Source organism: Cervus canadensis, chromosome 25 (assembly GCF_019320065.1).
Source record: "Cervus canadensis isolate Bull #8, Minnesota chromosome 25, ASM1932006v1, whole genome shotgun sequence".
Taxonomy (NCBI): domain Eukaryota; kingdom Metazoa; phylum Chordata; class Mammalia; order Artiodactyla; family Cervidae; genus Cervus; species Cervus canadensis.
This window is the reverse complement of record NC_057410.1, coordinates 22,651,435-22,795,613: the sequence shown is the minus strand read 5'-3', so window position 1 is coordinate 22,795,613 and position 144,179 is coordinate 22,651,435. Positions and strand designations below refer to the sequence as shown.

At 38.2% G+C, this 144,179-nt stretch overlaps 1 protein-coding gene and 1 pseudogene across 3 annotated transcripts; one reads left to right on the top strand and one right to left on the bottom strand.

Moving 5' to 3' along the window:
• Window positions 1-42,584: 42,584 nt before the first annotated feature.
• Window positions 42,585-118,523, top strand: SLC38A4 (solute carrier family 38 member 4). Of its 3 annotated transcripts, none has more exons than XM_043447141.1 (16): window positions 42,585-42,729; window positions 85,786-86,015; window positions 91,076-91,166; window positions 91,658-91,773; window positions 94,607-94,680; window positions 95,338-95,430; window positions 101,957-102,038; window positions 102,125-102,207; window positions 102,304-102,362; window positions 103,238-103,513; window positions 103,644-103,723; window positions 104,820-104,920; window positions 107,123-107,247; window positions 113,169-113,313; window positions 114,433-114,530; window positions 116,249-118,523. In XM_043447141.1, exons 2-16 carry the CDS (start codon window positions 85,897-85,899, stop codon window positions 116,348-116,350), a joined length of 1,644 nt encoding a protein of 547 aa, XP_043303076.1. In that variant the 5' UTR covers window positions 42,585-42,729; window positions 85,786-85,896; the 3' UTR covers window positions 116,351-118,523. The 3 variants fall into 3 exon arrangements, with proteins under 3 accessions (XP_043303076.1, XP_043303078.1, XP_043303077.1); XM_043447143.1 differs by lacking the exon at window positions 42,585-42,729 and adding an exon at window positions 50,261-50,441; XM_043447142.1 differs by lacking the exon at window positions 42,585-42,729 and adding an exon at window positions 73,613-73,760.
• Window positions 118,524-138,549: 20,026 nt separating this feature from the next.
• Window positions 138,550-139,918, bottom strand: LOC122427051 (annotated as a pseudogene).
• Window positions 139,919-144,179: the final 4,261 nt, after the last annotated feature.

Here is a 144,179-nt window from a genome sequence, read left to right as displayed (position 1 = left end):
GTTAATATGTTTATGAGCATATAATGGGCACTGCCTAATACCACTAATTGCCACTTAATGTTAATCTTCAGTTTTAGTCTTTCTGTGTGCTCTATGATACCTTAATTGGTTAATTAGGCCAGCACTAGCTGTGGAGGAGGTTAAGAGTACTACTGCCTGCATCTACTCATAAAAGACTCAGAGTCAATGACCACTGCCCTAGGAGGACCACAGCTTGATTTTTTCCTTTGCCACATCTTGTCTTGAAATAGTTGTACCAGGAAAGCCCTTCATAGTTGTTGCCTGAGTGCTAAGTTGCTTCAGTCGTGTCTGACTTTTTGCAAATCTATGGACTGTAGCCTGCCAGGTTCCTCTGTCCCTGGGATTCTCCAGACAAGAATACTGGAGTGGGTTGCCATGCCCTTCTCCAGGGGACCTTCCGAATCCAGGGATTAAACCCTGGTCTCTTATGTCTCCTGCATTGGCAGGCTTGTTCTTTTCCACTAGTGGTACCTGGGAATCCCAATCACAGTTGCTAATATTTGCTAAAAAGATCCTAAATGGCTTCCCAACAACCTCTCTAATCCTGTAGTCCCCAAACTTTGGCCTGCATCAGAACCAATAGATTGTGGAGTTTCCTGTTCATTAAATCTAGGGTGAAGCCCCCAAATGTGCATTACTAGTAAGTCCCTAGATAATGCTGATACTACTGTACACTTTGAGCACTCCTGTTCTTACTGGATATGCCAAAGCAACCATAAAACACATATCTTGGGCAATACTCAAACACCTGGCCTTTCAGAAGCCCAGCACAGAGTCAAGTCTTTGTGAAAAGAATCACGGAGGAAAAAGCCAAATTCTGGTTTTTACCTTAAGTGGGGGAAGGCCACAGTGACTCTCTAATTTGGTGGTTCTCAAAGTGAGGTTCCCCAACCAGAACTATCAACATCACGTGGGAGCTCGTTATGAAAGCAGAATCTCAGGCCCCACCCGGACAGACTGGATGTGACATTCTGCAGGTGGAGTCCAGCAATCTGTGTACTTTTTTACTGAGTTCAAGCTCACTCTGCTCACTGCATGACACACCAGTGAACCTGAGAGATGAGATGTTGAAGCAAGGAATACAACTTTATTTGAAAAACTGGCTGACCAAGACAATGCAGACTAATGTCTCAGAGTAACCATCTTGTTGGGGTCTGGATGCCAGTTTCATTTATAGAGTCAGAGAGAGAGAGAGAGAGAGAGAAGAAATGAGGAACTAAATTCAAAAGGCAGAATAGAGAGGGAGAGGTAGTGAGGAAGTAAAGTGAAAGGGTCTTCAGTCTTGCAAAACATCTGTCTTTAGGAATGGCCAGACTTTGGAAGGGGTGTGTTAATTTCTTCTTTTTGTTGTAGCTCTTTGTAAGTGGGCAGGGCCAGATTCTCTGTCTATGAGATATTTAAAGGCACTTTAGTTTACAGTCAGGCAGAGGGGTAGGGTCCTCTGAGGCAGGCTATTATGTATGACTATAATAACAAAAGCAATGGAAAGCAAGTCAAAGAAACAGTTTCCAACATGAAGTCAGAATTGGCTTTTTCTCTGCAACACTTTCAGGTATTTACCATCATGGGCAAGTTCCAGCACCACAAAGATTCTTCAGTTTGTCCTTTTATAAACATACCCACCTCCCTCCCACACAGCCCCCACCTTCCCTCCCTAACCCTTGGCCATCACTAATCTGTTTTCCATTTCTAAAACTTTGTCATTTCAAAAATGTTACATCAATGGAGTTATGCTGTGTGTAACCTTTTGGGATTCACTTTTTCCACTCAACATAATTCCCTGGAGATTCATCCAAATCGTGTGTATCAACAGCTTGTTCCTTTTTATTGCTGAATAATTTCTATGGTTGTGTACCACAGTTCATTCCTAGTGAAGTTCATCTTGATTGATTTCAGTTTTTGACTATTACAAAAAAAGTGGCTGTTGAATATTCATGTACTGGCTTTTGTGTTAAGCATATGTTTTAATTTCTCTGGGGATAAATATCCAAGAATACAATTATCAGGTGGTATGTAGTTTCATTACTTTATTGACAAAGGTCTGTATTGTCAAAGCTATGGTTTCTCCAGTAGTCATACCAGGCCACCTGACTTGCCTCCTGAGAAATCTGTACTGAAGCAATAGTCAGAACTGGATATGGTACAACAGACTGGTTCCAAATCAGGAAAGAAGTACGTCAAGAATTGGTCACCTTGCTTATTTAACTTATATGCAGAGTACATCATGTGAAATGCTGTGCCTAATGAAGCACAAGCTGGAATCAAGATTGCCGGGAGAAATATCAATAACCTCAGATATGCAGATGATGCTACCCTTATGGCAGAAAGTGAAGAAGAACTAAAGAGCCTCTTGATGAAAGTGAAAGAGAGTGAAAAAGTTGGCTTAAAACTTAACATCCAAAAAACTAAAATCATGGCATCTGGTCCCATCAATTCATGGCAAATAGATGGGGAAACAATGGAAATAGTGACAGACTTTATTCTTTTGGGCTCCAAAATCACTGCAGATGGTGACTGCAACCATGAAATTAAAAGACACTTGCTCCTTGGAAGAAAAGTTATGACCAACCTAGACAGCATATTGAAATGCAGAGACATTACTTTACCAACAAAGGTCTGTTTAGTCAAAGCTATGGTTTTTCCAGTAGTTATGTAAAGATGTGAGTGTTGGACTATAAAGAAGGTTGAGTGTCAAAGAATTGATGCTTTTGAATGTGGTGTTAGAGGAGACTCTTGAGAGTCACTTGGACTGCAAGGAGATACAACCAGTCAATCCTAAAGGAAACCAGTCATGAACATTCATTGGAAGGACTGATACTGAAGGTGAAACTCCAATATTTTGGCTACCTGATGTGAAGAACTGACTCATTGGAAAAGACCCTGATGCTGGAAAAGATTGAAGGCGGGAGGAAAAGGGAACAATAAAGAATGAGATGGTTGGATGGCATCACCGATTTGATGGACATGAGTTTGAGTAAACTCCAGGAGTTGGTGATGGACAGGGAAGCCTGGTGTGCTGCAGTCCATGGGATTGCAAAGAGTTGGATGTGACTGAGTGACTGAACTGAACTGATATGTGGATGAGCAAGTTGGACCATAAAGAAAGCTGAATGACGAAGAATTTATGCTTTTGAACTGTGGTGTTGGAGAAGACTCTCAAGAGTCGCTTGGACAGCAAGGACATGGAACTAGTGAATCCTAAAGGAAATCAGTCCTGAATATTCATTGAAAGGACTGATGCTGAAGCTGAAACACTAATACTTTAGCCACTTGATATGAACTGACTCACTGGAATAGACCCAGATTGTGGGAAAGATTGAAGGCATGAGGAGAAGGGGATGACGGAGGATGAGATGGTTGGATGGCATCACCAACCCAATGGACATGAGCTTGAGCAAGCTCCAGGAGTTGGTGATGGACAGGTAGGCCTGGAGTGCTGCAGTCCATGGAGTTGCAAAGAGTTGACATGACTGAACAACTGAACTGATATAGTTTCATGTTTAATTTTAAAAGAAACTCAAGCTATATTCCAAACTGGCTGAGCCATTTAGATATAGCACTATGGAAATCTACAGAAAAGTATGAATAATCCTGTTCTCTGCATCCTTGCCAGCATTTGGTGTTGGTACAGTTTTTTCCTTTTTTTAGGCGTTTTGGTAGTGTTGCAGAACACTATCAAGTATGTGTTCGAGAAGAACACATTCTGACTCCATGTTGGAACTGTTTCTTTGGACTTGCTTTTTGTTGCTGTTGTTATTATAATCAGACATAACAGTCTGCCTCAGAGGACCCTGCCCCTCTGCCTGATGGTTAAACTGAAGTGTCTTTGTTCAGCTCAGAGAGAGATAATCTGGGCCTCCCTGACCTTTGAATGTCTGCAAGAAAGAAGAGATTAATATATCCCTTTCCTGATGCTGGTCATTCCTGGAGACATTTTGCAAGGCTGATGGCCCTTACTACTTTACCTCCTTACTGCCTCTCCCTCTCTATTCTGCCTTTTGACTAGTTCCTCCTCACCTCTCTCTGGATCTATAAAAGAATGAGGCATCTACAGCACCACAAGATGGTTGTTTTCAGTCATTAGTCTGCCATCTTCTCAGTCAGAATGCAGTTATGTTCCTCACCTCAGTACCTTGTCTCTTAGATTCATTGACCTGTCATGTGGTGAGCAAAGTGAGCCTGTACTTTCTAACAATCAGTTCAGTTCAGTTGCTCAGTCATGTCTGACTCTTTGAGTTCCCACGGACTGCAGCATGCCAGGTCTCCCTGTCCATCACCAACTCATAACAACTCATTCCTTCATAACAGTAGGTGTGTAGTAATATCTCACTGGGATTTTAATTCACATTTTTCTCAAGACTAATGATATTGAACACCTTTTCATGTACTTATTTTCTATCTGTATATCCTCCTCAGTGAAATGACAGCTCATGAGATTTTTTTCCATTTTCTAATTGCATTATTTTGGTGTTGTTGAAGTCTTACTGCTAAGTTTTGAAAATGCTTTCTATATTCTAGATATTAATCCTTTCTTGGACATGGGGTTTGCAAACATTTTCTCCCAGTCTGTATCTTCTCTCTTCATCTCCTTCACATGGACTCTCATAGATCAAATGTTTCTGATTTGATGAGATCCATTTTTTCTTTTATTAAAGAGATGATGCATAGTGACCACTTTTTATTTGATTTTTCTTGTTTCTTGAGATAGACTTGTATCACTATAAATTTCCCTCTTAGAACTGCATTTGCTGTGTCTCAAAGATTTTGGAAAGTTGTATTAATAGTAGCCATTTAAAAATGTATATATACATATAGAGTGGTAAAATATACATAACATAGTGACTATTTTAGAGTTCTAGTGACTGTGGTTTTTTGTTTCATTTTTTTTTTTTTAGCATAGTGACTTTTTAGAACACAAATTTGATTATGTTGCTTTCCTGTTTAAAACCTTTGACTGCCCATTTCCCTTAGGATAAAGTTTAAAGTTCTTAATATGGATGAAAGCTCTCCACTATTCTGCCAGGAAGTCATTCTTCTCTGCACTTTAGCCAAACAGGAACTACTTTTAGTTCCTCTAAGATATTTGGTGTTCTTGCTCTTCACTCCTGGGACCTTCTTCTTCTCTACTTTCTTCTGTTTCACAGCACAAACAGCACAAAGTGTTCTTGAAGTAGAGTGGTAAGTGCCCATTTCCTTGCCTCCCCTCCATCATCTAAGCTCCTTGAAGGCAAGAACTATTTATTCATCACTGTCTTTCCATTGCCTGTCAGAATGCCCATTACATAGGACACTAGACCTAAGTCACTAAGCCCTGGGACTGCAGCCCTCCCCACAGGACCACCCTGCAAGAAAAAAAACAAATCTAAACTATAGCCTCAAAATGAACATCACTCTCATAATCTCTGATGAGCTTTCAAAACATTCTGAAATTACAAAGCAGCCTTTATTTTTGAGCACTTGCGTGGCATGGTATTTTGGCAAAGTGCTTTATAATGAGCTTGTTGATTGCTTCTCAGAACCCTTAAGGAGAAATGTTCACCCTCTCTCAGAGATTAGAGACTGAGCCCAGATCAGAAAATCACATCTAAAGTCATATGGCAAATCATTAGCCCTCACCACAAAGTATCTTTGTCTCCTTGGCTTTGACCTTGATGTGTCAAGGTCACATATAATGTGTCCTCATTATACTGGGGAAACCCACAAAACCCTTGGGACACTTAGAGGAGGTTATTCAGTACAACTTTCCTTTTTGGGTCATTAACAGAAATTGAATGACAATTCTTTTATTTTTCATTTTTACTTTTTAAATTAATTTTTATTGGACTAGTTACTTTGCAATGTTGTGTTAGTACCTACTGTATAAAAAGGTGAATCAGCTATACATGCACATATAGCCCCTCTTTTTTGATTTCCTTCCCATTTAGATCACCACAGAGCACTGAGTAGACAGAGTTCCCTGTGCTATACAGTAGGTTCTCATTAATTATCTATTTTATACATAGTATCAATAGTGTATATATGTCAATCCCAATCTCCCAGTTCAAGTCATTGCCTCTTTCCCCCTTGGTATCCATACATTTGTTCTCTATATCTGTATCTCTATTACTGCTTTGTAAGTAAGATCATCTATACCATTATTGTAAACATCTGTTTGAATGTATGAATTGAACAAATACATTCTTAAATTTAGATACGAAACTAATATTTCTGTTTAAACAGGTAGTCTCATTATGAGTCCTGCTCAACATTAGCTTACTGAACATTTTCTGGCTTATGGAGTCGACTCCATACATTAGTATAATCATTCCTCCAGCTTCTATAATATTGGAAACAGAGAAAAATATTCACAAATGGCATTAGTCCACTCTCTTTACTTTGCACAGTTTCATCTGCATTTTTTCTCTAGTGGTTGAATGGAGTTAAAGACAATCCATTGCAAACCACCCCCATTATCAGATCAATTTGAGCTTTCAACACAGTCCCTTACACAAGGAAGAAAGGCCAGCTCAAAGGGAATCATACACTATAAAGAAAATTCAGGAAGAAGACTTACCATCCCATCCCCCACATAGTTCTAAGGTAGTGTATCCTGAGGGCCTACATTGTCTCCTTTGGGGCAGCTGGAGTTGGCACAAATGAAGTACTAGGGCTTCTTGGATGAAGGCTTGATTGCTACTTCATCTACATTCTTGCATTCTTGTGCAGAGGGAGAAGACATAGGGAACAGGTCAGTTTCAAAGCACCACCTAAACCAGTGAGCGAGATACAAGAGCAGCCCCAGCCTGCCCCGGGCTCAGGTCTCACCCCATATCCATCCATCAGGGTAGGACCTGCCCATCTCTTGTTGATCCACCCCAGGACTACTGAATCAGGAACAGAAATTTACTTCTCATAGACTTATTTTCTCCTACACTCACTCAGGTATATTAACTCTATGCTCAATGGTATTATCTTGCTTATGAAGGTAACACTTAACTAAGATTTAAAACACTTGTGTAGTCTGTTTTTGGTGGCCAGTATAAAACTGTCATTCATTTATTTCTTCAATGTGTACTTATTGACTACTTCCTCTGTGCTAGACACTATGTTTGGCACTGAGGATTGAGTGGTAGACAACATGAGCAGGGCCTCTACATTCAAAGCTTACAGTCTAGCAGGGGAAGAGCCTAATATCAAACAGTCCTGCCAGTACACACATACTTCCTTTAAAGGCAGTCTTTGTATGCAGCATTGATTTTTCACAACACCATTTATTTTGAGGCAGTTTTCTTAACACACACACACAAGACACACACATAGCACATTATATATAAAATACTTTAGTTCACTGTGGATGCCTGTGTTTCCCCCATGCTTAGTGAAAGCAAGTTCAACCATTGGAGCGTGATGCGCCACACTACAAAGACCCACAGCCAGCATGTGATGGTCAGGACAGCAACACTGCATTGCCTATATCCACATGGAGCTGTATTCTGCCAAAAACTTGAATGAGTTTGAAAGTGACTAGACCCTACAGACGGAGATGGCAATGCCAACCCACTCCAGTACTCTTGCCTGGAAAATCCCATGGATGGAGGAGCCTGGTAGGCTGCAGTCCATGGGGTCGCAAAGAGTCAGACATGACTGAGCAACTTCACTTTCACTTTTCACTTTCATGCGTTGGAGAAGGAAATGGCAACCCACTCCAGTGTTCTTGCCTGGAGAATCCCAGGGACGGGGGAGCCTGGTGGGCTGCCGTCTATGGGGTCGCACAGAGTCACACACAACTAAAGCGACTTAGCATCAGCAGCAGCAGCAGCAGACCCTACAGAAAGGAATGCGGCTTTGCCCATACTTTTGACTTTGTCAAAAATCATCATATCAGAAAGCCAGCCAAGCCTATTGGATTGCTATGGAGCTGTGAAATGATAATTAATGATGTTTAAAATGCTGAGCTTTGATAATTTGTTACAGCAGCAAAAGAAAACTAATACAGGACTAAGGGAATAAACACTAATCAAAAAATTATTGCAAAATTCTAGCAAGAGATGTTGGTGGCGTGGTATAGACAACAGTGTGGAAGTGATGAAAAGTGGTGAGAATCTGTATATGTTTTTAAGGTAGAGCCTAGATGATTTGCTCAGCTGGTGTATGACTGACAGAAGCCAAGGGTCCCTCCAAGATTTTGGTCTGAGCATTTGGAAAAATGCTGTTTCCATTGAAATAGAGTAAACTATGGGAAGAGCAGTTTGCAAAAGTACATCTAGTGAAGCAAGTGGGAAACAAATTATACAGTGCTTTCTAAGAATTTTTGAATATTACCTTAAAAATAAAGGGATACTATTAAATACTTTCAATTAGACAAAGTTTAGAATCAGTTTGTATCTTAATAAGAGCACTCAGGAACCCTCATGGTCAAACAGATGTAGTGAGGTGTGATCACCCAATATAAATAGGTAACTTAAACCTTTAGGAAGACCAGCAAAGCCAGGGTCCCCCAAAGTGAGACCAAGCACAGTTTCCGAGCTTATTGGAACAGAATTTCTCAAATTAATAAAATGAGAGACTATTTCAAAGGAAAAAAAATACACATGGGCTACCAGGACTTATTAAATCTATTTTAATTCCAGGCAAGAATACTGGAGTGGGTTGCCATGCCCTCCTCCAGGACATCTTTTCAACCCAGAGATTGAACTCAGGTCTTTGTGACTCCTACATTATAGGAGGGTTCTTTGGCACTGAGCACCAGGGAAGCCTCTGTTTTCATTATAACATTATTTAACTATGCAATAAAACTAAAGTTCTTATGGCTATAAAACTCAATAAATGCACAAATTAAACATTAGGAAAAATAGAATTCAAATTTAGAACACTAATACACTGTTATAAAAGATGTTATAAAGCATCTTTTTTTCCCCCAGAAGTTAAATTGCCAAAGCTTGACTTAGTAGTTGAAAGATGCAGTTTCTTTTTTTTCTAACATCAACAATATAAATGTCAATGTCTGCTCTCAAATGTGTTGTGAAAAGTCATGTTACTAACATCAAAGCTCTGCTTGCTAGTTCAAGATAATCAGATATCATGTCAGTCAAAATTTTACCAATTTGCCAGTATTCAAATGGCATTTTTAATAAGGCACAGTTTGATAGCTCTGTAAAGTGTACTTACAAGCATCAAAATGATATAGCATTGCAACATCTTAGAAATCATTATTAAAGTTACATTTAATAGGTTTATTGGACAGTCTGTATTATTATATACTCACCTCCACACCAAAGATCTATAGCAAATGGATACATATAAAGATGGGATTTGTGTGGTATATATTTACAACACAGTGCAGTTCCTTTTGAATTTAGCATACCTATATGCAAAGAAGACAAGGAGAGGAAAATAAAATTACATGGATTAAAAATAAAGAAACAAAACTGAAATTACTTGCAAATGATATGATCTTGCATATAAACACTCCAAAACACATTCTAGAAAATTAGTAGAAATAGCAAGAGAATTTAGCAAAGTTGCTGGAAATAAAATCAAATAAATGTTGATAATGCATTTCACATTCCAGCAGCAGTTTACAAATAAAATTAAAGAGATATTATTTAAAATAACATTAAAGAGGTACTTAATAATGAATATAACAAGAGATAGGCAAAACTCTCCTGGATAAATATATAAAACTTTTCTGAATGACGTTTGTTGTTGTTTAGTTGCTAAGTTGTGTCCAACTCTTTGTGACCTCAAGGACTGTAGTTTGCCAGGCTCCTCTGTCCATCGGATTTCCCAGACAACAATACTGAATTGAGTTGCCAGTTCCTTTTCCAGGGCATCTTCCCAATCCAGGGATCAAACCTGCGTCTCCTGTGTCTCCTACATTGGTAGGCAGATTCTTTACTGCTGAGGCACCAGGGAAGCCCGAATGATGTTTAAAGAAACCTAATTAAGTGGAAAGATAGACCATGTTCACTGATTAGAGAATGAAATATTTTTAAAAGTTTGTCTTTCCAAATAAATTTAATAAAATACAACCATATACCTGAGATTTATTTTTCTTTTTTGAAAATTGATAAGCTAATTGAAAATTTTATATATGCAAAGAGCCAAGCATAACTGAGACATTTTTGAAGAAAAGACAGGTGGGGTCACACCCAAGTTGTCCTCCTTTCCATAAGACATTATCAAGTTAAACTGATTAAGACTATAAGGTATTGGTACAAGCATAGAGAAATAAACAAATAGAAACAAATTAGAGACTCCTCAAATAAACCCATAATATATGGGCTGTTGAAATAAGGCAAGAATAGAACTGCATATCAATAAGAAAATAATTTTTTTTCACTAAGCAATTCTGTGCATTATTTATACTTTCAGAAAAAATAAAGCCTTTCTCACATCATAAATAAAAACAGCCACAGATTAAAAACTAAATGAGAAAGTCAAAATTATTAAACCTTAAAAATGTAAAATAGAATACTTTGTGACTTCGGGTAGGGAAGAATGTTGTAAATATGATATAAAAGTATAAACTATGAAAGACTGATGAATTTAATTACATTTTAGAACTCATGTTAATCAAAAGACACCACAAAGGAAATGGCAGTCCACAAACTGGGAGATAGTATTGAAACACATCCATAAAATGGGTAAATCTAGAGATTCTTCTTAAGATATTATAAGAAGGACCTACATAAAAGGGAAGGTTTATGTATAGGTGATTCATTCTACTACACAACAGACACTAAGACATCATTTAAAGTAACTATACTCCAATAAAAACTAATTTTTAAAAAAGAGAAGGTAAAGGGTGGAGATGGGATAATTAGAAGATTGAGGTCTTTGAGGCAGGAAAAGATACAGAACAATAAAAGAGACACTTGCTGTTGATAACTGTGGGAATATTAGTAGTAGAAAGGATGAAAATAAGAGTGGAACAGATTCAAGAATAGTTTTAGACTTGTTGGAGCAAAAGAGGTGGCAGGGGGGCTCATGAGGGGTGATTTCTATTTTCTTTATAAGTTATGAGGTAGTATTAAGATAGCTTGTAAATTTGATGGTTGCAACCCCATGGACTGTAGCCTACCAGGCTCCTCTGTCCATGGGATTCTCCAGACAAGAATACTGGAATGGGTTGCCATTTCCTTCTCCAGGAATCTTCCCAACCCAGAAATTGAACTTGGGTCTCCTGCAGGCAGATTCTTTACCAACTGAGCTATGAGGGAAGTTTAGGGAGATCAGATGCAAGGTTGGGGATGAGGGGAGAGCAAGTGAAATGCTTGTAAAAGGAAGAACAAATTTACAGCCAGCAGTACTGAGGGCCAAGTTGAGTTTAATGATCAAGAGTATCTATAGCTGTTATTTTTCACAATGACATGAAAAAATTTCTGGTAATGCTCAGTCTTTGAACACATGTTCAGAGAATGCCAGTGATTGGGTTTATCCAGAGTTGTGTTTTTCCAAGAAGGCATGATGGAATAATACTTATTTAGTACTATTTAAATTACTCACCAAGAGCCAGACATCCTGGAGTATAAAGTCAAGTGGGCCTTAGGAAACATTACGATGAACGAAGCTAGTAGACGTGATGGAATTCCAGCTGAGCTACTTCAAATCTTAAAAGGTGACGTTGTGACAGTGCTGCACTCAATGTATCAGTAAATATGAAAAACACATCTGTGGCTACAGAACTCAAAAATGTCAGTTTTCATTCCAATCCCAAAGAAAGTCAAGGCCAAAGAATGTTCAAACTACCATACAAGTGTGCTCATTTCACATGTTAGCAAGGTAATGCTCAAAATCCATCAAGTGAGGCTTCAACAGTATGTGAACCAAGATCTTCTAGTTGTACAAGCTGGATTTAGAAAAGGCAGAGGAACCAGAGATCAAATTGCCAATGTCGCTTGGATCATAGACTGAGCAAGAGAATTCCAGAAGAACACCTACTTTTGCTTCACTGACTACACTAAAGCCTTTGCCTGTGTGGATCACAACAAAGTGTGGGAAATTCTTCAAGAGATGGAACTACCAGACCACTTTACCTGTCTCCTGAGAAACCTGTAGGCAGGTCAAGAAGCAACAGTTAAAACTGGACATGAAACAGTGGACTGGTTCAAAATTGGGAAAGGACTGTATCAAGGCTTTGTGTTGTCATTCTGTTTGTTTAACTTGTATGCAGAGTACATCATGCAAAATGCCAGGCTGGATAAATCCCAAGCTGGAATCAAGACTGCCAAGAGAAATATCAATAACCTCAGATATGTAGATGATACCACTCTAATGGCAGGAAGCGAAGAGGAACTAAAGAGCCTCTTGATGAGGGTGAAAGAGAAGGGTCAAAAAGTTGGCTTAAAATTCAACATTCAAAAAACAAATATCATGGCATCCAGTCTGATCACTTCATGCAAATAGATGAGGATAAAGTAGACATGATAGCAATTTTCTTTAGGCTCCAAAATCACTGCAGATAGTGACTGCAGTCACAAAATTAAAAGACACTTGCTCCTTGGAAGAAAAGTTATGACCAACCTAGACAGCATATTAAAAAGCAGAGACATCACTTTGACTACGAAGGTCTGTATCATCAAAGCTATGGTTTTACCATTAGTTATGTACAGATGTGAGAGTTGTGTCATAAAGAAGGCTGAGTATCAAAGAATTGATGCTTTTGAATTATTGTGCTGTAGAAGACTCTTGAGAGTTCCTTGGACAGCAAAGAGATCAAACCAATTAACCCAAAGGAGATCAATTCTGAATATTCATTGAAAGGACTGATGTTAAAGCTGAAGCTCCAATACTTTGGCCACCTGATTTGAAGACTGACTCATTAGGAAAGATCCTGATGCTGGGAAAGCTTTAGGGCAAAAGGAGAAGGGGACAACAGAGGATGAGATGGTTGGATGGCATCTCCGACTCAATGGACTTGAGTTTGAGCAAACTCTTGGAGATAGTGAAGGACAGGGAAGCCTGGCGTGCTGCAGTCCATGGGGTCACAAGGAGTTGGACATGACCGAGCGACTGAAAAACAGCAACAACAGTGACGATTCTCTATTTTTTTAAGGAAGCTCCATATTGTTCATCATAGTGGCTATAAGATTCCCACCAACAGTGTAGGAGGGTTCCCTTTTCTCCACACCCTCTTTAGCATTTATTATTTGCAGACTTTTGATGATAGACATTCTGTCTATTGTGAGGTGATACTTCATTGTGGTTTTGATTTGCATTTCTCTAATAATTAGTCCGATATAATGGATATGAACTTGAGCAAACTCTAGGAGATGGTGAGGGACAGGGAGGCCTGGCATGCTGCAGTCCATGGGGTCATAAGAGTCAAATATGACTTGGCAACTGAAAAACAATAATTAGTCATGTTGAGCATCTTTTCACGTACCTATTGGCCATCTATATGTCTTCTTTAGAGAAACGTCTATTTAGGCATATGTTCAGTTCAGTTCAATCACTCAGTCACATCTGACTCTTTGTGACCCCATGGACTGCAGCACTCCAGGCTTCCCTGTCCATCACCAGCTCCCAGAGCTTACTCAAACTCATGTCCATCAAATCGATGATACCATCCAACCATATCATCCTCTGTCATCCCCTTCTCCTCCTGCCTTCAGTCTTTTCCAGCATCAGGATCTTTTTCGATGAGTCAGTTCTTTGCATCAGGTGACCAAAGTATTGGAGTTTCACCTTCAGCATCAGTCTTTCCAATGAATGTTCCCAACTGATTTCATTTCGGATTGACTGGTTGGATCTTCTTGCAGTCCAAGGGACTCTCAAGAGTCTTCACCAACACCACAGTTCAGAAGCATCAATTCTTTGGCACTCAGCTTTCTTTATAGTCCAACTCTCACATCCATACATGACTAGTGGAAAACCATAGCTTTGACTAGGTGGATCTTTGTTGGCAAAATAATGTCTCTGCTTTTCAATATGCTCTCTAGGTTGGTCATGATTTTTCTTCCAAAGAGCAAGTGTCTTTTAATTTCATGGCTGCAATCACCATCTGCAGTGATTTTCAGTTCAGTTCAGTTCAGTTCAGTCGCTCAGTCGTGTCCGACTCTCTGCAACCCCATGATCGCAGCACGCCAGGCCTTCCTGTCCATCACCAATTCCCAGAGTTCACTCAAATTCATGTCCATCGAGTCGGTGATGCCATCCAGCCATCTCATCCTCTGTTGTCCCCTTATGCTCCTGCCTCCAATCCCTCCCAGCATCAGGGTCTTTTCCAATGAGTCAGCTCTTCGCATGAGGTGGCCAAAGTATTGGAATTTCAGCTTCAGCATCAGTCCTTCCAATGAACACCCAGGACTCATCTCCTTTTAGAGCTCCCCAAAATAAAGTCTGCCACTGTTTCCATTATTTTCCCATCTATTTGCCATGAAGTGATGGGACTGGATGCCATGATCTTAGTTTTCTGAATGTTGAATTTAAGCCAACTTTTTCACTCTCCACTTTCACTTTCATCAAGAGGATGTTTAGTTTTTCCCTTTCTGCCATAAGGGTGGTGCCTTCTGCATATCTGAGGTTATTGATATCTCTTCTGGCAATCTTGATCCCAGTTTGTGCTTCATCCAGCCTGGCATTAGGCATATGACTGTCTGTTAAATGGAGCATAACACTTTGAAGAGGCTATGGATATAACCAGACACATATAGTAGTCATTATATTAACAAGAGTTTTTAGTTGTAAGCAACCAGGCAAAATGATTTAGATGAAAAGAAATTCATGAAAAGGAGCATGAATATCTCAGAGACCCACACAGAGGAGGGACAAAGCCGCCATAAGCTGGCAGAGTCCCATTCTATCAGGAGGGGGCACCTTTTTATTTTTCACACAAAGACCTCAACAGGCCCGGGGTGGAAAATTTGATATAGGGTGACAGATCCAAACAAAGCTCCCCTGCTCCATAAGGCTGGTCTAGGGACTCCTTACTGCCACCTCCCTGAGTACCATACCCTGTCGTGTGACAGACCAAGCATGGGCTCAGCCCATACCACTGGCTCTCTTGTGCTGCTGGCAGAGACAGTGGCTCTAGGGTGGAGTGTGTTGGCAATATCTGAGTTACTTTTGGCTCTTGCTTCAAAGAAGACAGGAAAAGCAATTCTCTGACATACTCTGGTGTGATAACAGCAATGTCTGTTGCTTGAGTGGCTTGAGCCACTCGCCAAGACCCAAGAGATGGAGAATTTCCCAAACACAAGTAGGGGCTCTGCTGGGCAGCTGAGAATGCCAACACTAACTTGTTGTTGTTTCCTGTCCTTGTTTTGTTTCTTTTACCATCTATTTTGACTTTACTTGGCATTCTAAAACACAAATGAGATGGTGCCTACATGCAATAACAGGTTACAGGAAGTCAGCACAAAGTTGAAAAGGGGGTCAGTCCATGGATAGTGGGGACTTTAACTTAAAGAAGAAAGGACATTTCCAATAACAATAGTGTCCTTCAGGCTACTTATAAGCATTACATCACATGGATCACTGTATGGTATGAAGAGATGTGGAAACTGAGCTGTTGGTCTAAAAAATGAATGCACTAGATATGATTAAGTTTAACTCAAATTTTTATTTATTAAAGTTTGACCCTGGAATGTTATTTCTTCACACAGTCACACACACAAAATGATGGAGATTACTATCTGTATAAGTCTGTGTGTGTGTGTATATATTATTGATTCAACTTGATTCCATAGCAACATGTATTTCAACCATCAGCCACATATCCTTAATCCTGGCTTAACTTAATTCAAATCAATAAATATTTATTATTTGCTGTTATGTGCAACATATACAGATGTTATTAAAAATTCAGAAATACATCTTTTTTTTCCCTCTCTGTCTCTCTCTCTACAGCTTATAGCAGATCAAGCTGCCCCAGATAGATATTCTATAAAAGCAAATGAGATGACTAGAAGGATATGGGCAAGATATACACAAAACGAGTGAATCCATTGCCCATAAAATACCAGTAAAATACTTCTCTTTGTCACAACTTCTTTTTTTGTTGTCATCGTTCTTTAATATCTGAAAACATGCCAACTTTAACATACCACTCATCAAAATTTAAATACATTTAGTAATTCACTATGTGAAGATAAAATCTGTAGATAAATTAAATAAAGGCCTCCTTCATACAACAGAAAAACATTATGTATTTTTAACTCTCTTTTCCAGAATTCAGCAAATATATTCTCATAAAATAGTGAATGATATTAAGAAATGTGCATTTAACATTCTAAAAGTTTTAATGCACTTATAATTTACAAGAATTTAAGATGTTGTTGTTTCAATATGGTAGATACAACTGGAGTCAATATAATTTACAAGAATTTAAGATGTTTCAATATGATAGATACAACTGGAGTCAATTTATTAGTGACACGCTTTGAAGATTTTTTGAATGCTTCTTGTTTGTCTTTATTTTAAAAATTCAAGCTTTGGTTCTTTCACTTAAAAAACTATTTACTTAGATATCAGAAGAAATGTTTTCAAATTCCTTAATACACTCTACAAATTTTCTCAGTTTCAATATCTATCTAAGATAATCTTTCTTTTAATAGAAGATTTCTCTTTCACATCCATAGCCTCATTAGATAACTGGATACACTTTGAAGCTTAATCAGGACTATGATGCCTATGCCCTAGGAATGTGGTGTTCTAAGCTTGCTAAAACCCAGTGGAGGAGAGCTGGCCCACCCACCAAGACTAAAGAAGTGAGGAATTACAGGCAACACTTATGGGTATTGGGTTAAACTCTAATTAAGGACAGAATAAGGACACAGTTTTGCTTTTTTAATCTATCTTTTTAAAATCTATCTTGTCACTTAACAGTCCTGAAGACATAGATGAGCCATTACCAGTACGCTTACTGTGAACTGAACACATTTTGTAAAAGAGATTGTTGTTGATGATGTTGTTAAAGAAAGCAATGACAACCAGGTTTTGAAAGAAAAGAGATTTGCTTTTTTAAAGCAATATGTGGCACACATGGGCAGTTGAAAATCAAGTTCTGAGACTTGAATTTGGAGACATTCAAGCAAAAATTATGCATAGCTCTGCTTTTCTGTACCTTCCTGGTCTGTTTGTTTCCCCTTTCCCTACAACTCCTCTTCCTAACTTTCCTCATTTCTTTCAAGCTCTCTGATCAATTCCATCTCCTTTGCGAACAAATAACCTTGCCTCCTACCTTCCAAAAGTTTTCAGGGTCAATCTCTCCCACAGTCCCAACTTTTGTACAGATGCAAATAGGCATCTGATTACTGGTATCTGTCCCACTAGATAGAAAATCGTTAGATCAGGGATGGAGCCTGTTCATCAGTGTCCCCCGCTCCCAGCACATGGTCTAGTTAGTAGGGGCTCAGTAGGACTGTTACCCAAATGAATGAACACACTTCCTTTCTCTCATATGTAACATTTCATTTTAAAAACAAAAGTTTTGCTTTTAACATGTTATTGTTGTTTTTTAAAAAAACAGAATAGTACATTAAATAATGTATTATTACATCATTTGTCATGTATTATTACATTATTATGCCAAAATACCATAATAATGGTAAAATCCCTGGTAAATTCCACTGGCTCCCGTCCTCACCTCCTCTCCAGCCTCAGGAGTTAACCTTCCCTCTCTGCCCCAGATTCCATCCTCTTGTTGTGATCTCCTCTAGGAAGCACTTCTCCTCCACGTGGACAAATCAGGGAGGAGGGCTTGGCAGGGCATTTACTCCTAGCGGCCAAGAGTTGCAACAGCTGAGGGTGAGGGCAATAGTGTGGCCAAGGAGAGCAGTGGCCAGGCGCCAGAGAAGCTAAATCAGTCATCAGATCTTAAGGGTGAATGCAGGTGACAGAAGATGAGTCAAAGTAAAAGGTCAAGGGAATGCAGCAGGAAGTCAAGAATGTAAATGCAAAGCAAGATGAAGTGAGAGGTCCAGGGCCACATGAATGAATGGAGAAGGGACATTGAGAATGCATTTTTAAATTAATTTGGGGGAATTTACCAAGCAGTGAACAAGTAGGTTAATAAGAGTTGGGCTGGCATTCTGACACCTCTTCAGAATTTCAACTCTATTCATTATCTCTCTCTCTCCTGGACATTGCACATCTCCCTTGCCTCTAATTTTCTTTCTCAGATTATAAATATACTAAGCTTCTTTCACCTAAAAACAAAACAAAAACACTTTTCTTAACCCTGTCTCCCCTTCAAAGTACTCCTCCCAATCTCTCTTCTGCTAATTCTGGACAAATTTCTTGAAAGAATAATATAAGGTCACTGTCTATATTCATCACCATCCCTCACTGCCCTACTAAGTGGAGTCTGCCTTCTTCTGCCCCACTTTACTGAAAATTATCTTTGCCGAATCATCCCTGGCCTTATTGCTATCATTAGATACAGATGACATGCCTTCAGTCCTAGCTGAACCGATTCTTTCAGGTCTGACACCATGACTGCTGTCTCCTCATTTGGCCTCTCTGACACACCCTTTGCTGATTCTGCAGCTCCATCTCTGGCTCATGCTTTTAATTTCCTTTGTGAGACCCTATTTCTCCACTCATTTCTGTCTCGAGTTGTAACATTATGTGGTAGGCATCCGGTTGTCTGTGTCTTCCCATTCCGGAGCAACTAACAGAATTAGACTGCTTGAGCACCACTACTGAAACAAAACCTGCTCTGGGTGATTGTTTGGCACTGCCCTCCACTTATGTTCAATCTTCTCTTCCTACATCAGCTCACTCTTCCTTTCTATCACAGGAAAACATTCTTGTCCATCATTTATCATATTTTTTCGATGACAATTCACTGAGGATTTGTGATTTGCCAGGAATTCCAGAGGGTGCTTCAGTTCAGTTCAGTTCAGTCGCTCAGTCGTGTCCAACTCTTTGCGACCCCAGGAATCGCAGCACGCCAGGTCACTCTGTCCATCACCAACTCCCGGAGTTTACTCAAACTCATGTCCATCCAGTCTGTGATGCCACCCAGCTATCTCATCCTCTGTCATCCCCTTCTCCTCCTGCCCCCAATCCCTCCCAGCATCAGGGTCTTTTCCAATGAATCAACTCTTCACATCAGGTAGCCAAAGTATTGGAGTTTCAGCTTCAGCATCAGTCCTTCCAATGAACACCCAGGACTCATCTCCTTTAGGATGGACTGGTTGGATCTCCTTGCAGTCCAAGGGACTCTCAAGAGTCTTCTCCAACACCACAGTTTCAAAAGCATCAATTTTTCAGCACTCTGCTTTCTTCACAGTGCAAGTCTCACATCCATACATGACCACTGGAAAAACCACAGTCTTTACTAGACGGACCTTTGTTGGCAAAGTAATATCTCTGCTTTTTAATATGCTATCCAGGTTGGTCATAACTTTCCTTCCAAGGAGTAAGCGTCTTTTAATTTCATGGCTGCAATCACCATCCGCAGTGATCTTGGAGCCCGAAAAAATAAAGTCAGCCACTGTTTCCACTCTTTGCCCATCGATTTGCCATGAAGTGATGGGACCAGATGCCATGATCTTAGTTTTCTGAATGTTAAGCTTTAAGCCAACTTTTTCACTCTCCTCTTTCACTTTCATCAAGAGGCTTTTTAGTTCCTCTTCACTTTCTGCCATAAAGGTGGTGGCATCTGCATATCTGAGGTTATTGATATTTCTCCTGGCAATCTTGATTCCAGCTTGTGCTTCATCCAGCCCAGCATTTCTCATGATGTACTCTGCATATAAGTTAAATAAGCAGGGTGACAATATACAGCCTTGATGTACTCCTTTTCCTATTTGGAACCAGTTTATTGTTCCATGTCCAGTTCTAACTGTTGCTTCCTGACCTGCATACAGGTTTCTCAAGAGGCAGGTCAAGTGGGTGCTTACTTTTGTTTATTTATTCTTTCATTTATTTCTTTGGTCAGCAAATATTTACTGACTCTTACTATAGTGCAGGCACTGTGAATACATAATTTCTAGTTACTACAACTAACTTAGGAGACAGCATGTTGCAATTTTACAGATGATGAATCTAAGGCTGGGAATGTTCATCTCAAAGCTCTAATAGGCAAACCAGACATCTGAATTCACAGCCCTTTTCATGTCACAAAAATATCTAAAAAACCCTCTATCTTTCATTGCATATCTTATGCCAGGAGCTTTTCCCTCTTTTATCTTATTATACCAGTGGGACCATTAGCCTGTGGTTTGATGTTATTTTTGACACATGGGAGGGAGAAATTCATAGCCATGAAAATACAGAATACAAGAACTTTGCTATCAGCACCATCACATGTATTTCCACATGATCCAGACAAGGCTATCTATAAATTATGCAGCTCTAGGTTCACTTATTTATTCATTTTCTCATAGAGCTTACAATATACTAGCAGAAAATAGGGAGTTGGGGAGACAGAGTTTAACCAATTAAATGAATATGAGAATATATTGTTGTATCTGAAAAAAAGTCCCTGGAAGGGAAACGATGCAGTTAAATATAAGCTAATAACAAAGAAAATTGATCCATATTGGTAGGTCAGAAAAACTTCCCTAAAGAAGTGATATGTGAGTTGAGATTTGAGTGATGAATAGAAGTTAAGCCCATAAATGGGTGAAGTAGTACACTCCAGGATGAAGGTAAAGCATATGCAAAGTCTTGGGGAGAGGAGGAGGTATAAGGCTTTCAAAACCTAGAAAGCTGGGATATATAGTGAGAGTAATGTGAAGAGGCCAAGAGGGGTAGCCTGGTTAGATTATGCTGATAACGCTTCATTCTTTTTAATCTTAAGAATAATAGTCTAACATGATGGGCTCTTATCATCAAATCTGTGTTCAAATCTGTGTTCTAGAAGTTCACTCTGGCTACAGTGTAGAGAATCTTGCTATAAGGGTCTGGTCTGGGGAGGATGCACAGAGAATAGCTAGGAAGCTATTGCTATCATGTGAGCATGAAATGATGGCTTTGGACTAGTGTTGTGGTCATGAAGGAAGAAATAAATAGTCAATTTGATACATATTTGAAGAGGTAGAATCGGTAGGACTTGGTGACAGAGTAAGTAAGAAGTGGAGAATAAGGTGTCAAGGTTAAGTTCTAGGCATCTGAAATGCCCAATTGCATGAATGATGGTTCCATTTGCTGAGACAGAGAAAGGCAGAAGTCCAGATTTGGAGGAAATCATGGATTTGATGGGTTATGTTAAGATTGGAGAGTTTGTGCCACAATAAGATTGTTGCTGAATGTATAGATTTGGGACTCAAAGGAGACACCTGGATTGAAGATATAAATTTAGGAGACATCAGAGGAGTAGTTATCAAGCCATGGGCGTGAATGAGATCAAGTAGGGAAGAAATACAGAGTGAGGAGAAAAGAGGCCTAGTATTGAACCATCCACAACACTTTCTTTTTTTTTTTTTTTTCATTTATTTTTATCATCCACAACACTTTCATGTAAAGGACTCACTTCCCAGTTATTTAAAAGAAAAACATTTTCTGAAGAAATGTATGAACTTCTTAAAATAAATTTCTCTTAAATATATTTTAAAATATTAGCATTGATAAGAATTTGGAAAACACCTTGCACCTCTGTGGCCCCAAATAAATCTATAATTTTTACTTATTAAAAAAATTTCCAATCATGTAGATATTGGCATTTGTTTAAGTCTAAAGGTATATATATGGTATTTGTTATATGTCTCTATACTTTTTGAATAAATGGAATATTTAATAATCAACAATAAGTAACAATGATAAATTCCAGGAAATAAAGCTTAGGACAATAAAAACTCAGCCCAGAAAATTAAACAGCAAAAGCAGGTAAGGGAAAAAATAAAGGGTGATAGATATTGTCAAAGAATTTCTTAGCCCCAGATGGAAAGATTTTAGTCTCAAACTAATAAGATTGGACTGCAAGATCAAACCAGTCAATCCTAAAGGAAATCAGTTCTGAGTATTCATTGGAAGGACTGATGCTGAAGCTGAAACTTCAAAACTTTGGCCACCTGATGTGAAGAACTGACTCATTGGAAAAGACCCGGATGCTGGGAAAGATTCAAGGCAAGTGGAGAAGGGGACAACAGAGGATAATATGGTTGGATGGCATCACTGACTCAATGGATATGAGTTTGAGCAAGCTCTGGGAGTTGGTGTTGGATAGGGAAGCCTGGAGTGCTGCAGTCCATGGGGTCGCAAAGAGTCAGACATGACTGAGTGACTGAACTTAACTGAATAAGATATACCATGAAAGATTCTGGTGATATTTTTGTAGGAATTTCCAACATTATAGCTGACACTGCTAAGTCACTTCAGTCGTGTCTGACTCTGTGCAACCCCATAGACGGCAGCCCACCAGGCTCCTCTGTCCCTGGGATTCTCCAGGTAAGAATACTGGAGTGGGCTGACATTTCCTTCTCCAATGCATGCATACATGCTAAGTCGCTTCAGTCGTGTCCGACTCTGGGCAACCCTGTGGATAGCAGCCCACCAGGCTCCGCTGTCCACAGGAATCTCTAGGCAAGAATACTGGAGTGGGTTGCCGTTTCCTTCTCCAACATTATAGAAACCATAACAAATAAGGTCTTGGCTCTGTTTATATTTCTGGATAATGGGAAACAGGAAATTGGCCAATATTATTTGCTTTGGCTGCACATAAAAGTCATTAGTCTGGCTTAATGAATGGATACTATTCCTGTGAGACTATATAAGCAGGGATATTATTTAAAATTTGGAAACAAAGTATGTCTGAAAGAAGAGTAGTGATCCACAAGTGGTCTCTAATCATTAGTGGCTTTGGTAGTACAACGGAACAATGAAGCCACAAACTCACTCCTCAGTATCACTAATTAGTGTAACCACTAGCACCCCTTCCTACCCACTACCCCCAAGAGAGGGTAAGGGATGATTTTATAAAGGTGCTTTCTCTAAAAAATTACCTGCCTCTATAGTAAGGAATATATGGCTCAGTAACTGATCTGCCGAAACAATCTTGATAAAGGAGAACAAGGCTGTGGTATCATACTCCATGATTTCAAACTATATACAAAGCTAGAGTAATCAAACAGTATGGTAGTAGCACAAAAATAGGCACATAGATTAATGGACCCCATATTCTACGCCAAATGAGAGAACATACAGTGAAAAATGGACAGTCTTTTCAATGAAATAGGTCAGGGAAACTGGACAATCACATGCAAAAGAATGAAACAAGGCTATTATCTTGCAAAAAATCAATTTTCACAAAAATTAATTCAAAATGGATTAAAGATGTGAATGTGAAGACATGAAACCATAAAATTCCTAGAAGAAAACAGGCTATTACCTCATGGACATTAGTCTTAGTGATGTTTTCATGGCTCTAATTCCAAAAGCAAGAGAAACAAAAGCAAAATTAAACAAATGGGACTACATCAAACTATAAAACTTCTGAATAGAAAAGGAAACTATCATCAAACTGAAAAGGCAACCTATTGATTGGGAGATGATATTTGCATATCATATATTCAATAAGGGCTTAATATCCAAAATATATAAAGAACTCATATAACTCAACAATAAAAAATGAACAAGTTGATTTAAAAGTGGGCAGAAGATCTGAATAGACACTTTTCCAAAGAAGACATATAAATGGCCAACAGGCACAGGAAAAGATGCTCACCACTAATTATTATGGAAATGTAAATCAAAACTGCAAAGAGATATCATCTCATACCTGGAAGAATGGCTGTTATCAAAAAGACAAGAAACATTAAGTGCTGAAGAAAATGGTGATTGCAGCCATGAAATTAAAAGACGCTTACCCCTTGGAAGGAAAGTTATAACCAACCTAGATAGCATATTAAAAAGCAGAGACATTATATTTTGTCAACAAAGTCCGTCTAGTCAAGGCTATGGCTTTTCCAGTAGTCATGTATGGATGTGAAAGTTGGACTGTAAAGAAAGCTCAGTGCTGAAGAATTGATGCTTTTGAACTGTGGTGTTGGAGAAGACTCTTGAGAGTCCTTTGGACTGCAAGGAGATCCAACCAGTCCATCCTAAAGGAGATGAGTCCTGGGTGTTCATTGGAAGGACTGATGCTGAAGCTGAAACTCCAATACTTTGGCCACCTCATGCAAAGAGCTGACTCATTGGAAAAGACCCTGATGCTGGGAGGGATTGGGGGCAGGAGGAGTAGGGGATGACAGAGGATGAGGTGGCTGGATGGCATTACTGACTCAATGGACATGAGTTTGAGCAAACTCTGGGAGTTGGTGATGGACAGGGAGGCCTGGTGTGGTGCGGTTCATGGGGTTGCAAAGAGTCCGACATGACTGAATGACTGAACTGAACTGAACTGAACTTCCATAGGGCTTATTCATCTTACAACTGGAAGTGTTTATCTTTGGTATTATTATTTATCACTAAGTCATGATTGACTCTTTGTAACGCCATGGACTGTAGCCTGCCAGGCTCCTCTGTCTGTGGGATTTCCCTGGGCAAAAATACTGGAGGGGGTTGCCACTTCCTTCTTCAGGGAATCTTCTCTACCCAGGGATTGAATGCATGTTTCCTGCATTGGCAGGTGGATTCTTTACTGCTGAGAAAACTGGGAAGCCCTTTTCTTTGACTACCTTCCTCCAATTCTCCTCATCTCTATTTTTTGCCTTTCACAACCACAAGTCTGATCTCTTTTTCTATGAGTTTGTTTGGGTTTTTCCTTCTTGTAGATTCCATATATAGGTGAGATCACACAGTATTTATCTTTTTCTGTCTGATTTATTTCACTTAGCGTAATGCCTTAAGTTCTATTCATTTGTAGCAAACTAGAATTTTCTCATTTGTTTTTAGTGTCTGAATAGTATTCCACATATTGTGCTTCCCTTGTAGCTCAGTTGGTAAAGAATCTGCCTGCAATGCAGGAGACCCAGGTTCAATTCTGGGTTGGGAAGATCCCCTGGAGAAGGAAATGGCAACCTGCTCCTGTATTCTTGCCTAGAGAATTCCACAGACAGAGGAATCTGGCAGGCTATATCCCACACATACCTCACAACTTCTTTATTCATTCATCCATTGATGGGCACTTAATGTGTTCTTCATATCTGACTACTGCAAATAATGCTGCTATAAACTTAGGACAAGGAGATCAAACCAGTCAACCCTAAAGAAAACTAGTTCTGAATATTCATTGGAAGAACTGATGCTGAAACTGAAACTCCAATACTTTGGCCACCTGATGCAAAGAACCGACTCATTGAAAAAGACCCTAATGCTGGGAAAGATTGAAGGCAGGAGGAGAAGGGGATGACAGAGGATGAGATGGATGGATGGCATCACTGACTCGATGGATATGAGTTTGAGTAAGCTCCAGGAGTTGGTGATGGACAGGGAAGCCTGGCATATTGCAGTCCATGGGGTCAAAAAGTTTGGACATGACTGAGTGACTGAACTGAACTGAACTAAAACATAGAGGACATATATTCTTTTTGATTTAGTGTTTTTTATTTTGGATATATTCCCAGAAATGGAATTGTTGAATTATATGTTAGTTCTATTTTTTAATTTCTGAGTGTCCTACACACTGTTTTCTATAGTATCTGTACCAATTTACAATTTCACTGATGGTGCACATTTCTTATTTTGTCCAAATCCATGCCAAGATTTGTTGCCTCTTTTCTTTTTGGTAATGGCTATACCAACATGTGTGAGATGATATCTCATTGTGGTTTTTATTTGTGCTCAATCAAATTTAGAACACTTTCATCACATCCCAAAAGAAATTCCATGCTCATAAACAGTCACTCATCATTTCCCCTCACACCTAAGCACCCATCCCCACACAGCCCTGGGCAACCACCAATCTATTTTCTCTCCACACATTTGTCTGTTTTGAACATTTCATATAAATAGAGTCATGCAGTATATGTGTTTCTTATGGCAAGCTTCTTTTTTTAAAATAACTTTTTATTTTGTATTGGGGTATCGCCAATTAACTATCTTGTGATAGTTTCAGGCAAACACGGAAGGGACTCAAACATACACATACATGTATCTATTCTCTCCCAAACTCCCCTCCCACTCAGGCTGTGTGATTAGCTTCTTATTTTATTTATTTTTTGGCTAGCTTCTTTTATTTGACATAATGCTTTCAGTGTTCATCCATGTTGTAGTATATATCAATATTTTCTTTTTTTGACAAATAATATTCCATTGCATGGACAGACCACATTTTATTTATACACTTGTCAATCAATGAACATTTGGGTTGTTTCCACTTTTGCACTGCTATGAATAATCATACTATGAACATCAGTGTAAAAGTTTTAGGTGGATGCATGTTTTTGTAGGAGTGGAATCACTAGGTCATACGGTAATACTTTGTTTAGCTTTCTGAGGAATTGCTGGGCTGTTTTCCAAAATGGAAAAGTCTTTCTTTCTCTTGAAAAGTCTTTGTTTCACCTTAAGTTTTGAAAAATGGTTTTGCTGAATATAAAATTCTTATTTAGCATTTTTATTCTTTGAGGACTTTGACTGTGTCATCCCACTGCCTTCTGGGTTCCAACTTTTCTGAAAAATGAAGTTGGCTGTTAATCTTACTAAATTTCTCATATATAATTAAGAGCTTTTTTCATGATCTTTCAAAAGTTTCTCAGTGTCTTTGGCTTTCAGGAATTTTACTATGATATGTCTGGGTGTGGATCTCTTAGTGTTTATCTTACTAGGAGTTTGTTGAGCCTCTTAGATGAGTAGATCATGGTTAATGGATTTTCTTTCTTTTTAAAAAATCAAACTGGTAAATGTTCAGCCATTATTTCTTTAAGCTTTTTCTTTTTTCTGCTTCTTTCTCTCTCGCCTCTCCCTGTGGTGCTTCCACCATATATATGCTGGTGCACTTTAGTAGGGTCCTACGTTTCTCTGCAACTCTGTTTATTTTCTTTATTCTTTTTTTTTCTTTGTTCTTCATATTTCATAATCTCTATTGATCTGTCTTCAAATTCTCTGATTCCTTCTGCCAGTGGAAATAAACTGATGAGCCTGTGTATTGCATTCTTCATTTCAATTCCTTCACCTTTTGTTGCCAGAGTTTCCATTTTGTTCTTTTGGATAATTTATATCAGTTTATTAATATTCTCTATGAGACATAGTCGTCATACTTTTTTTCTTTAAACATAATTTTCTTTATTTTTTTGAATACATTTATAATAGCTGCAGTAGAGTCTTTGTTAAATCCAATAACTAGACCCAGTCACAGGTAGCTTCTGTTGTCTTCTTTCTTTTCCTGTGTATGGGTCATACTTTCCTTTATGTTTTATATCTCATATTTTTTATGTGTTAAAAACTGGACACTTTAGGTAAAATTTGTAGTAATTTTGGATACTGTTCTCCCCTTTCCCCTAGAGTTTATTTTCCTTATTGTTTGCTTTTTCATTTGTTTAGTGACTTCACTGGAATATTTTAAATAAAATCTATTTCCCATAAATATAAAGTCTCTGATGTTATTCCTCAAAGGATGCAATCTTGGGCAAGTACACATTTACCCTGGGAGTATAGTACTTTTAACAGAGTTCTCTTTGACTGTCTTTCCCTGATTTCACTGTTAAGTTGTCTGCCTCTGCTGGTATCACATCCAAATTTAGGCTCCACTAGTCGCTGGATGGTTGAGCTATTGTTTTGATGATACCCTAGGGCATCCATTGTCCCACAGTATGATCCAATTAAATTCAAGTTTCTTTGCAAGTGTAGTCTTTGAAGCCAGTCTTTGAGGTTTTTCTTGACTCTAGAAGAGATCTCAGTTTTTCTTTCCCTGGTTCTCTCAATAAACAGACTGGCCTACAATTTAACTTGTTACCTTCATAAAGCTATTAGCCTCCACTTAATTGCTTACCACCAAAACCACCATTATTTTTAAGACTGCTTGAGCTTGAACTTCCCCAAAATCTGTTTCAAATAAAATCAGTTCCTCTAGGAAGAGCTTTGAGCTGTTCTTACTGACTGCCTTTCTCTCTAGGCAAAACCTCTGAGTCCCTGCTCAGGAGCTGTAGGTGGGGATAGCTGTCTACTCCTCTCTGATTGGCACCCTTCCTTTATAAGCCAAGTTCTGGGAGAAGGTGATAATCTCTGGTGTCAGCTTGCCTCTGTTGGAGTGGAACGTCTGCTCTCTGAGTAGCTGATATAATCAATTCCCAGTATTCTTGGTGTACTTATCTCTCAGAAATGCAGGCTAGATGAAGGAAGGAACCCCTAATCTCTTGATTGTGCTCACCAGGAATTTAGACTCGGCAACCAGGAGTGATAAGAAATGCTGGCATCCTGCTCTACCAGTGAAAAACTGTATCCCTTCACTGAGATCTGAGGAAAGCTCCAGTTTCTTAGGCACATCCCCCAATGTGGAGCTCCCATTACAATGCGTTGGGGAGTGAGAGACAGGGTCATGGTACAAGAGCCATAGGCTCTTGCTAGTCTTACTGAGATTTAGTAGATTTTCTTGAATAAGTAAAACTTTCTTCACTTGCTATTTGCTTTTTAGGACATTTTTCCAGAGACTTTAAATTGTTGTTTCTTTCAGGGTGTAATTGACATAAAAACAGACACATAGATCAATGGCAGAGAATAAAGAGTCCAGAAATAAATTGACCCACTCACCTATGGTCAATGAATCTTTAACAAAGGAGTCAAGAATATACAATTGAGAAAAGGCAGTCTCTTCTACAAAGCATGTTGGGAAAACTGGACAGTTACATGTAAAAGAATGAAGTTAGAGCATTTCCTCACATCTATACAAAAATAAACTCAAGATGGTTTAAAGACCTAAATGAAGACACAACACCATAAAACTCTTAGAAGAGAATGTAGGTGAAACATTCTTTTACAAATTTTTATTCATGTATAGTTGACTACAATGTTGTGTTGAAACATTCTTTGACATGAATGATAGCAATTTTTTCTTAGGTCAGTCTCCCAAGGCAAAAGAAGTAAAAGCAAAAATAAACAAATGATATCTAATTAAACTTAAAACCTTTTGCATAGCAAAAGAAACCATCAACAAAATGACAAAATGGAAAGACAACCTACAGAATGGGGAAAATATTTGCAAATGATGCAACTGACAAGCGGTTAAATTTCCAAAATATACAAACAGTTCATACAACTCAATATAAAAAAACAAACAAACAAAAATGAGTAGAAGACTTGAATAGATATTTTTCCAGAGAAGACATGCAGATGGATAACAGGCACATGAAAAGATGTTCATAACTAATTATTAGGGAAATACAAATCAAAAGAACAAAGAGATATCACCTCACACCTGTCAGAATGGCTATCATCAAAAATGTTAGAGAGAATATGGAGGAAAGGGAACCCTTTACGCTGTTGGTGGGAGTGTAAACTGGTTCAGTCACTATGGAAAACAGTACAGAAGTTCCTTTAAAAACTGAAAATAGTACTACCATATGATTCAGCAATTCCATTCTTAGGTATATATCTAGAAAAAACAAAAACACTAATTTGTAAAAGACACATTGCACCCAATGTTCATAGCAACACTATTTACAGTATCCAAGACATAAAAGCTTAGTGCCTATCAACAGATGAATAAATAAAGAAGATGTAGTATATACATACAATGGAATATCAGCCATAAAATAAAGAATGAAATACTGTCATTTGTAGTAATGTGGATGTACCTAGGTAATATTCAGTTCAGTTCAGTTGCTCAGTTGTGTCCGACTCTTTGCGACCCCATGAATCACAACACGCCAGGCCTCCCTGTCCATCACCAACTCCCAGAGTTTACTCAAACTCATGTCCATCGAGTCGGTGATGCCACCCAGCTATCTAATCCTCTGTCACCCCCTTCTCCTCCTGCCCCCAATCCCTCCCAGCATCAGGGTCTTTTCCAATGAATCAACTCTTCACATCAGGTAGCCAAAGTATTGGAGTTTCAGCTTCAGCATCAGTCCTTCCAATGAACACCCAGGACTCATCTCTTTTAGGATGGACTGGTTGGATCTCCTTGCAGTTCAAGGGACTATCAGAGTCTTCTCCAACACCACAGTTCAAAAGCATCAATTCTTCAGTGCTCAGCTTACTTAACAGTCCAACTTTCACATCCATACATGACCACTGGAAAAACCATAGCCTTGACTAGACGGACCTTTGCTGGCAAAGTAATGTCTCTGCTTTTTAATATGCTATCTAGGTTGGTCATAACTTTCCTTCCAAGAAGTAAGCATTTTTTAATTTCATGGCTTCAATCAGCATCTGCAGTGATCTTGGAGCCCGAAAAAATAAAGTCAGCCACTGTTTCCACTGTTTCCCCATCTATTTGCCATGAAGTGATGGGCCCAAATATCATGATCTTAGTTTTCTGAATGTTGAGTTTTAAGCCAACTTTTTCACTGTCCTCTTTCACTTTTATCAAGAGGCTTTTTAGTTCCTCTTCACTTTCTGCCATAAGGGTGGTGTCATCTGCATATCTGACATTATTGATATTTCTCCTGGCAATCTTGATTCCAGCTTGTGCTTCATCCAGCCCAGCGTTTCTTATGATGTACTCTGCATATAAGTTAAATAAGCAAGGTGACAATATACAGCCTTGATGGACTTCTTTTCCTATTTGGAACTAGTCTGTTGTTCCATGTTCAGTTCTAACTTTTGCTTCCTGACCTGTATGCAGGTTTCTCAAGAGGCAGGTCAGATGGTCTGGTATTCCCATCTCTTTCAGAATTTTCCACAGTTTATTGTGATCCACACAGTCAAAGGTAATATTATGCTTAGTGAAATGAGAGACAAATACTATATAATGCCATTTACAAGTGGAATCGGAAAAATAATACAAAAGAACCTATATACAAAGCAGAAACAGACTCACAGACTTAGAATGCAAACTTACCAATAGAAGAGAGATCGGGAGAGGGATAAATGTGCAGTATGAGATTAATAGATACAAACTACTATGTATGAAATAGATAAGCAACAGGATTTACTGATATATCCCAGGGAATTACACCCAATGTCTTATAATAACCTTTAATGAAATATAATCTGCAGAAAATTAAATCACTATGCTGTAGATCTGAAATTAACACAATATTGTAATTGATCATATTTCTTATTTCTGTTGACTCAATCCATTCTCATTGTCATAGATTAAACAAGGTCTCAAAATTTTAACATTTTTTTCATTAAGAGGATGAGGATGAGGTCAGGCTCTGTGACTGCTTGACCAATAGTATATGGTAGAGGTGCTACATTCCCTTTTGTAGGACCTGAATTAAGCAGATAGCATTTCCAATTTCTACCCTTTGGAAGATTCACTCTTGAAAATCAGTCACCATGGCAATAAGAGCACTCAAGTAGTTCCATGTGCAAGGCCCAGGTGGAGAATAACTGAAGCTCTCAGATCATAGCTCCAGTTGAAACTAGATGACAGTCATCACCAACTTGTGAGCCATGTGAATGAGCTGTCTTGGAAGTGACTTCTTACAGCTGATGCTCTGTAGATCAGAGATTAGTCATTCCTACTGAGCAAATTCATATGCAAATTCAAGTGCCACCGGCCCCCAGTTCTCAGTGTTATAATCAAGGTCCTTCTGTTCATGATCCTAGGGCTTCGTGAATCTCCTAACTCAGGGCTTCTCTCCACCCTCCTCTAGAATTACCTGCTCAGTAATTCTGGCCCTCTTGCTTCTCCATGGAAGAAGCTGCATCAGAGATAGTATGGTGAGTTGTTACCAAACCCTGTAAGTACTGTATTTAGACTGCTGGACCTGCCACCCTCCCAGCACATCCTCAAATTTGTCTCATCAGTGGGTGATATCTTGTCTAGATATTCTCTGTCTTAGTGGGAGTGAGAACCACTTGAGGAATGTGTTAAACATACGGTTTTCCTCACATTCTAGAGACTCTGGTTCAGCACATCAGGGGTGAAATGAAGGAATTTTTCACAAGTATTCTGGGGAATTCCCATTCAGGTGGCTATCTAGGGACCCTGCCTCGCACAAAATTTTCATCCGGTTCCAGGCCGAGTAAAATGGGCCCTAACCAGGTAAAGTTTATGGACCTGGATTCCAAAGCCAGTATGATCCATATAACAGATATGGACCCTGAAATAGTAAGACTCCAATCTGTTTGGGACCTAAGTCATTCTCTGACATTAAGTTAGGACCCTGGGGAAGGGTGAGAGTTGACCTTACAAATAGACATGATCTGACCCAGTATAATTTCAGGTTTTCAAGAGATAGCATTGTAGTTTTCAAACCTGGCCACACTAGGATGATCCAAGGTATATCATTAAAAGGTAGATTCAAGGGACACAAATTGATGTTACCAAATCAACTTCTTCAGAATGGAGTTTGGGAGTTTCCATATACCCCATGCTTCATACAGATCTGGTACAAATCTGTGTGTGGACCTGTCAGCAATTAGAAACAATAAGGATATAGCACACTTCTTCTGGTTCCTGAAATTCCACAATTAGAGATTCATTCATTTGGCATAAAGGTTTTTTGGTTATTCTATCAGTAGCAAACATTCCAAGGAAAGAGGGTCCCTTTAAGTGCTGGAGAATAGGAATAACTAACATTAAGCACTATCACGTTGCTTTGGGTGAGGGTATTGAGATATTTTCCAACCATGACCCAGCTGGAACCTTGAGGATGCTTAGTTCCACATTCCTTCACATGTTCTTCTCAACACTGTCTTCCACTCACCCTCCAAATTATCTTAGAATAATTATTTTTACCTGTACACCCTTCTCCCTTAGGCTGCTAATTCTTAAGAACAGGGTGGGCGGGCTAGGTGACTTCAGTTGTGTCTGACTCTTTGCAACCCTATGGACCATAGTCTGCCAGGCTCCTCTGTCCATGGGATTCTCCAGGCAAGAATACTAGAGTGGGTTGCCATGCCTTCCTCCAGGGGATCTTTTCAACCCTGGGGTAGAACCTGCCTCTCTTGTGTCTCCTGCATTGGCAGGCGTGCTCTTTACCACTAGCACCACCTGGGAAGGCCTCTTAAGAACAGCGAATGTCTAACTAGTGTTTGCATCTTAGACATTATCCAGCATGTTAATAAATGTTGCTAAATAGAAGATAGCACCTCAAATCCTCACACCTTAATGCCGATGATGACAGCCTAAGAGGTGTCCTAATATGGGGGAGGTATCACCTATCTGGGTTTCCTCAGTGGCTCAGTGGTAAAGAATCTGCCTGCAATGCAGGAGACACAGGAGACACAGGATCAATCCCTGGGTTGAGAAGATCCCCTGGAGGAGGGCATGGCCACCCACTCTAGTATTCTTGCCTGGAGAATCTCATGGACAAAGAAACCTGGCAAGCTACAGTCCATAGGGTCACAAAGGGTTGGACATAGCTGTAACTGAACACACACACACACATCATCTATTTAGGACTGACCTCAGCACAGAAGTTGACAGCTTGTGTCTGTCAACTGAACAGATTTTGACATGGAGAAGGATAAGAATGTGAGAGCATGGGGACGTCCCCCCGCAACACATCCCATGGGGCAAGAGAAAGCTGAAGATGCATTAGACGTATGTCAAACTGTCAACTATGGACTGTAACCTGTCAGGCTTCTCTGTCCACGGGATTCTCCAGGCAAGAATACTAGAGTGGGTTGCTATGCTCTCTTCCAGGAGATTTTCTCAACTCAGGGATCAAACCTGTGTCCCCTGCACTGCAGGCAGATTCTTTACCACTGAGCCACTGGGAAAACCCAAATAGGTGATATCTCCCCCATATTAGGACATCTCTTAGGATGTCACCAAGTAGTTCTTTTCAGGGCCTGTTCACAGAGTGGGTGATTCTGAGGATTTTGGTGTATTGGATGGCTGAAGGTCTGCTTGCCCTAAAGAAGTACAAACTTCTGAATAAAATGAGAGAAAGAGCATTACATTTTTATGGGGTATCCATATTAGGTATCCATATATTAGGACCCTACCTCAGGGAGCAAAGTAGGAGTTTGCCTTCCTAAATAGACAGAAGGCTCTTTCTTGTCATGCAAAAGATAGGAAATAGGACATGTTCAGGCAGGGGAGAGGATACTCAAAGGGGAAAGTAAAAGAACATGTCAGTCACATTCCATCACATTTACTCCTCTGCCTAAGGCCAGCCTAAAGAGTGAGGACCCTGTGTAGCAAGCTGATTTTAAAGTGAGAGCAAAGGTAACAAAATACTAGGTTCATGAACAGAAGACTCAATTTGATGAGGATACTTGAAATTTACATTTGGAAACCAATTGTCATGATCACCTTGACACTCGCGTATACTAGCTCATACCTCTGAAGAAGGATGGCCAAGTTTGTCTGGAGGCATTTTCCCTCTAAGTTATAAGTGGAATTGCTAACATAAAAGTGGGTTATGTTAAAAAACACAGAGCCCAGAAGCTGGGCTTGAGGTGTGACTTTGTCCTTTACACATTAAATATTGCAACAGGTCTTTCCTAACATACTACATGCTGCAATGTGTCAACATGGGTTTAAGAAAAATTTACGCACTGACTGTAAATCTCAGTTTTAAATTGACTTTTCCCTTGTTTGTTTTTTTAAGTTTTAAAGGAAACTCTGTTTCATGCACCAGACCCTCCTCAAAAAGATGGTGTTCAGTGTTCCTGAGTTTGAGGCTCATTGTTTACCATCCCACTCAGATGCTTTCACCAGTTTATAGTCTGGCTTTATTATAAAAGCCAGAACCTTTTTTTACCTTGAACTCTCTATGGCAGATTGAACTAAGAGATTCCATCCTCTCCTATCTAGAGCATCAACAGAGGATCTCTTATCAAAAATATCCCATCAAGCTGGATCATTGCTTCCAGAAAGCAAAGGGATAACTGATAACTAGTGTACCATGATGTTTAGTGTGATGTGCTTGGCTTAAGGAAGAACATAAAAAGAGCCGAAAGTGTTGTGTTAGGGGTAGGATGGGATTCTCTCGGATTCCTAAGTATGAGTATGTATGAAAGTCGCTCGGTCGTGTCTGACTCTTTGCAACCCCATGAACTATACAGTCCATGGAATTCTCTAGGCCAGAATACTGGATTGGGTAGCCTTTCCTTTTTCCAGGGTATCTTCTCAATCCAAGGATCGAACCCAGGTCTCCCACATTGCAGATGGATTCTTTACCAGCCACAAGGGAAGCCCAAGAAGACTGGAGTGGATAGCCTATTCCTTCTTCAGCTGATCTTCCCCACCCAGAAATCAAACTGGGGTCTCCTGCATTGCAGGTAGATTCTTTACCACCTGAGCTATCAGGTTACTAGAGGATCAGACAAAAAGAGGAGTAACTCTGGTTGTCTCTAGATGAGTAAATCGTGTGTCTGGGAAATGTGTGGATTTGCAGAGGATCTAGGAACACAGACCAGCCAGCCCACAGCTCTCACTGGCAGGGAGACAGAACTAGAATCAGATTCTTGCATTTATCCCATTGTGGGGACAGGAGTTTGTCCACCTTTGGAGAGAATGAGTAAAGAAAACCGAGTGCGGGAAGGTGTCCCTCTTGCTACTGAAGGTGATCACTCTACCTGAGATGGACCCACATGTCCCACCATCTCAGGAGCACTAGGCTGCCTTGCCTCCCCTACAGGCACGGGCTTCCCATATGCATGGGAATACGTTAAAGTTGTTCACTTTCATCTTCAAGACTCATTTCCTCCGGGAAGTCTGTCCCTATGATCAGTGTATCCATCTTTCACTGCAGTCTTTGTCATTTTATGTGCATTAGTGTCACACTTTGATTGTTTTATCCTACCAGATCATAAACCCCATGAGAACGAAGATTGTGTCTGGTTCGGCTCACTATCGGACTTCCCTGGTAGCTCAGATGGTAAGGAATCTGCAATGCAGGAGACCAGGCTTCGATCCCAGGGTTGGGATGACCCCCTGAAGAAAGGAATGGCTACCCACTCCAATATTCTTGGCCTGGAGAATTCTATGGACAGAGGAGCCTGAAGGGCTACAGTCCATGAGGTCCCAAAGAGTCGTCACAACTGAGTGTCTAACACTTAACACTTTGATTAAAATGCTTTCCCCTACCAATTATAAACTCCATGAGAACAAAGATTGTATCTGTTTTGACTCACCATTTTGTCACTCATAGCTAGAATGTAGGAAGTACCCAATAAATGTTTTTTTAAATCAGAGGATGAGCAAATGCAGACAGAACTGGATTTTCTGAGGAAGGATATGGGGTCATGAGCTTTAAACAGGGGGCTACCTGTGGGCAGGCAAAGCCCAGAGAGGAGAGATGTCTCAAGAGAAAGCAATATACATGAGGTTTCGTGTCAGAGCCTTCCTTTGTGCAGTCAAATTAGTCAGAATTTCAACCCTGAATTGTCCACCTTGGAATACCCTTCAGAGACACACCTCACTCCTCAGAACTTAGCATATTTACATAGTCCTGCACTTGTAAGCTATTGAAGGCTGTCCAAGCAGGATGACATGAAAGAGAAGGGTCTGGATGTTCTGCTTTGCTGAGAGCCTCATCAGAGAAGGATCTGGAAAAGCATTGAACCCCTAGGTGACATGGAAGGAGGAATCCCCCTTGGTCAGTGACAGCTACATGGAGTGGCACAGAAAATCCCAAGAAGACTCAGTCTCTCCAATGTCCCACACAGGTTAGGAAGAAACTTTCATCCAGGCTGAAGTAAAATAAGAGCCCCAGTAAAGCCATGTGATGAATAAATAAATAAATGAGTCAAGCAATTGATGCTTCTCTGTTTTACAAAAAGTTGAAAAGCTAAGTGATAATTTTCTTCAAGATAAGGATGGAATTTAATCAAACAAAAACATTTCAAATTCAAATACCACTATGAAGACACTTTTGGAACTCACTGGTTTAAGATTATAACCTGGCTTTGTGTGCTGTCCTAAGTCACTCTGTCATGTCCAACTCTTTGTGACCCCATGGACTGTAAGGCTCCTCCATCCATGGGGATCCTCCAGACAAGAATATTGAAGTGGGTTGCCATGCCCTCCTCCAGGGCTTCCTTGGTGGCTCAGACAGTGAAGAATCTGCCTACAATGTGGGAGACCTGGGTTCGATCCCTGGGTTGGTAAGATCCCCTGGAAGAGGGTATGGCAACCCACTCCAGTATTCTTGCCTGGAGAATCCCTATAAATGGAGGAGACTGGCAGGCTGAAGTCCATGGGGCCTCAAAGAGTCAGACACGATTGAGTTGACTAAGCACAGCACACAAAGCCAGATTATAATTTTAAACCAGTGAGTTCCAAAAGTGTCTTCATACTGGTATTTGAATTTGAAATGTTTTCATTTGATTAAATTCCATCTTTAGCTTGAAGAAAATTATCACTTAGCTTTTCAACTTTTTATAAAACAGAGAAGCATCAATTGATTGACTCACTTATGTATTTATTCAACAAATTTGTTTTGATATCACATCTACAGAACTTACAGTCTCAAGAGGAACCATGTAAACAATTTATTATACAATGAGAAAGAATGAAACCTACTGCAGCATTGGAACAGGGCCATGGAAAAGTAAACACACAATTTTGACCTCTTTCACAATATCTGTCTCTTATATTTGAAGACTAGAAGTTAAATGCTTTCATGGTTTCAAAATTAAACTTCAAATTTTGTATTGTTTTAAATTTCAATCTTAAGAAATGTAGGTAATAGGTTAATGATAGTTTCCTGTTCTCCATTACTTCAGAAGGCAAATTTTAGGGAACTAGGGTTTTATTGTGGCAACAAGGGAATAAAAGAAGTAAATACCCATAAGCTGTGCAATTGTAGAATGGTAAGATCACACAGGACGCAAGGATCAAATAGTCTGCTCTCTTGTACTAAAAATGAGGAAACAGGCCCAGGAGAATAGAATGAAGTTTTAGGGTAATTATAAGAAATTTTCAGTAACAGATGATACAACTGTAATCAGTATTTTCCATGTGAAAAAGGATGATTTAAGTGCCTTATGAGATTTACTTGATTTTTTGAAACAACCTTAGAATAGGTAAAAATACATGCTCAGTCACTTCAGTTGTGTCCAACTCTTTGCAATGCTATGGACTGTAGCCCTCCAGGCTCCTCTGTCCATGGGGTTTCTCAGGCAAGAATACTGGAGTGGGTTACCATGCCACCCTCCAGAGGATGGCCCCAACCCAAGGATTGAACCTGAGTCTCTAAAGTCTCCTGCATTGGTAGGCGGGTTCTTTCCCATTTGTAGGTGGTTCTTTAGCACCACCTGGGAAGCCCATGTTATCCCCAAATTACAGATGAGGAAACTGGGGCATAGAGAAGTTAATAATTTACCTAATTATTGTGTAACTAATAACTAGTTACCAGCTAGTAAATATCAAATCCAGGAAGTATTCTGGTTCCATTAATCAGAAACCAAGTGTTTAACTTTACATGTTCTACATCTTACTCATTCGCTAAACATACATTCATACTTATTTTTTTTTTCCATACTTATTTTAAATGTGGTCATTCTCATTAAACATCTCTAGTTTTTGGAGATTAGTGATAAGTTCTTTCATTTTATTTTTCCAAATAAAGGAAATAGTAAGTTAAGTTTGACATGACTATGTTTCTAGCTCTCAGAGGAATGTCACAAAGGGGAAAATTTGCTTTGAGAGTAATTCGGTATTTTCTGAAAGCTGCCATGCTATTGTGTTACCTGGCAATAGCAAATCAATGTCAGTCTCTGTTCAAACACCAGTTGTGCAAAGCACGTCAGAGTAACTGGTAGCCTGGCAGACTCAATCAGCGATTGCCTCTCTGGGCACCAAAAGTCTAACTGGCCACCTAATTATGGTTCTTCTTAACTACAGAGAAAGAATTGAGAGAAGATGCAAAATATCAGTAGGGATAAATCACAGATCACTTTATTTAACAAACAGCTCAGGCACAGATAGTGTGTGACAGTATACAAATTGTAGGGGTATTCTTCATTAGTTCATCCACTCATCCAATAAATAACTACAGAGCTACCCTATGGCAAGTGCCAGGAACACTGATGAGGATAAACGGGGAATGGTTGCTCAGGGGCATGAAGTCTAGCGGGGCCTCTACGCCACTATAGGAGTATAGTGTGTTATGATGTGCTTCTGGAGCCCAAATGAGGACAAGGCTAACGATGGGGCAGAGAGGGGAGACCTTTGGAATCATATGTAGCTGAATCCTTACTCTGATTCTGCCTCTGGCAAGTCCCTTAACTCATTCACTCTGCTTTCTCATCCGAAAAGTAAAGATGAAAACACCAACCTCACAAGCAGTAGTAGTAGTAGTGTTAGTCACTCAGTCGTGTCCGACTCTTTGTGATCCCATGGACTGTAGCCCACCAGGCTCCTCTGTCCATGGGATTCTCCAGGCAAGAATACTGGAGTGGATTAGCATTCTCTTCTCCAGGGATTGCCATTCCCTTCTCTTTCAAATGCTGGTTTAAAACAAGCCCTTGGGGTGCACGTGTCTCTTTCAGATCTGGTTTCCTCGGTGTGTATGCCCAGAAGTGGGATTGCTGGGTCATATGGCAGTTCTATTTCCAGTTGTTTAAGGAATCTCCACACTGTTCTCCATAGCGGCTGTACTAGTTTGCATTCCCACCTACAGTGTAAGAGGATTCCCTTTTCTCCACACCCTCTCCAGCATTTATTGCTTGTAGACTTTTGGATAGCAGCCATCCTGACTGGCGTGTAATGGTACCTCATTGTGGTTTTGATTTTCATTTCTCTGATAATGAGTGATGTTGAGCATCTTTTCATGTGTTTGTTAGCCATCTGTATGTCTTCTTTGGAGAAATGTCTGTTTAGTTCTTTGCCCATTTTTTGATTGCGTCATTTACTTTTCTGGAATTGAGCTGCAGGAGTTGCTTGTATATTTTTGAGATTAATTCTTTGTCTGTTGCTTTGTTTGCTATTATTTTCTCCCATTCTGAGGTCTGTCTTTTCACCTTACTTATAGTTTCCTTTGTTGTGCAAAAGCTTTTAAGTTTAATTAGGTCCCATTAGTTTATTTTTGCTTTTATTTCCATTAATCTGGGAGGTGAGTCATAGAGGATCTTGCTGTGATTTATGTCGGAGAGTGTTTTGCCTATAATGTTCATCGCAGCACTGTTTATAATAGCCAGGACATGGACGCAACCTAGGTGCCCATCAGCAGATGAATGGATAAGAAAGCTATGGTACATATACACAATGGAATATTACTCAGCCATTAAAAAGAATGCATTTGAATCAGTTCTAATGAGAAGGATGAAACTGGAGCCCATTATACAGAGTGAAGTAAGCCAGAAAGATAAAGACCAATACAGTATACTAAAGCATATATATGGAATTTAGAAAGATGGTAATGATAACCCTATATGCAAGACAGAAAAAGAGACACAGATGTATAGAACAGACTTTTGGACTCTATGGGAGAAGGCAAGGGTGGGATGATCTGAGAGAACAGCATCAAAACATGTACATTATCAAGTGTGAAACAGATCGCCAGTCCAGGTTGGATGCATGAGACAAGAGCTCAGGGCTGGTGCACTGGGATGACCCAGAGGGATGGAATGGGGAGAGAGGTGGGAGGGGGTTCAGGATGGGGAACACATGTAAATCCATGGCTGATTCATGTCAATGTATGGCAAAAACCACTACAATATTGTAAAGTAATTAGCCTCCAACTAATAAAAATAAATGAAAAAAAGAAAAAGAAAAAAGAAAACAAGCCCTTGAGGACTGTTAAGTAGATTCAGCGTAGTTACCAAAGGCTCAAGAGTTTGATTATACCACGGAAAGACAATGGCATACCAGTTGTCTCGTACCACCTAGACATTGCTCAGAGCTCTTCTAAAACTCTAAGAATGTAAAATAGCTACAAAAGATGACAAATTTGAATTTTGCTCATCACTTTGTGGCTTTGTAGACAATGCAACTCATTTTATTTCAATATATGTATGATTAAAGTAAGTAGCACATATGTAAATGAACAATCTATAGTTCTCTAGAAAATTAGGCAATGAACCACTACTTTTCTGTACTAGCTAAGATATGGACACCAAGAACTGACTAAGTAAGCAATTCATTAAAAAGTTGAGTAGCTGCATAGTGAACTAGTATCAATCTTAGGACTGCATTGATTCCATCTTTATTTATATTTTCTCTGAAAGGGATTTTTGTTTTAGAACCTTGGATTTTGCTCTTACTAATTTAGGTAGAAAGAAATACAAATCTGTGATTAATGAGCTCTCATTAATCCTCTCCCAATTTTACCAGTTTTGACGATTTAGTACTTTTACAAAAGATGCTTATATTTATTAAATAAGAATCAATGGAAAAGTGTAATAATGTGAAGATAATCTAGTTTCAACAAGTTTAAAGAGACATCAAAATTATTCTGATGTATTCTTATCTCATAAGGTGAAATTTTTTATGTCAAACTAAAGATGTTTGTTGCATTTGGCTAGGCAGGGGATAATCAGCTTTCATAAAAAATATACCCTCTATATTCTGTTTAAATAATTAATGTATTTGTTTTTAGGTTTCAAAATGGTAACTCCAGTGAAGGTAGTTATCACATTATCCTTATACTTGATTTACATTGTTGGATGGTTTTAATACAATTTGATGTGTGTGTATGTGTGTTAATGGAGAGTTTTTTAATCCTCCTGATTATTATATACCTGCGTTGTCTGGATGGATTTTTGTTTTTGTTGTTGTCCTTTTTTTTTTTTAAGTGCTGAGATGCTGCTGATGCATTAGTTAATCGGAACTGTAAAATAAGACAGTTCTAGATATTCACGGTCTGAACAGTGAACCTTACCATTCTAAATAAAGTTAAATTGGGTATGCGAGAATTTAGAAAGTAATTTGTGTTGCCTGATAGTTTGTTAAACTGTGGGGCTCAGGTCTCTACAGGAGAACATTTTTCCCTTAAAGAATGACAAATGAGTATTAAATAAATAGGAGGTTGTGAACATATTTGCTACATGCATAGGCTTTCTGGAAACAGGAATTTTGGTTAACCTCAGAAAAGCCTCAGTGTAAACAGCTTTCCTTAAAATTGTAAGTGGTGCCTTTAACAAGCAGAACTGAAATTATACTGTTATTTATTAAATCCTAATTCTGTCTTCATATATACTGAGGATTATGCTTAGAGTGGGGGCAGTGGGGAATGGGTGGGAAATGACCGCAAAAGACCCCTAGCCATGGTTAAGGGCTGGCAAGGTATCTTCTACACTGCTCTTGCATTAAGTGATTTTTACTGTGAATGACAGGTTTTTCATTTGCAACCCTTCCTCAAATTTTTTTTCCTTTATGTCAGATACAGGTTTGACATCATCAAACCTACAGGAAGTTTAGAACCACCTACTGAAAGAAAGACTCTTTTACAGATTTCAAAATGAGCAGGGACATGTATTTCCACATATAGGACAGATCCAATAAATGCAACCTTGAGTAATGAAGAAACTTAATGGTTTAAAAAAAAAGCCAACCCACAGAAAAGCTCAACTCACACCACGATATGCTTTGTGTGGACCCAGGAAAGCTGGAGCAGGGGCTGGCAGGTCCCAGGCTTCACTCTTGGGGGACAGCTGGACAGCTCAGCCGCACCTGGGAGGATGCTTTCGTTGACATCTCAGGTTGCCGCCTGACGATTGGTGGCTGGGGCTGGAAGGGAGGGTCCACAGGAAACGCGACACTGGGGATGCTGCCCCCTATCACATGATGGAAATTTCCACTCTTTAGAAAGGCGAAAAGAAAAGAAAGAAGGGTCTCTCAATCCACCCTTTTCCCCTGGATCCCAATCGGGAGAGGGAAGAAAAAGGCGGGTGAGTGAAGCTGTTTATATTTTCCGTTGACTTAAAGACTTGTCAATGTGCAAACCTGTGGCTGGATCCCAACTGGGATATGTGTGTGTGTGTGTGTGCGCGCGCGCGCTCGTGTGCGCATGGGGACACGCACACGTCTGCAGCGTGGTCTCTTAACCTTCTGGGGCTTAGGTCAGGCGCTGTAGCTCCTCGTATCTTGTTGATGGTTCTAAATCCTTATCATTTTCCAAAGAATCCCACTGCGTGCGGGTTACTGCAGGCTAATGACCGGATTGACTAGAAATTAAGTAAACCAGGGCAAACCGAGGTAAAGGGCACAGGCTGGGAAAGCTCCTGTGAGTCTCTATGCCAGGAGAAGTGACTGTGCCAAGGCGGCCTATTCTTGGGGGGCGGGCAAGTGGGTGGCTTGCGCTGGAACGCCCCGCCCGCGAGCCCGGGATTCCCTGGGTGCTCAAATTTCGAGATCCCTTTTTTTTTTTTTTTGAGACCGCCATCCACAGCCTTGGCGCCGCCGCCTGCCTGGCCAGGGGGTCCGAGACCCTCTGGAGGAACTGGCTCCGCGTCAGCTCAGGATCGTGCTGGAGAGGTGTTACCCGAGTCGCGGGACCCGTGCCCGTGTCCTCAGGGTTGGGGACACGCGATGCAGGACCTAAAATAGACCCATCTTCCCTGACAGCTGGGCCCCCCGGGAGGCCAGCGCGGTTCCCTGGGTCGGGAGCTTGGGCTTTGCCCAGGGAACTCCGGGGAGGCTCCTTTAGGGGAGGAAGAAGGCGAGATCAGCGCTGGATCTGGGCACCTTGGCTGGGGCGGTGAGCGCGTTCCTTGCCGTCGGACTGAGAAGCCAGGGGTGCGCAGAAAACAGGAAAAGAGCGGCGCAGAGAAGCGAGCAGGAAAGACAAGCGGCGCCCAGGCGACGGAGAGGGGCCGTCGGGGAAGAGGGTTGGAGTCCAGGGATGAGGGAGAAGGAGAGAGCGATAAGGGTCCAGACCCCGAGAGGGGTAGGAGTAGGCAGGAAAATGGAGAAAAGGGAGAGAAAGAATGGAAGGAAGAGAGGATGGAAGCGGGAGCGGGGACGCCGGGAGCACCTCGGAGTCCGGGAGAGGAGAGAGGGAGCGCGGGGACCAGCTCCAGAGCCGCGCGAGGTGCAGGGAGGGGCTCTTCGCACCGGTGGGCGTGCGCCCTAGTGGGCGCTGGCTGGAAGTGGAGAAACCGCGCGTCCCCGAGCTTCACCTCAGTGATCCGACAGGGAAAGGTTGAGAGTGTCCCTTCCACGTGCACCGGAACCAGCCCGGGAAGTGGGCACCAGGCTGCTGACTTGGTTAGAGGAACTGGGTAAACTAAACCAGGGATGATCCAGAGATCCCCATCTGCAGTCCTCCGCAGAGCCTTTAAATACCTGGTCCTGATTTCACCGGAGGACGCCAGTTTGGCTCTTGATGTGTATCTCTTAGTGCAAAAGGTGTATTTCTACCTGTCTCAGAGGGACCTTAGGCCCTGATAAGAGAAGAGAGGAAAAGCGAAGGGTAACCTCTGCCCTGGAGGTGTAAGCAGACCTGGTCTTGCACTTAAACCTCCTCCGCCTCCTGGTCAGGTGCCCCATCCCCCAAGGCTGCTGGACCTGCTTTCTTTGTTATTGGTTGGGTAGTGGTGCACTTTGGCACCCTTAAGGAAAGGAGGGAGTGGCCAGCCTCTCACCATGAATGGTCTGTTTCCCAAATTACTGTTTTCCTGTATTCATCTTTATTCTCTCCCTAGGCAGTGCAGACATAATCATTAGGACATCACTATGACTAAATTGTCTTATGTTGTAAAGAGAGCATCCTATCCCAGATCACAATTCCCAGGGCCTGGGTTTGTTTCAGCTTTGGTTAAAACTTTTTATTGACCTTAACTTTTGCTGGGAGGAGGTGTAAATTCGCCCGTGGGTTGGTTTCTTTTTTTTTTTTTTTGTCCCCACTGCAAATAAGTCTCTAAGGAGTGGGTGAGATTGGTGGACTCTCTCATATTGGAACACAAGAAATGTTTGTGTGTGTGTGTGCGCGTGATATAGTCTCAAATTCTAGCAAATGAATCTACAGAAAATCTGTGTTTTGGGTAGAAGATTGTAAGCACAGAGACCCTGAAAAGAGTATCTGATCTCCCCAAGTTACAGAATACCATGGGGTGGCAAAGGGTCGGACATGACTTAGCCACTAAACAACAACAAATATGTGTTCAGAGACAGAAAGCTTCTAATGGGCTGATTTTATCACAAAACCTCAAAAAACAGGAAGACTGGGGTAAAGGGATAAATGACTTTCAAGGCTGTGGGCATAGGAGGTCAGCTCTTCTGCCAGAGTTTGCAGTGCTAGGTGCCCCAAAGAGGCTAGTCTCTGCTAGATTCATCATAATAATGGCTCACGCATACATATCAATTATTATGGTCCCTATATGTTACTAAGTGCTTCTTTTAACATTTGACCCTCATTTGACCCTAGCCTATTGAGCTAGATTGTATTATTCTAACTATATTATAGAACAAGAAATGGAGATACAGTGTGGGGTACACAGAACATCTTTGGAAGTTATATTTGGACATTAATTATTCTTAAGTGTACAGAACAATCTTCTTTCACTTTATATTTAATCATAGTCAGAAATGGACAGGTTCTGGAGATCCAAGACTGACTTCTTAGTCTATTAGAGACTAATTCTATCCTAAGAAAGCCAAAAGCATGACCATGCAGCTTAAGAATTAATCGTTGTCAGACCCAGGACTGGATTTTTTTACAAGTGACATTTGAGAAATGAATAACTATGGTTCAGCTCAGTTCAGTTCAGTTGCTCATTCATGTCTGACTCTTTGTGACCCCATGGACTATAGCACGCCAGGCTTCCCTGTCCATCACCAATTCCCAGAGCTAGCTCAAACTCATGTCCATCGTGTCAGTGATGCCATCCAACCATCTCATCCTCTGTTGTCCCCTTCTTCTCCTGCCTTCAGTCTTTCCCAGCATCAGTGTCTTTTCCAATGAGTCAGTTCTTCACATCAGGTGGCCAAAGTATTGGAGTTTCAGCTTCAGCATCAGTCCTTCCAATGAATATTCAGAACTGATTTCCTTTAGGATAGAATGGTTGGATCTCCTTGCAGTCCAAGGGACTCTCAAGATTCTTCTCCAAAACCACAATTCAAAAGCATTAATTCTTTGGTGCTCAGCTTTCTTTATAGTCCAACTCTCACATCCATACATGACTACTGGAAAAACCGTAGCTTTGACTAGACAGACCTTTGTTGGCAAAGTAATGTCTCTGCTTTTTAATATGCTGTCTAGGTTGGTCATAACTTTTCTTCCAAGGAGCAAGCATCTTTTAACTGCATGGCTGTAGTCACCATCTGCAGTGATTTTGGAGCCTAAGAAAATAAAGTCACTGTTTTCATTATTTCCCCATCTATTTGCCATGAAGTGATGGGACTGGATGCCATCATCTTAGTTTTTTGAATGTTGAGCTTTAAGCCAACTTTTTCACTCTCCCCTTTCACTTTTAAGAGGCTTACCTCTCAGTTTATCAAGCTCTCAGGGCAAGCATAATAAATATAGCAGCTTGTGAACTTCTGAGCTAAAGGTTTTTTTCTTTTATATTATCATTTTTGTTAATTTCTGCAGAGGTTTTTAGGCATATTCCCCCCCCCATCCTTTGTACTGACAATAATATTTCTAACTATTTTTTTTGTTTTGTTTTTTCTTCTCATCTTTAATTTTTATTTTATTTTGGAGTATATATATCTCCATTCTCTTTCAGATTCTTTTCATGTTTTTAAAAATCTTAAATCTTTCTTTTATTTTTTTAGTTTTTGCATATCCAAGCAATAATTTCTATAGAAAACAAAGGTTGAATGTCTAATGACATATATTTTAATATGTATAAGTAATATTACTATTCTAAAAATGTATAATATATATAAAAATAATATTACTGTTCTAGAAAATTCCATGTAGCACATGAAACCATCTTGCATGCTACTACTACCCTGATGATGTCTTGTAGGAAGATGAGGGATAGAAGAAGGGAAGAGCCAAAAGAAAGGAAAGGAAGACTCTTTAAAGTCAGACTAAGAGTCGAGCCCTTTTCATGCATGAATCACATTTAATCTTCACACAGTACTCCACCGTATAGGTATTTGTAATCTCCATTTTACAGAGGAGGAGATTCCAGCTCAGAGAAATTAAGCACAGAGCCAGGGATCACAGAGATAGTAAGCGACAGGGCTGGCATCAGAACTGTGGTCCCTCTTATGCCAAAGTTCCTGCTTCCTATAAAGACAGCAGTAAGATGAAGACTATGAGGAGAGCAAAAACTTAAATCAAGAAGACTAGAGAGGTGTTATACAACAGAGTGGGCTGTGAGAAATGGGAGAATGGAAAAAACTAATCACTTTCACGTGCCTGCTAATCTTCTGATCTTTTTTCCACTGTTTGTAATGACCTAATTTCATTCATTCATTCCGCAAACAGTCACTGAATATCATTATCCCCCCAGGAAGTATATTAGGGAGTTTCTTTTCTCCTTGTCTCCCTAACACCTACCAGAGTCCCAGGCAAATACTTAGGTGCTCAAGAAATGTTTGTTGAGTAAAAGGATGAGTCTAGTGGAGGAACGGAGAAGGCGATGGCACCCCACTCTAGTACTCTTGCCTGGAAAATCCCATGGATGGAGGAGCCTGGTAGGCTGCAGTCCATGGGGTCGCAAAGAGTCGGACACGACTCAGCAACTTCACTTTCACTTTTCACTTTCATGCATTGGAGAAGGAAATGGCAACCCACTTCAGTGTTCTTGCCTGGAGAATCCCAGGGACGGGGGAGCCTGGTGGGCTGCTGTCTATGGGGTCGCACAGAGTCGGACACGACTGAAGCGACTTAGCAGCAGCAGCAGTGGAGGAAAGAATAAATAAGCAAACAGTTGTGTTAACAGCATGTGAAGGGCCAGAGGGGTAAAAATCAGATTTGAGCACTCTGCCACCAAACCTGGCTTAGGAAAGGGGTCAGAGAACATTTCTAGACCAGATGATACCTCAGCTGGGTTTTGAAGCAGAAATAAAAGTCAGCCAGGCAAAGAAGTGAAGGAAGTAGGGGAGGATTCTCAACAGAAAGACTGGCCTAAGCAGAGAAAGAAGGTAGAGACCATTTGGGAATTTAAGAGTTCAGTGGAGATTGTTGGGAGGAGGTGAGGGTGGGGGTGGGAATGAGTGGAGAGGTGAGGGGTGAGGGAGTATATGGTCTGGGTCCTCGCATGATTTCTCTGCAAATGTCCCATAGCTCTGCTTCTCTCTTGAATGTAGGAAGTGAGCTGTGTTAACAGGGAGCAAAATGACCAACTATGAGTTAGTGGTACATTTTATTATTTTATCATTTTATTATGGCCCTATAATAGAGGACTATAACTCTTTATAATGTTAGTGTTTTAAAACCTAAGCTCAGATAGGAAGATCAGACTCTATATGGGAAAACCAAATTATTTTTCTTGTTCTCAAAGGGATATTTTATTTTGGTATAGGTACACTCTACATAATCATGAGAAAGACTTCCAAGCTAATGCTTTATTATGCTTTTCTTAAAAGGTAGCTTGGAGGGCTGTGGATTTCTCTTCTTATTTTAGTTTTTATTGATTTTATTTTTCATTTTAGCATGCTAAAGAAGAATCAGAAAGTAAAAATTTATTTTAAAAAAATGAAATGAGAAGACAGTAATAAGTTTCACTCTCCTATCTCCAAAATAGATGTTTAAGCCAATTAAAATTCTAGCTTTTGATAGTAGACTTTGAAAACTTAACTCCCAGCATCTTTCTTCTTTAGGGATCTTTTATACTAGTTTTTCATTGCAGGTAAGGAGGTCTGCATGCCACTTCACCATTTCCAGACTTGTAAAACACTTACACTGTCATGAGGAAGGGAATTCAAAGAGTGACTGAAACCTATAAGTAATCCCAAATCTAATTTCTGTTAACAGATTAAAACCTCCACATTTTAGCATTAGATCTTTGGGTAAGTTTGTTAATCTTTCTGAGTTTCAATCTGTTCATCTATAAAATTTGGATCATAATAGAATCAGTTATGTCATTAATCATTATATCATTAATCATATAGAATCGATCTCATCATCTATTAAATGAGTTAACATATGTAAAATTCTTAGACTAATGCCTAATACATAAGAAGCGTTTAATATGTGATAGCTCTTATCATTACTGTTACACCTTCTGTCACACAAAGCACTATTTGAAGCGTTAATAATGTCTCTACTGAGTGTTATTTGATAACGTGTTCTCCTCAAAGTGCTGTAACTACAATGAAGGAAACAGAAGGGAGGAAATGAAAAGAGGGCTAAATAATACTCATGTGGGACAGTCCAGCCCAGAATAATGTCATTCCCTGGATAGTAAGATTGAAATGTTCCCTTATTTCCTGTTGGCTATTTGCCCCTAGCGCTCCTGATAAATCGAGTGTGTATTCATCATTAAAATGAACATCAGGTCCGGTTCCCTTGTTTTCTCTCATTTTTGTCTCTTCTGGTCGCTGCTGCCACCGCGGTACCTCACATAGTGTCCGGAGTAAACAGACACTCGTGCATGTTTATTGAATGAAGGAAGCAAGGAGGAAAACATGTTCCCCCCTTTTTTTTAAAAACAATATTTATTCTTCAAATAAACACTTTTTCACTGCAATATTAAAGGCGTTTACAAAATACATCTGCACTGTGAATAGTCAATATAAATATTTTAAAATTAAGTTATTTTTTCATTGTGCTTCTTTTCACATAATGAAACACACAGGTTTGAGAGTCAGGGCATGTGGATATGAGTCCTGGAGCCATCACAGAGTTGGGCTTCCTGGATTTGGGTCTTGGCTCCACCCTCCTGACTTCTCAGGTTCAAATTCTGGCTCCCTCACTTTCTGCCTGAGCCACATCGAGCAAGTCATTTCACCTGACTGCTTCATTCTCTTTATCTGTAAAGTGAGTCAAACAGTTCCTATTTCAGAAGGACTTTATGAGAATTAAATGAGTTAATTTATTCAGCAGCATGTTTGGCACTTCGTAAGCATTAGAGGTGTTCGTGAACAGTTTAAAGAAACCCTTTATTTCCAGGTAGGTACAATAAAAGTACCTGCATTACAGAATTAGCTCGACGATACTGCATGATACGTATTAATAACAATAAACACCCCCAAATGTTACTGTTGCTTCTGCTATTATATTTCTGTTTTGTGGGGAGGAGTTGGAGCCCTTCCAGTGGCCATTCCATTCTTGGTCCATTGAAAGTCTAATTGATTCTACCTTACATTTCCTCCCCACTCCGTGTGTTTGTGCTGTTATTTTTCCTTGCGTCATTCACGCCTTTTACACCACATACTCCCCAGGACAAGGACTTTACTCTTTGTTTTGGCATAATTTTATAACACTGGGTACACTCACAGTACTACTATAAAAATGTTAAATGAGAAAAAGAAAAAAAGATGTAATTCACCAGGAGGCAACTTTGGCCCACAGCTGATCAGGCTGCTGCTGTGTTCGCCGTGTTGGTACTTGGTGAGGGCTGCCCGGCAGCGTCTCCAGGGGCAACTGGTGGTTGGCGGGTAACGCGCACATCCCGCCGGCTCGTGGGGAGCATGAGCTGGGCCGCTGTGCCCGGGGAGGACCGCAGGAGGCCACCGACTGGGGTTGCCACATCGCTCACAGGTTTGCCTGCTTTGTCATTAATACAACCTCACTAGAAAGATCAGGCTGATGAGTCAGGCGAACTTGGAGGGAGACACAGCAAAGAACTGAAAAAGGTCGGGAGAGAGAGGCATTCTTTAAGGAGAGAGGCTCTGGAGATCCTTTCTGTTGGAAGAAACGTTTCCTGCATGCTACATGGGGCTGCATGCTATGGTCTTATTTTCCGGAATTTTTCCAAAGGGGAGAGAGGAATATGGTATCTGGATGCAGAAGGATCTTATAGACGAAACTACCAAACTGACCTTGATTGTTGATGGGATCCAACTAAAGGCTTCCACCCTCACTTTGTGCATCCCTGGAAAACAGTCAGATAGTTCAGAGCACTGCAGAGATGGAGGATGCTGTGATAGCCCCGAGAAAGCAGTTCAGCACAATTTTATTCCTTCTTGCCTTTGAAGCAACTCTTTAGTGGCAGCACACCTTTAAAAAAGGGCTGATACTTTTTTGGCATCGGTAGCTATGATGTATTTATACTTGCTGTGCAGAGGAATCCGCACTGTTGGTTGATTTGTATAAACTTCTTATTTTAAAGCAATTATAGTTTCACACGAAGTTGTAGAGGTAACAGACCCCATGTACCTTTCAAAACTGCTTTCCTCCAGTGGTTCCCTGGGACATAGTTTTCTTACAATATCAAGGCCAGGAAAATGACATTGGTGCAATATGTGTATATAGTTTCTGTGTCATTTTTTCACATGCACAGATTTGTGCAACCATCACAACCAAGAGACAGAACTTCCATGCCACAGAGATGAAGAACCTTTGTCATCACACACCCTCCTCTTTCTCTCTACCTTTGGCAAACAGCTATTTTCCATCTCTTTATTTATTTTTATCATTTTGAGGATGGTGCATAAATGAAATCATAGTGTATGGGATCTTTTGTGGGATCAATTTTTTTTCATTTGGGATAATGCTCTTGAGAGTCATTCATGTTGTTGTATGCATGCATACATGTGTGCTAAGTCACTTCAGTCATGTCCAACTCTTTGAAACCCTATGGACCATATCCCAACAGGCTCCTCTGTTCATGGGATTCTCCAGGCAAGAATACTGGAGTGGGTTGCCATGCTCTTTTTCAGGGGATCTTCCTGACCCAGAGATCAAAACTGCCTCTTTTGTCTCCTGCATTGGCTGGTGGATTCTTTACCACTAGAGCCACCTGGGAAATGGGTTGTTGTATTCATAGTTGGGTCCTTGCTATTGGCAAGTAGTATTCCAGTTGTTTGACTGTATTTACTGGTATATTTTTATATTTTTTCCTCTCACTTGCTATACTTATTTAGAACTTAAGTTGGATTAAAGAGGTGCTGAAGGGACTTGATGACGTGAAGTGTGAAGGTAAAATTTGAATGTTTTTCTCTTAAAAATGACATTTGTATGGTAGGGCAAAAAGGTGTATGAACTACATCTCCATTTAAGACAGAGGTCATTGGAGGGATGGAAAGGAGAAAAGGAATAGGGAAGAGAAAGTATGTCTTCAGACAATAAGTTATAAAATCTAGAATCTGTTCAAATTTCCACACCCATTTAATAATCTATTCTGTGATTTTACTTTTAGTTTGGACAACTCCAATTTTTTGACACTAACACAAACAAAGCCTCTGCAGTAGGAAATCCCCTGCCAGTTTATGCTCAGTCACATAGCTGATAACTCAGGGACAGACACATAACTAGAAATGCCAGCAAATGGCACTTTAGTTTGACAGGGTCACTGAGAGTCAAAATATCATCTCTGGCCCCAGAGCAACTATCAAGGGTCCAGAGACAGTCAGTGTTGCCTTACTCTGGCTTTTCATCCCACCGGCTAATGGGAGAAGCATCCCCTAGAGGTCACTTAAGTGTTAAAAGAGGATGTTATCTCTCACCTGAATGCCCACAAACCTGGACGCTGGTGGCTGTAATGACTAGGGGAGTGCCTCACTTCTGCAGGACTGGAAGAGGTAGGCTTGGCCCCTCCATCAGTCAGCACCTAATTAGGGAACTTCCCACCCCAATACTACCACGCCTCCAAGCAGAGGAAAGAATGAAATGTCTACTACTATCTGAAAGTGTAAATATTCCTTTAAGGTTTTAGAATTTCACATTTTGGGCTTTCTGAGTCACAACAATTCACAAAATAACATGAACTATCAGTCAGGAACCCTGACTAGAGCCAAGTTTAACTGAAGGCATTGTCCACTAAATCTCCATTTTAATGCTTTCTGTTACCAGAAAAATATTTCTTATCCCACATCCTCTGCCTGAGGATGGAAGGTAGATACAGGAGGCTGGTTCCAAAGCCTAAGACATAGAAAGGACCAGGAATGTGATAGCTAAAATAACTTATAACTTCTTGGATAAGCAAATCTGCTTTTCTGAATCCTTCAAAATGAAATAGAATTGTTTGTACTGTCTTTATGATTAATTTTATTTTGTGTAAATGTTAGATATCCCATATTGATTTACAGGCAGTTCTTCTGGGTCACGTCTCCTGTGTTTGGACCACATGGTCACACAGCATGTGGGAGGGCAGGTAACTCAACCCTGCAATCTTGAAGCAGCCAACACTTGGCTGTCAGTGAGAAGACTGAACAAAAGGCCCACTGAATTTAGTTTACCTTTCTTATATTAATGCTGTTTACTTATGTGACTAATGATGGCAGTCATTGGTGTAGGGAGCCAGACACAAAATATAAGCACATACATAAACTGTGGTTCCCAGCACTGTAGTTATTTTTTTTTAAGGGGTGATGGGGAGGTTGTTTGTTTTTGAAATGTTGTTCTTTAAAGAAAAGAAGTAGAGCTTTTCTGAAAGAAAAATAAAATATAAATACTGCATGTATTATATTAATGTACATAGAAATCAAGTTCTAGCTGTACAGTTACTTTCAAACAATGTTGCAACACTATAGTAGTATCCACACTTTGAAGAATGAAAGAAAATCCAATGTTTTACATTATTTTTTATACCAGGATTACAGAATGTTCAAACTCCTTAACTGGTGGTCAAGGCCAACCTCAGACAGACTCTGCACGAACATTCCATTTGAGATAAAGTAGACTGTAATCATTTTGCTATTTCTGGGCCCATACTTCTGAAACCATTACTCCTGCCTGGAACCCCTCTCATCTTGGAAGCCACACCAGTTTTCCTCCATGACCCCTGCTCCATTTGCCCCAACTCTCTTGCTGAGCCCTCCAGTTTAGTTCCATTACTTGATGACAGGGACCCTATTAGAAATAGTGTCCAACATGGAGTAGGTATTCCGTGGACATTGAACTGGATTCTGCAGTCAGACCTGGGGGTATGCGTGTCCTGCTTAGCCAGTCCTTCACCAGGTTTGGTCTTTGGATAAGTTACTCCATCTTTTTGATCATCAGTTGCCCTACTTGAAAAATGGAGAGATAATATGGCATCATCAACTCAGTGAACATAAATGTGAGCAAACTCCAGGAGAGAGGGAAGGACAGGGAGCCTGGCATGGTGCAATCCACAGGGTCACAAAGAGTCTGATACGACTTAATGAATGAACAAGAATGAAGGTTAAGATATTACTGACTTGATACAAGTGCCTGGCATAATGTTGGGCTGTTGTGAATGTGATTATTACCAGTGAGAACTTAAATAAAAGAGATTTCAGACTTTACAAAATTAACAGGATAGTGATGTGAGTGGAGGATGAAGAAAACTTGATAGTTTAGACTTCTCTGCATCTTTCAACCCTAATTGATATCGCAAGGAGGAACAGAGTCCCTCTCTGCCTGTCAGCAAGGAAGAGAGAGTCTCCAGCTGCCCACCCACTGAGACTAGATACAAACAGATGGAAACAGAATGATTCTTCCCTTCTTAAATATATGGAAATATGTGTGGTTTGGCATAGATTTAGTTATAGTAAGAGATAATCAAGTGATGGATGAATTTTTATAAAGAAGGGAACCAATCCTAGATATTAGCTACAAAGAGTAATTAAAATAGTCTCATGATGAATCATCTATCCTTGAAGCTATTCACAAACACAAACTGTAGCCTCAGACAAGTGAAAATTTCCATGAATTAACTGGTTGTTTGAGCTACCTAATACCAAGTTATTAGAGTTCTAATGCTTCCCTACAAATTGGTTGATATTTTACTGAAGCATGGCTTCAATCAAATCAAGGGCATAACTATTAGCTCTTTTTCTGGTTACACTTATGTCTAAACAAACTCCTTTTGTGTTTTGAATTACAGACCTAAAAAGGATGTGTTTAGACCATAGCATGCAATTATAAACAGAACAGCCATATTTTAAATAAATAGCAAAATACACTGGATCTGGAATAAAGGGTCCCATATAAATTCTGACTTTTTCCTATTCTGGGGCCACACCTTAAATAATTACTCTTTTTTTAAGTGGTTGGAACTCTATGTGTGCAAGTGTTTCAGAATAACAACCTCTTCTAAAGGAGTTCTCAATATTACGTGAAGTTCACATATGCACATGGATCTGTACAAATTTCACAGTCACAGAGGAAGAACATTTGCTCAAAAGTCTCCTTTGTCTAACTGAGGATATGGAAAAGCTCTGTTAAATGACTGAGGAATAGAGTGTTCTGATTAAGGGGAAATTGTACCTGCTATGGATTGCTGATTTTCAAAAAATTAGAACATAAGCAAGATTCATTTTAAAATCACAGTCTTATCAAATGTAATTTAATCTTTCAATGTTTCAGAGGGCTCTGCGCTCACCATCATGAACTTCATCTGTAATGGCCAAATTCAAAGGTGCCAGTTAATAGAAATTTCTGGTTGGTTGAAGAACTTTATAGTGTCTTCCTTCTGCTTTTAAACTTCTGGGAGAGCTATCAAGGAAAATACATGTAGTAGTTCTGAACTAGGAAACTTAACCATGTTTAATATGGAAATTTCTAACATATTTCAAAATAGAGAATGATATTCTGTAACTCTGTCTTCATGTAACTTCAACAATTGTTAATACTTCTCTGTTGCATTTCACCTATACCCAAGCTTTTCCTCCCTCCTACCCCTACCATAATCATTACCAGATTATTTCTAAGCAGATCCCAGTCATCATACCATTTGGTCCATACGTGATTCAGGATGTATCTCAAAAAGATAGGAAGTCTTTAAAAATAGCTAAAATATCATCACGCCTTAAGTAAACCAATGTTTCCTTAATATTATCAAATATTCAGGCAGTGTTCAAATACCTGATTCTCTTTTTTGTTTTACCCTGTGTTTGAATCAGAATGAAACAGGTGAACACACTCATTGGTTGATATTTCTCATGAGTCTGTTTTAACCCAGAGGTTCAATCACACTTTCTCTTTTTTAACCTCATGTAATTTATTTGATGATAAATCCCAATCATATGTCTGATAGAATTTTCAATATTCTGAATTTTGTTAATTTATACAACCTTAAAAATGTCACCCTCAAACTCTAATCTTCTGCCTTCTTCAATCTAACTCTTGTAGATTGCTTCTGTTTTAAAGAAAAATTGCACTTTCATTTCTTTGCCTGTTTCCTTGAGGGTCCTGTCCTGCCGCCTACATTTTGTGCAGTTTTGCACAAATATCTTTCCTCATAGTATCTCTAATTTACTGAACATTTCTTCCTGATAGAATCTGGCCAACCTGGAGTGCCCTTTCAGTATGGTTTCAAAATGTGTACTGATCTACTAACCCAGGTGCTTACTCAACTTTCTCTAAGATTGCAAGACATCACCAGTAAACAGTAGGGGTTGTTTTGATTTTAAAAACTCTGCTATGTGACTACATTTTTAAAAGCATACTTTCTATTACTGATATGGAAAGATATATTTACTTGGAAGTTAACATATTTGGGATTTGCCTTAAAATAATGAAGTGGTGGTTTACAGGTAATGAGATTAACCATGGCTGATAATTGTTGAAGCTGATAGTGCATATGTAAGGTTTCCGTATATTATTCCACCAACATTTGTATAACTTTGAAATATTCCCTAGTAAGAAATAAAAATGAAATATAGTATATAAGCTAAGTTATGTAATGAAACATTCCATTTTGGGAAACTTTATTACCAAGGACACTTAAAAAATCATCTAGACCTACAGGGGTGGGATGGGGGCATAGGTTCCAAAGGGGGGAGATATAAATATATTTATGGCAGATTCACATTGTTGCACAGAAGAAAACAGCACAGCATTGTAAAGCAGTTATCCTCCAATTAAAACATCATGTCTAAGGAACAATGCACTTTGGTTTGTCTAAAAACAAGTTAGTTCTCAAGTGAAAAAATCAATATTAAATAATATTTAAATAAAATGGAGAAATGGGGTTGGAGCGATTGAAAATGTGACTCATGCAGAGGTGATTCATTGGTTTTGTGATTTGACTAAGCTGCCTTCTTTAACACTCTAGTGTGGTGGAACCCATCAACATGCCCCTATAGTCTACCAATAGTTGACAAAAGACTCCCCGAAGAGAAATGACCCAAACCCTTTGATTATCCCATAAGAGAAGATGCTCAGATGGATTATGACAGTCACACTTAAAAGCTTCCCTTGCTATTATGCCAGATGAGAATTCAGGTTTTATTTTCCAAGGTGAAGGTCAAAAGCAAAACTTTCCCAAAACCTATCAATGTTTAACTTTAGTTTGATTTCCCTTTGTTCTATTTGTTGAAAATGTAAAAGAATTAACACCTTATGTTTACATTAGCCATATATACTAGAAAATACTTTTCAAAGGACATTTAGCTTCTATTCATAATAAGTTTCTATTATCTCATTAAGTAATTGATTTTGTTGTTTAGTCGCTAAGTTGTGTCTGACTCTTTTCGACCCCATGGGCTATAACCCTCTAGGCTCCTCTGTCCATTGGATTTCCCAGGCAAGAATACTGGAGTGATTGCCATTTCCTACTCCAGGGGATTTTCCAGACCCAGGGATCAAAACTGCATCTCCTGAATTGGCAGGCAGATTCTTTACCACTGAGCCACCAGGGTAAATAATAGTTACTTTTTTGTCATAATCTGCTATGCAACAGCAAAATTTAAGATTCTAGGGGAAAAAAAGATTCTAGGGACATTTTCATGGGCAAAAGGTGAGAAGTTGGAATTTAACTGTATTTATCATTATCAATTTAAAATATGTAATAACATCATCGGTGATATTTTTACTTTTATGAGTGTAAAAGTATTTTGCGGATTCACTCAGGTGGCCCTAACCCTGTAAAACATATCTTCCCTTAAGATATTGAATTACCCAACCTGAAATTCTCCTCTCATGGATTTTTCAGAAGTTTAATGCTCTCAACTGGTGAGAGGTTATTCTATACCCAGATTCCTCAATCCCTCTGAGCTATTGCTTTCTACCTACTTACTTTTTAAGAATTTTGATCAGAATTGAAATAAAAAGCTAACTTGTGTCTCTTTGTAATTCTTTCAGTAAAACTAAAATAGGTATATGTCCTCAGTTTCCAGATTTATTAAGTTTTATTTAAAAAATTAGAAAAATGATTCAATAACCTATGTGAATACATTTTTAAAATTCCTTTATTCTCTATCAAAATTAAGTGAGAAAAATAGATGGAGGCAACCCATTTTTGAATAGGGCAAGCATGGAAATAGTCAAGTGTGTTGGGCTTCAAATTTCATGGGATTTAAGCCAACAAATATACCAAATATTGAGGCCAAAGGAAGGCCCAGTCACCTGCTCACCTGACAATAAAGCACAAATCACTTTTTCAGCATAAAAAGAGAAAGAATGTTTTTTACTTGTTCTTTAAAAAGATATAGAGTGGGTTTTTTCAGGTTCTACAATGTTCACTTTTAACAAATAAACTTGAAAGCAAAATGTCAAATGTCATGGAAAATAAAAATTATTTTTTATATGTAAATTTTTTATATGTAAATTATATTTACAAATCATGAGTTTTTTGTAAAATGATAGCCATTAATTCAAATTCTTACACTGCTGTGTCTGTCTTCTTTGCCAGATTCACTGTTATATATTCAAATACACCACACTTTTCAGATTTCTTTTTTAAAAAATAATAGTGGTAGCAATAATAGGTACTTAGAAACAGTCTAAGTATTTAAAAATATTCTTATGATTTCATATAAAAATGTTATTACTGTACACATTTCCATTTTGCAGAATATCTAATCTGCACTTGGACAACTAGCATATTTTTGTATGTTTCTTTAAAAAAAAAAAAGGTTCTTCTTATCTTAGAATCACATATAGGCTTTGTGTTGCAATGGTTGCTATGGCAAATTTGTATATTTTAATAAATACCAGACCAGAGTAAACAGACATCGCAGCGGGCAGAGGTAGCTGGAAGCATCGAGAGCATGTCAGTATTTCTGTTCTGAATATATGTTTTCAGGGTTTCCTATGTTTGAAATGTTAACTCCAAGGCAAGTTAACACAAGGCAATGAATGCTAATGCTTAAGAGGCTGACTTTTATTTTTAATTAATTAATTAACTTTAATTGGAGGCTAATTGCTTTAAATATTGTGGTGGTTTTTGCCATACATTGACATGAATCAGCCATGGGTGTACATGCGTCCCCCATCCTGAAGCCCCCTCCCATTTCCCTCCCCATCCCATCCCTCAGGGCCATCCCAGTGCACCGGCCCTGAGTGCCCTGTCTCATGCTTTGAACCTGGACTGGCAATCTATTTCACATATGGTTATATACATGTTTCAACACTATTCTCTCAAAGGAGCCCATGAAAAGAAGTTATTTCTCCTGGGGATCTGTGAATATTGCAAATAACAAAAGTTTGGAGGCTATTCCTGGAATGTTTGCTAGTAGGCCGAGGAATTAAATTTGCCACCTGGTTTTCAGCCAAGAATATAGAATGAAATGTTTATGGAGGAGCCTGGTGGAATCTGTGGGGTCGCAAACAGTCAGACACTGAGTGACTTCACTTAGTTAGTACATGATAATTGCTCTTCTGAGTCAAAAACAATCTACTGTTTAAGAGGGTTCTCATAAAAACATTAAATTCCTAGGCTGCTTCATATGGTTCATGTATTTAAAAATATACAACCAACAGCAACAACTAATATTTGTTTACTTCTATACAGGTGGCATTAGTGGTAAAGAATCTGCCTCCAAATGCAGGAGATATAAGAGACTGAGGGTTCAGTCTCTGGGTTGGGAAGATCTCCTGGAGGAGGGCATGGCAACCCACTCCAATATTCTTGCCTGGAAAATCCGATGGGCAGAGGAGCCTAGCAGTCTATGGTCCATAGGGAGGCAAAAAGTCAGACATGCCTGAAGCGACTTAGCACAGTGCAGCACATATCTGTATCTATATTACTACATCCCAAGCTCTGTTCTAAGTTCTGTACATGTATGATCCCACTTGTGGAAAAGTAAATAACAAATGCATATGCCTTCTTTAATAAGTTACTGTGTTCCATGCAAAAATAAGAACAAAAAAGAAGGAAAAAGCAATATAATAGAAAATAAAATGTCTTCGTTTACCAGTCTATTCAAGATACAAAACAAAGACCATTTCCATTTGATCCATAGAGCTATACACAGAGATCGAGATAGGTGCTTTTTAACTTTTTATAAATGGAATCTCTGAAAAGTTATTCCCCACCCTCTCCAAATCTGCTCAAGGTAGGCATACTATCTGATGTACAATTATTCTCAAATAATTTTAGTGGTCACAACAGAGAGTAACTAAGTATGATTAGATGAGATAATGCAAAGCTTTGAAAGAAAATTGTTTCTTAAGCATTTGTGGTGGAAACTCAGGAGGCCATATGACCGCATCTGTTTCTACATTTTGAAAATGACCTGTACATACACCTAAACATTCCTCATGGGTAGATCTAAACTTGGTGACAATGCATATGGAAACTGAACACTTTTATTTGCTAAAATCCTAGAAAAAAAAAAATAGAGTCTCACACTTTTCATTCTAGCTGGAGTGAGAAGACATCTAAACATGTGTTTCATCTCTTTGCCACATACTTCTAAATCCTTATATTTAGTGTTGTAAATACTATCTATACTGGATATAAAAGAAATATTTAAGCTGTATTTCCTATGATGAAAACATGACCAAAAACATTAAGAAAAATCTTTAGGGGATATTTTCAACAACTCACTGCAGTCTCATTTTTTTTCTGTTTCATATTGTAGTTCTTGCTCCTGTTGATGCTTTTCATAATTGGGTATGGGAGTGATGAAAATCTTGTTTACTTAACAACTGCCTCAGGAAAACCAGTCTACATGGTGACACATTGGACAATGAGCAATACAACAGGCTAGTTATTGTTATCCTACCACCAAATGGGCAGATTTAAAAAACAACTAAATTTATCTTCTGAAAATTAAACAGCATTGTTGAGACCATGAGTCTTAGTAGTCTAGATAAGTATTAAGTCTCAAGATATTATTGATATAATAAATATACTTCAACGTTATTCTGTTTAGGAGAAAGACAGGGCTTGGTGTCAGTACGGATACATTCATGTGAGAACAGTTCATTATGTCAGCAACTGGAAGACCAACTGTTTGAAAGAGGAAAAGATGGAAAGAAAGTAAAATATCAGGGTGGATAACACCGACTTTTACCAGCATTGTGTTTATTCCCATTTCTACCCATACCACCTAGGAAAAAATGGCCTGTTTCCCAAAAAGCATAAGAATGTTTGATAAGAATACTGAAGATTTTTAATGTTGTTTTTTGTTTCTATAAAGCTTTCTGTTTGAAAACACCTGCATATATGTTTCCTTATCTCTAAATTTCCAAGAATAAATCGATCTGGAGGTAATAAAAAATAAAAAATTTGATGCACTAGTTATTTAAACTTCAACTCATATTCTAAGCAGTCTTATACAAGTTAGCTGGAAACTAGTGAGAAGTAGCATATGTGCATGCTTATAAGACTTCCCTGCATTTAAGAGATAAGGAAATAGAAGTTGTGGGTCCTTCTTTGATCAAGAAGGGCCTCAAAGAGAGCCAGTCATCCATTCATGTTGCCAGCTTATCCAGACACTGACTCATAATGATTAAAAAGGTCTTACGTTTGAATCAACTGGTTCTGATTAGACAAACCTACGTGGGTGGACAATTTGAGAATTAGTACAAGAAGGCCAGCAATCTCAAATCCCATAGTGTAAGCAAAAGGTCAGTCATTTATTGTGGCATCTGAAGCATGTGTCTTGGAACATTTTGGGGTCTTCGTGTTTTGTCAATCTTATAGAAAAAAAAAATCCAAAGCAAGCCAAATCAAACCTCCCTAGAGCTACCAGCATATTTGCATGTTTAAACACTGTCTCTTGAGGACACCTTCAGAGGTAAATATGTACCGTGGTACTGTTCAGCTTCAGAGGTTGGTTAATGTTAAACAAAAGCATGTATTGCAAACGGTATCTTATTATGAGGTTGCTTTCTGAGATTCCACGGGTCAGGGTCAAAACCTGCCGTTTTCTAGCTTTTCAACAGCACTAATCAATAGTTCAACAGATGAAATAATACTCTAATAAACAGTGACAATACACTTCCAAACCAAAAGGTGTTGAAAGCAATTTAATTCTATGATTTAGTTAATGTCACATTGCCCTTATAATCAAACAGCCACAAAAATACTTTTTATTTCTATAATGCTTAAATATCCATTATCTCATTTCATCCTCATGGCCATAATGGTTCTTATAAGGCACAATTTTAAAGAGAAGACTGAATTCTAAAATATTTACATTCCTTTATCTGCTTTTCAACAAAGAAAATAAGAACCATATTAGTTTTCGAAGTTAGAGACAATTCCTTAAGCATACACATATAACAAATACATGATATTTATTATGTGTCAGAAACTCTTCTAAATGTTCTACAAATAGGGGCTTAGTTAATCTCCACAACAGCAGAGTGAGGGAGGCACTATTATCTCCTTTTTACAAAAGAGGAAACGGAGACAAGGAAATAAAAAGCAACTTGCTCAAAGTCAGACGATTATGAAGTGACAAGAATCAGAGTTAAGTCTAGGCAGTCAAAGTCCAGAACCTATACTAGATTCAGCTACACTAAATGAGACACAGTGTCTGCTCCTAAGGACTTCAAAGTCTAGAAGCTCCTGTAGACCAATATGCTAAGAGAGCAGGTTGGAATGGTAGCAAAACTTTTAGAAAGCAGAGATAGCACAGGGGAGGGAGGGATTAACTCTGCTTTGTAAAGCCCTTCAACTAGTAGGCAGCAGAAGAGGGCTCAGATCTGAATCCTTGAATTTGGACTCCAGAGTCTGTGTGCTCTCCATTTCATAGGGCGACTCCATGTTTGGTAGAAGAATTCGGAATTACAGTGAGAAAACAACAATGCACTTTTAGTACCCTAGCATATGAACCAAAGGATAAAAGCTAAGTTTGTTTAAAAAGGGGAAAAAAGCACTGTGAATCCTAATAGATACAAATGTAAACATAGATACAGATCTTTCGTATGTGTAACGTAGAATATATAATTTAAAAGATATATATAGATAGCCACAGAACTCTTGTATATCTCAACCCAACTGTAAAGCTCTCCAGTCATTCTTGTGACTTGGGGTTTGTCAGAAAAAACAGCCAGATGTTCAGAAGTAGAAGGAGAGACTAAAGATGGGAAACTCTGATGGGCACGGTTATAGGAACATACATAATAGGTGTTCAATGTTTCCACCCTAATTGAGTGATTGCTAATTGATTGATAGAAAACAGGAAAAGGAAAGGAAAAAAAGAAAAGATTAAAGACAATTCATTCTGTTATTCACCTCTTAGCTTGCTAAAATTTTGATGAGAATTATTTAAATCTAAATATTTAGAATAGGAATTTTATGTCAACAATCAGAATTTTATGTCCAAAGAGTCTCTAGGGGAAAACCACTTTGCTATTTCTTTGACAGGTATATAAATATAGTTACCATCTATTTACATTTCTAAGTTTTGTGGTTCAAATGGTGGCAAAAGGGACTCTATGGGAAGAAAGAAATAACTTTTGCCAGTAGGACCTATAGTCATGTTTTTAAGTGTTTTTTTTATCACACAGTAGATCTTCAATAGATGAATGGGTGAATTGCATTTACTTCTTCCGGTGGTCTTGTTGTCACCTCAGGAATTATATAATTTGTAAATGAGAAAACGAAGGCCCACAGAGTTTACTGAGTTGATAGTTCCACAGCTAGTAAATGATGGAGTTAGACTAGGAGCCCAAATCTTTAGAATCAAGCGCAATGGTAAGTATTAGCATAACAAAAGAGAGAGGCTTAGTTTAGCCATTCAAATCCTTTGGGTGTCAAAGATTAGAAGGGATGAATAGAGACAGTTTCAAGACAGAAAATGTGAGCTTCTCTCAGCCTTCCTCTGAAAAAGCTGTTAAAAGTCATAAGTTTCAAAGGAAATGTCATCAGTCTTTTAAAATTGAAAAAAGGCCATAAGCAAAATTATTTGCATCACCATGATTGTCTTATGTGCATGTAAAAATCAGATCACCCATCATTAAAAAACAAGTATCAGTCTTCCAATTGTTACGCTTCCAATTATTACACTATACTGCTGGGGCTACTGCTGCTAAGTCACTTCAGTCGTGTCTGACTCTGCGAGACCCCGTAGACGGAAGCCCACCAGACTCGCCCATCCCTGGGATTCTCCAGGCAAGAACAGTGGAGTGGGTTGCCATTTCCTTCTCCAATGCATGAAAGTGAAAAGTGAAAGTGAAGTCGCTTAGTTGTGTCCGACTCTTCGCGACCCCATGGACTGCAGCCTACCAGGTTCCTCGGTCCATGGGATTCTCCAGGCAAGAGTACTGGAGTGGGGTGCCATTGCCTTCTCCTATTACACTATTCTAGATACTATAAAAAAAAGAATTAGAGACTGTAGACACTTGAAAAGTAGGACATTAATATTACTAAGTATATCACTCATATATAATTTACTTGGTTATCAATCTTCACTTAGATGTATTTTTAAAATAATTAAGGAAAGTTTACCAAGACAGTACAAAAACACATTAATAATACTTTCTTGCTGTTTTAATATTTAAAAGATGGCAGGAATTCTTTTTGACCAATACAATTTGCCCTAATTTTATCCATATTAGAAAGTTTATGTCTGCTTTCTGGCGATCTTTGATACAAAATTCTCTGTTTTGATAGCCTTAGAAAATATACCATCTTTACCATGACTGACATACATTTTTTGCAATCAAATTAACAAAAACTTTGAAAAAGGAAAAAAGAAGTTTAAATAGATTGAACCTTAGATTGCAACTTAAAATATAATTTTTAAATATCTAGGAATAACTAAAGAAAGGGTCAAGATTTCTATAGTTAAAAATTCAATTCCTGTAAGTCTTATAATTACGGTAGTTATGTGAGAGGTGGACCATAAAGAAGGCAGAGCACTGAAGAATTGATGCTTTTGTACTGTGGTGTTGGAGAAGACTCTTGAGAGTCTCTTGAACTGCAAGGAGATCAAACCAATCAATCTTAAAGGAAATCAACCCTGAATATTCGTTGGAAGGACTGACGATGAAGCAGAATCTCCAGTTATTTGGCCACCTGATGAGAACTGACTCATTTGAAAAGACCCTGAAGCTGGGAAAGATTGAAGTCAGGAGGAGAAGGGGACAACAGAGGATGAGATGGTTGGATGGCATCACCGATTCAATGGACATGAACTTGGACAAACTCCAGGAGATGATGAGGGACAGGGAAGACTTTCGTGCTGCAGTCCGTGGGGTTGCTAAGAATTGGATACAACTTGGTGACTCAACAACAAATCATATATTTACATCACTTTAAGCAAAATACCTCATGAACGTGAATTTTTCTGTTCTTAGGGAAAAAATTATAATACAACAATCCTGCAAACACAAAGCGGTGACCCCAGCTCACCTAAACACAATGCAGGAAAGAATCGCCTCATGAGACCCTGATGGTTATTACTGTTTGCAGTAACCTTAACTATCACCATTCCTGACAAAGCACATTTTCTTCACATATCTGAAATTGTGAGCTCTATGTGACATTGCTGGACCAGTCTTTTAAAATGAACTCACCTGAACTGAACAGAATAGAGAAAAAACATGGAGCCCTAACCCCATGTGATCCCACCAGCAACTTTGCCAGTCGAATTTTTTTTTAACATTTCAGGAACACCAGGCAGCTGGGAGCTGCTTCTTGTCTTCTGGCTTTTTCTTGTGCCGTCTCTCTACCTGCTGTCTGCTTCCCGCGCCACTGATCTTGGCCAGCTCCTGTTTAACTTTCAGTCTAAGCCCAGCTGTTGCCTCTCTGATAAGTCTTCTCTGTCCTTTTCAAGCTGAGTTGGGTGCTGCACTTCTCTGATCCCCTTCTCCATTCCCATGGGCATTTCACATACCACATTATAGCATCCTGACCTACTTAAGCAGATTCCCTGGAGAGACCAGGGCTTCTTGAGAACAGAGACTGGGTCTTATATTTTTGTCTGTCTTGCCTTAGACCCTACCTTAAAGCCTGGCACATAGGTGTTCAATAATACTTATTTAATGAATAAATGAAGATGACTGCTTACTAGGCTGTAACAGAAACTATCTCACAGCATTACGAGAAAATATTGAGGCTCCAAATATATTTAAATATCTCTATTTTTCTCAATAATATTTTGAGAATTATTACAGTACCTCTTGCTGATTGGGAAGAAAAAAATTCCATCCCTTCAGAATAAACTGGACATGGATAATTTTATCTATACCTTAAATAACTCAAATGCCCATTCAGAACTAAAGTTTTCTTTTAAAGAGAGTTGATTGTTTCTGATCAAGCATCCAAAATATTCTCACTAAAAATAGAGATTTAGTTTGTGGCTAATGTCTGGGATTGATTAACAAGTTTTACAAAACCTAGTATTTTAATAGTATTTATTGTTTTCTCATAGTAAAAGTAATCCATACTCTTTAAAGTTTATGGGAAAATACAGATGAGAAAAGAAAGATTATCGACATTTTCACAATCTGGAAATAACCACTCTTTATATTCTGATATGTGTCCTCTAAGGCATTTTCCCCTTTCCCTTTAAAATATATATATTATATATATATATAGTATATTTTTATATATTATATGTATAATTTTAAAAACAACACTAGGAACATATTATTGTTAGATTTTGTATCTTATTTTTCAAAAGTTATTATAATTACAATTTTCTCATGCCCTTATTATTATTTGAATATTCTTTGAACACATGACTAGTGATTACTGCCAAATATTCCAGGAATCCAGCTCTCTATAAAAGGACTAATGGCTCCTTACATGTAGTATGGACATTCACCGTACCATCTCACAACTGTCTCTGAGCACAAGAAGGAACTACTCCATTTTAATATGTGGCATGATCCTCATTTAGAATAATTATAATGTTTCTTGTTGCAACCCTTAAATAAGTTCTAAAGAATTGTTTTGGATGCACACATTGAGACAGCACCTTTAATAAAGACTTTCACTCATTCAACATTTATGCAATACCTACTATGAACAGGCATAGCCTAATATTAAGGTAAACAAACAAAATAAATTATTTACAACTAATCTAATTTGGCTGTCTAGACATACTTGAACTTATCCCTAAACCTCCTAAGTATACCATCTGCCCAAATGTCCCTCTCGACTGCTGTCCTGCTGAATGAGGTCAAGACATTTACTTTTTCTGAGTCAGCTTTCCTATATTTAAAGAAAGACTGGTGTTACCCAGCCCTCCAGGAAGTAGAATTCCTAGCTCATAAAACCCATAAAGTACAAATAGTTCAGTGAATCTTGTCATGCTGGCTCCTGCTAACCCTTGTAGCAGAGGAGAGTACGTCTGTCAACAGGCTGCAAAGAGCTCTGACCACATCATGACCTGGCCCTGGGGGTTGCTTACAGCTCAGCAGAGAGAGAGAGAGGACTGCCCCCTCACTTACTGAGATCTGACTCAGGAAATCATCTGCATTCCCTGAAAAGTCCATTAAGAAATGTCAACATCACTATTATAAGTCTCACTCAGCTAACATTCCTTTGAGGAACACCTTAGTGTAGACTTGCTTTCCTGGTTTCAAAATTCTGGAGAGGCCAGCTTGAGCATATCTTTTGTTATTAGGGACACTGATTCTCATACAGCATTGATTGGTGTCATCCCCCTTTTGGAGAGTCCCTTCCCTTTAAAAACCCTGCTGGGTGATTTTTTTGTCTCCTTTGCTGTCTATATCTCCTCCCAGTCTAGCCTGGCAGCCTATTGGGTCCCAGCTTAAGAAACTGTTGGTTGTCCAATCCAGGCAAGATGACACCAGGATTACAAAGTCCAATCACTGATGAAATTACAAAATCCAAATGCACAGAAATTGTTTTGAAAGGGAATTTGCTTTGAAAGGAAGTGCTGTTATAATTTAATCATTATCTCCTAGTAGTGCTGTTTTTTCAAGCAGGCATTTTACATGATAGGAATCATATAAAGCAAGGAAGGACTGGTGCTGAAGCTGAAGCTACAATACTTTGGCCACCTGATGTGAAGAGCCAACTCATTGGAAAAGACCCTGATGCAAGGAAAGATTGAGGGCAAGAGGAGAAGGGGCAGCAGAGGATGAGATGGTTGGAGGCATCACTGACTCAATGGACATGAACTTGGACAAACTCCAGGAAAAAATGGTGATGGACAGGGAAACCTGGCATGCTGCAATTCATGTTCACAAAGAGTTGGACACAACTTTTTAACTAAACACCACCACCAATTAACATTTAGAATTTCGGTACATTATTTAAGTTATAATTATCCACAAGCCCCACAGATCTTGTTATCTTTCTTCACCTTGGTGTAGCTGCTCAGGCAGAAGCCTAGAATGAACTTGAGATACTTTTTTCTCTGCATCGTTTCAAGGTGGGATCAAGAAATAAAATGGACCAGAAGGATCTTAGTTGCTTGAAAGGCAAAACGCAGAAAGCAAAACATGAACATGAGCTGTCTTCTAACTAGTTTTTTTTTTTTTTATCAGCTGAGGCTAAAGGAATTTTCTATTTAGGTCTGTGACCAAGTCAGTAAATTTGTCAACCTGCCCCAACTTTGTTTGCTAATTTTGCAACACGGTGACTATTCAAACATTTCCAGAATGCTCCATTGTATAACTGTAAAGGTGGTTTAGGCTGGATTCAAGAGAGGGGGACGCCATCCTTCAAGCAATTTCCTCAGCACATGTGGGTCATTGCTCTTCTCTTGGTCAGGAAATTTTTTTTTTTTCTGAACAGAAAAGCAGAGCCTCTCCCTGGGGCCAGGCTGGGCAGCCTTTTGAGAACTCATATTTGAGAGGATCCCAAATTTAGACTTTTAGAAGGTATCATCAAATAAGGCTCTTCATAAAGTCACTTGTATTATATGTGTGTTGAGGTGTTATTTCTTGAAATAGGAACATTGAAAAATGTATGACAGTTCAGAAATCCGCTTTTGGATTTTTAAAAAAATTTAAAAAGTATTTTTGAATCCTCTGCCAAAGAAGAATTAGAAAATTATTCATTTGTATTTCTATATTTACAGTTAATTTGGTATGTGGCTTTTGAGGGTCATATTTACATTTTTCTTCTTGTAGTCCTTATTTTTTTCTGTAAGTTGAGATTAATAATTTCATAACTATGAAGAGAGAGACCTATAGCACATCTATGCTTCCCTCACACTGCAGATGATTCAAAGGACCTACGTGCTCAGATCACCTCCAGGATAATACGAATTCTGTGATTTGAATGATTTAGGAAGATTTATGCAACATTTCTATATGGTTTTTCTTCTTTTTTAAAAAATGTATTCATACTAAGACAGATAAGATGAAGAATTTGGAGGGCCAAAGAGTGAAGTCAGTAAAGGTCACAAATGCTCTTTTTCCCTGGAAGCCGGAAACCCAAAAGCCAGAGAATAAACCCTAAGTTAAAAAGAAGTAACCAAAGTATTGTTTCTAATTGCAATTAGGTTAGTGTCTTCCATTTCTAGGAATGGCTTGGTCATTGTAGATGATTGCTACAATACTGTAAAATACAGTTGGATTAATTCACATATTGTCTGTATTTGGAAGCACTAATATTGTAGGATGAGGACAGACCTATAATCTTGGCAACTGATCAACTGTATTCAATTTTGGGTTCACAACTCTAAAACCTAGAAATTGTAAAAGATAACTTATTGAAGAATAAGGCCTTGTAAAGACAGTATAGCAATTGAGAGAATAACTTTGAAACATATGTGTTACCATATGTAAAATAAATAGTTGGTGGGAAGTTGCTCAATCCAGAGAGCTCAACCCAGTGCTCTGTGACAACCTAGAGGAGTGGGATAGAGGGGGTGGAAGGGAGGTTCAAGACGGAGGGGATATATGTATGCTTATGGCTGATTCACATTGTCACAAGAGAGAAACCAACACAACACTGTAAAGCAATTATCCTCCAATTAAAAATAGATTTAAAAAAGCACAATGTAGCACAGAAAAGTTAAAAAGAAACAGAAGCAAGGAAAAAGGTAGGTGACTTAAAGGGAAATTAAGGTAGGAGCAAAGAAAAGCACTTGAATACAGATACAAAGGCAATACAAAATTATTAAACATTAGGTGATTTTTGTTTCTTCGTCATTACTGTTTCTACCCATAGTCTTCCAATTTGGTTATAACCACATTGTATTTCCAAGTATTATTTTGTCCCATGACTACAGTTAGAAATTTGGGTACAATCATGAGAACAAGAGGTTATCTTTCCCTGTGTCATTGCAAAATGCCATGACAGTCTGGCTAAAGGATATATATATATATATATATTTTTTTTTTTTTTTTAATTGTTGATCAATTTTTAACTTTATCCAGCTGGAACTTTCCCTTCAAAGACATCGATGAATGTAGAAATTTGAAACAAGATGAATAGTGCTTTTAAATATGGGCAAGAAAAAAATCTGATTTAATGCACGGGTATGATCTGAATCAGTTTGAGTCAGAAAGTTTGTACTTTTACTAGATAACATATTGGGATATACATTCTAGGATCTTCTCTGTACTATTTGAAAATGAGAACCACAGATTGATGGAGTGGTGAAGTGGATGAGTTACCACCATATATTCTCTTTCTCTATGTAAAGAAATATAGAGGTTTCATTACAAGTTTCTTATTTCTGATAGAAGTATCACATAAAATTCACACCATGCGTTGTGAGCTAGTGAAAGTGATAAATAGAAACAGGAGTACAAGAAAGAGTCAAACTACTGTTGACCCCACTTCAAATCCTTTCCATTTGCCTTCTCTTCTGCCATTATTTTCAGACGGGTAAATATCACCAAAGCCAAGCCATCAATCAGCCTCCTCAGCATCCTTCTTGTCCTTTTCTCCATCTCTACCCTATCATCCCACCTGTATCCCTCCCTGCTGATTGTGTGATTTTCTTCAAAAGCTTTCAAGAGATCTTGATCACAGAAATCTGAGTTCTCTAGATTTAATGCCTTTTATAGCCTGAACTATTCCATTCCAATCTCTTTTTCTCTGAAAAGTCTCTGCTGCAGCCAGACTAGCTTTCACTGTTGCCAGAATATGCTTCTAGCCTGTCTACATTTTGCATCCAAAATGCCTCTCCCATTCCTCTCTATCCATTGGAATCTCACCCAGACTTTAAGGCCTTTTTCAAGATAAGTAGGCTCCCTCAAGTCATCTTGGATGATCTTAGCCCCTGGGGACTTTTCATCTTCTAGAGTCCTGGAGTATGTGATATAATTCTGCTGATATTAATCATATTGTAATCTGGAAGCTGGGTATCTCTTTAAGTGGACATATACTACATCTCGCAAACCAACTCCCCACCTCAACCAAGTCTCATATGCCTGTTCTTGGTGGCACTTCTATGAATTTCTTATGAAAAGGATCATAGTGCTTGTCATTTCGTTGTTCAGACTTTCTTCATTATTCACTATCCACATAGTTTTCATTGTATTCATTTTTTTTAAAAGTCTGTGCATATTCTGGTTCATTACCTCTTTGTACACTGATGCTTGTACCAAATTAGATCCTATCAGATTATGTGGCATTTTCATGTTTTAAAAATCAAAAGAAATCAAAACCTACTGCCAAATGTATATGAAATTACATTATGATATGATTTAAGAAATATTCAGAACATAAAACTATAATGCTTAAGTCTGCATTTTCCTTGTGAAAGGAAAGTTACTATGAGTTTTTTCAAGACCAAACCATACATTTCTTCATTAATCTTTGCATGTCCAAACATGTCAGGTATCTAGGGGAAAAATAATTTCACAATAACAAAGTTCCTGTCATTTTAATTCAGCCAACTTTTGTCAAATTAATTTGTCTATGTATATTTGACTTTTGAATCAATGTCATGAAAGTTTTCTGATAAGAATTTTACAATTAGAGTAGGTTCTAAAAAAATATACAGCTCTTCAGAGAAGTCTCTTATGTGTACTTTTCATTTTAATCCAGCATGCTAATTTGCTGTAATTACTTAGTGAACTTGAAGAACATAATAATTATATGGATGCCAAGACTTAAAATTTGAGAGATAAAACTGTAGGTATTTATTCATTTATCTCCACCCTATTTTGCATGAAGATATACTATGAAATGAAATTGCACTATTACATGAAATTTTGCTAGAACACAAATATTTCATTTTATAACAATTAGTGCAAGTTTTTGCTTTCTTAATTTTATACTCATCTGATAACTTTGCAAACAGAAGAAAATCTTAAGTTGGAAAGATAATAATTAAATGATGGAAATAACTTAAAAAGAAATATTCTTTAAATTTATCTGAAATTTAAATTAGTGTTGTTGTTGTTGGTCAGTTGCTCAGTCATGTCTGACTCTTTGCAACCCCATGGACTGTAGCTCGCCAGGCTTCCCCGTCCTTCACCATCTTCCAGAGTTTGCTCGAACTCCTGTCCATTGAGTCGGTGATGTCATCCAACCATCTCATCCTCTGTCGTCCTCTTCTCCTCCTGCCTTATATCTTGCCCAGCCTCAGGGTCTTTTCCAATGAGTCAGCTCTTCGCATTAGGTGGCCAAAGTTTTGGAGCTTCAGTTGACAACAAATTAGTGTATTTGTTATTATTTTTCTCCTAGACCATAATAATTTTCATCCTATCATGGACAAAACTACAAGGTAACTGAAAAATAAAGAAGCAACAAGTAAAAGACAAATGAAAGTAAACATACTATGTTAAAGTTAATAGACCAAATGGGCCTATTTGAAAGGGAAAAGAGAAATGGATAATTGGACACTTTGCTTAATGTTTAATTTCTTGTATCAACTTAAGATTTTCTCAAAGAACAAGATTTAGTTAGTTTGTTTTTTTTTTTTCAGAAATAGGAAATTGACACAACTGTTGCAATCTAGCATCTAGAGTTTCTTTTGATTGGTTACTGGAGAGCTCATCGATATTATAAATATTAAAAAGGCAAAGAACTCTTAATTCCGGACTGATTTTTTAATCTGTTTTCTCACTTAACTTTCAGAATGTTGTCTGCTTTATACATTTTCATAACAGAATGAATTATTTGCCAACACATTTTAACTCTTCTGATGTATGGAAAGTCAAGCAGATTTTTTTGAAAGGGAGAAAATGTTTGTTTAGAAATTCTTTAAACACTCCAAATAATGTTTTGCTTACTCAGCACACTACCTTTGAAATGGTAGCAGAGGCTGAAAGGGCTTAGGATTTCCAGCCTCACGTCACCTTGAGTAACTTGGTGCTGTTGTGAGTGTCTGTTATCCTAATATAACATTTCCTCTGAATAAAATCGACAATTCCAAAGAAAACAACTCTTCTGCTATTTTATACTTTCTACACTTTCTGATTGTAATATTTCATTAAGCAGTCTGATTTCATTACTATGGTATTACTTTAATTTGACTTCAGTTCAGAAAACTCTAGAAAAATTAACATTTCAGATTTATCAGTCAGCCAAGCTGTAGAATCTTGATACAGAAAGATACCGATCAAGGTAAAGCTTTCAGTAAGTGACTATTTTGTTGTATAAAAGCCAAAATTCTAAAAGCAAACAGAAATTGGTGTAACTGGTGTTTAATCCGAGTGTATAACAGTAAACTGATTTAGCTTCTCTATTTTTTTAAGAGCTGACGCAAGTTGGACGGAGGGAGGTGTTGGGTTGAGGGGTTGGTGGTGATTGGCTTGTCTAGCTCACTCCCACTGGTCTTTAAATCATTGTCTAGATCCCCAAAAGTTCACATAAGTCAACTCTGCAACAGGGGTCTGCTATGCCAAACAATTCTGGAAAGACTGCACAGGACTGGATAAATAATTAAGGTAAATCTGTTTTTACAAGAAAACTTGCAGTGTTGAAATAATGCTTCATTTCTTCTTTTTATGGTATTGATTATTTATTACTTTTCTCATAAAAAATCGATTCAATATAATGTCAAATATTGAAATTATTTACCCAGATCCTGGGAGGAGGCTCTGGAGTGAAGAATTGACACAGTTTGTCTTAGGAAAAAGTATAACATTTGAAATGTACATTCTTAGTGTTATTGAAGACTTTCTTTATCTTAAAAACAAAAACACACACCAAAACTTAGTTTACTCAAAGAAGGAACATCATACGACTACAGCAGATGTGAAAGGCTAAGTGTTTGGGTGGTGTCATTTTGAAAAGAAGAAAAAAATGTTGTGTCTTAGCTTGTGTTTTTATGTAACCATTTTAGTGAAGGAGTATTTTTACAGCAAGTTTACTGGAAGAAACTGACAGATTAGTAGAATATAAGCAAAGCGTTAGATATAGAAAGTCTGGAATCAGATATCTAAAAATTAGATCTGTACTCCTCAAACTTATTTATTAGACAGTGGGAGAATTCTCAATGTATTTTGAGCTTCTTATAGAGCATATGGTGATTATTTTAATTAAATGTCTAGGTGATAACAAAACTGTTTTATAACTCAGTGAAAAAATATTTTAAATGATGATATACATCATATTCATGGACAATTCATTGACTAAGTTTTATTCTTGACAAACTAAAAAAAATTTAGGTATGTTTCCTAAAAAAGATAACCATTTGTTTTACAAGACAAGATCTTCCATTTTTTCAGATTTATATTTAGATAGTGTTTTGGGATTTTCTGGAAAGTCTTTCTACTTCTAAGAAGTATATCAGTACCATTTAAGTACTGAGAAATGTAGTTTTGAGAGCTCAACTCTTGACTTTTCTTAAACTATGTTATACAGTGTACTTTAGGGGTTATTGAAGCTATTATTTTTAATATATGAGTTAATTTTTAAAAAGTTAAATCGTTTATTTCAGAAGGAAAAAAGTACCTCTGTGGGTGGTCCAGTATCTATTATATAGAATATAGGCATTTAGAACTTAGTATATCCATAATTTATGACAAATTATTAAATACTATGCATTAACATGGATAGCATAAGGAGTTCACTGTGTAATATTAAATATGCTACATATCGAGGTGCACTTCTGGAAACAAACTACTGTTTGGGAAAATAACTAAAATTTATGCAGGAATTTAAGGTATTTCTTAACATTTAAGATGACTAGAGAATCTGTGTCTTTTTCTAAGAGCAGAGCTAGAAAATTTATAAGTGAAATAATGTATATGGATTTTATGAATAGTCCTTTACACTTCATCAAAAGGCTGCTTTAATTCTTATATTAGCAAGCGTGTAATATTCTTAGCAAAGGGACAAGACCTCAACATATGGTAAATTCTTTCAACTTTCCAGTTCTCCCTTGATATTATTTCTAAGCTATGTCTAAGTAGAGGAAGGGAATGAAAATGCTAAAATATTAGTATCAGCAATACAAAGTTGTCAATTGAAGGTGTGCATGCTTAGTCACTCAATCATGTCTGACTCTTTGAGACGCCAATGACTATAGCCCAGCAGGCTCCTCTGTCCATGGCATTCTCCAAGTAAGCGCACTGGAGTGGATAGCCATTCTCTTCTCCAGCGGATCTTCCTGACCCAGCAGGGATCAAACCTGGGTCTCCTGCTTTGCAGGGAGATTCTTTACCATCTGAGCCACCAGTGAAGCCCAAGTCAAGTGGATACAGTTTTGCTATTATTGGCAGTTTCTTTTGTAAGATATACTTCAGACTGACAGTGAACGCTTTTATGAAAGCTGATTTCTGTGACTAATGAGTCATCTGAGTATCAACATGTGATTAGAATGACATTGTTGGGGAAATTGTTTAAGAGAATTTTACATAAAGGTAATATTAGATTCATTTAATTGTCAAATCGATATTCATTTATCCAAGATATATTTTGGATGTGGATTTAAATCAGCTCCTTTGATGCAAGATAATTTGGCTTTTAGAAGTTGTGGTTGGTGGTGGTTTAGTCACTAAGTCATGTCCAACTCTTGTGACCCCATGAATTGAAACCTGCCAGGCTCCTCTGTCCATGAGAGTTCCCAGGCAAAAATACTGGAGTGAGTTGCTATAGGATCAGCAACTTCCTGCTCATCCAACCGAAGGGTAAAATCTGCTACCTGAACCTAGATTTCAGAGTAGATTCATCAGAACTGGACTGGCATGAAAAACAAATAGCAATGGAAGGAAATTTAGCTCCTTTTGTGCTTTTATCAGGTAAAATAAATGTTTATAAATAATACTACAAAGAAAGGTTATATATAATGTTTAATAACTGAAAGTTGAATATAAAGAATCAGCTATTTAGGACATTCAGATAATGTAGTAAGTATGATGAAACAAAGACTTCTAAATGGTAATGGTGTTCCAAATACTTTTATTTCAAATTTTGATTTTGCACCTTCATGAACGAATAAAGTAAAATGGCAATGCAGAAGATCACTGCACTGAAATATCCAGTCTGTTTCGGCAAAACCTCTCTTGTAGAGAAACCTAACTTCTTCATAGTGAGAAGAAGACTAATTTCATTAGACTATAGAAAGTTCTGTCAAATCAAATTTGATTTTTCTTTTAGAAGAATTGTGAACATTCTTTGTACAACAAAGCTGCTCTTCTTCTTGGGAACCAGAAGGGAACATTTCTATTTCACTTTGAAATGTTAGCCTATAAAGCTATAATAAGAATTGTACTTGCATCTATAGAGGAGAGCATATAAAATTGCCTTGGTCTTAGAAGAATATGTCACCAGGTACTATGCTAGATAATGGAAATATGTGTAGTCTACAAACCTGACCTTTTCCCACCTTCATGAAATTTTTTTTTTTTGCCTAGCAGAGGAGAAAGTTATTAATATTTATCAAATGATCATACAACTAAAAATGTAAGTTCAAAGTGTGATGAGTTTGTAAGGAAGAGGAGACCGTGCTCCATGGGGGAATCTAATTTAGACATGGGGCCTGTCTGACCATGTGGCAGTTAAAGATTTTCAGGTTCTTTTAGTTAACTGTGGGAGACACTTTGTTAAGAATGGGGGGAAGGGAATTCCAGGCAGAGGGAACAGCAGGTTAAAAAGGTCTTGAGGTGGCAATGAAGAAATGAAAGAAGTCCAGTGAATCTAGTGAGTAGGGGGCATCATGATTCAATGCAGGACTCAAGATCTCTGTCTGGATTAAGCTATGTAGAGCCTTATAGCATGTTAGGAAATTTGACTTTATTCTGAAAAGTACTGAGAAAAATAATTTTGGGTCCTTAAACGTGTAGTAATTTGGATTAACATAATGGTCATGGAGATAAAAGTAAATTAATTTTAAATAAATGTTGCAAGAAAGATTGATATGGTGATAGAATGGACATGGGAGAGGGGGTACAGTATAGAGAAGGGGAAGTACCTATAATGATAACTAAATTCCTCTTTTTCTTTTAATATTATTTATTTGGCTGCACGGGTCTTAGTTGCGACACACAGGATTGCAGCATGTGGGATTCAGTTCCCTGACCAGGGACTGAACCCAGGCCCCCCTGCATTGGGAGCACAGAGTCTTAGCCACTGGACCACCTGGGAAGTTCAGCCAGATTCCTCCTATTGTTACCGAAAGGTGTATGGGATCCAGCTGCTTGACCCCCAAAAGCCAATAAACAGGCAGGTTGGTGGAAAGGAAAGTTTGCTTAATTTCAGATGCTGGCAACTGGGATGGGGTGGGGGAGGGTGGACATCTGTCCAAAGGCCAACTCCCTGCCCCCTCCAGCACCATCCCTGAAAAGCAGGGGATTAGAGTTTTTATAGACAGAGAGAGGGAGCTATATGCAAAAACAGCACAGTCAGCTCTGACAGTCATCTTCAAATTGATCATTGGTGGTCTGGTCAGTCTCATCTTGGTTGTTTTAGGTACAGTTAACCTTCAGTCCCAAGGTCTGTTTGTTCCCATTTCTTTGTGGCCAGTTCTCAGAATTGTGGTAGCTCATGTCGTGGGTACAGTCTAGTCATCATTTAGTTAATTCTTCCACCTGATGTCTGAGTATCTGTAAGACAGCTCACAGGATATGGCTCAGGATATTATCTATAGCCTTTGAGAAAGAACTGAAGGTCCTTGACTATGCTAATGACTACATTATTATTATTATTATTTGGTTTCCTTTGTTTCTGCATTTTTGACTTCTCTGATTAAACTTATTCTTTAACTAAGGTTTTCCACAGGCAAAAGGCAGGCAGAGGACAAGGGGCAAGGGCAAGGACTATCAGGTCCGGCTCCGTTTCACTGTGAGCACCTCTTACGAAGTGCCATGTACTGAGATGGGGAACAGCAGGAGAATCTACTGCTATGAAAACTAATACATTATATATTATATTATGAAAAGGGCTTCCCTGGTGGTTCAGACAGTAAAGAAGCTGCCTGCAATGCAGGAGACCCAGGTTTGATCCCTAGGTCAGGAAGATCCCCTGGAGAAGGGAATAGCAACTCACTCCAATATTCTTGCCTGGAGTTTCCCACGGACAGAGGAGCCTGGTGGGCTGCAGTCCATGAGGTGGCGAAGAGTCAGACATGACTGAGCGACTGAGCACACACACATAATATGTTGTCATATTTTTCAATCATAGCATCATTCTTTTCTAGTTCTCCAGGGAGTGATTCATTGATTAGTTCCATAAGTATTTATTCAGAGAAAAAAGTAAAGATTATAATATAAGAGCTTGTTAAAAAATCTGTTTTCTCTACTAAACAGAATTCATCAGGTATAGGGATTGTGTCTTATTCATGCTTTATCTTTCATAGTTTCTGGCTTATAGTTCATTCTCAGTATTTGTTGAATAAATAAATAAATACCATCTTTCTACATTTCCATGTTGATTAATCATGTTGTTAAGGTTTAGCAATTATGCTGTAGTCTAAATGCTTTAAAGGACCTGCTTTGTGCAGCAGGCAAATGATTCAGAGTATCTAGTTCCTCATAATTTTCTAATTCTTTTAAAATTGTGCTTTTAGCTGGTGTTCCCTTAAAATAGATCAGTAATAGAATCTTCAGAGCTAAAGATATGAGCTGTGAAACTGTGCTCCAACCTTGATGAGAAGATGTCCCTTGACCAGGACCAAAATTAGGATTAGGGGCCATACTTCATGCCATCTATCTCATCAGACAAATGGCCCAAGGTGGTAGAGAACTCAGGGAGACCCAGGAACTGAAAGGAGGCCAGAGTACCTAGAGCAGTGAGGTGGGAAGAGTGTGGAATGAGTGAAGTCAGGAGCAGAGGGACCATGAAGACCTTTGTGGGCATGTGGAGAATTTTATACTTCATCCTAAGAGTAAAGGAAAGACAATAGAGGATTTTATGCAAATAAATGACATGATCTAAGTTTTGTTTTTAAAAGATCAATATGCCTGTTTGTAGAAAATGAATGAGGAGGGGGAGGGTAGGCAAGAAAGGATGAAGGTATCAATTATGATCGTTGCAATTGACAATGTAAGAAAGTTTGGACAAAACTGATGGTGGAAGCAATAGAAGGAAGTGGACTAATTTGAGAAATACTTTAATTGTTGCAAAATCAACTAGACTTTAGAAAGGAATAAATGTTAAGGATAAAAAATTAGAAGACTGATATTTCTGATGTGAGAATCTTGGTAAATGGTGACGACATTCTTTGGATTGGAAATATTGGAAGAGGGAAGAACTGTCACAAGTTAGATTTTAGGCACATTGAATTTAAACTGCCTTTGAGATACACAAATATATATATATATATCAGGCTACTGGACACATGTAACTGGAGGTCAGAATGAAGGCCTGGGCCAGAACTGTGTCTTAGAGAGTCCATGGTTTATGAAGCCTTGGGAGTAGATTGGAACAAGGGGAGTTTAAGACCTATCCTTGAGGAATTCAAGGAAAGAAACTTCAAATGAAATGATCCTTCTTAAAGAAACAAAATCATAAAAGATCTGTAAAATAATAAAATCAGCATTCAAAATCTAAGATCATTGCGTCTGGTCCCAACACTTAATGGCAAGTAGATGGGGAATTAATGGAAACAGTGAGAGACTTTATTTTGGGGGGCTCCAAAATCACTGTAGATGGTGACTGCAGCCATGAAATTAAAAGAAGTTTGCTCCTTGGAAGAAAAGCTATGACCAACCTAGACAGCATATTAAAAAGCAGAGACATACTTTGCTGACAAAGGTTTGTCTAGTCAAAGCTATGGTTTTTCCAGTGGTCATGTATGGATGTGAGAGTTGGACTATAAAGAAAGCTGAGCACCAAAGAACTGATGTTTTTGAACTGTGGTGTTGGAGAAGATTCTTGAGAGTTTCTTGGACTGCAAGGAGATCAAGCCAGTTAATCCTAAAGGAAATCAGTCCTGAATATTCATTGGAAGGACTGATGCTGAAACTGAAACTTCAACACTTTGGCCACCTGATACGAAGAACTGACTCATTTGAAAAGACCCTAATGCTGGGAAAGATTGAAGGCAGGAGGAGAAGGGGATGACAGAGGATGAGATGGTTAGATGGCATCACCAACTCGATGGACATGAGTTTGAGCAAGCCCTGGCAGTTGGTGAAGGACAGGGAAGCCTGGTGTGATGCAGTCCATGGGGTTGCAGAGTTGGACATGATTGAGGGACTCAACTGAACTGAATTGATCAGCAACAAATGGAAGTTTTAAGAATTCCTACAAGCCAGAAAGCAGATAGGGGTGGAAAACCTGTGAAAGAGAAAAGGAACCAAGGTAAACCCGATAATTGGGCTTTTTCCAGAGGCAGTCCAGTAGGAGTTCCAAGTTAAGTCAATATACACAAAGAGGAGGCATGGTTCATGAACAACCAATGACCAGGTATTCACCAAGGAACTTCATCTGTTTGGGCTGCCCCTTTTGGTCAAAAAATAAGGCTGCAACCTAGTCTGTAAAGAGAGCCTAAGAATGGACTCTATAATAGATATTAAGACCTCCACAGCAGGCACAGAGAGATAACAAGCAAAAATGGAAGCTCCATCAAGAGGAAAACACATCATTATGCCAGCTACCTACAGTGTGTGCTACCTACAGTGCCAGCTCTGTCTGGGAATGGAGTCCTGCAGTTACTCTGCAGACAGACTGGCTGCATAGACGCCACTTACCCCGGACCTGTTGTTCACTGTTTAGTCACTAAGTTGTGTCCAACTCTTGCAACCCTGTGGACTGCAGCCTGCCAGGCTCCTCTGTCCATGAGATTTCCCAGGCATTCCCTTATCCAGAGGGGATCTTCTCCACCCAGAGATCAAATCTGCAACTCCTTCATTTGCAGGCAGATTCTTTAATACTGAGCCAGCAGGGAAGCCGCAACAGGGAAGCCGCAACAGGGAACCTACAGGGAAGCCGCAACAGGGAACCTACACGGGAGCAATCCATCAGTGGAATGAGCCTGTGAGATTTCAGAGAAACCCCAAGTACTAGCTTTCTAAGTTAACCAATGTACTCTTCATTCATAAATATGAACAGACAACCTAGGATCATTAAGAATTTCAGGAAAGCCAGGCAAATGGAAGAGAAGAGCCAAGATGAACAAACAGAATAACTCCAGGAAAAAATAGATAATTTAGGGAGCAACAAGAGCTTTTGGAAACTTGAAATCAATAGCCTTAGAAAGGTTTGTGTAAATACTGCATCTGTAAAACAAACAAAAGAGACGGTATGAAAAAAGAAGAGAATAAACAAATGATCAGAAATTAAAAACATGATTGTGAAAAATAATTAGCTAGCAGGTTGAACAAGAAAATGGGTACAGCTTAAAAGTAAACAATGGTTTTCTACTTTACCCCCAATACTTTCTAGCAAAAGCGTGAGTTTTTCCCATACCAGCCAATTCTCCCACACCAGCAGGGAGTCCTGCAATTTAATCAATTCTGGCACTGTTTCCTGGAGTTAGCATCAGATCCCACATATTAAGGGCTCAGTCCCACAAGACTGCCTCCACTTCAGATGCAATGGCAAGTTCAGACCTCCTGTACTTCTGACCAGTCAGCTATAAATCAGATTTAATCATTTCCTAGAATCACTCACAGAACTCAGGAAGACAGTTTGCTTACTAGATTACTGGTTTGTTATAAAAGGATATAATTCAGGGACTGCCAGATGGCAGAGCTGCAGAGGACAAGGTATGAGGAAAGGGACTCAGAACATTCTCACCCTCTTCTTGTGGACCACTCTCTCAGCACCTCTATGTGATAACCACTCCAGGAGCTCTTCAAACCCCTTCAGTTAGGGTGTTTTATGAAGCTTAATACCTAGACATGACTAAATAATTGGCTGTATGTTATTGACTCAGCCCACACCCTCTCTCAGTTGATTGGAAGTAGGGTTGGAAGTTCCAGCTCTCTAATCAATTGGTTGGTCTCCCTAGCAACCAGCCTCCATCCCAAGGGCCATACAAAAGCCACTTCATTATCATAAACTCAGGTGTGGTTACAAGGGTCTTGCTATGAAAAACAACAACAGCTCCCACTGCAATGTTGTGAAGTAATTAGCCTCCAACTAATAAAAATAAATGAAAAAAAAAAAAAAAGAAAAAAGAAAAACAATAACAGCAACAATAACAAAAACATCTTTATCATTTCAGAACTATTTCAGGAATTGGGTACAAAACCCAAATATTAGTTATGTAATTACATTTGTAGCTTTGTGCCAGAAACGGGATGGAAGACCAAACGTATATGTATTATTATATCACAATGTTACACAGCTGCAAATCAAATTTGTTATTCTGGAAATTAAGGAACTATCCCTGAACATTGAGTAACAAAGAGACGGGAAATAAAGAGAAAGTCTTGGCAATAGAGATAAAAAGGGCCAGTACATGACTAATACAAGTTTCAAAGGAAGGGAAACATTTTAAAATGGTAGAATATTTTTTATCAGAAGAAGGATACAAATCTCTTGAATGAATGGGCTCCTCACGTGTGGATTAAGATAAATTTTTAAAACTACTCCTATCTAGTTACATCCTGGAGAAATTTCAGATTTTGTTAAGGAGGAAAATTCTAAAACCTTCCAGAAGAAAAAAAAAATCAAAGAGATGAGAATGATTCATCAGAGGAAGCTGGAAGTCAAGAGACAAAGGTTTTCAACCTTGTAAAGGAAAATGATTTTGAATCTAGAATTCAAGCAATCAAAAAAGTTTAAGAATAAAGTAAAGACACTTTCCAACGTGAAACAACTCATAAATTCTATTTCTGGACCTATTGTGTGAAAAATTTATTCAAGGGAGTATTTCAGCACGATGCAAAATGAATTGAAGAAAGGGGATAGCATGGCATTCAAGACACATGAGCAGCTGAATAAGACCCAGAAAAGGGAGGAGGAAGCCCTTCAGAAAGTAAAAGAGTGTGGATAATTTGCTTCCAACATTTTAGTGCAAGCCTGCTAAATCGTTTCAGTCGTGACTCTTTGCGACAGGCCACCAGGCTCCTCTGTCCATGGGATTCTCCAGGCAAGAATACTGAAGTGGGTTGCCATGCTCTCCTCCAGGGCATCTTCCCAATCTAGGGACTGAACCTATGTCTCTTATGTCTCCTGCACTGGCAGGCAGGTTCTTCACCGCTAGTGCCACCTGGGAAGCAAAAATTTTAGTAATATAGGATTATATTGCCTTTATTATGTAGTCAAATACACCACTTGGTTCTTTGGGCATACTATTTACACAATTGTAATGTAAATCACAGCACAGCAGTGTTGTTGATTATTTAGGTAAATTATGAGAGATTTGTTTTACACAATAGATGACATTATCATGAATCTCAACATTGTAGAAATATTTCGTGAGCTGAAACAATTAGGAGTGTGGAAGAAGCAATTAGGAGTATAGAAAGAAGTATGTTAATTTCATTATCTTTCCTAAGTGTCAGTTTAGAGTTGATAAACCAAGTCAGAGAGGTTTTAGTGAATAGTTTAGATTTAGAATGACTATCTTTAAATGAAGAAGTAAAAACAGTAACTGTCATTAGTGATTGCTAGTGGCAAGTGAAACTGATACTGTGGGATGTTGAGACAAGTTTGTACTCAGTACAAGTTTCTATTTTTTCTTTTAATTGTATGCTTCTCTCTGGTGCTTCTAAGATTTCTTTCTTTATCTTTGATGTTATACACTTACACTGCCTTTTATTAATGAAAATGTTCATTTTTCTTCTTCCTGTTGGAAGTACTGTGTGGGTTTTATGAATCCTGAGAACTACTCTCTTCCTTTAGTTCTCAACAATTCTTTGTCCTTTTTGTCTCTCATCTCACAATTCTTTCATATTAGAATAACTATTCAGACATGTTTAATTTTTACTTCTGTTTTTCTTCCCCATGTTTTTTAACTTCATATTTTTCTTTCTTTCTTTGTGATATAATTTGAGTGATTTCCACCAATCTATCTTCCAGTTTCATTACTCTCCCTCCAGCTGAGTTTTTAAAATATGATTATATATTTTATTTTTAGAATTCTTTTTTTTCATTTATTTTTATTAGTTGGAGGCTAATTACTTTACAATATTGTAGTGGTTTTTGCCATACATTGACATGAATCAGCCATGGATTTACATGTGTTCCGCATCCTGATCCCCGCTCCCACATCCCTCTTTTTGTCTTTTTCTCAAACCAGTCTGATCTTCTTCTATTGTTTTCATAATCTGTAGATGTTATTTCTTATTTTGAATCTTTTATTACTTTTTATTATATTAAATTTATAATACATCTTATTTTTTCTTTTATCATAAAGTCCATTTTAAATTACTTTGCAGTTTGTAGTCACTCAGGTGTGAATTGTTACTTCTTGTGCCTACTGACTCTCCTTGTGAGTTTCAGTTCCATCTGTGATTTGCAACTTTTGTGATGTGGAATGTGCAATCATCTTGATCAAGGGTTGTCCTCCACAGATGGGCTGCTGTGGTACTGGATTTATGGAGTCATTCTCATGTACCTGTTTCTTATTTGCCAGGGAATTTATGGATTCCATGCATACTGGAGCAATTTTTATGTTAGTTTCTCTGCTCAGAATTTCCTTACCAAATGTAATGTATGTTTCAGAACCACACCTTCCAAGAGTGATAGTATTTTCCCCAATGTATTGATTCAATAAGAATTGAATGACACTAATAGTAAAAATTTCAGAAATTAACATTAATGGATTCATAGCAATTTTTTTTGCACAGTACTAGTCCACCCCTTTTCACTTAATTGAGGAAAATGAGGTCAGAAAAGTTAAATGTGCTGAGATCCAGTGAGTTAAAGGCAGAGCAAAGCCTAAAAGCTCAATCCCTTTCTTGTTAAAATGCATTTCAAAAAAAAAAAAATGCATTTCAACTTTGCATAGGCGGTGACTGAGGCTGATTCAAAGATAAACTTGTACTTACTTTTGTTAGTGTTCTTAACTTTGGTTTCAAGATCCAAGTGCCTGAAAAGTGGCTCCCTGAGCCTGACTCTATCTTGTGTTGCATGTTATCAAGTCTTTTGATGGTGTTAATTCTTTCATTAACAAACTAAAGCAAAATTAACACAGTAATTTTCTGTGTTACTGCTGGTGGAGCCACTGGTAGATTCTACCTTGGCAGATCTTTCTTTCTCAACAGCTTACCATTGTCACCCATATAAGTAATACAATTTTCTAACAAATACCTAAAGTTTTTTGAAGACTGCTACCATGTCTTAAGATTTATTTTTTTCTTCCTACAGTGACTATCAAAGCCCCTGCCATTGAAAAAACATTCTATAAATACCAGCTAATTTGGCAATTTATTATGAATTTTCCATTTTCTCTTTCATTTTCTTTCTTTCTTTTTGGTATTGGATAATGGAAACTTTGGAGACATACTTTGTGAATTTTCCAGGAATTTACTTACTTTTCATGTTTTTACAGAGAACATACACAAGTAGGTGATTTGGATTTATTTATCTAATTTAAAGAAATTTATAATGATTTATTCTGTGTTCTGTTTGCAGAACAGAGTGTTCTGAACATAACACCAAGTAGAAGAGTCTCAGGCTGAAGGTACAGTATCTTGTTTACACTGAAGGAGCTTGTGTGTGGACAAGAAAGCGCTGACAGCTCAAATGGATCCCATGGAACTGAGCAATGTCAACATCGAGCCTGATGATGAGAGCATCAGTGGAGAAAGTATTCAAGATAGCTACACCGGGATGGGAAATTTAGAAAAGGCAGCAATGAGCAGGTATGGGGTTAAAATGACCAGGCTCCATGGAAAAATGAGAGGTTTATGGACATGGAAAACAAAATTTTTGTTGGGAAGAACTGGATTTATTACCTATTTGAGAGATAGCAATGATGTTGATGTTAACACATCAACTCTCTGATCCTGAAGTAGACATTGTTATATCATTATTGTATGTCAGTCCTTTGTATGATTACTTTATTTTTTTTTTTTGTATGATTACTTTAAAATTATAGTTACAGTGTTCTTGTTCCTATTAATACTATAGAATAATTTAAATTATAATTAACATACCATTTCTCTTACCTTTTGGGTTATTTTCTCAGGTTTCTCTTCTTCTGACTGCTCTGTTAAGTGTTTCTACATCTCCAGAGTTCTGCTGAGATTCTTCTCTGCTAAAAGTGTCCTTTGAGCAAGCTTATTCACAACCATCATGACTTCACCCACTGAACATATGCCATATCTTCAGCCTGTTAAATTTCTCAACTGAATTTCAGATCATCATATCCAACTGTTTACTATACATCTCTACTGGATGACTCATGTGTCTGGATTGCCTCCTTGATTAAGTTACACTTGTGATGTCTAATACTGAACTCTTGTCATCCTCTTCAAAATTTTCTCCTCTTCTAGCAATTTCATCTTGGTGAAAGTCATCAGCATCATTCAGCAACTCAATCAAAGGGCCTTTGGTGTCAACTTTGACTCATCCCTTCTCCCAAACTGCATGTACCATGTTTGACTATATCCAGTTGCTTCTACCTCATTAATGTTTCAAATCTACCCACTTGTCTATATCTGTTCTATTGCCATCTTGCTTTTGTCCCTCATCATCTGTCACTCATCCACTAGAACAGCCCTGATTAATCCCCATCTTACAATTTACTCTCTTCTATCTAGCCCTTCAGATTTCTTGCAAAAGTAATCTTTTGCAATTTCAAATTGACTCATGTCCTATCCTAAGGTAAATCCTTTCAGTGCTTCCTCAGTAGCTATGAGAGGAAGATTATACTACACATTGCTTGGCGTATGAGGCCTTTCATGATCTAGCCCTCCCCTAGCTCTCCTGTCCATCCCTTGCCCTGTTCCCTGTTTATATGCTTTTTTCTAGCCTTGTTGAGCCACTCAAAACTTCTGTTCCTTCATTCACTCTGCTCTATCTTCTTGGAATGCCCTGATTTAAGTATTACCCACTCACCTTATCCCTTTTTCTCTACTGGCTGCACTCTTTCTTCAAGACTCAGCTCCATATCGGGTCTCCTATGAAGCCATCCCCCAGTTAGAAGTGATCACTTGCATTGTGCACCTTCTCCCTACCCAGATGTTCATGATGCCCCTACAACAGGTTAATGGCACTGCCTGGAACAGAGTAGCTGCACAACTGTTATTTGATAAGTTTATTGACTTCTTACAAAATATTATATAACACAAATTATTCTTGATTTAAGATATTCAGAAGTGAATTTTTGATTAAATCTAGGTCTGAAGTAGAGAATATTATCCCCAAATCAGGATGTCTTATTGCATTCACAACACCCAGGAAGGGTGTCAGGAGGAAGCACTCTTCTTCCTCCAGGAAGCCAGCCCACTAAACATTAGTGTTGTTGGATAAGAGAGGCCATGGAGATATCAACACGACTCTTTGTAGGTTGGGTGACTCTTTTTTTCTTTCAGCATAATATATTTTAAAATTTTTAATTAGAAGATACTTTGCAATATCATGGTTGTTTCTGCCATACATCAATATGAATTAGCCATGGGTATACATATGTCCCCTCCCTCTTGAAACCCTTCCCACCTCCCTCCCCATCCCATGCCTCTGGGTTGTCACACAGCAAATTCCCACTGGCCATCTATTTTATATATGGTAATATATAGGTTTCAGTGATACTCTCTCCACTCATCTCACACTCTCCTTCCCACACTGTGTCCAAAACTCTGTTCTTTATGTCTTTGTCTCCTTTGTTGTCTTACAAATAGGCTCATCAGTTTTCTTTTTCTAAATTCCGTATGTGTGTGCATACTAAGTCACTTCAGTTGTGTCTGGCTCTTTGTGACCCTGTGGACTATAGCCCACCAGGTTCCTCTGTTTATGGGATTCTCCAGGCAAGAATACCGGAGTGGGTTGCTGTGCCCTCCTCCAGGGGATCTTCACGACCCAAAGATCAAACCCAGGTCTCCTGTGTCTCCTGCATTGGCAGGCGGGTTCTTTACCACTAGTATCACATGGGAAGCCCAGATCCCGTATATATGTATATGTATGTTCTTATACAATATTTCTCTTTCTCTTTCTGACTTACTCTTGAGGAGGCACAACATGGTAGAACCATGGGCTTTGGAATCAGCAGAGGAGTCATCTGACTTTGGAGAAGATATTTATTTTCTTTGAGCTTCAGTGGAAAATGCAAAATGGCAAGCCAACACCTACTTTGCTGAGGATTAAATGAGTGTCTTTGAGATAGATGATTCTCAGTGGACTTTTGTTTTCTTCCCCTCCACTTCATCACTCAGGAAGTTGATCAAACCCAAGGGCTCTTTTGTTTCTGAGAAGGGTGCATACAGATATGAGCTCTGTGGAAGTGGCAGAGCTGAAGGGGACAGGGTCCTAAGAAGAGTCTTACAGAGTCGTTAGATTTGGTCCTCTGAAAGCCAGCACGAAAAGAGCAAGAATGCTTTTGTCAGCTTCAGACAGTGTTTTCTGGAACACTTACAAGGACTTAGCTTGTAAGTCCTGACTCTACTGGGTCATTATTTTGCAATTTTATGATCATTTTTAAAAGATGGGTTTGTTTATGTTTGGTTTGATCTCTTAAATGTAAATTTGGGGGTAGTTCAACATAATACATTTATTTGAAATCATTATACTTATGTTTTCAATATATGCTGGGTTTGATATTAAATCACTGAAGACGCTGGGGATATTTCTCATGTATTTTATACAATCTTGGCATGTTTTATGACTACAATTCATCTCATGCCAAAATAAGAACATGCAAATGCCTCAAAAGAGAAAAACTTAAAAATTACTCATGGGCTAAAGGATTCTAGCTTATTGATTAAGGTTAAAAATAGAATGTTGGATATTCCAGAGTTTAAATCTAGATGACACCTTTGTTTTTATTATCATTAGGCCCATTTGGGGCTCTGTTTCATCTTATCTTTTCCGTTTCCAGCTAGGAACATTATGTGCCAATCTCCACGTAGCAAGTATATTAACTACAGACTATTAAAATAAATCACAAAAGGGAGGAAGGAGTGCAGAGATGGAGGAAGGTAGCCTCTGAGTGCATTATTCTTCCTTCAAGAGATAGGAGAAAAATGACAGGAAATATTCCTAACTTGTACACCACATGGTTCAAGAAAAGCCACTTCCTAGGTTTTAGAAAAGCGCATGAAACTTTGTGATTTTGTCTTCGTGATCTATCTAGTTCTATTTGTACTTTATATCATTCTCTGTTCTCAAAAAGTAGCCTTATTGTCTTTCTCATAAGATATTTTCAGGCTTAACTTCTAAGAGATAGTTTGCACAGATTTATAATAATTATTTTACCTTTTTTATTTCTAAGGGTTACTTAAAAAAAAAAACTCCAATCATTTTATCTTACTCTCTCATGCAATAAATGCCTTAAAAGTTGCAATTTATCTAATAATGAAGCACTTTTAAAAAGCATGCATATTTGAGTATTTCCTATAATCGAAAGCCTATGTGACATTTTCCAGTATCAAAATGCAGTGGTGGCAGCTGGACTCATTAGTCAAACATTCAGAAACATGACTGGCACTAGCTTCATATCCTCAAAGTCTCTGGCATACAGCTTCAGCCGCCAACCAGTGGTGTCATGGGATGTGCAGCTTCCAGCCTGTACCAAGTAGACCATTGTCACAGTGTTTTGTGGATTTGTGCTTGCTCAGTCTTCTTCAGTCGTGTCTGACTCTTTGCAATGCTATGGACTGTAGCCTGCCAGGCTCCTCAGTCCTTGGGATTCTCCCGACAAGAATACTGAAGTTGCCATGCCCTTTTCCAGGGGATCTTCCCAACCCAGGGATTGAACCCACGTCTCCTGCATTGCAGGCAGATTCTTTACTGACTGAGCCACCAGGGAAGCCCTGCTCTGTGTGGATAGTGATGTCTTAAAGCCCCGCTCTTTTTTTTTTTTTGGTCTCTTTTTTTTTTTTTTTCATTTATTTTTATTAGTTGGTGGCTCAGACGGTAAAACCCTGCTCTTTAATCATGCATCTTACAGCCCTCTCAACTCTTCCACTAATTCACTGCGTTTCTTTAAAAGGTTTTCTTTGTTTCATTCATTAGTTGTCTGACACAACCAAGTACATTTTCAGAGTAATTAAAATATACATTCTTGCACACAACCAAACATAGCACAGAGCTACCATTGAACTCTTTTCCAGCAAGAGATATGCATATAAAATGTGGACTCAAATAGAGGAAAATGCCAGCTAAGGGCTCTGTCTAGGGCTGCATGGTGCAGTAGGAGACCATAGACTTGGGATCTGGTGGGGCTGGACATGCTGTCTTACTCTTCTGAACCATAGTTGCTTCATATCAGACATGGAAGTTTCCCTTATGAGGACATTTGAGCACCAAGAGAGATGAGATCAGAGTGCCAAAGCACTTAATAAATACTTATTGAATTAATAAGATCCTGTGGTCATGATGTATTAACAGTTGAGAAAACGCAGTCACTGCTCTTTTCCCTGTCTTTGGGAGAGCTTGAAATGGCAAAACTCAGCTCTAATTATTCTATTTTTTGCTTAGTCAATGTGGGAGGAAAAATGTGGCTTTAAAGGGATTGCAACTAAAAAATATTTTCTTCCTTCAGAGCTTTCTCCTTCCCTCCCAAAGTATACTCATAAAAAGGGCTCAGTCCTTTTGTCTGGAAGGAACACTAGTATGAGGAGGAGAAGAGAAAAAAAAAAAAGCTTTAAGTGTCTTGTTTTTCTTCCCCTGATTCAGTGACTTAGATCACCTGAAACATAAACATAAATCAGAGCATTTACTAGATGTTTTTTACTGTCTTCTTTTCCTTTGTGTGTATGTTCAGTCAGTTTACTAATGAAGATGCTGAAAGTCAGAAATTCCTGACAAATGGATTTTTGGGGAAAAAGAAGTTGGCAGATTATGACGATGAACATGTAAGTGATTCTCTGCTTTCTGGCAGTCAACAGGACTTGAGGATGTCTGATCTACCTGGGTCTCTGCAGGAAAGCAATGTGACTGAAATTTTCCAAGCCTTGATCAGCATATTCTCTGTTTGTTCAGGCCCTTACTGGAATAAGGGCTTGTTTTTCCTGTTCGCCATATGGCTGCATAAATCATTTATGAAATTTATTTGTTTTTTGGAGAAATCATTCTAACTCAGATGTGATCTGCAGTCGTACATGCTTTCCCTTCTTTCTATTACTCAACCTGTATTTTTTATTTTTACTGAGACCTCTGCTGAAATCAAGTACCACATTCCACTGAAAATTACATGCTTTTACTGAAGTTGAGTCATGGTTTTATTTGCTGTGATTTTACTTTAATCTTAAATTTTTGGTGGTAGTCTCTTTCAGAAAAGATAATGTAGGATAAGAATAATCCAGAAAAGGTTCATTTTCTTATCATGCATCCCTTTTTCTTCAAGCATCCTGGGACCACCTCCTTTGGAATGTCTTCATTCAACCTGAGTAATGCCATCATGGGCAGTGGAATCCTGGGCCTGTCCTATGCCATGGCCAACACAGGGATCATACTTTTCATGTAAGTGCCTGGACATATCTACACTCAGTTCAAAGCCTGTGCATACCTGGTGATCTTTCAATTAACAGAATTTGATCTTTGTGAATAAGAATCATCAGAAAAAGTATTAGCATATTCTCTCTTTTTTAAACAAAACAGCAATGAGAAATAATCAGAGCAGTCTAATCCTGGTACTTGTTCAACCAGCCATCTCTATTCAAATGGCAGAAAGTTTATGTGTTTGAGCCCCGCTCCCCCAAAGTGCTAGAACAGCCCTACCAGTCCAAAGTTATTCATTGTAAAATAATTTTGTGTTTCATAGTTCAAAAGATCTTTCCCAGTAGCAAATCTGACTTTATCACACTCTTAGGAAAAGTATCCCCTCCCACACCGGACCTGCAGAGTCCTGTGTGCCTCGATCCCATCTCAGGTCCCATCATCTGTTGCTCTCTATGCCAGATACAGTGGGCACAGTGGCCTGCTCTCCATCGCTTGAAGGAGCCATTCCCTCTTACCACAGGGCCTTTGCACATGATCTGGAACCTTCTTCCCTCTCCTCTACATCTAGTTAACTCCCCATAACTCAGTTCAGCCTCACCTCGGTTATGCCTTCCCCCAGTCTCCATGACTGGGACAAACCACTTTATGGTCCCATCACAGTGTTAGTATTTTAGCGCAGTTATTGGATTCATTTGTTTAATGGCTCTTTCCCTGGCTAGACTATCATCTCCAAAGCATCAAGCCTGTGGAGATGGCTCAACCCTGTTTTTATTCACCTCCTGTCTATATCCCCAAGACCTAGTAATAATGCTTGGCATGAGGAATTTTTGCAGAGTGGCCAAAGTTTATTCCTAAACCAAGGCACATTTTCCAAGCTTGGTCACATGCTGCCTAGTGGCAGCAGCATCACAGAGCCGACCTGGAGGATGAAGGCCATGTTGTGACAGACAGCCACAGACATTTGTGCATTATGTACAGCCTGACATTTTCAAAGGCACAGTTGGCAGCGGTGAAATACTTCACAAGAATAAAGTTAGGCAGGCATCAGTGTGAATGTAGACCACAATCCCTAATGCAATGCTGGAGTCTTAAATAACTGTCTAAGAATGTAACATTTATATTATAAATATACGCTATTTATGTTCCAAACATCACATATGATTAGGTAACCACATAGCTATTTGAGGGCTAAGGATCAGGCTGGACTATAAATATTGATATTGTGTCAGTGCTTTGATTGAACTGTTAGATTATAGTTTTTAGCCGAATGGGTTTTTATGTCAACTTTACCTTTCTAAGCCATGTTTGAAATAAAGTAGTTTTTAAAACTTCTCAGATTCTTAATGGCTAGACGTATAGTCATATATGTAGTTGTATACTTTTGTAATATACTCTGTCTTTGAAACAAACAGACTGCCTTCTCTATACTAATTACACATACTATTAAAATTAATTAGGAAATTTTCATACATCACTGATGAAAAGAAGTAAGAGATACTTTCTCCAATTCTAGAGCCACAGATCATCTTCATGGGAAGAGAATATTCCACTTTTAAAACTGAGAGCCTCATTTTAGGCCTATAAACATTTATCAGGTTAATTTGCCGAAGCAATTAAATCATTAGAGATCATGAGATGTGTTTTGTGTATCCAAGTAGCCCAAAATGGATTCAGCAATCTCCCTTAATTCCCAACAAGTGACACAGGATGTCATTGGTGTTACTTTTAGTATTTTCTGCCAAAGCAAGTATATGTTTAGAATATAGAGTATTCTCATTATTTTTCCAGGGAATAAAATTATATAATCTGAATTGCATAATTCTTAAAAACAGGTCAATTCATAAGCTGTATGGAACAACGGATGAATATGGCATTGATTAGACAGTTCTGGTGAACATATTTAGTGATAAATAAGAGCACAGTAGAGCTAGAATTGTTAGAACATTTGTACCTCATTGTCTAAATCTATGTTTGCAAACTTAACTTCCCCAGGAATTACCAAAGAATTAGATCAGTTGTGGGGAGAATGTCTAGTGTGCTCTCATCATAGGAAACAGGCAAAGGATAAGATTTTTTTTTTCAGTTTCAGGTAAAGGTTACTATTGGTCCTTAATTTGTTATATAATTGCTTCTATCTACACTCTATTTTTGATGTTCGGTTCTTGTTTTTGGAAAGCACTGGTCACTGAATACATAAAGAAACCATATATGCCTGTGAACATGTGGAGGGCCCTGAACCAGAAATGATTCTTTTCTGAGTACAACAAAGGTTATCCTGCAGCCTAGACTTACCTTTTTCTGTTTTTTCTATTATACAGGCATTTGCCAGACCCTCTGGTTCACACCTCTGATCACTCTCATATAATGCGCAGACAGTAGTAATGGAGCTCAGAGTTTGCTTTGACTTCTGTTTTTCTAGATTTTAGATGGATGTTTAGTCAGATCATTGAATAGCCCTTCAATTATAAATATTTATGAGAATATCATGCAAATATGATATACATATACATATGCCCTTTATACGGAGTAAGTAGATATAGTATTTGTTAATTTTGCTGTACCTTTAGCATCTAAATTTTAAGCTAGATTCTACTACTGGTAACACACTGAAAAAGGTGTGTTAGGGACTTCCAGTAGTATGTTTTGGCCCATAAAATAAAGCCAATTCCAGTTCTGAAGCATTAAAGAGCATTTGTGACATTCTGAAAAAGAATTTTTCAGCATCCCCAAATCCACATACTCCTGGAAAGTTAATGATTGAAAAGACCAGTGTAATAATGTATTGTAACACCATGTATTATTATGTCTTATTTTTTACATAAATCTTATTGTTTCCTTTCTATTCCCTTCACAGAATCATGCTGCTTGCCGTGGCAGTCCTATCTCTTTATTCAGTTCATCTTTTATTAAAGACTGCCAAAGAAGGAGGTATGCTACTCCTTAGACACCAGATATGCCATTTTGATTCTGATTAAAGGCATTTTAGTCTCTAGCTCCATACCTGTAATCAATTTTACATTTAATTTTCTTCTAATCCCAATCACATGGCCTCTCCATGTTTTTAGTTATCTAGGCAAGTGAAAAATCAAGTGAAAGTGAAAGTGAAAGTTAGCCTGCTCAGGTTCAAGCCAAATGGAGAAAAAGACTTTTGGTGGATGATAGAAATAACATTTCTGACTTGCTGCATGGAGCCAAGATGAATGAAGCCATCACTCCTTGTTTGGAGAACATTTACCATATTTTTTAATGGCTTTTGAGATTGCATATTTGGGGTTTATGATTTCTATAGGTGGTCGCTTAGGTCATTTAGGTATGCACACTCAGTCATGTCTGACTCTTTGTGACCCCATGAATTATAGCCCCCTAGGCTTCTCTGTCCATGGAATTTTCCAGGCAAAAATACTGGAGCAGGTCACTATTTCCTTCTGCAGGGGATCTTCCTAACCCGGGGACTGAACCTGAGATCTGTGATTTCTATATGCTGCTTATTTACATGTTTGAGACACCAGTGCAGAATTATATTATAGAAATATCTTCATCACTAAAGCAGTTTCTTAACAAGGTTCTTTTCATTTCTGATTATAGGGTCTTTAATTTATGAAAATCTAGGTGAAAAGGCATTTGGATGGCCTGGGAAAATCGGAGCTTTTATTTCCATTACAATGCAAAACATTGGAGGTAAGAGGTTCTAGCTTTCAAGAAATGATTTAAACTTTCTAAATGAGGTTCAAGAGATAAGAAAATTTAATGGCAATGAAAAAGAATTTAAATAGAAATACCTGCTTTATCATTTTTAAATTTAATGAGTAAAGTTTTCCAAACAGATTTGCTCTCTCTCTCTAACCCAAAACAGCAATATCTATATTGAAATGAAATACTATATAAACTCTATGAAATAAATTCTATAACAAAAATAAAGAATGAAACCTTTCTTGTTTTCAAATATATATATATATATAATATATATATTTATATATATATATATATAATTGAGCACGTTTCAAAAAGGAAAAATTCAGTATCTGAGGCACGTAGTAAATTTTGGGGTCATTGAGACACATCTTGTGCAGTCAGCCCAGTGGGCAGTGTTCATAGAAGTTGTGCCAAGGTAAAAATCTGGTGAGGCATCGAAAGCATTGTAAAACAGATTCTTATAATTCCTACTGAATGATCATTTCCAGAGAGAGCTTAGAAGCATATATTTTTAATCATGTTCCAGGTTATATTTGCCCACCAACTTCACTGGTCCTCTCACGTCTTTGACCTTCTAAAGACATTTTAATCCATATTTCTGATGTCCTGTGGCTATGTCCTCTTGCATAATCCAGACTATATCATCACATAGTGGCACTTACTTCCCCACCTCCTACCCAGTCCCAAACCAGTTATTCCATCCTTCTGTTCTTTCTTCTTAGTGAACAAACAATACCAGTAGCATCCAGTTTCTTAAACCAGAAATCTGGGGATCAGCCTAAACATTTCCCTCTCTTCCTAACCCTGACCATTCAATTAAATACTAGCTCTTAAGAAAAGAAGAGAAGGGAAAGGCAAAGAAGAAAAGGAAAGATATACCCATTTGAATGCAGAGTTCCAAAGAATAGCAAGGAGAGATAAGAAAGCCTTTCTCAGTGATCAGTGCAAAGAAATAGAGGAAAACAATAAAATGGGAAAGACTAGGGTTCTCTTCAAGAAAATTAGCGATATCAAGGGAGCATTTCATGCAAAGATGGGCTCAATAAAGGTCACAAATGGTATGGACCTAAAAGAAGCAGAAGATATTAAGAAGAGGTGGCAAGAATACACAGAAGAACTGTACAAAAAAGATCTTCACGACCCAGATAATCACGATGGTGTGATCATTCACCTAGAGCCAAACATTCTGGAATGCAAAGTCAAGTGGAACTTAGGAAGCATCACTACAAACAAAGTTAGTGGAGGTGATGGAATTCCAGTTGAGCTATTTCAGACCCTAAAAGAAGATGCTGTAAAAGTGCTGTGCTCAATATGCCAGCGAATTTGGAAAACTCGGCAGTGGCCACAAGACTAGAGAAGGTCAGTTTTCATTCCAATGCCAAAGAAAGGCAATGCCAAAGAATGTTCAAACTACCACACAATTGCACTCATCTCACATGCTAGCAAAGTAATGCTCAAAATTCTCCAAGCCAGGCTTCAAAAATATGTGAATCGTAAACTTCCAGATGTTCAAATTGGATTTAGAAAAGGCAGAGGAACCAAAGATCAAATTGCCAACATCCATTGGATCATTAAAAAAGCAGGGGAGTTCCAGAAAAACATCTACTTCTACTGTATTGACTATGCCAAAGCCTTTGACTGTGTTGATCATAATAAACTGTGGAGAATTCTGAAAGAGATGGGAATACCAGACCACCTGACCTGCCTCCTGAGAAATCTGTACACAGGTCAAGAAGCAACAGTTAGAACTGGACATGGAACATCAGACTGGTTCCAAATCAAGAAAGGAGTACATCAAGACTGTATATTGTCACCCTGATTATTTAGCTTATACGCAGAGTACATCATGTGAAATGCTGGGCTGGATGAAGCACAAGCTGGAATCAAGATTGCCGGGAGGAATATTAATAACCTCAGATATGCAGATAACACCACTCTTATGGCGTAAGTGAAGAAGAACTAAAGAGCCTCTTGATGAAAGAAAGAGGAGAATGAAAAAGTTGGCTTAAAACTCAACATTCAGAAAACTAAGATCATGGCATCTGGTCCCGTCACTTCATGGCAAATAGATGGGAAAACGATGGGAACAGTGAGAAACATTTTTTGGGGGGCTCCAAAATCATTACAGATGGTGACTGCAGCCATGAAATTAATAGATGCTTGCTTCTTGGAAGAAAAGCTATGACCAACCTAGACAGCATATTAAAAAGCAGAGACATTACTTTGCCAACAAAGGTCCATCTAGTCAAAGCTATGTTATGTATGGATGTGAGTGTTGGACTATAAAGAAATCTGAGCACTGAAGAATTGATGCTTTTGAAGTGTGGTGCTGGAGAAGACTCTTGAGAGTCCCTTGTACTGCAAGGGAATCAAACCAGTCAGTCCTGAAGGAAATCAGTCCTGAATATTCATTGGAAGGACTGATGCTGAAGCTGAAACTTCAATAATTTGGCCACCTGATGCAAAGAGCTGACTCATTTGAAAAGACCCTTATGTTGGGAAAGATCGAAGGCAGGAGGAGAAGGTGATGACAGAGGATGAGATGGTTGGATGGCATCACCAACTCGATGGACATTAATTTGAGTAAGCTCTGGGAGTTAGTGATGGACAGGGAAGCCTGGCATGCTGCTCTCCATGGGGTCACAAAGAGTCGGACACGACTGAGCGACTGAACTGAACTGAACTGAACCATTCTTTCTCTGGTTTATCTTTTGAATCTTTCTCCTTCTAGTCTCATCACCACACTTCAGACTGTTGCAGTAGCCATCTAACTGATCTTTCTGTCTTGAGCTTCCCCTCTTCCATTTGTAATTCATCCTCCAAATTAACTTTCTCAAATTCAGATCTACCCCAGCTTCTCACATGCATAAAATTCTTCAGCATGACCTCATTATTTTCAAGATAAGATTTAAACTCTTTAGTCTGACATATAAAGGTCTTAACCATCTTTCCTTTGCCTACCTTTCCTGAAAAACTCCCTATCGATCTGTCTCTGTCCCTTCCCTACCCATCTATCATCTGTTCCTTATGTGTTCTGTGTCATAACTAACTACATTCAGCTCCCCTACTTTTACCATCCTCCAGCCCTACCACACACGCTTTCTCTGGTTCTCCCCTTTGGTTGTTCCCATGCTCCATCGTTCTCTAAGCTATTAGGTACTAGCACCTTGGGGTTCCTTTAACCTTGTTTGTATAGAACTGGTATATTGTTGCTGTTCAGTCACTCAGTTGTGTCCAACTCTTCTTGATCCCATAGACTGCAGCATGCCAGGCTTCCCTGTCCTTCATTATCTCCCAGAGTTTGCTAAAACTCATGTCCATTGAGTCGATGATGCTATCTAATCATCTCCAGAGGTTTTTAAATCTTTGAGTAGAGAATAGACTTTTGAAGCCTGATGCCCCTGAATTTGAGTTTGTTTCTGTCACTATCTGTGACCTTGGGAAAGTCACTTTACACATCTGCATCCATTTTTTCCATCTGTGTAAATGAGAGTGGTAGTTCATTCTCACAAGGTCATAATAATACGGGTTCAGTGCATAATTCCTCCCCAGTTTTCTGGTTGTTCTTAAATGGAATTTTTATAATTCTAAGACAAATGCATGCTAATTGTGAAAAAACTAAAACATTGCATGAATATACAGATTACAAAGAAATGTTTATGTAAATCATCCTTAGAAAAAAACACTTCAGGTTTTCCTCTCTGTCAAATTTAACAAATATAGTGTTACTGTTAAAAGAGGATCATCTTATAATACTGATTTACAGCTTGCTTTTTATTTAATAATATGCCTTGAATGTTTTTGCATATTACTCTTTATAATGGTTTTTGAATTTTCCATTGTACAAATGCACAGTAATTGATTTACTGAATCACTTCATGAACAGTTTTGGAATGTTTCCAGTGTTTTACTATTGCAAAAAATGCTGCAGTAGATGAGCTTGTATAGAGATCTTGCAAGGAGGCCATTCTTTCTGATTAATAAAATCACTGGAATTATCGGGGATTTCTAAAATGCAGCAATTTCTTTAAAAACCTTTATCTAACTATAACTGCTCCTACTAATGGATAGTTAGTAAGAAGATAAATAAAATCCAGTCATTTCATAATGATTTGTATTTATGTCTGTCATATTTTTATATAGTAAGAGTACAATACCAGGTAGAATTTGGCAGTAATTGTTTCATTTTTTTTACTGGCATTGAGCCCCAAGCATATAAGTCCCCTGGCCTCCACCAAATAAATTGCTTTACATTGGGCCCAAATTTTCAGCCTTATTAACATTTAATAAGTCAATCCTAAAGGAAATCAACCCTGAATATTCATTGGAAGGACTGATGCTAAAGCTGAAGCTCCAATACTTTGGCCACCTGATGTGACTCATTGGTAAACATCCTGATGCTAGGAAAGATTGAAGGCAAGAGAAAAAGGGGGCAACAGAGGATGAGACGATTGGATGGCATTACTGACTCAGTGGACATGAGTGTGAGCAAACTCTGGTAAATAGTGAAGGACAGGGAAGCTTGGTGTGCTGCAGTCCATTGGGTCGCAAAGAGTTGGACATGGCTTAGCGACTGAACAGGTACAACAAAGATTTAAATATCAAGCATTTCATAGTAGGAGATTTAAATTTAAGGATTTCATAGGAGTCCTTTGCAGGTGATCTAATATACTTATTTGGCCCATAGAACTAACTGGACATACACATACTTAGCCCTGATCCCAATAGGCTGAGTGGCAACAGCATTGTCCATTGTTCCAAGTGTAGCTACTATTATGCTTTTAAGCAATGGAATAAACTATAACATGGAATCTCAATCAAGCCCCACCACACACACACACAGTGTGTGGCTTTAAAGGAGTAAGGTGAAATTTCATACACCATTCCTGAAAATCTCTCACTTTGGTTACTCTATGTGATTAGTGGCTATTGTGGCCTAAAAGAAATCACTTGTATTTCTGTATTTTGCAATTCCACATTTGGAACGTTTAATTCTTTCAATACCCTGAAAAGTTAACACTGACCATGGATGTTTCAACATTAGCAGAATAATGTTGACTTTATCCAGACAGGTCTGGATCATTCTGAATTTTTGAAGACCAAACACATTAACAGTGGTGACATCACTGAAAGTCAGCAATTAACAGCTCTAAAATTGAATGGTACCTCACTGAACTAGTTAATCAGAAATATCTCCTCTGTTTACCCTCTGTAAGATTTAGCTTTAGCCAAGGTCTTTGTAAAAATTAACCAAGTCATGTTTACAGAATACACATCAGATATTGTAAAAATCATTTCATTTCACAATAGAGAAGAAAAACTGGCCAGAAATTTGGGAGCTTATATTTTGGATGTGGTATGTCATTTTTCAAGCTGTGTGATATTGGGCATGTCATTTAAGCTCTCATAATCATTATATCCTCAGCTGTGGAATGAAGATGGTAAGATGCATCTTGCTCTTTCAGCTGACCACGTGCAAAGCTAAACCATGTGGGCAACTGTTATCACTATTATTAATTTTATTTGAGGTTAAGGAAATATTTTAAACTATTAATAGTTCAATTTGCAACTTGGATCGCTGCTTGAAATGTCTGTTAGCAAAAATTCACTAGAAGGATGTAGTACACACTTAAACCTTGCAATGTGAAAATTGTCAGTGTTATTTTCAGTTGAGCCTTTTGACCGTGTGTGAAATAGCAAATTAGTTTTATTCTTCACTGAGTGGATGGACTTTGGAAAGGGATGTTGCATAAATCCCCCAAATTGTATGTTATTGTGCATGTCTATATAAACGTTTTTCCAGAGAAAGGGTTTGCACATTTTTATAGGTCAAATTTTCAAAAGAGTACATGATCACACATGCATCACTTATAGAGATGCTCAAGAAATTTTGCCACTTTGTTATGATTTCTTATTTGGATAAAGGATATAGAAAAACACTTCATTGATAAAGGTTAGAGAAGCTATCCTTTCTTGTACTTTTCTTCTTTATCAATCCAGTATGACTCCAATTTGGAGAATCAGCCGTCTGAGATTTTGTGTGCCCCTCATGGAGATCACAGAGGACTAAACTGCTGTCTACCTACTGAGGGCAGAGTGATGTGTACTCTACCCAACCCCACCTTGCAATTCTACCCCCTCTCTTGTGGTTCACACCTTTGGTTGTCGAACGTCTGCCTGAGTTTTAAATACAAACAGGCACACAAGTAAGGCCATGATGACTACTAACAGGAAAGCTTCAAAACTGCAGCTTCACTGAAAACCTCAGAGCTGGATTTAACACAGAATCAGCATTGATACTGTCGGCAAATGTCCATCGGGAAGAGCCAAAGGGCCCAATGTCCATTTATGAGAAGAACTTGGAAGGCATACAGAATACGCAGTGGGTGGCTTTTCTTTCGGTTTGGGAATTACCAAGAAGTTGGGATGTCCCCAATGCCTGGACTTCTCACAACTTGCCTGTGACATTGGTGCCATGAACACCACTAAGCTGTCGCGTTTTCCATTTTAGCCATGTCAAGCTACCTCTTTATCATTAAATATGAGCTACCTGAAGTAATCAGAGCATTCATGGGACTTGAAGAAAATACTGGGTATGTCTTCTGTTTTCTCTGTAACATCAATAGACTCATTCTACTTGGTCTTTTCTGATCCTAATATTCTGGTCTTTCTTTTCCAGAGAATGGTATCTCAATGGCAACTACCTCGTCATATTTGTGTCTGTTGGAATAATTCTTCCACTTTCTCTTCTTAAAAATTTAGGTAAAGTCATTTTCCATTTTGATTTTCATTTCATATTCTAAGAGGTAAGCTGATTGTGGATGCCATATTCACCTTCTGGAATTTCCTAACTCTTAGGTTACCTTGGTTATACCAGCGGATTTTCTCTTACTTGCATGGTGTTTTTTGTCAGTGTGGTAAGTGATTTTTGACATGATCCTTGTAACTTGGTAGGCATGTGATGCTTTCAGTGCCTGAAATGGTGTCCTAATTTTTGTTCAAGCACATTATTAGCATGAAACAGTTCTTGCATCACAAGCAATTTTCTTGTATTCTCACTTGGAATGAGAGAAGAATAGTCATGAGTTCAAATATAGTTGAGTTAGAATGTCAAGGCCATTGCTAACAGTTTGTTCTAGGTACACTAGATGTTATAGTTGGACAAAAGGAACACTTCAGCAGGAAAGTGACAATAACTCAGGTTTTAAAAAGGTGGAGGAAGAAGAAGTGAAGAGACCCATAAAATAAATGAATAGACTCTAGAATTATCTGTATTTGCATGAATCAGCCATTTTCTCTTACTCATTCTACCCATAAAGAGAAGGTGACCACAGGGGAATTAAAGAAATCCTTTCCCACCCTATTCCACTCCCCTCTAAAAGGAGGAATTTCGGCTAATATCATGAATGCCAACATTTATATAGCATTTCTCCAAAGAGGCAAAGGAGGAAGGAAGAATTTCTGATGACTATTTTCATTAGTTTGAAGAAATGAAAGAGATGAAATGCAGCAAGAAAATGATCATCTTTTTCATAGAGTATGCATGAAGCTTAGGGTGGATTCACACAAAATACTGTCTTGTTGCCAACCATAGCTCCAACTCCAACCATAGCTCCAGCTCCTTCCTTTGAACAGAGGCTATAGGGAGTCTCCATCATCCATTAGTCTAAGAGGAATCTTCAGCAGAGTCCCCTCATGTTTACCCCATAAATCAACCATATGGATTTTTGTTCCATTGTTTCCCTCAAAGGGCTGACTCTTTGTTGTTGTTGTTGTTAATGATCTGGTCTAGGTGATTTACAAGAAATTCCAAATACCCTGTCCTCTGCCTATTCTGGACCACAGTGTTGGGAATCTGACATTCAATAATACAGTTCCAATGCACGTGGTGATGTTACTCAACAACTCCGAGAGTAGTGGTGTGAACTTCATGATGGATTACACCCACCAGAATGCTGCAGGACTTGACGAGAACCAGGCCAAGGGCTCTCTCCATGGCAGTGGAGTAGAGTTTGAAGCACACAGTGATGACAAGTGTCAGCCCAAATACTTTGTCTTCAACTCCAGGGTATGTGAGAGCCAGAGGCCTCTAAGAGCCTAGCGATGGAGTCTCTGAGTTTTTATTTCGAAGCTGAGATGGCCTGAGGTAGCCCTCTCTGTTGGAATGCTAAATATGAGGTGTTATCTTTGTTTTTCAGACGGCCTATGCAATTCCCATCCTAGCATTTGCTTTTGTATGCCACCCTGAGGTCCTTCCTATCTACAGTGAACTTAAAGAGTAAGGCAGCCATTATTTTAACATTTAAACCTGCTTTGAAAATGTGCTCATATGTTCAAAGGTGCTTTATATAGAAGCATAGTTTATAGCTTTGTCTTTACAGAAAGTTTATGCTGTAACCCACTCATCAGTAACGTGCTTTAACCACAAAGGTGTGAAACAGCCCCTTCACTACTTTCTTTTCTCCTACTCCTTCATCCTAATGATCCAGGTGAGGGGTCCAGGGGGAGGAAGAGCCCATGTCTGCAAGGATTTTGGCAGGCATGGGGAATTTGAATTTGAAATTGGTGGGAAGAAGATGTCACCTGAGCTTGAAATGACCCACACCCATGCAGACCAAAAATTATGGTTAGGATGGCCTGGCTAAGCAGCTTCTTCTTTTACCCTGAGAGGAGGGTGTCATATAATAATTCTCATCTTTTTTACCCAGACTTCAATCCTCAGTTCTCACTAAACAACAATAACTTACCCCATATATTCAGATTTACTTCTTGAAAAACTTTTAGAGCACTTCCATTTGATTTACTTGAAAAGTCCTATGTAGCAGTTCATCTACACTTGATCTTAGCTGAAAGATGGGGAAGTGATAGCAATTACCCTAGAGGCCTGATGATGGTCTAAGCAGCCAGGTACCTCCAGAATGGTTTCCAGAAGCTGTCCAGGTAAAAATACCAAGCTTTCAGGTAGTCTGAGCTCCTAGAAGGAGTGTTTTGTTGATTCTAGTGAATTCTTGTCTTCAAATCTATCTCACTGTGAAGTATGAAGGCTTTCTGCATTAGAAGCCAGTTTAACCTTTGTGTCAATTACACTTTCATACATGCAATAGACAAGCATACTTATCAACATAAAATAAACTGATCCTTTTCTAGGAAAATAAGTTATTTCTAAGACTGAAGAAGTAGCATTTAAGAAAAATGGAAGCAAATACTCCATAATTCTCGAAGGCAAATTTTAAATAAGTGATGTTTCTGCACTCAAAATGTGGTTTTATAATGAGCAACACAGACATATATTATTTTCTTAGCTTTTAAATTGCAAAAGGTAGTATTTTTATCAGTTCAGAAAATCAAAGCTCAATGTCCTTTATCTTTTTCAGTCGGTCCCGGAAGAAGATGCAAACAGTGTCGAATGTCTCCATCACGGGGATGCTCGTCATGTATCTGCTTGCTGCCCTCTTTGGTTACCTAACCTTTTATGGTAGGTCACTCTGTCAAAGTCATTCTCTTTGTGCAAATCCTAGTTGGACAGATCATTAACCTGGTAGGTATAATTCTTTTAATTACTCTCAATAAACAGCATGATCTATAGATACACATACTCAGTTAGCATGCTATTTTAGCCTCCTCATTTGACCTAAGAAAATGACTTAAGAAAAATTGAATTAGGCTGCCTAACAGTTTACAGTAATTTGTGAATTCCCTCATATTTTATTAAAAAAACCTCTCAATAGTAATTCCTTTTCTTAAGGGATAAAGGATATTTCAGCTCTATGTTGTAAAGCTCTTTTGGTAGAATAACTAATTAACAAACAAATGGCAGAAAAAGTACAAATTCCTTGAGTTGGAACCTGCTTCTTGTGTACCAGTCAAGTCAAATCTGGAGGCCTGGAGAATTAGACAAATTTTCTGGCTAATTTCATTCTATTCTATTATAGTGACTGGTTTCTAAGTGAAGAGGACATGACAGAATTCCTTTCAATCTGGGGACATACTATCAAAAAACAAAGTGACTCTGGTCACATTAGATTATGCTGAAAATATTTCCTCTGTGGACACAAAAGGAGCAGGATTGTTCTTCTCTTCCCTGAAGCATGGCCCTAGAGATGAATTTCAGGGAATCAAACATTAATATTAATCAATGTTATCAACTTGCATATATTTTAAAAATAAAACTCTCTAACATTTTGTGTTTTTTTCTGACTGACTCAGTAAATTAAATTGATTGCAAGACAAGTTGGGGAGGAAGAGGCTGGAGAGGGCACCATTTGCTTGGGTTTTTTTCTTTTTGACTAATATTTGGTTTTTAATCAAGCTCTGGTTTAGATTGGGCATTAACTCTGCTGGTTGTAAATTAATGAAAGTCAGGACAACGTCATTGATGGTATTTTTATCCTCCTTTAATTTCGAGGGACGGAGTGGGAAAATCAGAGTACATCTGATTCTATGAGTATTTCCTTATCATGTGTGCCTGGAATTCTGAACAAAATGTGTTTTCCAGGAGGGAAGCATCTTAATCTTAGAGCAGTATTCATTGAAAGATTCTATAGCAATCATACTACTTCATCTTTGTATTGTTACATAGTCTCAGTTCAGTTTAGTTGCTCAGTGGTGTCCGACTCTTTGTCACCCTGTGGACTGCAGCACACCAGGCTTCCCTATCACCAACTACCAGAGCTTGCTCAAACTCATGTCCATCAAGCCAGTGATGCCATCCAGCCATCTCATCCTCTGTCATCCCCTTCTCCTCCTGCCTTCAATCATTCCCAGCATCAGGGTCTTTTCCAATGAGTCAGTTCTTCACATCAGGTGGCCAAAGTATTGGAGTTTCAACTTCAGCATCAGTCCTTCCAATGACTATTCAGGACTGAATTCCTTTAGGATTGACTAGTTTGATTTCCTTGCAGTTACTTAGTCTAATGAGGCTCAACTCAGTGAGACAAACAAAAACTTGACAAAGTCCAAGAATATGTCTATCGAAGTCATGATGGGATCATAACTGTTGAGCTTGAAAAAGTGTTAGAGATCATTTGTCCTAGGGTTTCCTACTAGGTTTGGAGAAGCTGCATCAGGGCTTTCTAGGTAGGTGGGAGTGGAAGGAGATGGCAAGATGTGAGGGACAGTCTGATAAGGCTTAGTCCTTTCATCCCTTTCAACCAGAAGACCTCAGCCTGTCCTGTTCTGTGATGCTTCTGTAAAGCAGAGAGATTTATCACAATGTCAGTGACCCAGAGAAGAGCTGTAACAATTTTATATTAAATCCTGCAACTTTACAAGCTTCAGGACCCTTTGTTCATTTGAACAAAGATCACACGAGGTGGCTCAGCAGTAAAGAATCCGCCTGCCGTGCTGGAGATGCAGCAGAGGTAGGTTCGATCCCTGGGTTGGGAAGATCCCCTGCAGAAAGGCATGGCAACCCACTCCAGTGTTCTTGCCTGGAGAATCCCAAGGACAGAGGAGCCTGGTGGGCTACAGTCCATAGGATCACAGAGTTGGACACGACTGAAGTGACTTAGCACACATACACAACCAATATGTTGAGACAGGATAAAAGCAGAGGTGTCTGGATTCTCAGATCTGGGTTCTTCCTCCTATACTGTGTTCTTCCTATAAAACGTTGTCCTAGGTGAGCAGTGCCGATGTGACTCCACGAGTGGACTCAGTCTCCTCTTCCTCTTTGCAGGAGAAGTTGAAGATGAACTGCTTCATGCTTACAGCAAAGTGTACACGTTTGACACCCCTCTCCTCATGGTACGCCTGGCTGTCCTTGTGGCAGTGACACTAACCGTGCCCATAGTGCTATTCCCTGTAAGTACCTGGCTTTGCTCAAAGAATCCTGCTTGACCACACAGATTAGTACATATGCTCCGACTTGATGTTGGTTTAATTAAAAAGCAATTCCTGAGAATGTTATATTTTATATAGCACTTTGAACCTACTGACTATGTAATATGTAGATACAGCAAGTATTTTTATTTTTTATTATTTATTTACTTATTAAAAAGTTTAAAAAAAAATTTGGCCAAGCCACCCAGCTTGCCAGATTTTAGTTCATTGACTGGGAATCAAGCCCATATCTCCGGCAGTGAAAGCACAGAGACCTAATCATTGGACTGCCAGGGAATTCCATACAGCAAGTATTTTTAAATGCTAAGTACTTTTCAAATGTAGGGGAAAAAAATCACCAAATTTATATCTATGTATTTATTTGCTTTGTGGTTTTATTGAGATTGAAATTTATTTTTAAACTAAAATTTAAAAAAAGAGACCTTGAGCTTCTCTCTTATAGATTAGTAGAAATGAGTAGTAATTCATAAACACATTCACTTTCAGATTACATTGTATTTTCACCACAGTTCTGAAAATATTTCATTTTTTTCCTCCTAGTGCTATTATGCTACCTTAACATTCAAAAGTCACCCTATTTAATCTGATTCTTGAAGGTGAATGAGGAGATTCATGTTAAGTAAATGACACACTACAACCAAATTTCCTTAAAAAAAAAAATAGTCGTATCATCCATCATATATCCCTTCTGCTGCTTCTAAGATTGACGCATACCCTCTTGCCAGACTGGTATTGGGACAGCCCCTTCATGGCATTTACCCCTGGGGTCAGTTGTTATGGGATCATAGAGCAGGGCAGGTTGTGGAGACTTGAGTTTCAAGTTAAAACCACTACCTATGGAGAAACACAAGTCTGCACTTTCCTGCCAACTCTCCTTCCTTTCATAAACACTGAATTTACCATTCATTTTAGGGGGGAAATTAGCAGCACAGTAGTCAGCACTGTCCCATACAGAATGTTCCATACAGGGCCAAACAAATGAGGACTAGTCATATAATGACACTGTGGTCACTTTAAATGCAGTTCGTGTGCTGAAATATTTGTTGGCACATTCCTTTTTCATGAGTGCATGAAATCAGATCTTTATTACAACGGCAGCTAAGAGTTTACTTTTAAATAATGTCTTGTCTCTCATTTATCTGAAAGTATTTCAAATGTCATGCACACAGCTTTAGCCTAAAATCAACTCCATTGTAGGTATAAGGCAGAAGACAGCTGTAGACAGAAACTGTACCATAGGGTAAAATTTCCAAGCAAACAGCATCGCCGAGAAAAGAATATCTGGAACCCTTCTTTTTGTGTGTAAAGATATTACTGATTAAATTTTGGCACACAGTGGGTACTCATATCATTGTTGAATCAAAGCATTTCATAAAAAATCTGTTATGTGCTTCTGTATTGTTTTTTACTTTTTATTCATAAGCCCTAAATGTGGTGCTTTCAAGCCGAGGTCTCGGGAGATTAATGGACTTTGTTGGGCTACCCAGCTAGCTGGTAACAGTTGAGCTAGTGCATTGCTCACAGGGGACACTTATGGCTGCAGTCATAATCATGGGCAGTAGAAGTTAGCCTTTCACTTGGTGATGATCATTTCACCTTGACATTCACAATCCAGATAGACCATAGAAATTCTTCGCCTGTATAACAGATAAGGCATTGGCATAAATCTGACCATCAAGAGTGGCAACACATTTCCCATTAGATATATCTCCCATTGTGGTCTGGAAGCATTTCCCATCCAATGCCCATTAAAACCAAAATTGACCATTAGAACCCAATTTCAGAAAGCATAACTAACTGCTGTCCTTCAATATGTATTTTCATTCACCATTAGCAGTTGCGAAACATTTTGTTTGTAAATCTGCCTCACCCTTACAGTGTTACATTAAGATGGTCTATATAATTGTCCACATTTCCCCTAGAGGTTAGGGGTGTGCACAGTAATCGGCATATGATGATCTCAACCATGTTTGCTAAGGAAGATGATCTCCAGATGAAGCTTGCCTTTTCTTAAGTTGTATGAACTGCTTTTTCTAGCAAAAAAGACATAGACTCTTCCCCTTGCCAACATCTGCCATGAACTTCAGTTTGAATGAGGATCTTGGCTACCTGAACCAAGCCTCCATGTTTTGATGGATGACATAAAAGTGGGTTTGGCCTCCTTGCCCCAGTCAAATACATGCAGGCTGCATTTTAGTCACTTCTCTCCCAAAATGATAGAAATTGGTTATGCTGTATTTCTTTGTTTCTTCCAGTTTCAAACCAAAATTTTCCATGTGTTGCATGCTGAGTCAAATAGCATGCTTCTCCTGATGAGTTTCTTTGAATTAAGAAACTCTTGGCCAATAAGTTTATTTACTTTGTTTTGATATCCCCACACATAAATAATAAAACAAGCAAAACCTAAAATGGATTAGGTTTAATCTGGATTAAAATCTATCAGTTTTAGGTATTTTTGGTATTCTCCATTTTTCAACAAATATGTTGGTCATTTTTCTTAGGAGCCCAAGGAGAGATAAAAAGGGTTTTGTTGTCAGTGGTGGTTGGGTTTTCCTTTTATCTCTCCATTTATTATCTTTCTTTTTTCCAGACAGCATTTCCTTCTTAGAAAAGGCGCAAAGTATTTATTGAACAAATAAAGAAAATTAAGGCTAGTTTTTCTACAAGCTGCTCAACATTTTTTCTTTCTTAGCTGGAGAAGGTGATATGGGGCTGGGGTGTCTATTATGGAATTGACATTTTTCAGCTTGTGCTTTTCTTTATGCAGAAAATGCACAGGTTTTCATGGAAAACAGAAAAAACACAAAGACTCAAATTCTACTCACTGCACCTTTTTCTCTTTAAGAAAAAAGAGATTATGTCTCGGATCCTCTGCTGCTGCTGCTAAGTCGCTTTAGTCATGTTCGACTCTGTGTGACCCCATAGACGGCAGCCCACCAGGCTCCCCCATCCCTGGGATTCTCCAGGCATGAACACTGGCTAGCTACTTCTATTTCATTTTATTTTAGTAAAACCATTCTTTTCACTTATGTTGCCTTCAGATTTCCTGTTTTGAAGTGAATATGGGTGTAGGCATAGAAATATGGCAGATGTTTCTATGTGTGGAATAGCACATTGACCATTGGTATTTCCTACCCTCTTTGTCCTACACAATCCTGCAAATGAAGTGTGGTTCACTTGTAAGCAATAGAATGGATTTTCTTTTTTTTTTTTTAGAGTTGAGAATGAAGGCTCCCACTTTCCAGTTGGCCTCCACATTTCTGACTTTCCCATTGGGCCCCCATATTAGAACACAGTACCTCCTAATAGGCTCCTGTTTGGAACATTAAATCTGGAAATAACATGTTTTCTCTAGAGCTGCATGGAAGTTGTCTGGAATCACTCTGGGGGACTTTCATCCCCACAGTATCAGATCCACATTTCCAGGTTCTTGTCAGTTGTGTCAGTAGAGAAAAGGACGCTGAGATAAGTTAGTAATAAGCCAGAGTCACCTCTGTCCTGACATAGGTAAATAGAGCTGCTGGGGACCTCAAGATCCCAGGCTTACCCCACAAGGCAGTGTTTTTATGTGGAATGACTAGCAAGTTTCATTCTATTTTTTTCCACCATCTACCACCACCAGCAATCTCCCATCTTTCTCTTTGCCCTGCTGCCCATTTTAGGAATACATGGGCAACTCTCTACACCTTCAGTTCTTTTTCGGATTTTGTTATTCCTTGTTCATTCTGAAGCACAAGCTTTCACCATTTACTTCAACCATTATTCCTATAAAATTTCTGTACTCTTACATCATTTAACCAAATTGTAATGTTTCTGAGAGCCATGAGATCTTAGGAAACTGTATTTATTTACATTCAGACACCCAGTACATATAGGCTTACCTCTAACTCAGTTTAAACAATTAAAGGCATTATTACAACAAAGGACTAAAAAGCACAAACATGTGACCCCCTGCCTGAAAATAACCTGTATTCTACTTGTTTATGCTATAACTTTATCACTTTCAGACAAATAAATCCTTAAAACCACAGAAAGCTTATTTTAAGCATGTTATGTTTGGACAGCATCGAATAAGCACTAATTGTCAGACATAATGTAGAATTAATAAACTATTGGGAAAAACAAAGTCAAACCTTTTGTTTTCCTCAGTTTACTTTTCAGAGTTGTGTAATTTTCACTCATCCAATTTTTAAAATCCATTACAAACTCACTCTTAAACTGTTTGCAGAGACTATACAGATTTGCCATTCTGGAAATGAAACTGCCTTTTAAACCTAAACAGATGGCTTTAATTTTTGGTGGACTGGCATGAAAAGAATGTTACATTTGACACTGAGGCAGTTCAACTAAAAGTTTTTATTTGTATGTGTGTTTCAAAATATATTTTACTTTTCTCTGTTTTCAGTGAATTCCAATCTTCACACTATTAAGAGACTTCAGAAGCCAAAGTTTAAAGTGAAAATCAATTTCACATTTCTAAAAATAAGAAGTCCTAGCTTAACTGAAGTGCTCATTTATTGAAAAGCCAATAAACTAATTCCACTAAGTCCCAAAGTGTCTTCTAAAAGATTCCAAAGATAAGAATATTTTCAGCTTTGTTAAGCTGTACAAACATAAAAGGCTGTCCCTCCCCCTACCCACAAGGATCTTTTCATCCAGTTACATCAGGGTAACTCCAGCCCCTGCTACATTTGGAGCCTCCCTGACCCTTCACCTACTTATTTCAGCTGCGGCAATAGGACTGAAATCTCATAAGAATCCTGAAGGGAGGGGAAAGATTTGTTCTGTTCAATTCATCAACATTTACTGGTGCCTTCTGCATGTGAGACACTAAGATAGAAACTCAGGAGTGTTAAGATTGTTAGGTCTTGTTCTTTGTCCTTTGTGCATTTAATAATCTCTACTGGGAGTGGGGGAGGTGATGGGGTGAAAAGAAACAAGTAAACACAAAAAGTATCATGTTTCTTAAAATACCAGGTGGTAAAAATGTTAAATAAAGTGTGAATTTAGTCTCCTAAATGCCAGGTTGGTAAAAGTTCTGCTCACAATCATATGCAAATAAATTCAGTGCTTGCCCTTTATACTTAATCCGGGCTGATGAGACATAATTAGAAATCAACAGAGGGTTTTTTGTGTCTCTGAATTATATATCTTATCTGTTCTTTTATCTCTTTCTGACTGAGATTGTTTTCAAAAAAAAAAATTCTGAAAACTGAGAAAGTGAGCACAAGATAGATTGCCAAGGAAAAGTGACTCCCTCCCAAACATCAAAAATCAGCATCAAACTTACACAATATGAATGCACCCAATACCACTGAACTGGAGACTTAAAAATGGTTAAGATGATATATTTTAGGTTATTTGTACTTTACCACAATTTTTTACGTTTTTGGAAAAATATCAGCATCAAGATCTTTTCTGGGGGAAAAGAAAAACAAAGAAAATGCTTTAGAGGGATGAGAATATTTGAAAAGTAGATGAAAACAAAGCAGTGACCCAAAGGGGATAGTGGGAGTGGGAGGGGAAATGCATTAGGTGTTTGGGATTAACATATACACACTGCTGTATGTAAAACAGATCACTAACAAGGACCTACTGTGTGGCAGAGGAAGCTACAGTCAATATCTTGTAATAAATCTATAATGGAAAAGAATCTGAAAGAGAATATATATAGTCATATATATATGTATAATTATATGTATAATTGATATGTATATGTATAAATATATGTAATATACATGTACATGCATAAATACTTAAAATATATCTGTATAATTTAATCAATTTGCTGGGTACTTGAAACTAACATAACACTGTAAATGAACTTTCAATAAAAAAACAACACAAAGCACTGACCTTGCCTTTGAACTCTCCTGTTGCAGATTCGCACATCAGTGACCACACTGTTATTTCCCAAAAGACCATTCAGCTGGATAAGGCATTTCCTGATTGCAGCCATAATTATTGCTCTTAATAATGTTTTGGTCATCCTTGTGCCAACTATAAAATACATCTTTGGATTCATAGGTAAGTTTCCAAAATGCTTTTATTTAGTCAGCTCGAGCTGTCCATAAATGGAGAGCAGGGAGCCAGTGATGGGAGGTCAAGGATCCCAGTCCATCTCAGGCTCCCAGAATTCCTAGTAGTCCAACTGGGCTCCAGTTGGTCACCATCCCTTCCTTCCAGGTGACACTGGACTTTATGGACAGGACCAGAAAATGTTGGTGCTAAAACCTAATTTATAGGCATCTAATCTAGCTGCCTTTTCTGACAAACAATGCAATTTAGCCCTGTAGAAGTCAAACCATATGTTAGAGTGAACCCAGGTTTGGACTGAGGTCTTAACTCTGCATCAAGAAAAAAAAAGAGGAAAGAAGGTAGATTCTATTTAAATGGTCTGTGAGTATCAGCTGAGCATTAAGGGATGTCTTTGGAGAAAGAAGAGATTGACTTTGTAAAACATATTATTTCTCTTAACTGGGTGACCCATTAATATATTTAATTTTCCATTCTGCTGATTTGAGGGTTTTCTCACATTTTAAGTACAATATAAAACTTTAAAAACATAGGTGAAAACAACTTGAAAAGTTAGAAGTGGATTGGAAGGGTGTGTGAGGAGTTCCGCTTCCTCAGTATGTGTTTATATTACTAATTTTCTATAAATCTATAACACTCGGCCTTTTTGTTGTTTATCATGTGTGATGTATATTTACTAGGCAGCTATGATGTTAGGTGCATTTTAATTTTATTTATAAATATATTTTGTTTTGAATAAACATCCACGGGCTAATACTTCGGCCACTTGATGCGAAGAGCCAACTCATCGGAAAAGACCCTCAAGTTGGGAAAGATTGAGGGCAGGAGAAGAGGGTGACAGAGGATGGGATGGTTGGATGGCATCATTAATTCAATGGACAGGAGTTTGAGTAAACTTCGGGAGATAGTGAGGGACAGGGAAGCCTGGCATGCTGCAGTCCCTGGGGTCACAAAGAGTTGGACACGGCTAAGTGACTGAGCAACAAACCATGAGTGTATAGTGCTTTTTGTGCTTTGCTAAGGGTAGTTTTAGACTTGGTTTCTTTTGAGTGTATGCCCTTGTGTCTCTGCCTGCTGAGGAAGACTGACTTGTCCTGTGTCTCTCCTCAGGGGCTTCTTCTGCCACTATGCTGATCTTCATCCTTCCAGCAGTTTTCTATCTTAAACTTGTCAAGAAAGAACCTCTTAGGTCACCCCAGAAGGTCGGGGTAAGTAAGGTTTACCATCTCTCCCTTTAAGTTTCCACTACTTAAAGTAAACCAGGAAATGCATGCACATGTTCCAAAAACTGAATTGATGCCCAAGAACCAAAAATCAAAGATGGCTAGAGCTCTGGTGGAAAAAAAGGACGTGCAGATTTCTAGCACCGAGATGATTCTGGGATTTCTTTCCTTCACATATTAAATAGCTTGTGCTAAGTCCTTCCTACCTGTCAAATGCTAATGGAGTTTGCCCACAGGCATACCTTTATAACAGTTTCTACCACCAAGCTATGGTTGCACTATCCACAGGAAACAATGCAGGAAGGAATTAGGCTCCTTACCAGCGTTATGAAAAAGTATTTACATTTTGGTCACAGTCATTAGGCTTGTGAGGCCAAAAAGTGTTGCTTTTGTTTTCCCCTCCTCAGTACCTTGTTATCCCCTGTGGACTAAGAACAGAACCATCTGTTGTTCAGTTAGTCTCTTTCCATATAATTTATAGTCCTATTAACCTGGGGAGTAAATATTTCTTTCCCATAATAGTACTACAAAAATGTATACTAGAAATAGTTGTTCTTCAATATTAAATATTATCTATGACTGCTTAATAAAGTCTTGTATTAAGACTTGAAAAGTGCCTCTGACTGACTGAACCTGAATTTTGCCTGTGAGTCATTCTCCTCTCAGGATGGTTTGGGGACTTTAGGAAAGTTTGGTATCAAAAGCTCCTCCCATCGTCTTGCCCCCAGATTCCCACTCTATGTAGTCCATTCTGCTTCAACTTTTATAGCACTGCGACCTTGGTAAGTCACTTTTTCTGTTTGACTTGATGTAAAAATGAGTAAAATTATATCCTAGATTCTTCTTAGTGAAAAAAGATGCCAGTCGCTGTTTCTTCTTGTGTAGAATTAGGAAGTCAGTCTATGCGGTAGTCTGTAAGGCCCCTTTTAGTGTTAAAATTGTGAAATATTTATATGTTTATGTAATTATAGGTATATTACAAGTATAGGCATATATGTATATGTAATTACATGTTAATACACACGCATATACTTTGAGGTTTGTTTTTTTTTTTCAAGAAATATGTAATATACATTATATTGTGTGCGTGCTTAGCCTCTTTAGTCATGGCCGACTCTTTGTGACCCCATGGACTGTAGCCTGCCACGCTCCTCTGTCCTCTGGGGATTCTCCAGGCAAGAACACTGAAGTGGATTGCCATGCCCTCCTCCAGGGGATCTTGACCCAGAGATCAGACCTGCATTTCATATTATGTCTCCCTCATTGGCAGGGGTTCTTTACCACTGGTGCCACTAGGTTTTGTTTTTGTTTGCTTAAAAAAAAATTTAATCACATCATACATGCTACTCTTTTATAACCTGCCCCCTTTCACCTGAAAGATTGTGAGTACTCCGTAAGTCATTTAATCTTTTTCTATTACTTGGTTTGTAAGGATTATAGGGTATTCCATTATTTTATGTACCAAATCAGTTAACCATTTTTCTATGTTGAACATTTGGGTTAAATTTGTCTATATCATATTTCTTCCCTCTTTCCCCAGGTAGGGTTCTAAATCGATTAACTGCTAGGCATGGGCAGCTGTAAGAATAATACAATTCAATATGCAAATCGAATGGCTGTCTTAAGTAAACGACTTATAAAAGCAAACTGTACTAAAGAAATATAATTTCTGTGTTCCCTAACAAGTTCTTTCTGACTTACAGGCTTTAGTTTTCCTCGTGGTTGGCATCATCTTCATGATGGGAAGCATGGCACTCATTATAATTGACTGGATTTACAATCCCCCAAATTCCAAGCATCATTAACCCAAGGAAAAATACTATCTTTTCCTGTTAGAGATGGTTACCAATTATGCTCCCAAAGACATTTTAGTTATCTTGTTTGGAATGTTAGTCATAGGAAATAACAGGGAGATTCCAACGATGTTTACCAGCAATATTACCAAGCACCTACAGAAGAGAAGATCATCATTTTTGTCACAAATGGCTGTTTATATGTTTAAAATCTGTGGAGCACACTTCCACCCAGGTTTTACTAGAGCAGTGTGCGATGATGTATTTTTGCTTCTGCGTGTGCAGAATAAGGGTAGCTGCATGTAACGATCGCCAAATAATACCCTTTTCCCTCTCCCCCCAAAAGTACCAAATTTCTGTATTCTTAGAATATCAAGCAAAAATGCCCTGATGGCAAAGCTAATGCCACTTAATGCCTTCCCTCAATCTTACACCAAATACTCCAGGTCTATTTAATGACAGAGGCAAAAGACATGTATTATGAACTGTCTCTGCAAGTTACATGAGTGATCAGACACCAGGCTGGAGCATCTTATGCTCAACACTAAAGGAAAATTTTGCCCGTCCTACTTGTGACATTGAATTAGTGACTTCTTCATTCAACCGTTCTTCTGTAAATATTAAAACACCTAATGAAACACAGAGAGGGGCTTTATTGAAATTATAGAGCACCAGCAAAACAATGCTTATGGCTATACTGAATGTTCTGGAAGCATTTGTTTATTAATGTTATTCCCAGCCCTCTTGTCATGCTTTTGTCACTGAACAATGCCCTCCCTCTCGTCTTCCATTTTCGTTCAGAATTTTTAGAATACCACTATTCATGTGGAGCTACACTACCCAGTATTGTTTAATACATTTTTATTTGATAAACATTCAGTGCAGGAAACTGTGATTGCTTTATGTTTATGTATATAATCTTATTCTGTAGTTATCAGAATTTTAATGTATGGTACATTTGATTTTTATTTTTTACATGTGTAGTTTTCTCTCTTCACAGTCAAACATTTATGTTATTGGGGGTGGGGGTAGGGAAGTGAGTTGATAGGCTCAAAAATCCACATGTATGTATCTGTCTATTGGGCATATTTTAAATTTGAAACCTGAGTGATATATTGAATAGTTTGGTAATGCTCTTCTTCAGTGTTTACAATATTACCATAATCATCTACAAGAAAATAATTTCCCTATTTGCAAATAATTATCAATACTAAGGTAGTTCTTTTAATTTAGAAGGTCTAAAATAGGATTTAGTTCATTTTAGCTTGAACAGGTGTTTGCTAACATAGATTTGCCATTTAATACAGCATTGAGCTATTCTCTATGAAAATAAAAGTGCTAACACTACAAAGAGATGCAAATTATTATTCTTGCTCACTTTTACAACATAGTTACATGAAATGGATTTAAAAATTAGTACTCACTGCCTAGAATTTCTAGAGTTTGCTCCTTTTTTCCTCAATCAGTAGCAAGCACATTTGTTGTATATTGTAGTATAGCCTAGTATGAAATACAGATGTTATGTAAGTATGATAATATTAAATCTTATTTCAATAGTTTTTGCTGGAATGTGCCTTACGTAAATATATATTTGTTTTATGTATTATTCTCTAGAGGCATAATATTGTAAAATGGTGCACTTTGTTAGGGAAATTGAGCATTACTAGAAACTATCATGACTTCTGACTATTATTTACCAAATAGCATTTTTAAGATATATTTCTATTTTCAATTCATCTAAAGAGAGAATCAAAATAGAAAATGGAAAAAAGGTGCCTTCTGAGTGTTAAAAATGTTTGATCTGAATGTATTTAAATGTAAATACAATGGATTGATCCAAAAAACTGAAAAGCTGTAAAATCTGTATATATTTTGAATGCTTTACATTTGAAATGACTCACTTGAAAGTATCAACATGAAAATTATATAAATATTCAAGAGCAATACTACAGTGCCAAATAATAAAGCATCGTTTTTTCTCATGGTCATTTTCAGGATTAGAGTTCACATAGACTGCAGGACAGGCATACATATGGTATATTGTACTGGTTAATTTAGCCCCATTTATAAACAGATGAAAATTTTATTTTCTTATTTCATTTATAAGATGGTTCAATATATAGGGAGGCTTTTTTTATTATAGAAAGTGTATATTGGTATATAATAAATGAACTTTTCAAATGACTATGATGTAATTTTCTTTCTGTTGTTGAAGGCATGAAAAATATTATTTATAAATGAAAACATATTTTAAATCTTAATATTGTCTCTTTTATATTGGTATATGTTCCATTTTTATTGTTACTCTGACATAAAACTGATATTTATAGCTTTCAGAAAATAGTTGCCATCTTATAATGGCAAAATACACAGCTAATTTGAAGTCATGCTTGTTTTGTATCATCCTAGAATGAATGTGGATGAAATGACTCTCTTAATGGTGAATTAATGAAGAATTCATCTGGGATGGAAAAAGAGGGATAGAAGAAAGATGAAAATAGTTAAAGAAAGATATGAAATATTTGGGAGAAGGGAAAGCAACATGGGAGTGCTGAGGACCTGGTAGAAATGAACTTGTAGTGGGGCTGACAGGTCATATATTAAATGTATGCTTGACTTTCTAAGCAACTTTCAAGTCATTCTCCAAAGTGGTTCTACCATTTTCATTTTCACCAGTAATATACACAAGTTCTAGTTGCTCCACATCCCTGTCAACAGTTGACATTGTCTTTTGTACTTAGCTGCCCTTCAAGTAGGTGTGGAAAGTTATCTCACCGTGATTTTCATTTCCATTTCCCTGATGACTAGTGTGGGAAACTTTTCATGCATATAATGACCATTCATGTTTTCTTTTGTAAAGTGTCTGTTCAAATCCCTTGCTCATTTTTAAAATTAGGTTGTCTTTTTATTGTTTTTTTTGTCAGAATTCTTTATATATTCTGGATACATGTGCTTTGTCAGATTGCAAATGTATTTTCCCAGTCTATGGCATGCTTACTCATTTTCCTAAATGTGTTTTGCAATTCCTGTCTTAATGAGGGTGCGATTAATTGAAATGGTCAATTAATTGTCATAATTGTTTAGATTTTCAAATGTGGAGAGTATGAGAATTCTTTCTCTTTTTTGTTATTGTGTCTTTTTGTTTTGTAGTTAGCTTCATTTAATGTATGCTAATCTAATTCTTGTTTTATACAGACCTTTGATTAAAAATAACTCTTTCTAAGTCACTTTAAATCTTAGTTCGGAGACCTAGTACTGCCTATATAGGCCCAGGACATCAAAAATCCTTTTCAGCTACTTGTAGTCAGCTTTATTAGATCCCTCAGCCCTTGCTATAGGCACATATAGAGGAAACAAGAGAAATTAGTTTATTTGATTCTCATTTACTAGCTTGGAAGTCCTGCCATTTTCTCTTGACTCTGTATTTTCCTTCATGTACAGAAGCAGTTTGCATAGTTTTTGCTTCTGTAGCATGTATCTTCATGACTGTCTTTTCTCAATAAAAAATTTTGCACAAATTATTAGTTTAATAAAATCAGTTTAGAGCTTTTCTTCACACCAAACACCAAAATGAAAAAAAATCATTATGAAAGTCAAAACATGATGAGGGGACATTTAAGGGAAAACTGCTTGATAGCTGCATATGAAAGTAAGTATTAGTCACTCAGTTGTGTCCAACTCTTTGTGACACAACTGTGGACTGTAGCCCACCAGGCTCCTCTGTCCTTGGAATTCTTTAGGCAAGGCGGGTAAGAATAATAGAGTGAATAGCCATGCCCTTCTCTAGATCTTTCAGACCCAGGGATCGAACCCCGGTCTCCCGCACTGCAGGTGGATTCTTTACCATCTGAGCCCTCAGGGAAAGTAAAACACACTGGCAAAAAGCACAAAGGCAGTCAATGATGATTAGACATACCTATGTAGCAGGAAAATATAATTCTGTCCACTAAAGAATAAACAATTAAAGATAATAGCTGCTACAAAATGCAGACCACTATATCCTCAATGTTTGAAGAGATAATACAGATCTATCAAGAATCTAATAGAGGAATGGACAACAGACATGAAATCACATACAGAAATGAACGGTGAATGCGTATTTACAAATAATTAGATCTCACTATGAATCAACTACAGGGAAGTTAAAACATAACTAAAAAAATTGCTTTGCCAGAGTACTGAAATAAAGACAATGTTCTGTTTTAATGACTATAAGGAGTTAATCACTCATTCTGGTGACAGAAATCTTTCTTTTGCTAGCCTTATGTGGAGTTCATTCTGGCCATGCTTATACAGATCCTCATAAATGCTTGTAATAGTCTCCCCAGAGATGTTCACACTCTAATCCCTGGCACACGAAAATATGTCAGGAAATTGAATTTAGCAGATAGAATTGAAGTACAGATCTTAAAATAGGAAGATTATGCTGAATAATCTAGTCACATAAGCCCTTAAAATCAGAGAACTTTCTTCAGCTAAAGTCAAAAGTAGTTAAAGCAGAAGAAGGGCTCAACTTGCCATTGCTGAGTTGAAAATGGAGGAGACCACGTGGAAACTGTGTGAAGGAAATTAATTCTTCCAACAACTCAAATAAGACAATAAGATGATTCTTCTCCTTAGCTTCCAAGTAGGAGCCTAGGGCACCAATACCTTCATTTGAGCCTAGAGAGCCCAAGCAGAATACTCTGTTGAGCCAGCCAGACTTGTGACCGAAAGATCTGCAAGATAATAAATGAGTGCCTTTTTAAGCTGCTAAATTTATGATAGTTGGCTATGACAGCAATATGAAACTATGAAATACAATATTCATGTCTGTTGATTAATTTCTGTTCTCAGGAAATAATCAGAAAAATGAATTGACTATTACATACTCTGTCCTATTTCAACATATAATATCTTACAGTTCTGAAATATTCCAAATGCACAAAATTGTGGAATCATTTAATAAATTCTAGTATCTTCATAGGCTGGACTATGATGGAGTCATCAAAAGTTTTTTAATCAAAAATATTTTCATTAATAAAATGAAAAGCTATGGTATAATATTAAGTGAAAAAAGAATAAAAGTTTTCTTATCCCCATTTTATATATTAAAAAAGCATGAAATAGAAAAAAAAAATGAAAGCAACCTAATGTTAAAAGTAGATATTTGTAAGTAGAAAAATAATTAGCAACATTGGCTTTTATCTTCATATATTTGTTATTTTCTAAATTTTCTATGAAGATTATATATTCCTTTTATCATTAGGAAAAAACTTTTCAGAAATAGAAAGGCTTTCTGCCAAGTTCTATTCTAGAAAAGAATTAAACCATGCTGCCAATTTCTATACATTTTTATATTTTCAGCTGAGTCTAAAGACATAATTAAATGAATGTGCAATTCACAATTAGGGAATAGTCATTAATGACTGAAGCAGACTCTCAAAGGATGGGACAGACCCTGATCAGAGGTGGGACTGGGATGAGATAAGGATGACTTGAAGAAAACAGTGTCTCATAGCAAGGAGACCAAGTTTTGAGTCCTATATCCATGTTCTGGGCAAGTCATTTAATTTTATTGAGCTTTAGTTTCCTCATATTTGTTGGAATAATTTCTGTATAATGTAATTCCCAAGATCATTTAGCTTGTAATCACTGGAAATGTCAGAAGATTCTGTCTTATAACATAATCATATCTTTAATGCAAAGTTTTGGCAGTAGTCACAAATGAGGGCTGGAAGAACTCTCTCCAATGGGAAAGTTACAAAGCATACATTGCAACAATGATTTCACCAGTTTGTCCTGGAAGTGAGCAGATACGTCAAATGCTTCTGAGGAAAACTCTGCCTTGCTGCTCAGGTTGAGTAATTTAATGGATAAACATTTACTCAGTGAAGAACATGCTAGATTCCACACTAGGTACAAGAATACAGAATAGTCCTCATCTTCAAGGACTTTTAAGGACTCTAGAGGAGGGAAAACATGTATACAGATAGTTACAATACAAAATGGAAAATGCTTTAGTATATACCCAGGATTCCCTGGAACCACTAAAAGGAGTGCTCAAGTCAGCCTTGGGAAAGAGGAGTAGTCATGGATTTCTGGCAACAGATACCACATAAGTTGAATCCTAAAGAACAAATTGGAGTTATCAGGTAAAGCGATGGAGTAGAAGAGCAAGTATCATGCACAAGGACATGATTTCTCTCACTGACCTCCCCATTCCCCACATAAACATGTAAGCACATGCCTTCCACAAACCATGTATTAGATTCCTGTTACTGCTATAACAAATTGCCACACACTTAGTGACTTTAAAAATATCTTTTATTATCTTACCACAGCAACAGCAGGAATCAGTAGAAGCCCCAGCAGAATCATACAAATCAAGCAGAGCAAATAAAACAACAAAGATTCTTAAAATTAAACTGTGCCTAGTACTACAACCACAAAGTAGACCAGGACTGATGTGTCAAATCGAAAGAGAGTGACGGCCCGCTACAGTAAAAGATTTCAATAGACAATGTCTGACACACAGCTGAAGATCATTAGTCATATCAAGAACCAAGAAAAGTACAATTTGATCGAAAAAGATAATTAACTGATGCTGACACTGAGATGAATCAGATGTCGGAACTACCTGACAAGGATTTGAAAGCATCCATCATAAAAATGCTTCAATGGTCAATTATAAACTCTCTTGAAACCAGAGGAAAACAATGGAACATCTTAACAAAGAAACTGAAGTTCAAAGAAGAATCAACTGCAAATTATAAACTGAAAAAATACAATAACAGAAATTTAAAGAAAAATTCACTGACATTCTCAGTAATAGAGTGGAGATGATGAAGGATATAATCAGTGAACTTGAGCAAATAGCAATGGAATTCACCTAATCTGAGGGTTTTCCTGGTGGCTCACACAATAAAGAATCTGCTTGCAAATGCAGGAGACTCAGATTCGATCTCTGGGTTTAGAAGATCCCCTGAAGAAAGGAATGGCTACCCACTCCAGTGTTCTTGCCTGGAGAATTCCATGGACAGAAGAGTCTGAAGGGTTACAGTCCATGGGGTTGCAAACAGTCAGACAGAACTGAGTGATTAACGCTTTCACTTTCATTTCACTTTCACCTAATCTGAACAAAAGAAAGGAAGCAAAGAGGCACTAGAGAAAGAAAGAAAGAGAGAAAGAAAGAGAGGAGGGAGGGGAAGAGACAGGAGTGAGAAAGAAAGAGAGAAGGAAATAAGAGAACTGGGCTGTAAACATATGTGACAAAAAACAAGAAGTCAACATTTGTATTATCAGAATCCTAGAAGAAAACAAGAAGAAATTGGATTTTAAAAGTCAACTTAAAGAAATAATGACTAAATATTTCCCAAATTTGGTGAAAGATACAAAGCTACACTCTAAAGGATAACTCAAAAAAAAAAAAAAAAATCCACAACAAATAATAGTCAAATTTCTAAAATGTTAAGATGAGGAAAAAGTCTTGAAAACATCTCAAGAGGAACAAAATGTTATCTACAGAGGAATACCAGTTTCAAATATTACAGGATTTCCTACCAAGCCTATGGAGATCAGAAAGAAGCAGCACAACAATTTTCAAGTGCTGAGAGAAAAAGAACTGTCAACTGAAAATTCTATGTTTTTCAGAAATTAAGGGAGATAACAACACTCCCCCTAAAGAGGAAAACTGAACGAATTGTTCCAGACTTAGTCTTAAAAACTGATTAAAGAACATCCTTCAAACAGAAAGCAAATGATAAAAGAACAAATGTTAGAGCATCAGTAAAGAAGAAACAAATGAAAGACCAGAAATATGTATACATACAATAGACTATTCTTTTCTTCATGAGTTTTGTCAATACATTTTGTTATTGAAACAAAAATTACAATACCATCTGATATTCAAGGTAATACTTTTTTTTTAAAGGTGACGGTAACAGAGACCTAAATAGAAGTGTGGTCTTCACAATTTGCTCAAAGTGATTAAATGTTGATATCAGTTGAATGTGATAAATCATATATGTATGCTACAATATCCAGAGTAACCCCTACAAAAACTATCCAAACAAACACGTTAAAAAACACTATAACTAAACCAAGATGGATTCCTCAAAAATGTTTAGCACACTGGAAGTCAATAAAAGAGAAATAGGAGAATGAGAACCAGAAAGAACAGCAAGAAAAGAAATAATAAAGTGGCAGACTGAAGCAATAACATACCAGTAATTACTTTAAATGTAAATGATCTAAGTACACCAATCCAAAAAAGATTAGAAGAATGAATAAAAATTATGACTCAATTACATGCTGATTACAAGAAATTTGCTTCACATTCAGTGACATAGGTAGGTTGAAAGCAAAAGGATGAAAAAATATAAACATGCAAAAAATTAATAATAATAGAAATGTGACTATATTAATATCTGATAGATTTCAGAGGAAGGAAAAATAATAGAGACAAAGCAATGTCTCTTTGTCCCTATCATGTAAATAACAATAAAAGAATCAATGCAGCTGAAAATACGACAATTCTAAGTGTGCACAAAACAAACAGCAGAGCCTCAAAATCAGTTCAATTCAGTTCAGTCACTCAGTCAGTCGTGTCCGACTCTTTGCGACCCCATAGATTGTAGCACACCAGGCTTCCCTGTCCATCACCAACTCCTGGAGCTTACTCAAACTCATGTCCATTGAGTCGGTGATGCCTTCCAACCATCTCATCCTCTGTGGCCCCCTTCTTCTTCTGCCTTCAATCTTTCCCAGAATCAAGGTCTTTTCCAATGAGTCAGTTCACATCAGGTGGCCAAAGTATTGGAGTTTCAGCTTCAGCATCAGTCCTTCCAATGAATATTCGGGATTGATTTCCTTTAGGATTGACTGGCTTGATCTCCTTGCAGTCCAAGGTACTCTCAAGAGTCTTCTCAAACACCATAGAGCCTCAAAATACATGAAGTAAAAACTGATGGAGCTGAAGGAGAAATATGAATCCACAATTACAGTAGCAGACCACCACATTCATCTCTCAGAGACTGATAGAACTACCAGACAGAGAATCAGTTAAGATAGAGATCTGAACAACATAGTCAACCAAAAGGTTCTAATCTGTACCTATGAAACACTCCATCACCAGCAGCAGAATACCTAGAATTTATTCAAGCACTCACAGAACCCTAACCAAGATAAACCATATGATGGACCATAAAACAAACCTCAACAAATTTAAGAGAAGTAAAGTCATACAAAGTGTATTTTCTGACCATAATGGAATCAATTAAAAGTCAGTAACAGAACAATATGGAAATTAAATAACACACTACTATATACTCCTTGGATCAAAGAAAAAGAATCAAAGAAAAATTTAAATGCATAGAACTGACTAAAATTTTTAAAAACAACATATCAAAAAACATGGGTTGCATCTAATGCAGTGCTGAGAGGAAATTTTGCAGCACTAAACTGTTTACATTAGAAATGAAGAAAGGTCTCAAGTCAGTAAGTTAAAGTTCCAAGTTAAGAAACATGAGAAAAAAAGAACAAAATAAACCAAAAGAAATCAGAAGGAAAAAAAAATAACAAAGGTAAGAGCATGTATCATTGAAACAGAAAATAAGAAAACAACAGAGAAAATCGATAAAACAAAAGCTGATTCTTTGGAAAACTGAAAATTGATAAACCTCTACCAAGACTGACAAAATAAAAAGAGAAAATTTATAAAGCATTGTGATTTAGTTGGACAGAAAATTTTCTTTTCTAGTGGTTCATAAAATAATGGTGTATCTTAAAATTTTAAAACATCTTAATTTTAATAAAATATACCTTTTGTAAAATACATTGTTAACATTCTTTGATAAAAAGGACATGAGCTCCATTTTTTTTTAGAGTTCCTATGCATGGTAGTACAAAATGGTGTGATTACTGCCACCATGTACCACTCTAATTCTATGATGGTGGTGGTGGTGGTGATGTTTGTGTGTGTGTCTGTGTGTGCTTTGGAGGTAGGATGGAGGGGGCCAGACCAGCCAAAGAAAGGTTACAGAAGGTAACCAAATGAAACGTGAACTCACTGCAATATGAATTTTTTCCAGATCAGACTTATTTTGATCTAACTCGTTAGTTAGTAGACCCATAAGAAGAAAATATTATAAAAGGGAAATTGAGGGCCCAGGAATGAAGGGGTAATAGTGAAAAGATCTCCACACTGCACTTGGCCTTCCTGGTCTTGGAAATTCTCAATCCCGGCTCACACAGTATATAGCTCCAACAACAAGACTCCTAGACAACAATCTTTACTCTTAGTTTGATATTAAGTGAAACTGTCACTAAGCTGGAGTTATTTCCACCAGCCCTGGGGGTGCAGGGAGAAAGCCAGGACCCCAACTCTTTGCTGTTCATAGCTCAGCTTCCCTGGCACAGAATTGTGGAGAATTTAATCAGGGTTATTTGTGAACAAGCTACATGAGACTGATTCTTCTATGATCAGGTTCCTGGCACTGTCATCTCAAAGGAAAACTTGATTGCTCTCCATAAAGTGATGGGCATATTTTTTCCATCACTGCCAGTTTTTTACCTTAAAATTTTGGAAAATCACCAAGTTTCACTTGGTGAGTAAAAGATTGTCTAAACCTGGTCTACAGACCAAACCTCTGTCCTCAGATGAATAATCAGAATTTCTTTCAGCCTATACTAACTCAGCAATTTAAAGAGGATTAAAAATAGTTGCCATTTTGAAATCTATCTCTTTTCCTAAAGGTATAAATCTTGGCCAGGATGGGTTGCTAAATGGATATAGCTGCTGTTTAAATGACAGTAGTCTACATCTTGCTGTGCAAGAAAATGAAAAGAAGATAGGCTATTTCATCAAATAGTTATTTACTCATGAAGGATGCTCATCACATAGATAGTTTTCTATTTAATAATGTTATGAAATGAAGTATTTTTTATTAGCGCTTTACATAATTATTTTCACTACTTGTTTAGAATAAGAGTTAACTAAATTATATTGTTTTATTTCCAACTCCAACTCTGCTGATGGGAGAGTAGAAAAATTGAGAAGGGAGGCTTCGGAGGTTTGAGTGGTAGCTACCAGCCCTTGCCAGGGGATCCTGGAAAAGACCCCCCTGCAACAAAGCCCTTCATCTGGTGGACTGATTAAACCAAATGATCTGAACCAGAGACCCACTGAGTCTATGAAGGAGACTTCAGCTAGAGGAAAACTTACCAAGTAAAAGTCTCAAAATTGCTGAATTCCCGTGACACTTTCAAAATCTCCCTGAAAGACAGATTGCCCAAAAGTTTCAGCAGAATCTCACATTAAAGTAGAGGACCAGGGCACAGCTTCCTGGTATATACAATTCTTCACATCCCAGCCCCATGTAGCTCTCTCTCATCAGTAACACACACACACACACACACAGTGATGGAATGAATGTTTTTATCCCTGACAAAGTTGTCCATTGATGCTCTAGCTTCAAATCTGATGCTTATTTGGAGGTAAAACTGTTGGGAGGCAATTGAGTTTAGATGAGGTCCTGAGGGTGAGACTCTCATGATGGGACTGGTGCCCTTGTACAAAGAAGAAGACACCTGAGTGCGTGATGTCTCTCTCTCTCTTTCTGCCATGAAGAGGCAAACCTGCTATTAGAACAGGGCCTGACACTGGTCTCTTACACCTATGGTTAAATTTAAGCCAATTGTTTCCCTCTTACTGGATTATTTACATTTAAACCTTCTCTCAAACTGAGATTTAAAGCTCTAATTTTTTGTGTGTGGTTAACAAACATGTAAAATTTACCATCTTAGCAATTTTTCATCTTGCAAAATTAAAACTCAGTATCTATCGCACAACTTTTTCTCCCTCCTCACAGTCCATGGCAACCATTCTCTGAGTCTGTCTACTTTAGACATCTTATATAAGTGGAATCATGCAGGATTTGTCTTTTTGTGACTGGTTCAACTTAGCAATAATGTCCTTATAATACAATTGTAGCATACAGTAGGATTTTTTTCAACATGAATGAGTTAGAAATTGGAAAAAATGCAAAATTGGAGACATAATTAGAAAGCAGTAAATAGGAGCACAAAATAAGAGGTGTTTTATGCTCAGCTTTATCAACCATACAATCCATATGGCTTAGATTGGGCAAATCTTTGGGATGAGAATAGTTGGAGAATTTCTGTGCCTTAAAGCTCAAAATGGGTGGACTACTTACTTAGGGGCACTAGTAAACCAAAAAGTTGATGTTAGCAGACCAGAATATTAGGTAATTTCTGTATGGTATAAAGCAGATGAACTAGACTCGGATGTTTGCAAAACCTAACAGAGTATGGGAATCTGCTTTTGAGGTCACTGCCTGTAGCATTCACCCCAGTCTAAAGTCCTAAAAATATCTCTCTAGACAATAGATTTACTTGTAGGAAGTGCCCACCATGAGCCATGGGGCTAGAGAGAGAAGTGTGTAATGTCCCAGGTCATTTCTGGCTTCTCTGAGGACATAGAACCTCACACTTAAAGATAAGCCTCTCTGGACTTCAGAAAAAGCCCACTCATCACATCAACCCACTTACTATAGAATCAGACACCATTTGAGGAAACAGAAAGAAAGGCAGTAAATGGGAGAAGTAAAAAAGATCATCAGGGGAAGCAAAATTAATGCAAGAGAACACAAAGTAATTCTTGGGAGTTAAAAATCTGGTTGCTAAAAACTCAATATAAAAACTGAATACAGAAACAGAGAGGACTACAGGTACACTTAGCAACCTGGAAGCTTAGGCTAAGGACTTTTTTAAGAATTTAAAAAAATAAAAATGAAAACTATGAGAAATTAATAAACTTGGAGCTGTATCCAGATAAATATACATTCAAATATTTACCCAATAAAATGAGAGAACTGAGAGCATGGAGGGAAAAATAAAACCAAAGAAACAGGGGAAGAAATTTCCATATGCTAAAGAAAGACATATGTTCAGATCAAAAGGGTTTAGCATGTTTTACACAAATGTTAAGAAAACACACATTCTGATGATTTTCATGAATTCCAAGGATAAAAAGAAAATTCTACAAACTTTTAAAAAAGAGAAGATGGGAGGAACCTTTAAAAAAGAAAAGGTAGAATGGAAGGAGTATCAAAAGGAGTTACAATGACTCTGGAGACAGACTTCTGATTGACAAGTGAAGAAGTCAGAAAATCATGGAGAAATAACCAAAATATTCTGAGGGAAAAGGATTTGCAAACTTTTCCCAGCTGAATTGCCATTCAAGTATGAAAGCAAAAGGAAGATAATTTTGAACATGCAAGCAATTTAGAAATTTTGTCACCCACAGACCCCTCTGAAAAATATTACCCAAAATAAACATGTAATCCAAGAAGAAGAATGACAGATATACAAGAAATGCAAGAATAGGAGAAATAGAAAAAGTAACCAGGAGAGCATGTAATCAAGACAAATAATTTCTTATATTGCAGCTGTAATATATATTACAATAGCTGAGCAAAGATTCGTAAAACAGAAAATGCAATTTTAAAATAATCTGGAACAACAAGAAAAAGAAGAAGGAGGAGGAGAAGAAGAAGAAAAAGAGGGAGAAAGAGAAGGAGGACGGTGAGAGGGAGTGGAGGGGAGGTAAGAGGAGGGGCTGGGGAGGGAGAGAAGGAGAAAAGGAATAGCAGCAGAACGGGAATAAAGGACAGGAGAGGGGAGATGGGGAATGAGCAAAATGATGCCAGTGGTCTTGTACAGTTTTAATGGAAGGCTGGAGGGAGCGTACAGGTGAGTGGGGAGCACTTTCCCCACACCTGTCACTGAAGATTCCATTAAGTTCCCGATTCAGTTAGCAGAAACCACAATTTATCAGAACTCTAGGAACCCTGTAGGACAAGATCAGCACACCCGTGTGTGACTTGTTCCTGACCACTTGCCTTTTTGTTAAAAAAGTCCATACAGTTTATCATCCATATCTGTACATACATGAGAGTGAATGGGGCTATTAACTGGATGAATGCAGGGACAATATGCCTAAACCAGGATTCTCCTGGAAAATGGGGCTAAATGATCATACCTAATGATCATAAGGTAGCCATCTGTCAGTCACACTGACCATGCTGGAGAGAGCCCTGTCACGCTGGAGAAAACAGCTGGATCCTTACTTGGCCACAAGAAATCGATGGATTTTCATCATCATTGTTGAAGAACTTACATTCTGATGAGTTTATGTAATTTCATGTAAGAGGTGATTTGCAAACATCAAGATCTGTTAGTTCTTGGGTTGGGTTCTGCTAATGAGGGTTCTTGTCGAGAACCCCCTCCTCTGCCATTCTTTTTATTCCCAAAGTGGTTAAATCTAACAAAGGAGGTGCCAAACATGAGGTCTATTGCAACCTTGTTTAAAATGATCATTTCCCCACCTTAAAGAAACTGAGACAGGGGTTGTAAAATGCTCCTTTGAAGTGACTTAAAAGATAAAAGTGCTATCTCAGAGGCTGAAAGCTGGGCATCCCGTGTCCATTTGGGCTGGTCACAGCTGAGGAAAACATAAGGAAGGATTTGCAGATGAAAAGACCATTCAACAACTACATTAACCTCAACTGTGCCTGAAATGCAGGAAGACAAATCAGCTAATTGCTGTAAGGGCTCAAGGTTTACAGCTCAAAGACTGCCTAAGCCAGACTCAGGGTTTCCCACCCACAATCGCTCTCTCTGTCTCCCGCAAATCTGAAGGACATCTTTACAGGCAAAGTTTGCCCTGATATGAGCCTCCCAGGATGTGGGCCCTTCAGTTTCTGCTGCATCCTCTCAGGCTCGAAAGTGTTTATGCACTGTCACTGTGCTTCTATGTCCTTGCAGTTCGCAGAGTCCTTTAAAAAAAACACATTAGGTTATAATTAAAATTGTCCAATATATGAATATGTCTGTGATCAGTAGATATGTAGTTTCCTTTCATTTTATCTTGGGTTTTTCTGGAAAGTCAGTATCCAATCTTGTTAAGCAGTCATGCAAGTGAGTGTGAAACAAGGTGTTAAAGAAATGCAGAATTGAGCACCTAAAGCAACTGAGTTATCTTTATTCATAAAATGTGGCTTAATCACATTAAATTAGACTAAATGTTCAGCATCATTGTATTCTCCCTACAATGTATTAACTAGAGGTTAGAAACTTTGTCCTGGCAACCCTGAAGTCATTGTCTTATGTTTTTCACTTGAGAGCAAGATTTAGTATAAAATAATTGCAACGGCATAGGTGGAGCTTGAGGACATTACACTAAATGAAATAAGTTAGTTAGAGAAAGACAAATATTGTATAATGTCACTTACATGTGGGATCTGAAAAAGCTGAACTCAAAGATATGGAGAAGAGACTGGCAATTGCTGATCCTGGGGGTGGGAGACGGGGAAAATGAGTAAAGGTGGTCAAAGGGTACAAACTTCCAGCTATAAGATAAGTCCTGGAGATACGATGCACAGCATGGTGACTACAGTTAAAAATACTGCATTATGTATCAGGAAGTTGCAAAGAGAATGAATCTTAAATGTTCTCATCATAAGAAAAGAAATTGTAACTATGTGAGGTGATGGATAAATTAATTAAGGTAATCATTTTGTAATGCATATATATATCAAATCATTATGTTGTACACAAACTAATACAATGCTAGGTTTGATTATATCTACAGTTATTATTTACAGCTGTAAAAAAGTGTGATCCTATCCAAAGTGGTCTAATTTCTGAAGGTTTAAAAGGAAAAAACCCTACAGTGAAAGATGGACCCCAGAGTATGCCTGAAGTAGGTCTTCTTTTAAGCCAGTAAATAAATAAAAGTGAACATTCAGACAATGCTTGCTATGTGTCTGGAACTATTTTAAATGCTTTATAAATATTAATTCATTTTAGTGAAGTTCAAAAGGCTTTACTGAAGAAAAACAATAAAATGTTTCTAATAACATAAAAATTTTATTTTTAAGTCATGAAAGAGAGAGAAAGAGGAAGGGAAAGGGCAAGGAAGAGTTGGAGGGAGAGCTGGAAACCAAGAAACAGAAATGGGAAAACAAGGAAAGGAGAGACAAAAAGTGAAATTTTTTTTTAGTAGGGAAGTTAATTTGTGAAGAAAGTTCATGATGAGAGAGAAACAGTATAAAAAGTTACTCTTCAAAAACTGGTGCACTGGGATGACCCAGAGGGATGGGATGGGGGTTCAGGATGGGGAACACATGTAAATCCATGGCTGATTCATGTCAATGTATGGCAAAAAACACTAATATTGTAAAGTAACTAGCCTCCAACTAATAAAAATTAATGGGGGGGGGGGGGAAACTGCCCCCTTTCAGCATTACTATTTCGGGAATGCCTTTTATCAGAGCATGACACTCATAACAAAAAGAATACCCTGGGGTACAGGGATTAAAATTCTGTACTTTCAATACAAAGGCTGTAGGCTCAATCCCTGGTCAGAGAACTAAAATCTCACAAGTCATGCAGCAAAGCCAAAAAATAAAAATAAAATTCAAAAGGAATAAGAACTAAATTAAAAAATTTACAAATAGAGAAACAAAATAAAGGTATGTTGCTACTCTGGCCTGAAGAAGCATCAGGCTTCCTTACCCTGTAGCCTGTTTATCCCCATGACGAGCAATGCCAGGCCAATAACAGGAACAGTTAGCATGAACTGAGCATCATCCATATCCCTGACATTGAGACTAAGCATCCTGGGCCTGAGTCAGGTTCTGCAATGGGCTTGATTATCTCTGTTCTCTCACAGATGTTGCTGATGCCATCGGGCTACAGATACACTTTGTGCAGTCAGAAAATAGGGGCTGAATGTCCCTGATTCCTTGGAGTTCAACTAGTCATAGAGCTTAGGCCAACAAATATATTTGCATGAGATTTGGAAGATTCAAATTCTAGGGTATCTAGAAAGGGAAAAGCTCTGCTCTGTTAGTTCTTCTGGAAAACAGTATCATGGAAGTATTTCTGTGTTGGATAGAGAAGATGCTGGTCTTTTAAGACCATCTCTAGCTTTATGAGTACTGAGAGCAAGGGGACCCATTTACCTGCCCACGTCATGGCAGAGGGCAGGGGTGGGAGTCATTCTAGAACCAGTAGTTGTGATGGCAGCTTTCTCTTTTCTGAGCTTCCTGCTTGTAGTTAATGCAGAAGCTCACTTAGAGATCAGTTCTTCAAGACCATTTAAGGAGTCATTCCTAGAAGCCTAGCCTAAGCCTTTAAAGTTTTAAAAAGCATCTGATTTCCTACACTGAATGTCTTCCTGCTTAAATTGGCTTGAATGGATTCAGTTGACTCTACTGAATTTTCACTGGGGGTACCTCAATTGATAGGGATTGGTTCTCTGATTTGGTGGATGGAAGGTAGTGAAGATTCAACTGCCATTAAGGAATAGAATATTTATCATTCACAACATACAATGTCAAAAAGCTACTTAAACCATCTTTAAAGCTGTATGCAGTAAGTGTCTGTTAGCACTTTTGGCAGATAGGGGCTACTTCCATAGCACAGTGTGAAAGGCACAAGAAATACAGAGAAGTACTGAGGGTTGGATGCCTCTAATGTACTTTGAAGCTTAAAGAAAGGAAATTCAATGCTCAATGTTGTAAATTTTTACATCAAGGTGTAATCAGAGAACCAGGATGTTTCTCATATTATCATAAGAGAATTTCTTTGTCTCAAGAAAAATTTACCAAAACTCAAATGCAGAGTGTCATTGTGTTATTTGGAAAACTGTCTACAACTTCATGTGAAAGCAAAGCACAGACTGAGAAAGAGTGGAACCATGAACATTAGAATGGTGAACGAGATGATCTGAATCCCCCCAACACTACTGATCATTCTTTGACAGTAAAATCATCTTCTCATTCTCTGTCTGAAATAGTTCTTGCTCAAAGTCTCCTCATGTTTCATCTATACCACCTCTCATTGCTTTCAGATGTTTAATTACATTCCAACATGCCCCAGGAGACCAATTAGAAAGTCAAACCCAGGAAGGAAATGCTGACATGGCCCCCAAATTACAAAACTTTGCTAATTAATTTTACCTATTGCTTCATACCCTGGAGAAGGGAAAGGTTACCCACTCCAGTATTCTGGCCTGGAGAATTCCATGAACTGTATGGTCCACGGGGTCACAAAGAGTCCGACACGACTGAGAGACTTTCACTTTCATTGTTTCATAACATAGCAACCAAAAACTTAGTGGCTTAAAGCAACAAAATATTTACCTAGCTCATGAGTCTGTAGTTATCAATTTAGACTGAGAACAACTGGGCGGTCATTCTAGTATGGACCAGAATCATCTATTTATGCCTGGGTTCACTTACATGTCTCAGACCTTAGCTGGAATGACTGGATGACAGCGAAATGCTCATTCTCCAGTAGGATACCCTGGGTTTGTTCATGTGGTGGTAGAAATAAAACTTAAAATAATTCCTTTTAATTAAAGGATAAATAGATAAATCTATAAACATAATGGAAAATATTAGCTGGAATCTCTACGTAATTGATTAAAAATCAGAAAGGACATAGAGAATTTGAATAAACAGAGATTAACAAACTTTTCCTTATGTATATATACATACATGTGTATATATATATATGCAGAGCTCAAAACCAACAACTGCAGAATATTTTTTTTATAATTGTTTACGGGATGGCTACTCAAATTACACATGTGTGTGTGTCAGTTGATCAGTCGTGTTCAACTCTTTGTAACCCCATGGACAGAGGAACCACCAGGCTCCTGTCTATGGGATTCTCCAGGCAAGAATACTGGAGGGGGTTGCCATTCCCTTCTCCAGGGGATCTTCCTGACCCAGGGATTGAATCCAGGTCTCCCGCATTGCAGGTAGATTCTTTACCAGCTGAGCCATCAGGGATTCATAAATAGGCCTCAAAAACTTTTCCAATATAAAAATCATACAAAGTATGTTCATAACACAGTGGAATTAAGCTCAAAATTAACCACAAAAGATAAGTTAAAAATCTCCAAATGCTTAGAAATTAAATATGGATCAAGAATGTATCATAGTAGAAACTGGAAAACATTTTAAACTAAAGGTTAGGGTTTAGTGAAGATATTGCATACCAAGACACATAGGCTGCTGCTACCGCTGCTCTTTAAGGAAATTCATTGCATTAAATGCACATATTCAAATAGGCAAAAGGTTTAAATGAATAGTATCCATAAAGAGAAGTTAAAAATATAGCAAATTATAGGAAATAGAAAAAAGAAAGAATAAAGAGAAAAAAATTAATAAATTAACAATGCTTTACAACTGGTATACTATGGAAATTCAATAAATCCAAAGGAGGTTCTTTGAAGACTAATGAAAAGAGTAAAGTCCTAAGAAGACTGGCCAAGAAAAAGGAGAAAAAAACACAAATGACAGTATCAGGAATGGAAAAGAGACCACTTTATGGTAACTAAAATAATAATACTGATAATTAAAATCATAAAAAGACATTATATATAATTTATGTCAATATACAGTTTTCCCCAAATGACACTGAAAGTAAAAAATATTTATATTTATTGAAGATATTAAATCTGCAATTTAATAACATCCCACAAAGAGAATTCTGGATCCAGCTGGATTCATGCATGAATTCTTCCAAACATTTTAGGAAACAAAAATAACTAATCTTACAATTTTTTTCCAGACAAGAGAAAAGAAGAGAATATTTACTGGCATGTTGTATGAGGACATTAATCCTGGGCAAGACATGAAAGAAAAGAAAATTATGCAAAAACTTTAAGGAAAATATTAGCAAATGAAATTCTGAAGTGTAAAGAAAAGGACAAGTTGAGTTTGTTTCCAGAGCTTGAAATTGGTTTACCATTTCAAATGCAATCAGTATATAATATCTCACCCACATTAACAGAATAAAGTACAAAAAGTATATGTTCAACTTGAAAGATGCAAGGCACTTAATAAAATGCAATGCTCTTTTATGATAAACTTTTAGCACATTAGGACTGAAAAAGAAAATTTTTTTTCTCATAGAGCATTTAAAATTAAAATGTATATCACAGATTTAATAGTAAGAATTTTCAAGTGGGAGAGTATATTTGAAATACATGTATATAACAAAGGGCTCATATCCAAAATCTACAAAGAACTACATATCTATAAGAAAAAGGTAGGCAACACAATTTTTCTAAATGGTGTTTCACAAAAGGGAATCTCCAAATGTGAAACACGCTCAAGTCCAGATACCAAGAAATGCAAATTAAATCCACGATATGTTACCAGTAGACATCCACCAGAAAGGGTAAAAAAGAAGGAAGAAGATGAGGAGTGCTAGGATGGATAATAGGAGAGGGAGAAGAGAAACAGGAGAAGGAGGAAGAGAAAGAGAAGAGGGGGGAAGGGGGAAGGAAGAGAAAGAAGAAGGAAGAGGGGATAGAAGCAGGAGAAGGAGGGGGAGAAGACAGAGAAGACTGTCTTCTTCTGACAGAGAAAAGGAAGAAGTAGGAGAAGAAAGGCAAATGCTAATAAGGATACACTCAGCATCTGGGGCTCTATTGATGCAGCACCTGGACATAAAAGTACCAATGCTTTGCAAAGCGTTTGACAGCATCTTCTACAGCTGAATATATGCATACTGTGCGTGCATGCTAAGTTGCTTCAGTCCTTTGAACTCTGTATGACCCGATGGACTGCAGCCTGTCAGGCTCCTCTGTCCATGGGATTCTCCAGGCAAGGGTATTGGAGTGGGTTGCCGTGCCCTCCTCCAGGGGATCTTTCCAATCCAGGGATTGAACCTACATCTCTTAGGTGTCCTGCATTGGCAGGCAGGTTCTTTATCACAGTGCCACCTGGGAAGCCCATGTGTATACTACATGATCCAGTAATTCCACTCATAGGAATAGATCCAACATAGAAGTGTACATACATTTATCAAAAGACACTCAAGAATGTACCCATTTACAGCACTCCTCATAAAAGTCCACCCACTCCAGTGTTGTTGCCTGGAGAATCACAGAGATGGGGGAGCCTGGTGGGCTGCCATCTATGGGGTTTCATAGGGTCGGACACGACTGAAGCGACTTAGCAGCAGCAGCAGTATAAATGTCCCCCTACTGAAAACATCACAACTTCCATCAACAGTAGAGTGGATAAAAAATCATAGTGTATTTTTATAATAGAGGAACAAAGCAACAAGAATACGCAAAATATAACTACACACAAAATCACTGATTAATCTCACAAATACAATATTAAGCATAAGAAGACAGAAAACAAAAGAATAGAACAGGTAAAACTAATCTATGGGGATAGAAGCTAAGAGAATGGGTACTCTGAGAGGGGTAGATGGGAACTTCAGGGAGGCTTCTGGGGTCCTGGAAGTACCTGTTTTTCCAGCTGACTGATGGTTTCAGCTTATGTAACTCTAATTGTAACTCTACACTTACAATTTTGCACATGTGTATATTTATGTTACTCAAAGTAAAATTTGAAATTAAATCTGTTCCTTCCAAAGACATGTAAAAATTATTCATTTTTGACTTATTCATGAGCTTTAATTCCTTTCTTAGCATTATTATCTTTAGTTATCACCCCTTGTTATCATTTGACAAATTTATCTTTTTGAATAGGGTGTTTATGAAATGTTATGCCTAAAATATTTCTCAGATTTGCATTTTGTGGTTAATAGGCTTGAAATGATTAATACTTTCAAATAATCCTGTTCTGTAAAGTTTATCTACCTAAGAAAATCTTTCTACAGGCACTAATGTATACAGGAAGCTCAGAGCAAACGCTAAACTGAAACCATTCTTAATTCAAATCTTAATTCAATAGTTTTATATTGAAATGTGCAAAATTTAGAAGCCCAGATATTTTCTCAGATAGCATCTTTTTTTTTTTTTAAGAAGAAAGATTTTATTTTGAATCGGTTCGGTGGAATGTGTGCTACAGCAAAGTCTGGTTGTAGCAAGCAGTTTACTTTCAAACCTGCACTGTATAAATTAGACTTTATTTAGAGATGATTAATTTCTGATAAAATGTAAATTCAACCCAACATTATGCCAACTTTTACATTTATTGTAGACCCTGTCTCAGTACTAGAGGTTAAATTTTCATCACTCAAAACTGAGAATAACCTTACAGCTACTACTAAGGTAATGAACTGTGAAATTAATTCCCCACTATTGCTTTGAAAATATACCCCTAGGTTGTTAAGAGAAATTCTGACTTCATCCATATCTGTTATTTAATTCTTCAGTCATTATCTATTGTCGGCTTGATTGTCACTCCTCTTCTTATTTGAGCCCAACCAACTAAATGCCAGTGTGTCTCAACTCTTTGATTAAGGGTGAATTTTTTTTCTTCTACTTCCATGCACACAGAATTAGTCAAAACAATTTTGCCCAAATCAGCCTTGAATGCACTAATTCTTCCTCCTGTAAATGGTGAAGAACCAGCTGCCAATATAGGAAACATAAGAGATATGGGTTCGATCCCCGGGTCGAGAAGATCCCCTGGCAGAGGGCATGGCAACCCACTCCAGTATTCTTTCTTGGAAAATCCCATGGAGAGAGGAGCCTGGTGGGCTACAGTCATAGGGTTGCAGTGAGTTGGGCACAACTGAAGTGACTTAGCCCCCATGCAGAGCAGCATACTGAAGATCATTATGCTCTGCAAAAAGCGATAAAAACATGAATTTTCCTTCACTATCTTTCGAAACCACATGGGGTCTGACTTCTATCTCCTGACCCACATTTAATACTCCTTTTTGAACACTACCACCAGCTACATTCTCCTTAAGGTCATCAACTTCACATCCAGCCTTGTTGACATCAAAGGATCTGATAACAGTAAGTCAGGGTTCTGAAGTAAAGTCTCTTGGGGGCACTGGAGATTTCTTTACTATGTATTCACAGACAACTTCAATATTGTATTTTAGCTGAGCAGAAATTGAATAATAGAAGCTCCTTCTATGCTATTGTACCTTGTACAAATGCAAGGATCTGTTCATACCATTCTTTAGTCTGGCTTTTTTTTAAAAAAAATCAAATCAGTTTTACTTTTTAGAATCAAAATATGCTTCAGTTTCATAATTTCCATAGCAGTCAAGTGTTCAGAAGTCTGAGGCTGAGGACAAGACTCATTCAGTTCAGTTCAGTCACTCAGTTGTGTCCAACTCTTTGTGACCCCGTGGACTGCAGCATGCCCTGTCCATTACCAACTCCCAGAGCTTGCTCAAACTCATGTCCATCGAGTTGGTGATGCTATCCATCCATCTCATCTTCTGTCATCACCTTCTCCTGCCTTCAATCTTTCCCAGCATCAGGGTCTTTTCCAGTGAGTCAATTCTTCGCATCAGGTGGCCAAAGTGGTGGAGTGAACTGATGACATGGGTCAGAACCTTGTCTAACTCAATGAAACTGTGAGTCATGCCATGTAGGGCCACCCAAGACAGACGGATCACAGTGGAGAGTTCTGTCAAAATGTGGTCCACTGGAGAAGGGAATGGCAAACCACTTCAGTATTCCTGCTTTGAGAACTCCATGAACAGTATGAAAAGGCAAGGCTCATTACCAGCTATCAACAGAGAAGCGGCATCCATCACTGTGGCATTGTTCAGCATAGAGCCATCACAATATCGTAATATTCCAGGGAGGTCAAAAAGGCAACCGGCATGGGTGCATCCTCAGTCATGTCAGACACTTTGCAACCTCATAGACTGTAGCCCACCGGGCCCATAGACTGTAGCCCACCAGGAAATCCCAGGTCCATGGGATTTCCCAGGCAAGAATACTGGAGTGGGTTGCCATTTCCTACTCCAGGGAATCTTCCCGACCCAGGGATCAAACTCTCATCGCCTGCTCTCCTGCATTGGTAGACAGATTCTTTACCGCTGTGCCACCTGGGAAGCCCTAACAAAGGAAACATGGCAGAAGAAAATATAGGTCATCAAGTTTGTAAATCTTAGCATTAGCACAGTCAAGTTTTATTGTAATATTTCTTTCCAGTTCATTTTACAACCATAGATTTCTCATGAACTACATGATCAACTGTACCTATATTAATTAGAGTGTGGCTGCCCCAAATTCACAGCAGCCTTGCCCCCCTGACCCCCCTCACCCCACCATCTTGCCCAGAGTGAGATAGTACCTTTTTGCCTTCATTCAGGATACATTTCTTTGATAAATATTTTTATAGAAGAGAACTCATTAATTCAATTTATGATTCGATTCTTTTGAATTTCTGCCATATTTAGATGCTGAAAAATAATAAAAAATATGATTACTCAGTTCTAGATACATGTAGTCATCCTAGTGTCAATCACTGGGGATTGTCCTCTGCCCTCCTTTTCCTGAGGTGGCATCTATGTTGGGGCTCAGATACACATCACAGCATCAGGGGAGGCGTCTACTTGTTAGACACCTGTCCACAGTGACATTCATTACCATAGCCATTTTCTCACCTGGTTATGGCATCAACATTTTATGCCAGCATCTTCTAAGAGGTCACATTCTCCATGATTTTTAGACCTACTATCCTCTGAGATCTTTTGATGATATCCCCTTGGAACTAACAACAACTTCTTGTTCACCAGTTTGCATTTAGCTGGTTTTTGTGCTTTTCTTGGGGTATGGAAAAAATTCTGCTTTCCTCTCAACTTCTTCTGAATCCTTCCCTTTCCTAACTGGGTTGGGGGAAAGCTGCTGTGACTACCAGAGACTCTCCAGCCCTGCTCCCCATGCAGCCATCTCAATTTATTTTTAATTTATTTTCTTGAAGTATAGTTGATTTACAATGCTGTGATAATTTCTACAGTGCAGCAAAGTGATTCAGTTTTATATATATATATATATATATATATATATATATATATATATATCCTATCTACACATACACAAATAGATTCAAGGGATTTGATCTGATAGACAGAGTGCCTGAAGAACTATGGACAGAGGTTCGTGACATTGTACAGGAGGCACTGATCAAGACCATCCCCCGAAAAAAGAAATGCAAAAATGCAAAATGGTTGTCTGAGGAGGCCTTACAAATAGCTGAGAAAAGAAGAGAAGCAAAAGGAAAAGGAGAAAAGGAAAGATATACCCATTCGAATGTAGAGTTCCAAAGAACAGCAAGGTGAGATAAGAAAGCCTTCCTCAGTGATCAGTGCAAAGAAATAGAGGAAAACAATAGAATGGGAAAGACTAGAGATCTCTTCAAGAAAATTAGAGATACCAAGGGAACATTACATGCAAAGATGGGCACAATCAAGGACAGAAGCAGAAGATATTAAGAAGAGGTGGCAAGAATACACAGAAGAACTATATAAAAAGATCTTAATGACCCAGATAGCCACGATGGTGTGATCACTCACTTAGAGCCTGACATCCTGGAATGCAAAGTCAAGTGGGCCTTATGAAGCATCACTACAAACAAAGTTAGTGGGGGTGATGGAATTCCAGTTGAGCTATTTCAACTGGAATTGAATCCTAAAAGATAATGCTGTGAAAGTGCTGCACTCAATATGCCAGGAAATTTGGAAAACTGAGCAGTGGCCACAGGACTAAAAAAGGTCAGTTTTCATTCCACTCTCAAAGAAAGGCAATGCCAAAGAATGTTCAAATTACTGACAATTGCATTCATCTCATACACTAGCAAAGTAATGCTCAAAATTCTCCAAGCCAGGCTTCAACAGTACGTGAACGGTAAACTTCCAGATGTTCAAATTGGATTTAGAAAAGGCAGAGGAACCAGAGATCAAATTGCCAACATCCGTTCAGTTCAGTTCAGTCTCTCAGTCATGTCCGACTCTTTGTGACCCAATGGACTGCAGCATGCCAGGCTTTCCTGTCCATCACCAACTCCCGGAGTCTACTCAAACCCATGTCCATCGAGTCGGTGATGCCATCCAGCCATCTCATCCTCTGTCATCCCCTTCTCCTCCTGCCTCTAATCCCTCCCAGCATCAGGGTCTTTTCCAATGAGTCAGCTCTTCGCATCAGGTGGCCAAAGTACTGGAGTTTCAGCTTCAGCATTCATTCCTTCCTTCCCATTCATTCCTTCCAATGAACACCCAGGACTGATCTCCTTTAGGATGGACTGGTTGATATCCTTGCAGTCCAAGGGACTCTCGAGCATCTTCTCCAACACCACAGTTCAAAAGCATCAATTCTTCGACTCTCAGCTTTCTTCACAGTCCAACTCTCACATCCACACATGACCACTGGAAAAACCATAGCCTTGACTAGACGGACCTTTGTTGGCAAAGTAATGTCTCTGCTTTTTAATATGCTATCTAGGTTGGTCATAACTTTCCTTCCAAGGAGTAAGCGTCTTTTAATTTCATGGCTGCAGTCACCATCTGCAGTGATTTTGGAGCCCCAAAAAAATAAAGTCTGACACTGTTTCCACTGTTTCCCCATCTATTTCCCATGAAGTGATGGGATCAGATGCCATGATCTTAGTTTTCTGAATGTTGAGCTTTAAGCCAACTTTTTCACTCTCCTCTTTCACTTTCATCAAGAGGCTTTTTATTTCCTCTTCACTTTCTGTCATAAGGGTGGTGTCATCTGCATATCTGAGGTTATTGATATTTCTCTCAGCAATCTTGATTCTAGCTTGTGCTTCTTCCAGCTCAGCGTTTCTCATGATGTACTCTGCATATAAGTTAAATAAGCAGGGAGATATTATACAGCCTTGACACACTCCTTTTCCTATTTGGAACATCTGTTGGATCATCAAAAAAGCAAGAGAGTTCCAGAAAAATATCTACTTCTGGTTTATTGACTATGTCAAAGCCTTTGACTGTGTGGATCACAATAAACTGTGGAAAATTCTTCTAGAGACGAGAATACCAGACCACCTGACCTGCCTCCTGAGAAATCTGTATGCAGGTCAAGAAGCAACAGTTAGAACTGGACATGGAACAACAGACTGTTCCAAATAGGAAAATGAGTACGTCAAGGCTGTATATTGTCACCCTGCTTATTTAACTGATATGCAGAGTACATCATGTGAAATGCCAGGCTGGACGAATCACAAGCTAGAATCAAGATTGCCAGGAGAAATACCAATAACCTCAGATATGCAGATGACACTACCCTTATGGCAGAAAGTGAAGAAGAACTAAAGAGCCTCTTGATGAAAGTGAAAGAGGAGAGTGAAAAAGTTGGCTAAAAGCTCAACATTCAGAAAACTAAGATCATGGCATCTGGCCCATCACTTCATGGCAAATTGACGGGGAATCAGTGGAAACAGTGACAGACTATTTTTTTGGGCTCCAAAATCACTGCAGATGGTGACTACAGCCGTGAAATTAAAAGACACTTGCTCCTTGGAAGAAAAGTTATGACCAACCTAGACAGCATATTAATAAGCAGAGACATTGCTTTGTCAACAAAGGTCCATCTAGTCAAAGCTATGATTTTTCCAGTAGTCATATATGGATGTGAGAGTTGAACTATAAAGAAAGCTGAGCATTGAAGAATTGATGCTTTTGAAGTGTGGTGTTGGAGAAGATGCTTGAGAGTCCCTTGGACTGCAAGGAGATCCAACCAGTTAATCCTAAAGAAAATCAGTCCCAAATATTCATTGGAAGCACTGATGCTGAAGCTGAAGCTCTAATACTTTGGCCGCCTGATGCAAAGAACTAACTCATTGGAGAAGACTCTGATGCTGGGAAAGATTGAAGGTGGGTACAGAAGGGGATGACAGAGGATGAGATGGCTGGATGGCATCACCGACTCGATGGACATGGGTTTGAGTAGACTCCGGGAGTTGGTGATGGACAGTGAAGCCTGGCGTGCTGCAGTCTATGGAATTGCAAAGAGTCGGACATGACTAAATGACTGAACTGATTGAACTGATAGACACATACATATATACGT

What these genes read in the sequence shown, in the direction of transcription:
- SLC38A4 (XM_043447141.1), top strand. Translation starts at nt 85,897, where the DNA reads ATGGATCCCATGGAACTGAGCAATGTCAACATCGAGCCTGATGATGAG. An exon ending in GAAAAGGCAGCAATGAGCAG is followed by an intron (nt 86,016 to 91,075) that starts GTATGGGGTTAA and finishes GTGTATGTTCAG; the next exon opens with TCAGTTTACTAATGAAGATG. An exon ending in TTCTCTTCTTAAAAATTTAG is followed by an intron (nt 102,208 to 102,303) that starts GTAAAGTCATTT and finishes CCTAACTCTTAG; the next exon opens with GTTACCTTGGTTATACCAGC.